Genomic DNA, 144,179 nt, shown 5'->3' with positions numbered 1-144,179 from the left:
ACTAAATATCTTCCGTTGGTAGTCAGCACATGGTTTGTGTAATTTCGCCTATCCGTGTAAGAGAGTAGTCTGTAAACGTGAGCGGCGTGCAATAACAATGTTGCTATGACTACCAACTGGGCTAGTGCAGAGAAGGGTATAACCCCGGGTCGACGCTTGGCCAGCGTCACGACGCTTTAAACCGTCGTTTGCCGGCAGTTCGTTAAATTTATCCCTATCCTATCCTATGGATTCCATCGCAAACTTCCACAGATTGCAGGAGAAAGCAGTGCGAATAACCGTAAATGTTCCTATCACTCCCACACTAAGCCTATTTTTGATTACCTGAGATTGCTTCCTGCATTTGATTTATATAAATTCATTCTTATGAAATGCTACAATGTAGGCGTTGAACAGAATCTCCCATTTATCCTAGAACTTGCAAATTTAACTAAACGGACAAGTATACGTAATACACGCACCCTTGGGAACTGGAGAGCATATCCTTCTCAAGGACCACCTATAGTAAGCAAACGATAAAGTGCATGTTACCAACTAAACTAAACAATTTGTAATTCACAAAAAGAAAATTGATCACGTATTCGTCTAGTTTCTTGTTTATTAATGTGTGCTAATTTTCGTCTTTTTGAGTGGACGTTTTTCCTTAATTTTTGTACTGTAAATGCTAAATGTACCAAAGATATATTCTACAGGAACTTAATTTGTGAGTAGATTGTAACCGGACACTGTCACTTGCAGCATCCTGCTACCGGTGTCCTTTAAATGGCGTCTAGGCCTCTGTCGATCCTTCTGTGGCCCTTCGCCTATACGGCGCTCAGCGTCGTTATACTTTTTTAGTGCTGTGTGTTGAAATAAAGTGGACTTTGTCTTAGTCGAGAATGTGTTGTAAGTGCGTGGAAGTGTGGCTGTAGTTGGAGATCGCCCTAGTGTGTGAGCTAACCAGCGGCCTAGATCATCCCACAACCAGGCATTAATAGCCGATAACTCAGCGCCACAAGAACTCTTAATACAAGACGCTTCCGTGGAAACCCGTATGGTGGAGGGAGTGTGATGAAAGGGAAAGCTGTCATCCACACAGGATGAAGGAGGAGGCTGCAAAACGCTAAGATGTGTGATCTGCTGTCCCTCTGGTTTTTTCAAAGGTAAAGTGAAGAATGCTGAAGGCTTAGCAGAACAATGTACAATCCCATAGACCAATATAGGGGACGCGGAACGGTACTGCCAGCGCTCTTCTGCCCACTGGTGCTTCGGTGGGAAATGGTGTGCCCATGCGCAGCAGTCGTGATGTGACACTCACGAAAGACGTGGAGGGCGGCATTCTTATTGTTTCACTTCCTGTTACGATTTTCGTGCGCACTGACGCGTGCTCTGTGGCGAAGCGTCGAGATACATATTGCAATTTAAACTTTTTGTCTGGGCAGGTCTTTCGTAACGACAGCTTTCGGTAGTTACATTTTTCCTTGATAGCTTTTCTTTGGCAGCCATTTTCTGGTTCCGCCTGGGTCGGTCAGCCGCTGCTCGGGCTCTTGCTGCATAGATTCGCATTCACTTTAAAAAAGTAAACGCCTTCGTCGGCGCGATTAGAACCTCGGCCTCACAGCGGAGCTACCTGATGCTGAAGTCGTTAGGCCACGATGACTAGCTTGCTTCTCACGTTCCAAAGCCAGCCAGCTCTTTGAAACATTTGGCGCGTGTGCCCTGTGCCACTTGTCTTCCTTTTTTGTGTGCGTGAGAGCTTGCATTTTGAGGTGCCGCGTTAGATTTGCACTATTTTCGGGACAGGCGTGCTGTCCTCGTAGCAGCTTACGCTATCTAGAAACTGCGTCACATTGGACTGACTTCATGACCGCCCAAGGCCTTAACGTTTCTCCGGTGGAGTACAAATGCCGTCGTCGTTTTAACACGACATGACCACATGACATGGCTATAGGGACGTTCGATTGTATAACCCGTATAAGGTGTTCACATCCGAATCTGTTTTAATAAAGTCTTTACTCACTCACTCACTCACTCACTCACTCACTCACTCACTCACTCACTCACTCACTCACTCACTCACTCACTCACTCACTCACTCACTCACTCACTCACTCACTCACTCACCCACTCACTCACTCACTCACTCACTCACTCACTCACTCACTCACTCACTCACTCACTCACTCTCACTTACGCTGGTTCGCTACGTATGTAGAACTCAATGAGCACAATGCCGTAAGCTCGCGTCAAACGACCGTCGTAGAAATCACGCACAGGATATCAGTCCACAACCATCATACACCTTGTCGAAAACATCAAAAATAAGAAAATTCTCCCGAAATTTACATCGCGAGCAGCTACAACCATCCTCGAGAAGAAATCGGCTACATAAGGGAGCCTTTGAAATGTGCCCATGTACCTACTTTTGGCACCTAGTAGGGAGAGACCAACACCGCACATACTGCTTGGGCGTACACAAAAAAACACACCTCGGCAAACCGCCTCCAAGAACACATACAAGACACAAAACTCCCATTATGTACTAAGCAACCAACTCGTCGAGACCGTACATAGCAACATGGTTGAGAAGGACACCACAGTCGGCCTCACACACAGCAAAGGGTCATTGCCAGATTCGTGGCACAATACGTATGGCACGCTCACGAGCGACCATACTCTATTCTGCATCATGGTCGACACGATATGGTTTGCCAAAAGGGTTAGAAAGCAGTGGGTCGCGGAATGGGACAAGATGAGGCACGAGAGGTCGGCGGTCAGGGAGCACGGCTCCCTAAAGGAGTGGATCGATATATGTTACACCAAAAAACGCAGAAACACATTTCACTCAAACAAGAAGACGCCATGCAACCACACATGGATAAGCACCTGCTACATCTCTGGAATGCTAGGCATGGCCTTCTCAAAAGATTGAAACACCTTAAGATAAACAGCAGAAAACTCAGGAGTGATATCGACCAGATAAACACAGAAATATGTACTGCTCAGCACAATTCATGATACGGCAACCTATATGTACGCCTCGCCTCCATTTCACTCCTTCCGAAGGAGACGACTTTCCTATCTCATTGATTACAATTTATTGCACCTGCGCATGCTGAATTTCTGTCTCTTTAGTGTATTTTTGTTTTTTCCTCGCGATAGTGGTCGAGTACATGTGTGCTGACTGAAAAAAAAGACACTTGGTTGTTAGTCAGCGCTGTGGTCTGTGTCCTTCTCTTTGTCCTGCGGTTTCGCATTGCTTTTTGATCGTAATAAATGGATTACGATCAAACGGGCACTTCTTTCTACGCAATAACAAATTCAATGCTCCAGACTGCATTTTGCCCGGTTTTCTTTTGAATTGTCAGCCGTAACTGCACTATAGCTACCAAAAGTAATTAAAATGGCATAGCAGAATCAACAGAAATGTCAGGACATCTCAGCTGTTATTTGGCAGGTCTCGTCAATGATTTTGGTTTTGACATTATTGCATGTTTGCTGCGCAGGTGAAAGTTGTTCGTTTCCAGTGACTTCTTAGGGCATCACAGCAGGCATTTCTTTGCATGTCTGTGTGCGCGGTGGGTGCATATTGTCTGGATCGCTTGGCTGTGACTGTATCGTTGTGGAGGAAGCTACCTGTGCTCCAGGCATCAGCTGCGTTCAGGCACAGTACCAGATTATTTTGGCTGTCTGATACATGTGTACTAAGCACAGTAGCATCACTGACTGCTGGCGTTTCAGAGCAATTGCGGCTTCATGTAAATTCTCCATGGCAAGCGCAAACTGTGGCGACAAATAAAGTCAGTCAGATAGAAAACTTGACTTTGTTTTGCTGTTCTAAGCTATAAATAGCCAATATTGTGAATTTATGAAACTGTATAGGCTCTCTCTTTAGCTTTTGGGTGGTACTCCTGTTTGATTGTGAAGCAGTTTACGTGTGCATTACAGAGAAAGCCAGGCTGCTACATGTATTTTATAAGAATTCCATAATGGTTGAGTTTGTCCTAGAATGCTGAATAAAAAACAACAGGTCAGTGTAACATATAAAACAGACAATTTTAGCACACACGTATCACTCGCACACCTAATTAAACATCGTAGAGAAAGTGCAGCTTAAAAGCATGAAAAATAAAGAAACACCAGCAGAATAGCACAATTTTAAGACCAAGAATGCAGGATCAGGAGTTCTTTAAATTTATCTTTGCTTGCAAGGCCATGCAGTCAAAAGTGAATTGAACAAGCGAATGACTTATGGTAACATCGAGAAATTAGACGCATCTGGGTTTCCAAACATGTGAGTAAACATTATATATCGAGTCTTAATATGCAACATGCATGTTGCGGCAGCAAGGTTGCGACTAAATGTTATGAACATAATTATGGAGCACGGACTCAAGTGCCCTGTGACAAGGACGGCTAAGTGTACGAAGCGCAAGGTCAAGTTTTACTTACGCCGGACTAAGGACTGAAGTTGCAGGAAATTGACTCACTAGCTTGATTTTGTATGGCTTCCAACATGCAGATTAAGTACTCATGATGACACGACCATTTTGAAGGTGCAAACTCAAGGTGTGGACGGACAAATGTTAGGAATACTAATATGTGGAGTTATGCAAGTTACGATGAATGTAACCTAGTGATTTTGAATCATTCGTTCATAAGGATGGGATCTGAGAGGCCATACTGTAACGGGCATTTCAAGATAGTGATGGCATACTGTGGGAACGCAGTATGCCATACTTGTATTTTGTGCGAAAACAGCAGACCTAGTAGTTTCATAGGACTCACTGGTAATCTTTCATATTGGTGTGTAAGCACTGCAGACACGAAGATATATCACCACTTGTGAAAATTCTGAGTCTTTTGTTTTCGCATCTTCTAAATCCTTATACACATTTCAGTTGAGAGGATTGCTATCTGCTTTATATTTATTGAGCCCAAATGATTAATTTCTTGGGCATAATTGAAGGCTTGGATATGCTTGGTACGCCAAACATGTAACAGCAATCCGGTCACTGTTTTGTTGAGGGGTAGTGCTTTTCTCAGAAAGCTGAAAAAAGCACTAGATACATCATTATTATGATATGGCACTTTTACGTGTGGGGCCTGTTGATGTGCGTCTGCCGGAAAACTGCCTTTACCTGTACAGGTGATCTGTGGTCCTTGTTTCCGTGATTGTATAATAATGAAGCAAGCGCTGTGTTCCAACTTCCCATGCATCATTCTTTTCTTCAGAATTCCCTATTTATTCGTGTTTGCTTCACTTGATAGTTGTGCATTTGGTGCATGCTCGTGACATTGCACGATCTTGCTTTGACCTCTACAGCACCACATTTGCTTGACAAACTTGTTTGCACATTTTGGTATCAAGTTGATGCGACTTTTTGTGATGTAGATGTACATTTTTGTTTACGCCTATATCTGCACATTGGCTGAATTCTGCAAATGTCTTGAGGCCACTCCTATCTGAACAAGGTTGTACCAGTTTATACATGCGACTGTCTTTACACGAAAGCATGTTTCCTTTGACACATTGCTTTTGTACCTTGTGGATGTAGTGCACGGATATTTAATAGCTGATGGTGCAGTAAGAATCCTAACATGTTGCTTCAGTTGTACACCTCAAGAAGGTCTTTTGACATGCTCCTCGTTTCACTCTCCTACACTGCTTGCTTGTTCACTGCTTCCAAAATGTCAATTAGAAAGTGCCATGCAGAAAATTTGTTGCTTCATTTGAACACCACGTAATTCTAAGCACACGTCCAGAAAGGCTAATATAGTTACTGGCCCAGCACATCTTTTGAAAGGAATAAAAGCTATGTACCAGGAGATAGCAGGAATATTTCAGTCGAGAATAAAAATAATAAGTCCAAGTGTTTTATATTATTTTAACACTGCTTTCAAGTTAGTTCAATAAGGTAATATCCTGCATCAATTATTGGCTGGTTTTAAGTTTGACAACCGCAGAATCCTCGTATTACTTAGTGAATGTCGATGTTAGGCATTGCCTTCACAATAACAGCTTCCAGCAAGTTTTTAACTATTTGTGGCTGTAGTTAGTCTACCTTTTAATCGCAATGCCCGTATATATCAGCGTAGCAGGTTCTTCTTAGGAATTGGGTGTGGCGACATTGAGGTTCACAGCCACTGATGTTCCGAGCCAGCCACTCTTGGATTGTGTTGGCCCTGCTGGAGCTAGCTAGGCGTTGTGCATGAAAACTTGGCTGTTGATTCTGGTACTTGAAGCTGCTCACACAGCTGCCAAAGAAACTCAACTGACTTGACATCTATCAGTGCTCTTTTCAGTGACTAGATTGATAATTGGTCAGGAGCTTCGGTCTCATGACAAAAAAGAAAAGCTTTGGACATATTAAAGAAAGTGGCAATCTCCAAGTCGCTGTGGCCTGATTGTAAAGGCAATTAGGACAGCGTATGGCTGCATCTCCAGTGTCGAAACAGGAAGCTGATATTTTGAAGTAGGCTAGATAGTTGACAGGGCGGTTCGTGATGATGAATTTATCTGCCTAGACAGATAGAATGAGGACGTTAATGTCTATGAAGATTTGAAGCTGAATTCTCCAATACCTCGCATCTGCGGTATACATTACAGGCTATACTATGGCAACCTGTACGTCACTTTTGAAGGTCCTCAAACCACTGTGACATACTGGCAACAGGACAGGCTATGTGCAGCTGTCAAGTTAGCCAGCCTTTGGTTTATCCAGCTTTATTAGTGTTGATTTCATCTATAAGCCTGAGATCAGCTCTGTTGGTCATTTCCGATTCTTTTCAGGTGCGTTTCAAGTCTTATTCTGCAGAATGTGGAAGGTTCCCGGAAACTGATCTGATGTTTATGGTCATTTGGCTTAGAAAAATAGGCCACTTCTGCTTTCAACAGCATGAGAAAGGGAAATGATCTAAGTATACATACTCATTTAAAGCTTTCGTCTTGTTAACTACATTTTACAAAATTAGTATGGTTTTCCAAAGAGATGAAAGTGCTGCCACGTGCATGAACGCTGCAGTGGCTCCAAATTTAGAAACGACGTGCAAAAAACACTTGTGCCTGAAGATGTGTTTAAGCCATATGGAGCACTACACCAAGACAACACCTTTTTATGTTCTCCCTCCTGCTTGGGCCGTGATGGGCCTGCGGAATGTTCCAATAAAAAAAGAAACATTGAATAAAACTGCTTGTCCTGTATACTCAGATTGTGCCGTTACTCCGAGAGCCACAAGAGAACTTCTTGTTGGGCAAGTTGATATCTATTCGCTATCACTATTTTAAAGCGCCACATAACATGCAGCACACAAGAGAAGACAACGAGGAGGTGCTCTGTCCCGTTGTCTCCTCTTCTGTGCTGTTTGTTATTGGGTGCCTTAACATAGTTATCTGAGAGCCATATGAGCAGTGCTGCCATCAGTAATTCGATTGAGAAACCATCACAATTATTATACAAATATTCAAGATTGCACATTACTGTGAAATGATAGTCATTTTGCTGTATGGATGTGCCATACGCTTGACGTGTGTTATACTCCAGGGACATCATGAACAGTGTTGAGCGTGCTGAGAAGTACAAGCTATGCAAGCACAGTCGAAGACTTTCCTCGAAAAAAATATTAGTGCAATAAATTTTTACCCCAAGCACCTCTTCTTTCTATAATAACTGGCAGCGGCAAAAAGAAAGATCTAAAGTTTTTGCTTAAGAGTGGCAGTTTTCTCTTCAAACTTCCACAGTAATCCAGAATGTAAAAGAAATACAGTATTATGCCACACACGAAGTTGCATTCTGTAGAATGGAGTCATGCTTACTTGTACTGAATGCACATTTGTTGGTGCACAAAGAGTGGCCTGATTGTGTAATCGGGAGGGACTGCAATGCTGCACGCACATGCCAACTTCACTGTTTTAGCCTTCATCTAATGAAAATTTGCCATGTAATGCATAGTGCCATAATGCATGAGCAAGCAACTGCAATTCCATTCTTTTCGCAAGCACTAGGCTGTGACATGCTCAGTGTCTGTGTCAAATTATATCACCAGTTGTTCTGAAACTTCCCAGTATGTGGGACTATTTAGCCATTTTGCAATTACAGGAGCTGTGTCCACCAGTGCATCTATGCATGATGTGACCAGATTCCTCGAGCGCCAAAGCGGGACAGAGGAAGAGGAGGGGAGGGTACGTCGGAGATAAGAACAAGATTCTGCATTTATTCCAAGTTTTGGTTGTATGAATGGGAACTCTTTTCGAAGCTATCAGGCAAATTTTCACTTGCGTTGTGGATATTATTCCACGTGCTTCCAATACCTCGTGTGACTAGCAAGACTGCATGAAGCACTTTGGCTTCAACCGCTTGTTAGCCCAGACATTGAGAAGTTTATTGTAGCACTGTTATAAGTGATTGTGCATTCTAGGTTGGGTGAATTCTTAACAGCTTAGAAGGATTGCCCCTCCCCCCTTGTGTCTGCCATGTGGCAGCAACGTTGCATGAGAGCTGTGCCTGTTGTGATGAATACTACTCGGAATGCTGTCTGCACATGCCTATTTTTGAAAGGTAGGCTTTATTCTTAAAGATAGCTTAGTTTTTATTAAAAAGATATTAAAGACTGCATGAAGTGCAACAGAAGGAAAGTCTTGTGAAAGCCTGCTTAGAAACTTAGTGCTGCATTCACCCTGGACTTGGAGACAATTTTTATCAGTTGCCCAATGATAGAATACCATGTACATATTGACTTGGTTGCCACAAATATGTTAAAGTTTAAATTCTGAGGTTTTAGGTGCCAAAACCACAATCTGATTATGAGGCCTGTCATAATGGGGGGGGGGATCCGGATTATGCGTGACCACCTGAAATTTTAACATGCACCCGTAGCACGGCGCATAGACGGAAAGCGGGCGCCCGCCGCCAGGATTCGACCCCGCGCCCTCAGGCTTAGCAGCGCAACACCATAGCGACTATGCCACCATAGCGAGTCACAAGTATGTTGACTTAAAAAGAAGATGCATCCTCAGTTTTATGATATTTGCCAGTGTACAGAACGCACTTTGGTGAATGCTCAAAAAAGTTTCAGATAGTAATGCAACCAAGATAAAGACAGCATTTATTAAAAGCTGGAAAGTTAATTGAAAATTAAAATTCTTTTGAAGTCTTTAGTTTCATTACGGTAAAAAATATGTGGCAGATCAGATGACACGAAAGCAGATCTCAGCTGCTCTGCCAATGCTACAGCGGAAAATACTGCACATGGAAGGCATGGTTGCATCTATTATTGGCAAATCCCATGTTCTGTCATGTTTGCAGCAGCAGAAGGGTGAAGTTGTGAACTTGCAAGGCACTATTTGGCATTGGTGTGAGATGAAGGAGCGGGGCACTGCAGGGCTTGATGTGAAGTGTTGGAGTACTCGTACTCGGTAGCATTTATTGAATGGCATGGCATGAAAACTAAGGGTGGATGTAGAGTGATCGGTCGTGTTGACTGACCCATGGGGAGGAGGTGCAGCCTTGAGGAGAGTGCTTGAGGTGTCAAGCACTCAAGGCAAAGCAGTCGGCACAGTGCCACCAGTATCAAGGGCTGTGGCATTGGCCACTATAGGGAGTATCCTGTACGGCTGGCACCTTGTGTTTGAGAGAACAGCAGAAAGGTTCAGAAAGTGGTTAAATAGATGGAGCCTTTTAGTTCCGAAGGGCAGACTGTTAGCCAGCACAAAATCCCAATAAAGTGAACATGATATTCAGCAAGGCCACTGGAGTGTTGTATAGCAGCAGCAGCAGGTTAAATGCATCAAACTTGCAGGATGGTTGCCCGCAGGGTGTCTAAAGGCCAATGTTAAAGCAGCACAGAGGCGATGCAAATGTTTGCTGGCAGCATCTCCCACAGCACATAGTGTTTTAAGAGCTGCGCGATAATGTCATTGAAGTAAACTACTGTCAAAAAATTGTGGACACCAGGGAATTAGTAAAGAAACTAAAGCTTTATTGATCTTTGACATCGAACCTAAAACTGCAGTTGAAAGTTGGCACTGGAACCGTTGCAGTGCATTCATAAATTTAATGTTACAAGTCGGAGTTGTCAAGGAATTCCTTTATCTACAGAACACTTTGACTTCCTAATTTTGATCGCAGATGTATGTTACAATTTACAAGCTGTTCCAACAAGTTGTCAACACTGTAGGACAAAACATGCAAGATGAGGGCTGATATATGGTCCAGCAAGCCCTTCAAAAACCTGACTGCTGGGAGAGTGTCTGCTGAGTACTTGTAGCAGGCAAAGTTGTTTCAAGTGTCCTTTCAGTATGTGTTGCAGAGGGTCAGGGTCCCCCAACAAACCTCGGCATTGCAAGTCGTATAACTCTGCAGAAGTTGGCTTCAGAGAGAGGCCATTATGTGCAGGAGCAAAGAGCCATTCAAGCGAGCCGTGTGACAACACGAGTGTCCCAGCTTTATGTTACCTTTCCTCTTGGCTAGAGCTGTGTTCCTAGCTCAGAGAATGCTTTTCACGTTCTACAGAAGGATATTTGTCTGCGGTGTCCAAGATTAACAATGAATACTTGGCCTTTGCAGATGATTTTAATGTGCTTGCTTTACTAATATAGACGAATGACAATCGCATTACACCAAGCATATTGTGCTACAAACATTACTGATTCCGTGCTTCTGCCTTGTTGCTGTGGATAGTAGATAGAAGAAACAAGTGCAGTAGCTGTTGTGGCAAGATTGAGCAGCTGAGGAAAGTGTCTACAAAATGGCAAGATTAGCAGCACCCAGCTGGGCACAGAATTGCAAGTGGCAATTTGTACAACCGGACATGCCAGTTATTAGAAGATTACTTGTACCATTAAATATTTTGGAGGTTGGCCTTAACACCTTTAGCATTTAGTCATCTCTTCCAGGTTGAGGAACGAATAAATGGCAGATGAAAAGGTGTTCAAATGCAAAACGGCAAGATTACTTGATGAAAGTTTGCTTCAAATATAGCACCTACATCGACCAGAAGCAGCAGTAAGAATGTTGACAAAGTTTCAGCGAATCATAAGAGCAAGGGCAGTAAACTCATGCAAAAACAACACGATTCCACTAGAATCATGATCAGCAATGCAACCTCGACTGCAAACATTCTTTTCTCTCCTTTTTTTCTCCTATGCCACATACGTTGCTGATTGAAACTGAGTTACACCGTTATTCATTTTTTTGCAATGTATTTGACAATAGCCGAGGTCAAATTATTATGAATCAACATGAATTGGCACAACTAGCCCGAATGTTCCTGCGGACCATTTTACAGCATTCTGGAGCCACCAAATTATACGAAAATTGGCACAGTTTTCAACACTTCATACTTTATTTGCAATTGAACGTTAAGGTATAGGTCCTGCGAAAGGGCAAGGACATGCAAACGAGAATGTGCCCACCGATAAAACGATCTGCACTGAAGATATGGAACAATGTAGAAGGAAATGATAGCTTAAGGGGGCTGGAAATATGGACATTTGTTCACAAGTTAACGATGTGCACTACACACTCTTAAAAACGTTTGCATTGAGGCTTATCTGGTCCCACAAAGATAATCATCATCAGCGTTTCGTGCGTTTCTTTTCTTAAGAACTATAAATTCGCTACTTTCCTATCAAGAAGTCATGTTGAAAACGTGCGCATATATCCGTGCCAGGCAAGCAGCGTAGAAGAAAGTAAAGGCGCGCAAGATCCCGATTGTTGTTATGGGACAAGATAAAACCCCATAGGGTGCAAGCTTTCACGACAGTTCATGCGCGGCGAGGGCATTGACCAAGGGATCCGTACATGTGGCATCCGAGGGAAGCGCGCAGCACCCGGGCATAGTTGAGGCGAGGGCACGTAACACCCACTTACGCGTTTCAATTGCTAGCATGATGTTGCTTTGCGGTATGCGAAATGACCTGAGCTAGTTTTACGATACATCCACATGGTGCAGATTTCCGGCTGAGAATCACAAGCGATGCTTCGGCCTTAAACTCAACCATAAATACTGGTAGCGCGTCGTTATTTGAAACGTTTCACTCACCACCTTGCGATTACACAATTTTCATATGCACTCACTGTGACAGAGAAAACATGATTTATTACCGCAGAGCACGGCAGAGCAGCGAATGCAGCAGGTCGCAACGTCAGTGTAGCGCACGTTTCAAGTTGTGCAGACAGCGTTGTCTAGGGACGAATGGATGTAGCGGCGTTTCCTGCGTTCGTACCTAGGCAAATGACATTCTTAGGGAGCAAAAGCGCCCAGAGGCGCGGCGCCGCCGTGGTTCGCGTTCCCCCGAGCGGCAACACCACAGTCGAGGGCCCTGCTGCCCTGGAAAAATGAATTACGCCTGCGAATTGTGCGGGTGTAAATGCGCCGCCGAGAGTGCTTGTGCACGCCGGTCTACTGCAGCGCGATCTGTCACTGCAGCCTGGAGTCATTGCTGGCAAAAGGAAAAATAAAGGTGCAACACAAGGTCCCTGGGATCAGCAGTTATGGTTGTCGTTGAGGTCATGCGTGCGTCCGTGTATGTGTGCGTGTGAGTGTGCGTGCGTGTGTGCGTGCGTGTGTGTTTCTTTTCTTCAGTGAAACCTGGCGATCGCCTTTATGGCTGATGCAACTTGAAAGAAATCCCATGCAACCCACCAGGCACAGTGCAGGTATCCTTCCGGCTTCTTATCGCCGTGTGTTTCGAAATACTAAAAGCATATGCGTGCTTACCGAACGGAACGAGTAGACAAGTGTTTGTCTTCTGCAACTGAAACGCTGAGCATATGATCAGGAACAGTGAGTTATATTAACTTCAATTGATTTCAGACCGTTTCAATTTATAAATGCGGGGTTTCGCACAGCATGTATAATTTCCCGCTCTAGGCACGCCGGTCGATCGCAGCGCCGTACTGATGGCGTCATCGCATAAGCGTCCTCGGTTCTCCCATTGTTCTGTTGCACGCACGATACACTGGCCTATTCCAATAGACCATACCTGCACTACAGGCCGTGGACCCATGGCGCCGTTGTTGCCGCTGGCCCACGGGATTCCGGGATTCCCGCTATAGAAACAAAGCCACGTGACCATAGCGAGACACCTAAGTTATCATTTTAGCCACAGGATGGCGCCACAAACCTAACGGGCAGTCAAGCATGGTACGTACATTGTTGTTTCAAATTGGAAACGTTATAGATAAAATCTATAGCGATTTAAAATAAAAGCTAGATTGCGTACCTGTTATGCATATAGGGAACCGTATTCGTTTATTATAAAGTTCGGCCAGGTATTTGAGAAATGCAGTTCTCCCTCGCACTTCGCTCGCTCCATATTGTAGGTTTGTTTCAAGCGGGTTACATGGAGACGTGAGCCATACCATCGCTTCTCGGCCTATTGGCTAAGATCAAATGTGTAGTATCTGTTCTTATCAGCTTAATATCTGATATGGCCCTATGTGGGTCTTACGATATTAATCCTATTTTTGTAAGGCGGCGCTAGGACGGGGCTTGCCCCTCCAGCGCCACGGGTTGTCTTGGTATTGCACTGCAGCCAGGTACAGCCCACACTATAAAATCTAAAACAAGAACCACTGTTGCTGTGCACTTTTGAGTGCATGTTTCGCATCCCGTCTAGGGAGTGGCTGTGCGGCGAAGATTAGAGTCGTGGGGAAAAATTTCAGAGTACCACATTCGTTTTCCCCGCGCCGCCGGCGCGTTCATTCGCCCAACCGTACCACGTGACTTTCGGGGGCCATATACCTTCCAAGCGCCGGGCGGGCCGGCTGAGTTAAGCGCAGGCAGCGCAGGTTCCCTACGTTTTCTTTGTGTGTGTGTGTGTGTTCCGATTGTCGCGCTCGCGTTTGGCTGCAAGAAAATCATGCCTGGCTGCTGCGCCTTCGGATGCAGCAACCGAACCGGGTCTGGAAAGACATTTTACTCGATTCCGACCGGGAAAAATGACCGAGAGCGTCGTTCTGCGTGGTTACACATAATCGGCCGGGAGAACTTCAAGCCTACAAAAAACACCCACATGTGCGAGGTATAAGTACACCTTGCTTGTGCTTTTCGGCACTGTCTTAGAAGATATTTAAGCGAAGCGCACGCGGTGTTAGTGATGCTACGAAAATAGGAGTTCATTGCAGGGATCGTTCGCGTCTTGCACGCTTGATGCGGGTACACATGCACGCGTTTGTTGCTCAACACACGCGCTTATTCCGTGCTCGTGGCACGCGAAGGCACACTTGTCGCGCGAGAAATCCGCGTCCTCACGTGCACCAGGTACTCGCATGATTTCTCCGCGCACGTTAGCGCGCTCTCGCCTACAGTCACTCGACTGTTACGTTTCGCCTACGACGCGCGGTAAAGCCGGCGAGGATGCAACGGACGCCGGGGCTTCGTTCAAAGCGGCAGACATTTTGGCCCGTTCGGCGCCGCCGCTACGCCTCCCTGCCAAGCGCGTCCAGGCATGTTCCAATGCCACGTGTCTTCATGTGCGTGTGTGTGTGTATGTGCATGTTGGTGCCCACGCTTGTCGAAGCGCGGCAGCCGGGGAGAGGAGCTCCCAACAACTGTGAAGCAAGGGGGGTCCGAGTGGCGCCGACACGACGCTACGCCACCTTATCCCATTGTGCCCCAGCGGCACAGTCACGTGCTCGTCTATAGAGGGGTTCCTTCTTGCCCTCAACTGCGAGAGTACAAAAGCAGCTGCCCCCGGACGCCAAAGAAGGCTCCGATTTCTTTTGTTGAGTAAAGTGCACTCCCGTCTCTCTACTTCGGTCAACCTGACCGCCAACTCTTTGCGATGTTAGAATAAACAAGTTGTTTTGTTGTTACCAGTCGACTCATGCTTTGCCGGGACCTTCGGATGCTTCCAGTTGTACCCCAGGCCGCCAGGCCAACGCTACCCTTGGGGCTTGCGACTCAGGTGCAACAACGGGCGTCAGCGCCGAGTTCCCAACAACTCGTGCCATCGGTGCGATTACAACACGACCCATATGGCACTTGTTTTTCGCAGATCGTGACGATCGCAGTCAATAAAAACATGGTCAATACGAGGCCCATAATACTTCCTTTTTTTCCACTTATCCTTTGCTCATTTATACGTACGCATTTCGAGCTTGAAACCAATGGCCAGGTGATATTCACAACACTTGCTTCAAATTTCGAGTTGGTAAGCCGATAACATGCAATGAACTGGAGTCAGCATACATATTATGTTTTATGTTGAAATGCTACGTTGCATACCCAAATAATGTTGTGCTTGCTGCATAACAAGAAATACAAAACAAGAGAACACACAGTAGCTTTAGTTTCACTCTGTCACTATTATTGTTACACAAACCTCTCTAAAAGCACAAGAATTTTATACATCGCCTATGTAATTTAGAATAAAAAAGCACTGTGTCACCAGCGGGCGTTCCTGCTTTTTTTTTTACACAGGCAGCAAATCTTCGCAGTCTAAGCAAAGAGTCATAAATAAATTGAGAAGAGTAGCCGCTCATGAACGGACTATACAGCCGTGTTCATTAATCGCAATGTAGCAAACTCTCGCTCATTATCAGTGTACAGAAGTACATATACGTTGCTGTAATCACGCAAATGTCTCATATTGGCCTTCCAGAAGATTTAGTGCGCAAAATGGTCATCGAAGTTGGTTTTTACCCCTGCTGTGCACATGTTGTCTTACCATCACGGCCAAACACCAGTGCGCACACGGCAGTCGCAGAGTGTCGGGCGCATACGGCGGACGAAGTCGCCCGGCAGAGTCGAGAACGCGCAGTAGCCGATTACAAACTAAATTAAATGTATCCAATTTAGCTTGTGAAATTATACAATGAACGTACGTGCCTGTGACACTGTCAGGTGTTAGTTTCGTCCTGCTTGGAAACATTCAATAGAAGCCGACGGCGGTCCACGATGTTCACGCCCAAAAGCACAAGCTTGCCTCATTGCGGCTCGAAGTGACGAAATGTTTCCTCCGTAGATCGCTCCGCGGAAGGGAAAAAAAAATACGCGTGCATAAACTCCCCATAGCAGCGCTAAGCTGCTGCCCACAATCGTAGCACAGTTCCGGCAGTAAACACGATCGGCGTGCAAAACAACCACTGGCTGCATTACTTCGCACAAAATAACTGTTTATTTTCGTTCTTAGCAATCATTATCTCCGGGCACAAAGTATTTGTACTTCAGTAAACACTCAACCCGATGTGTCACCGAATGTCAAGCTCTTCCAACACGGCGGCCTTCCAGCGACGCAGTCGGCTTGGAAGGTATATGGCGGTGGACGCTCAATGTTGCCAGTCAAATCCCGACCTTTGCGGTACTCTGAAATTTTTTCCAGTGACTCTAACCAAGATGCTCTCGCGTAGCTGCCGCCCCCTCCCCCGTTGAGTTAGAGGAAAGACGGCGCACATCGAGCCACTATGCTTCGTGGTAACCCGCTCGCGCTTTCCCTCGCATTCCGTGTAGAACGGCGGTAGGTTCGTGCATTTAGTCCTAGTACAGCTTCTCGTGTTTCTCACTTGTGTGCCCACACTAACGAGGGACGACTGTTCACAACAAAAAGTTGAAGCTTTGCCTGGAAGGCGAAACATTGTGATAGCAAAGTATGATTCACCTAGGTGAAGCAAGTTTCGTAGTTTTATCCGCTGTATAAATTGCAGTGAACGTTCGCTCACTACTGCTGGAATTAAGTTTACAAGCATGCTGTCGAGAGCGTACGGTGAAACACGAACACATCCCCGTAGGTGACCGCGGGCACTCACTGTCACAACTGCGGTGTGGTGAAGGACGTCAGCAGAGTAGCGGTGCCCGAATTCACCTTCGCACTGCATGTCACTTCAGCGCAAACCGCCACTGGAGAACACAGCACACCCGAAGCCATCAGCGATTTCGTGTCGGCTAGCCTTTTGCTTCCACCGCAGATTAATTTCAACATAGGGCGCGTGCGGCCGCTTTCGGCCTTGTCATGTGCAAACGCGTCCGGAGTAGGAGACGCGAATTAATCAGCCCCCTTGCGCGCTCATCTCTCCGCTCTGCTACTTAGCGCTCGCAAGAACACGGCGTGCAACCCCTTCCCCCTCCCCCAGCGCACTCATGAAGGATAGGATAGGAATAAACTTTATTTGTGCAACGGTTGTTGAAGTTGGTGCCAGGGGCTAGGCTGCCAGGGTTCCATCGCCCGAGGAAAATCTTTCGACATCCTCGGCAACGGCCCTGGCCCGCTGGACGGCCCACTCCTGGTCTTCGGGTGCTTCGCTGAGGAGGGCGGCTTGCCATCTCTCAGCGAGGCGCCCGCTTCAGAGGGTTCTGCTGTTGTATTCCACCTTCCTCTTTGTCCTTGTTCCACGTGGCGTCGGCATTCCCAAAGCACATGGGCCATATCGGCCCGTTCGTGCTCGCACCACGGGCAGCCGGGCGACGGGTGCAGCGCGGGCCACAGGCGGTGCAGGTGGTAGGGGTTGGTGAAAATGCCCGTCTGCAACCGTCTCAGGTCGACCGCCTGGGACCTGTCTAGGCGCCCGTGGGGTTGTGGATATTTTCTACGTTCTTGCCTATAGTGACCAAGCACCTCCCGGTACGTTGCCGGAAACTCCTTGACAGCGCAGTCGGCGTCCTCGTGATCCCCAGCTCCGTCCGCCGCGATTTGTGTTGTATTGGTAACAACAGCGGCCGCGCCAGACGGGGTGGCAGCCGCCGTCGCCGTCACTCCTCCGCTGGGGTCTCGCACAACAACGGCAGCGGCTGCCCTCTGGGTGGCCGCGTCGCGGCGGGTAAGCTGCCTCGCGACGAGGTGGGCGCGCTCGTTGTGGTTGGGTGGAGTGTCGTTGCGTCTTCGGGCGTTAGCATTGTTGGTGTCATTATTGTCGTGGCTGTTGTTGGTACTGCCAAGCTCCCCGACATGCGCGGGGAACCACTTGAGGAACTTGTTTGTAATCGTGCCCATGAAGACGCTGCGCATCAAGGCACCATCTTCCGCTCACCCTCGCACACTTTCCCGTGCGTCTATCGCAAGCATACGGCTGGCGGCCGCGATCTTATCGCACGTGGACTCGATAAGGAACCTCACGGCGACGGCGACGATGGCGGAAATTAATTAGCCTCGACTGTCCATATTATTATGATGAAACACTGCATAGCACGCTCCAGCAAGGCAGGCTCCGAATAGAAAACTGTACGCGGTGCATAATATGTCGATACGAATGCGCGATATGCTGCGCCGACACCGCACAAGCCAGGTGAAATCCCCGGTGAATTTGCTGCTAGCTCTGACGACCCTGCTCCGCTTCGGAGGCCGTTCTCATTAGTGCGGGGCACAAAATTTGAGGAGGTGCAACCTTCTTCGCAAACAACCGCATGTAATTTAACCTTCTGCGCCCATGGCGGACTCCATTTATTGGCTCGGTATTCCATCGCGTGTTGCAAGTAAGGTTAGGGTATATTGAAATCGCGCTTGTAAATTGAACACACTCCGTCATGTTGAGGTTTAGCTTACATGGTGATCTGTGGACAAGAAGTTACATCAAGTTGTACTTCTTTATATGGAGAGTTTCGTTATATTGGAGTAAATTTTATCGGGGTTTAAGATACATAATACCGTGTACATGTACCGTGTCGTGACGTCACGGTACAGCATCCTCCTGGAAGCGAAACTGAAACCCTCTGTAGCGACACTGTTATGTTAAATTAGTAAAGGCGCTCTGATGTATGTCACCACATTTTCTAAGGTTTGGAGGTCTAGGACTTTCATTTACCGCAAAAAATGAATACACGAAAAAACATGCCAGTACCTCCTTTAATAGCTTCGAGTGTAGGGCTTGTAACGCCATCGCACAGGCGCCACTGCGCTGTCTGTAAAAAATGGCGCCAGTAAAATCACATCGTTTTAAATTTATGAGCATTAATAGTTTTTGCGCTTTTTAATAGAAGATTTATAATAAAGTACATGCGTTGTGAAATATTTTGTGACTGACTTTTGCTTGCACGCTGCAAGTTCTAAAATTTATGAGAAATAACTCATTCAGGAACATAGCCTCAGTGTCTTTGGCCGCTGGCCATCTAGTGGACACTTTCGAAACCAGGCTAGGGAGCAGTATAGCAGACGACAACCCTTTGCCACAAGGATGGCTGAAGCTCGCGGCTGAGATTTCTCCTCTGTGGTGACAGCTGCAGGAAAGGTGCGGGCCTCTGTGAAACGTGACGTATACACGATCTCAACGGAGTTTAGGGTAACCCAATCCGCACACTTGTCAGGCACGTCTCGCACACGAGCGTAACAAAGCCCTGTTACAAAGTCAAGCTTGGGTTAAGTAACCGTTTTGTTGTGTTGACTAATGCGATGTCTCCATCGTATATTATTTTTGAGAACTTTACCCTTGCCGCATTACTGTTTCTGTACCTCAATCAGAAGCACAAGTCGTCGGGGCAGACATATCTCAAATGAATCCGCACGTCAGGATGCCGGTACACAGTCGATAATGGTCAGGCTACCGCGGGATACAGGAGCCATCACCGAATAACCGCCGACATGTTACAAAATTGCCAATTGATATGCATACCATCGTCAACGAATTTAATCTCCAAAAGCACAGGTAGATAGAAGTGTGAGTTACCGCTGTACTGCCGTTGTAATTCCGCTGTTTACAATGACGAGCCGCCCTACCCACTAGTGTTGTCTCATTATGAAGTTCTCTTAGTGGCCCACTTGCAGACGTACAACTATAAAGTCTTACCAAATTTTCATATTTTTAAAATGTTATTGAATCAAGAAGCAAGACCAAATTTTAAAGGTTGACCTGCACCGATCCACTGTGACGGGCGCTGACCGCAAGGGTGGGCTCCGTCCTGAGTAGCGTAAACGTTGCGCTCAAAAAAGTGAAATGCTTACAAAATGCACACAAAAAGCTTACTCAACCACGAAACACTCTGCGTTGCAAGTGTGTTCAAACAGCGGGAACCTTTAATAACTTCACAAATATGATGCGCATTTTTTCAGCGAGAATTCATGCGCAGCAACCAACAGGAGTCTTCGGCCTGACCTACCTCTTTCAAAGATGTCTTCTTGCGGAAAGAACCAAGCTGTTGAAAATAAACTTGCCTGTTCTCATTCTGATAAAACCGCGATTTATCTCGGTATAAACGAGGTGAGGTGAAAAACTCGTAGCTAGTAAAATGAGAAGCAGTTCGTGAATCAACTAGAAACAGTTCAATATTCGCGAATCTACGCAAAAATAGATCTGCAGCCCTGAACTGCGTGAAAGCCGGCGCCAAAACCAAACGGGACGCCTAAAGCCATCAAAACCAATGCTTGCAAGCCGCAGCAGCTTTAGTGCACAGCGCAATGCTCTCGTGCAGTCGTGCACCATATACACCAGAACACAGGAATTGAGTGGCGCCATTTTCAAAGCACGGTGGCGCCACCTGCTGCTCCAACGACTCCGAGCTGCCAAGCGAGGCGACCGCAGGTAGACACAGTACTTGCGCTGCCTGCACTTTGACATTTCTTTGAAGTTGTCACGAAGGACGGGATGGTGAATTTTAGCCAGCGAATTTAGTTAGTCAACTTCAGCTTCTCGGAAAGGTTGTGCTGCAAATCGGAATGGCTGTGGCAAGCGCGACATCCGCAGGCGGAGCGGATCGTCCGGGTCGTCCGTGGTATCTTTGCGTGCGGAAACATTGGTTCTGCGGCTATTCCAATTTGACTTGTACGCCTGACAATACGTCATGCACTAGTAGAAGCCTCACAGTCCGCGATATACATTATCTCCGCGTTGTAGTGCCTGTAAAAATCTCGCGGACAGCACCTTGAAAGCAGGCGGCATGCCGCAAGTTCGAGTAAGCGTATAGCGCACGTGCGCGGATGCCTAGATGTGTCCGTTTTTTGTCTCGGGCGGGCGGAAGAATGAATAAACATTAGTTCAGCCGCGTCGGATCTACTGTGCAGCGCATACATACTTCTTTAAGAAACATCACCGCCCTTGCTAGTAGTTAAGGTAAGCAACACAAACCAGCTTTCACACGCAAAGGTTTCGAATAGTTGCTGAAAGCTATTGCGAAATTTCGTGGCCACTAACGCCAGTGCACGGAATTCAATCTGTTACGCCCTTGAGTTCGATTGTTATGAGCGTCAAACATTTTTAGTGGTGTGAACAATTTCGCGTCATTTACTTATGAATCAGGTGCGGAGTTCTATGGCGAGAGCAGCTGTACGAAGCCCACCTCAGACCTTTGTGCAATCGAGGCCCGTAGACAGACACGTACACATAGAGAGACACGCACAGATACACACATACAGAGACAAAAAGACATGCACGGACAGACCCACACAGACATAGACGTACATGGAAACAGACAGATACCAAAGCACGCACGCACGCACGCACGCACGCACGCACGCACGCACACACACTTGATGTCACTTTAAATAAAGAAATGCAATGTTCTCTTGACGAAAGTTAACAAAAGAAGAATTAAGAATAAAAATATCTCGCTAATGGAACACACAAACTTCCAGTACGCAGCAAAAGTTGGCTGCAGCCTTTAAGCCATGCAGAAACAAAATGTGTGTGCGGCATACTTCGCAAAGTATGGAAAGCAAACGTAGTCCAGGCAACGTCACACGTTTGTAGGCTAACTGCGTTCTGTAGCAAAGAGCGAAGAGCACAATATTTCCAGTAAAAATTACCAGCGTGGGCTCTATTTCCGTTTCAAAAACATGCTGCCGTTGTATCATCGCTGACGCAAAAAAATGTCATTTCTGTCAAGCGAGTATCGCCGTGACGCGATTTCAACGATACAGCGTAGGCCGGCGCCGCTAACATATGCACGCGGCAAACTCGTGCGAACAACAAGTTGCGTTTACCTTCTTAGCGTAGCCAAGACGAAGCATTGACAAGGGATTCCGCTCAGTTGGCCGCTTGTCGATGAAATGGTCCGAGCACACCTGCATAATCTCATACTGCAGTTACCGGGTGCCAATGTATTCGGAAATGTAGCGCGGCATTGAGCCTGTCGCACCGAGCCGTTCAAAAAAAAAAAAAAATAAAGAAGAAGAACAACTTACTCGGACATTCAGCCTTGGCCCGTAATTTTTCCTGTGCACCACACTAATCTATCTGTGACGAACCTCGGCGTTTATTTTGTGGCTGACAGAAAGCGGTGCAGGCTGAATATACCACAGCGGCACAGCTCTCGACGTACATCGTGTTCGTCGCAAACGGTGCTCTGCAATCTGCTGCGTTTTCGCTGGTTCCTTGCACATCCATATATGACGCAGTGACGCCCCGATGATGTTCTGTACTTGGATGTTGCGGGCACAGACATATTTACACCCTGAGCACCCCGTAACACACACACGCACGCTACATGTACGCGAATGCGTCTAGGCAGCTCAGGGAAGACGGCAGCTGTCCGCCGGGTTCTGGGGTATGCGCTATGCCCTCCCGGTTCGAGACTATCATGTTCTGGTATCACAGAGGAAGGAAACTAAGGAGAGGCCCTGACGTCACTCCTTGCGAAGCTAAAGTGAAGCCGGAAGTTGGCGTTGCTCATGGCGTTGCTCCGCCTATCGGGCCAGCTCTCCTCTCTTGTTTACATTTCTCGCGAAACCACACCGCGCTGCGCGCAACCGTGCTGCTCGGACCCGCGCGCTCCGCAGCAATGCTAAGCAATCGTTAGCAGGTTAGCATGATTCCGCGAAAAAGGGCAAAATTTCCCGCGGATATTTCTTCGTCCGTAGCCATTGCCGTGGCGCGGTACATTGCGTACAGCGTTGCGTGCGTGTTCATTTCACGAATTTTAGTTCCTCCTGTCCCACCTGGCCACAGCAACATCCGGGAGAGCACAGTCCAGATAACGCAGCGCAGCAAAACACGAAGACCAACGCAATCTTGCCCACGGTACGAAACCTACGGAGCAACATGTGTGAGCGCACAGAACCAAAACAAAGCCGCCATTGTGGCCCGAAAGGCGTGGCCGCTACGGCAAAGAAATAAAAAATCACCAAGAAAGAGGAGAACTTACTACGTCATTTCCTCCACAGTTTTCTCCTAGCGCGCGGAGGGGGTAGGGCCTCTCCTCAGTTTCCTTCTTCCATGTCTGGTATATAGGGGGCAAGCACTTCACGTCATCATCCGCGAAGAGCGCTAGAATCATCCACGGTTTCCACCATATTGCCGGCCGCTATTTTGAGCGTTCGCGTGTTTTGTGTGTGTGTCACATTGTGTTGAAGCGGAGGTACCGTCCTTCGCTCTCGTGTGGCATTTACGGCGAAGCTGTGTGTAGCTGCCCTCCGGCGGTGGTCGATGTCCGTCCGTCTACGCGTCGCGTCGACACGAAAAATAATTCCGGCTCCAGTTTCTCGCGAATGCTCTGTGGCTCTCAATATAATGTAGGTATCTTGGAAAAAATCATACTGAAATTGGCCGATGAAATAACTATATCATTACGCTGAGTCTTATTTACTTGTCGTAATTGGGTAGTTCACAGTGAGGTTGTAAAGGTTACATAGTTCCCACCTGATGTCAATAGATGGCCGTTTACGAAGGGAGTATGGTTACAGAAGACGGCTGTAACTTGTTTTATCGAGACGGTCCCGGAATAAATTATATGACAATTAGCCGCTAAGACGACTCTAACATTAAGCCGAGTTTCATCGACTTTTCATAATCACATAGTTCACAGTGAAGTTGTAAATATTGTGGAATTCCTGTCTGTCCTTCGTCATCGTCATCATCCCTTATAACGAAAGACTCTACTGCAGTCCGATGTTGCGGAACAATTAAACGTTTTTTTCTGTTCGGTTTTCACATCAGAAGAACCAGTGCCACCAGATCTGAACTGTTTCAGCTTAAATACTTCAATGAATGACCTCATAGTCACTCGCGAAGGTGTAGAAGCCGCTATAGATCGTCTACCAGTTAATTCGGCACCGGGACCAGATGATATCTGCGCAATATTGCTAAAGCTTACAAAACGAGCTGTATCCCGTATCTTGATTGCTATTTTTCAACAGGCTGTTGATACAGGATGCGTGCCTGACGCCTGGAGGTGTGCAAGTGAGATTCCCATTTTTCAATCTGATGATCCCTCCTTAGTCTCAAACTACAGGCCCATTTCACTAACAAGCATATGTTGTAAATTACTAGAGCCCATTATATCACCCACCGTCATGAAATTTCTAGCAGATCACACTTTCTTCTCTAGCAATGAGCATGGTTTCCTTCATGGTCGTTCCTGTGACACTCAACTATTCGAATTGGTAACTGACCTCCACGAAGCCGTTCATGGTGGACCAAAAACAGAAGCTATATTTATTGATTTTGCAAAAGCATTTGACAAAGTTCGGCACATCCGCTTATAATGAAGCTAACGAATCCTAACATAAACTGTAGGATTACATTTGGGATAGCTAATTTTCTAACCAAACGAAGTCATTCAGTATAGGTGAGCGGCAGCGGCGTAGCCAGGGGGGGGGGAGACTTATGGGGCTTCAGCCCCCCCCCCCCCCCGAAATTTTTTCGTGCTGTCCATGCACCGACGACCAAAGCAACCCCCGGCGTCGAAAATCATTCTGGATTTTGTCTAGAGCGTCTTTTTCACGCTCGAAAAGCCATTTCACCGCGAAAATTGGGAACTCGGTCTGGATTTCGCGGCAACGTCCATGCATCGGGATTCACATAACGCAAGTAGCCCCATCTGAGCACAAAGTTTCAAGGATATTTTGATGGCGAATGGGCTCGCCGCGGCATCTCGCGGAGGCCGTGGAATCTACGCTCTATCATGGAATTTACGGAGCGCGTGGATGTCCATTCCGAAACATTATGGGTATGAAGTTCTCATAAACTTTTGATGTGAAAAGTGCATTGACATTTCCAAACGTGTGCTTATTTTCACTTGAGGAATTTTGTAAGTTTAATGCTCCCATAAATATTTGACGCCAAAGGTGCATTCACTTTTACAAAGTCGTACATCGGGCCATACAACACGACAAGCTAAATCAACATACTATCAGATAAGTTGACAAAGCCCGTAGCGAGGCCTGATGAGAGGGAGAGTTGTGGTGGTTCATTCATGCCGTCATGTCACGTAAAAAAATATCAACATTTTTTCTCACATGCGCCAACGCATCCAGTGAAGACTCTAAAGCCAGCCAAGTTAACTACGTTCTTATTTATTTTTCTACTTTGACTTTTAATAGCGAGGACACATTGAGCCTCTTCGATTTTTTTGTTCTCGCTCCCCTACCCACGCGCTGCCAGAGCCAGCCAGAGCGCATGCGTTTTTCTCGTGTTGCCCCGACCACCGCGCGGCGCACTTCGGTGCGTGTTCGGTTTTCTCTAGCCGAGTGCATTTTCGCCTGGCAGAGCTTTAGACGCTTTCTAGCTTGCAGACGAGAAAAGAAACAATGGTCACTAACCGCCATCATTGTGGGGACTCGACTTGATTGCACCGCGTTCGCTTGAATGCAACCTCTCCAGAAAGTCTTCTCTCGCCGGTGTAGGATACCGAGCAGTATGCGAATGGTTCTTCGTGGACCAAGCGTCTCGTGTTTTCTTCGATTTTCCTCTAATAGCCACATTAGTTGCCCAAAATAGACATTAGATTGTGACCAACATACTTTGAGTTTTTTTTTTCATTACGGTGTCCCCGCCCCACAGAAGGAAAAAAAAAAGCGTTGTTGCGGTGCATGCAGCAAATTGTCGCATGGTGAAAGTTCTATTTTGTTACTTCTTCTGCGGAAAGTAATGCGCCATGGGACGCTTCAGTTGCCGGATACTCTTATTATATCATCGCGATGACAATTATATGGGCACTCTAGGCGCATTCCTGCCGTCGCCGTCGCCCTCATGTTCCGCATAAAGTCCAAGGGCAATATCATCCCCGCCGCATGCTGTATGTGCGAACGAAAGCGTGTGGGGGGTGGGGGGGGGGGAATGAGTGAGCCGACGATGGTGGCTCAGTCTTGTGTGCGCAAGGGAGATAAGTGAGGAGTAAGCGCGCCGCCTTCCGTCGCGCGCGATGCATCGGGGGGAGGCCATGGAATGGGGGCAGGATCTAGGATTCTTTGAATCTGATTGCTCAACGTGTTTATTTGCCCTGTTTTACGCATTATATACAGTTACTTTTTCTTAGATACGTAGCTTTATTGGAGACTTACTTATGCGTATGTTTAAATATCTTGTTGCGAGGTTTTGTGTATACGTGCAGTGAACTTTGTTTCCAGTGGCACTTTTTTGCCCTTTATCAAGCTGTAGCTTCGCATTTTTATATTCCATTGTATGTACGCATTTTTAATGTACGAGGGTGAGTCAAATGAAAGTGAGCCTACCCACACCGCGCAATTATGGTTCTGTTCATTATCTACAAGGCCTGCTCGTAGCACACAGGCATCTCTTATTTACAAAAGTGACACGCAGGTGTGAGGATAAATGTTCTTTGATGCTCTCATACACTGGGTTGAACATGGATGCGTGCCGTAATGGACGCTCCAGAAGTTGAGCAGCGTGGTGCCGTGAGGTGTTTGACGGCTGAAGGTGTTTCTCAAAAAGAAATTAGTCGCCTAATGGCTGCCGTGTACATTGAACATTGCATTTCATTGGCCACCGTGAAGCGTTGGAACAAACAGTTCAAAGAAGGACGTGAAAGTTGCAAAGACGATCCCAGACCGGGCCAAAGCGATCGTGCAATCACCCCTAACAAAATTGCAAAGGTTGGTGAGCTGATGAGACAAGAACGGAGGATAAGCATCGATGAACTGGTAGAGCGGGTTAACATCAGTCATGGTTTGGTTCACGCCATAATTCATGAACATCTCGGTTATCGGATCTAGTGTGCGCAATGGATGCGCAAGATTTTGAACCACGGCCAGAATACGGAGAAGATCGGCGCTGCCTTTACTCATCTGATCTGGCATCACAATAATGGTGATGATTTCTTGTCTGCTATTGTGATCGGAGACGAACCATCATGCCACTACTACGAGCCTGAAACACGACGTCAAAGCTTACGATGGCAACATTCGAATTCACCATCCCCAAAGCAAGCATGCAAAGGCCGTCATTTCCACCGGAAATGTGTTGACTTTTATTTTTCGATCGTCAGGGGGCATTACTGATAGAATTTGCTAAATCTTGAGAGATTATCGATTGTTTCCGATATTGTGAAACGCCGGATCGGCTGCGTTTCGCAATCAAGAGCAATCTACGTGGAAAATTGACGAATGGGGTCATCTTGTTCCACGACAATGCCCATCCCCACGTCGCTGATGTCGGTAATACAAAACTGGAAAAGTTGAAGCGGGAAACGCTGCAACATCCTCCATACAACAGAGACCTGTCGCCTTGCGACTTCCATACGTTGGGGCAACCAAATGCTCATGGGGGCTACTTTTAATGAAAGTACCCCGTTTGTCATATATTCGCATTGGCTCACTTTCATTTCACTCGCCCTCGTATATTCTGCAGAACTCCTGCTTTACATACGTGCTCTCTGTTGCGACTATAATTTCGGGATATTTACTCACGATACATGACCAGTAAGAGCTGCTGCTGCGTAATACATTAGAACAAATGACAGCGTCATTGAGATATTTCACTGGCCGTTGCATATGTACAAGAATTTAAATGGAAAGGAGTCCTCGCCCCCAATATAACGAAGAAACGCTGCTTAAATATGCAAGAGGGTGCGTTTATACAAAGTGTGTTTGTTCTCTTTCGTCGTCTTTATTTGTACTACACATTATGTAAAATAGGCAGACTTGGAACAAATTGTTCAAATAAATAAATAAATATATATATATATATATATATATATATATATATATATATTATATATATATATATATATATATATATATATACATATATAGGTGCAACTTCTGCTATATATATACATATATATATATATATATATATATATATATATATATATATATATATATATATATATATATATATGTGCAACTTCTGCTTAACTACGTCGCATCTAGTGAAAGTTTAATGGTATAATGTAGCGCTAGGACATAACCACGAACACAGACACATTCGCATACATCACAGGTTCTTGTGACCTTTGCATATCGTTCTTTGTGGTTGTCCCCTTGGCGTTGCATTATGTCAGTAAACAAGAACCAACTATCCCCAAAATATGTCCTCCTGCAAGTGAAAATTTTCCTCACCTAGTACCACATAAAACCGATGTAGCAGGACAAAAATGGGCACCTAGCCAATTAAAGCTCGGTGCATACAGCCGCTGGAGCGCCGCATTTCTGTGGTGGGTGAAATGCAAGGGTGCTCGTGTACTAAGCTTTGGGTGCACATTAAAGAACCCCGGGTGGTAAAAAATAATGCGGAATTCCTCACTGCGGTGTACCTCAGAATCAAATCATCGTTTGCACTTAAAACAACAGAATTTAGATTTTTTCAAAACTAAGTGCATATCACCTTGAACCAGTATTAAACATAAAATAAGTTTGTTCAAATCAGAAAACGTGCACGGCACCACACACACAAAAAAAAAAAGCTGCAAGCAGAGCCGTTTGTGGTGTGCCAGGCTGCACCCACTTGCTGCAGGGTGCAAGGGCACAATGCATTGTGCCGGCACCTTGCCTTGCGCCCCCTGCAATGGAGGACAGGGCTGCAGGGTGCGCCACTCTACCTCAGACAATTAAGGGCCAAGGTGCAGCGCACCACAAATAGGTACAGAAAGCGCAATGAAACTTTGCTGAATCGAATTGACCTAACGCTGTTTTGCACAGTCACCGGGCATGATTTCGCAATTTATTCTCTTATAATACCTTTACGTGGTGCGATACAACCGCATCATTTGTTCATAATGAGGAATTGGGGCAAGATGCTCGAGAATCTCGCTTTGCGAACGCTCGCTTTGCCTCCTGCGTCAACGAGTAGGCGGTGTTCAATTGGGGCTCCCGCCTGACCGAGCAGACGACCGCTGACGAATGCGCGGCTCCAGCGAATCACGAGGACGCAGGAGAACGCTTGGAAAGCGAGATGCTTGCGTGATCTCGCCCCTGGTCAAGACAATGAATTGATCTGCAACGCTTAAACAAGGGTTGTCTGCGCAGCCAAGATTTGGCCAAGGGTTTAGACCCCTTAGCGAGTCCCTGTTTCAAAATGTAGGTTACAAAGCGATCCGTTGTTTGGCCATTGTTGATCACTTCAAGCCTCCATTTCCTGTGTATCTTTTGGTAGTGTAGTTTGCTGGGCCAGTTTGTGCATGGTGAACGCATAAGGGGTTTCAGCAAGCATGGACGCTGGCAAAAGTAAGAAGAAACGGACAGGACATCGCTGGAATTACAAATGAAGTTTAGTGTGAATACATTCCACAAATCTCTGCCACGCATGTCTATACACACAAGAACAGTAACAAGATTTATAGTCAAATATCAACAAAAGATACAGACGTACACAGAAGTCAAGTCACATCCATTCCCGAAAAGGGAAACAACACTTTAACATGATAAATTTAAACATTGAAGTTCTTGAGTAAAGTTGTAAAGTTGCCGCATGGTATGCTGCTCCACTGATCGAGCTGGAGCAGGTTGTTTTCCGGCGCAGTTGCAAAATATGAAGTTGTTGAATCATTAACACAGAAAAGGGTTCCGTGTATTACTGGTCATCTTGCAATGGCTCACTCCATGGCGGAACAATCTTTCTTACTCCGCGATTGGTTTTGGATTTAGCTAGAATTTCAACGGAGCATCACATCGCTTTTCCCAACGCGTTTATTTGCTTTTTGCAGTTTACATAAATATCGGCAACATGGTGACTTCAGCATAATGGCTATAATTCATGTTAGTGTGAGGCTCTGCTGGTATTTATGAAATGTCGTGTGGAAGGGCACAAGTGCAACTTAAATTATACTGAGGACGTTTTCAATAAAACTAATGAATCGAATGGATTAAGTACTATTACCGAAGCTTGTCATATTGGCAACTTCTGTGTTGGTGCAGATTTGCATGGTTCCTTAAGATCACCGAGCAAAATAGGTTTTTTAAAGCACCCTCTTAGGGGCCCGTTCCTAGGTTGAGTGTCGGCATCCCTCAGTTTAATTAATGAAGGGAAAATGAGACATCCACCCAAGCGTAGCTAAGTGCTACAAAGGAAACTCACACGAGTTCCTCGAAAGAAAAGCTTCGCAGTTGAAGAAAAATTCGTCCTGGTCCGGGACCCTTCAGCGGTCACCCTCAGCGTAACCGCACAGACGCGTTGGTACCACTGCTCGCGCATTCGTTGTCGTCTTCTACCACAGCTGGCTCATACTACAGTTGTGTAGTTGTATTCACCTACTGGTGAATAAATTTCCTTGTCAGCTGGCTGACTCTTGATCTTGAAAGGGATCGCCTTACGCGAAGGAGGGACGGGAGGGCAGTTTTGTCGTTGGGTAACCACTTAAAGAAGCGTCCGACGATTACGATGCTCCCTAATGCGAACTTTGAGCACAGCTTGATACGTCTTTTCATTTCGCAATATATTAAGACCGATAATTTGATACAGAACAAGCATTTTTGTAAGGGCGACAGCGTCTGATGGGCTTGTCGAACGGATCGATGAACTTCTGCTTACGTACCTACCAGCTCGTAAGTTCCTGTTCGCGGTTGAGAAACCACACTTATGCCGTGCCCGCCAGGTAAAATATTATGATCGCTATAACATCATGGTCGGGGTCCAGTTATTGCTAGTGCTCACCCGTTCGTACAGTTGAAGCCAATCTTCGACGTCTGTGTTGTCAGAGCCGGAAAAGGACCTGGGTCACGTGGTTGTGTGAAGACGACGTTGCGGTTGGCGGCAGATGGTTGAGGCACGGTTGCTGACCGGCCCGAAGCATTCTCGTCCCCGTCTTGCGCCGGCATTGTAGATGCTGCCAAGGAGCGCTCGTTGCGTAAATCCGTCTTGAAACTTGAAAACCCCGCACCTTCACCAAAATGTTACGGGGAGAAAAGACGCTTGACCACATATTTAGGAGACATATACAACGGGCAGAAGGCAGAAATGTAAGACGGAGATATAGGGCGCGCAATTATCGGAAATCGTAGTCTTCATCAGTCCTCTCATCATCGTTCGGTACAGCAGCGCATCGTAGCAATATTTAAATATGTTCTGTCTCTGCACGGTGTTTACGGAGGAAATAAAAAAAAAACTTATGTGCGCAAATACGAATGAGGTAGCGGCCGCTGGTGATTTTAATTCACTTTTCCTCCTATTGCCAGGATTTGTGGAAATTAAGGGTTGGTATGAATTAAAAGCCGTGCACATCCTCGCCAACAATGACGCAGTAATCTTTTAGCCGCAATGGAATATTAAGTGAAAAGGAAGAGGCAACTCAAAAGAAACCTCAAATTATGTGGGTGACAAAACTCCGGTAATGACACTTTAGTGGGAAGGCTACGGCAGCGCACGGAGAGGGGGGCTTGCGCCCCCCCCCCCCTGAAAAATTTGGGAGGGGTTCGGTCCCCGGAGCCCTTCCGTTGTCGTCTCCTATTCGCCCGAGCTATTCCTGGAAGTTCATTTACGTGAGGTACAAGGGTTCCCATGGCAGTGTCCACGGCACGTCGACAGCTTTGCTTCAACCCTTAGAGCAATCCCAAAAAACCGCATATTAAGTCAGTATTAGTAATGTCCTGGTGAAGGTGGGTTCATATTTATTTATGTTCATGACCACGCCACCGTACTGCGGTAATTGGAACGTGGGTGACAATAATTATACGAACAAATGTTTTTGCAGGTGCTGAATTTATTTGAAAGAAAAGGTAATTTATTGCATCAGAAGTAACCAATATGTTGGCATAAGAAAACAGCAGAAGATGAAACGTCAGAACAAGTTGAGCATAAGATGCAAAAAGAAATAAAAGTAGGAAATTCACATTATCTGCTGTCTCCATGTCACAGATATTGAATAAATATTGATTCGATAGCATTTGAGGGAGATAGAGATAAACTTTTACTTCTTGGAGCGGTAATTTGAGTTAGGACCAAGTTCACGCTAGGTCAGAGGATTCCATGAACCCTCTGACTTGGGCGACGAGAAAGCGCTGGCCGTCCAGGTAGTCAGAGAAAAGCTTGGTCTCCCACGTTGGAGCGGTGGTGTATAGAAGTGCGTTGGGTTGAGGTGCTCTTGCGCTTCTATGGGAAGGAAACTGTGCAAATACGCGCGGATCTGTATTTTTCCGCATAGGCGGCGGAGGACGACTCCTCCCGCTTTCCTCAGGTTCCTGTGGGATGAAGTGTGTGTTCTTTTGCTTAGTCGGTGGTGTTACACAAGGTTAGAATATCCTAGGGCGATGTCATCAACGTTTGTGGCCGGCCTGGTCTTGGATGGCAGGAAATCCCGGCTGGTATACTTGGGGGTAGCGGCGTGTTCAGCCTCATTTCCTGCCACGTCCTGGTGTCCTGGAACCCAATTGATGCGAGGGTCGGGGAGCGGGGCGCTTGCGATGAGATTCTGAAGTATTTTGAGTGGCTTTTCTGATACGCGTCTTCTTTGATAGTTGCGAGCTGCTGCTTGGGAGTGTGTGCGGACTACTGCTACTACTTCAGGGCAAGTTGTTATCGCCAGAGCGATTTTCGTTTTCTCTGCCGTCTCGTCGATTCAACTGCGAGCTCTTTGTCTTGGCGATCTGTGACACATATATGGCAAAGGGATTTCATTTAGTATACCGGGCAGCCCCCCATCGGTGCACCTCTTATCCGGGTGTTTCACGCATTTCTTGCTGAGGACGCGGCTGGTCTTTTTCCAGCGCTCGTTGTGGCAAGTCGGATGTATTCTGCGCGGGGTACGTGCAACGCAGTGCCGGTGTGATTCTTGCTTTCTTGTCTTTTTCGGTAACGTTGCTTTTACTGTAGGACGCGCAGAACTGCATGGCCGGTGGGTATGCGTCTGAGCCGCTCTGGTTCCTTGATCTTATGAGCCTCGGCGAGGGCTTCCCCCTTGTTGTGCACGCTGAGTTTCTGGAGCTTCTTCGTTGATGCCATGGGTGCGAGGGTCAAGGCGACTTTGATTGCCTTTCGAATGACGATATTTAGAATAGAATAGAATATAATAGCTTTATTTCCATCTACTTGATGGAGGAGGCTGCAAGTAAAAGCTGCTACAGTAAGCAGCTTGACGAGGCCCGCAGCCCCCTCTACAGAATATTCGGCAACAGCATACATGCAAGCACATATGCGTCATACATAGATATATACACATACACATATACATATGTATACATACATATACACATACTCATATATACTCTCATGAACCCACATACTCGCATTTACACATGCACACCCATATCCATACAGAGCCACTGGTGACAAAACCAAAAATACTTAGGGTAGCTTGTGTGGTTCTCGTGGTGAATGCAAATGAGACAAGAATACGCCGCTGAACATTATATACACACATATATATACACATACACATGCATTCATATACCCGTATATGCATACACACTCGTATGCACACCTACACACACACACATATACATATAGTTTCTCGATTTCTGCCGGCTTGAGTGTTAGGCAGACAGTTTCATAGGTTATACGGTCAATTAGAAGAGCGTAGGTTGTCCTTAGCGTGTATTACTCCTTGTGCCCGCTCCATTGGCTTGTGATCCTCTTGACAAAGTGTGTAACTTGTGACGGTGCGCGATGGAGACTCGCGGAATATAAAAATAAATTGTTGGGTGCCACGTGCCAACACAACGATATGGTTATGAGACACGCCGTAGTGGTGGAGTCGGGAGTATTTTGACCACCTGGGAATCTTTAACCCGAGCCCAATGCACAGTAGACGGGTGTTTTTGCATTTCGACTCCATCAAAATGAGGCGGCCGCGGCGGGGATCTGATCCCGCACCCTCGAGCTTAACAGCGCAACGATGTGAGCGCCATGCCAACACGGCTGATTTGAAGAATATAAATTGCTGAGAGCATCATGAACACTTTCACTTATCACTTTTAAGTGATCCCCGCTGCCCAGTGTCGTGGGCCGGGAACTAGCATTAAGCGCAAGGTGTGTTACCGGTTTGTCAAAGTAAATCAACAGCCGCCCAATTCTTGGCTGAAGCCACACGACGAGTATGTGTCATTTGTGCAGAATAACAACAGATCAGCAGTCTTCGCCCCTTCAGCTTGCGGCGACAGAATAAATCGGGGAGCTTGTCTTGTCTTGTATCCTAAACAGTGGCGCATACCCACTATGGGAGGATTGGCCAAGAAGGAGGCGGTTTTTCGCATGCTTAGAAGTAAAGCGAAACTAGATTTGAATAGTGGAGCGTGGGACTACAGAACTGCCATTTAGAAGTGTAATGAAAATTGGTGAGTGCTTGCCGCTGCGCGAAGACGAAGAAGTCGAAGGTGGGACTCGTGCAGCGCCGCGTGATGTCGACGGTTGAGGTTCCTGTTCGGCCGGGCTCCGACCGAGGCCGGGGTGACGGCGACCGCCAGCCGGAAGCACCGCAGGTGGCCGTCGTCGCCTCCTGGCGCAACCTGGTCCGCCTCGATCAAGAGCACGATGACGCTGCGAGGAACGAGCAGGTCAGCTGCGGCACTTACCGTTCTTGTGCGAGCCCTGTAATGCGCACCATTTCAATAGGGTCTGAATATTCGCGCACATTCCTCTTGTACGTGTTTGAAGATGCAATGTGAAAACCTTATCGGATGCTTTGACCCCAATGTGTTTGCGATTGAAGAAAGCTAACTGGGCAGGGAAAATACAGCGATTCTATTCAGATTATTGTGCCATAATCGCATTTCGCCGGTGTTCCTAGCCACGCTCCTTATTACCGGGACTATTTGTTAGTTGGTCGGCAGCAGAGGTTCACAACTTAGTCGACCCGTTGTGCGCAACGACCCAGTTCCGCAATAGCGCTGCAGCTGTTCACGAAATGTACAAAGAGAGACTTTCACTAACTTTTGTGTGACAGAAATACTGCATATGTAATGCAGATCATTACTGCCTGACTTGCGCTGACGTTGTGCTTCTCGCGCTTCATCTTGTCTAAATGAGCACCCGAAAATGTCCCTCTTACCGCATTGAGAACAGTTGCTGAGCCAGGAAACGGGGAAGAACAAAAGACGTGTGACGGCTCCACATTGACTTTCCCGCATTAACTACCTGTGACGAAACGGATTTAGACAGCGCCTACTCACAAGTAATTAAGATTCTGTCAATGAAGAAGTGCACTGCATAAGAAATAAGCTAAAGAGTGAACTTAGCGAGTTTCATTAATATTCTCTACACAAGAACCGGACAAACATGAGACAATACTTTTAAGTCTATGACACTAAAATACGGGTGCTGTATTATGCGTGCGACATCCAAAAGGAGAAACTATGGCCTTATTTTCTCTACTAAAAAGAATCGATCTTTATTTACTAAATATTGAAGTCAGTCTTGAAGATATATACACGACAATTGTGAAACAATGTTGTGCTGTCATTAACGTGCCTTTCCCTAACCAGCTGGTTGTAGCGCGATACATGTTGTGCGTGAAAACAACCGCTAGGTTGTCGCACTGCTTTTTAAACTGCTACACTATCGAAGCTGTACTCCTGATGTGAAATAAAATGGCTGTTATTAAATAATATTTGTACCGTTATTCAAAATTTAAGGTGAATCTCTGCCAAATAGCGAAACGGGTAAAAAACTTCCGAATTAAGATGCGATCATCGCGAGAAGAAATTATCTGGTATACGACATGGCCGTACGTGTTAATATACGGTCTTGCTTTGACATTACAGGGTAGATATTAATTCGCCTGTAGTAATCGCTGCACTACAAGGCCTGATAGGTGTTTTTCTATACACCTATCATAAACAGTTCAACACCTATATGTAGAAGAATGGTGTTAGAAAGTTGGTCGATTCGGGGGTGACAATTGTGGGCTTTAAAGAATGCCTCGACGTCAAGCTGCTAGGTTGTCTCCGGATTAAAGCGGCCGCATACATGTGGTAAGTGTACCTAGAGAATATATTAACGTGAGATGTCAAGAAGACAAAGGGGGAGCTGGTGCCAATACGGTGCGCTTATAATTATAACTTTAACAGTCATTTCACTGTAAATGTGGACACGATATGCATATCTTATGTGCATTCGCACCCCTCCTGCTCAAAGCATCACACTGTTCCTCATGTCTTTATCAGATAAATTGACCGACGTTGCTCTCATGCATTTTTTACTTGTAAAAGCTTCGGTTCTTATTATTTCACATAATTACTAGTTTAGGTTTTTGTCTAGCTAGAATTACGCAACACTTAAGCAAAGTACTAGTGATATTTTACACAGGATTGATCGTCGTGGTATTTCTTTACATTCAGAATAGGCTACCCCAGTTTTTAATACAACATTCATCGCTTTGTCTCGTACCCGCCGTGGTTGCTCAGTGGCTATGGTGTTAGGCAGCTGAGCACGAGGTAGCGCGGTCGAATCCCGGCCACGCTGGCCGCATTTCGATGGAGGCGAAATGCGAAAACACCAGTGTACTTAGATTGAGGTGCACGTTAAAAAACCTCAGGTGGTCAAGATTTCTGGAGCCCTCCACTACGGCGTGCCTCAAAATCAGAAAGTGGTTTTGGCACGTAAAACCGCATAATTTAATTTAATTTGTCTCATACCTTTGCTTTCATATAAGGTAATGGGAGATATTAGACAGCCGATTGCTCACATTCAAGAAACTGATTGCGATGCTTGTACGTCCAGGTAAGCACAATCTTGAGGTATATGGGTCCATCAAATAACACCCCTTACATAGCCTATCTGTTGCAGAAAAAAAATACAGGAAAAGCTTTTGCGACCGCTGATCTAGAAATATTGAGACAATGTGCCGTTCAATGCAAATACGATCGATATATATCTCTTATCAGGCCCATATTCTCACTATCGCTAGTGTTAATTTCTGCACGAGTAAATAAAGCGAACGTGTCGGCTAGTCGGTTGAAGATCTTGAACTGGGGAACAGGGCTACATTTGACCGAGTGCCTCTTCTTCGCCCTCGTCTTTCGCGCTATTCACTAGTTCAAGTCATCCCGTCTGAAGCTTTTTCAAGAAGGCTTCTGCAGCCAAAGCTTGCAAGGTTTCCGGATACCGAGCTCCAGGCAACCGTTCTTACTACTTCGTTAGGCTTCTGTGCGTTTTATTCCGGTACGAATTTTGGACATTGCTCAGAAACGAGTTAGCAACTTCTCTTTGAGTACGGTTTGCAATCGCAGCTCTGTGGTAACACGGGTTTATGGACTCTACGAGGATATGGTCGCGTTGTAGCGACGGCGAGAATGCAGACAGCAGCGAGAACTGTGATTTACGAAACTAACTCCTCAGTGAGCGCACTCGTGCCCCGAAAAACGAGGGACACTCAAAGCACAAAGATAACGATGAGTATACAGTCGGCGATGGATCTTAAGATTCGTTAGGCGGCTCAAGCACGTCAGCTATTTTATACGCGACTCGTCAGAGATTACAACGTACAAATAGCTGGTGCTGACGTGCCTCTCAGAACGCACAGCACTGTCGCGTCGCGCATGCAATATGATCACACTTATCGCGGCGGCAGCAATTGAGCATGTTCTGATATATATGCCGGCGCGCTCTGCACTGACCGATAATGTTAAAGGCCAAACTAAACGAAAACTTGCCGGCGCGCGAAAGCTCGCGTCCACAGGCCTATACGGGTGCGCAGACAGTGCGGGGCAGATAACACGCGTCAAAGTGCGGCGCGAGCACAGATACCTTCTCAAAATCAAAACGAAACAAAAAAGCTTTGTTGGACGATTAAGCTTCGCCTTTAAGAGTGGAACGCGATAGTATTCAGAGCTCCCTGACTGCTTCTCACGCTTCCATGCACTTGCAGCTTATGTAACCGGAATGTTTACCGGGAAACGCTGGCTGTGAACGCTATGCAGGAAGGCGAGCTTTCCGGTAGAAACGCGGCCTCTTGCATGGGCTGATCCGGGAGGCAGTGCACAGCTGCATAAAAAATTACGTCATTTTCACGTTTCTGTTAGTGTTTCGCACTTTTAGTATTTAAGTCTGAGAGGATTTAACAGAAAAGGCGTGAGCTGTCGGTGTTTTGTTCCACGAGGTTTATTTTGTGGGTTGTCATTCTGAAACTTCCGAGGAATAACTTAGTCAAGAATGTAAGACAAGGTATCAGCAACTTTAGTGACAGAATGGCGAAGGAATATAAACCGCATATACTCTATGTGATATAACAAGGCGTGTCATAACATATACATAAATGTAGACGAAGATTTGTCGCTCACGGACAACTCCGCCGGCGCCGACACTAGATTTTCTGCGACACGCAGCCCTTCACGCTATTGCGTTAAAATACTAAACGTTGTCTGCCACGATGAATACAGTGAAACAACTGAAGCAAGCGGGCGGGCGCTTGTAAGTTCAAAATGTCATTGCTCGCGAGGCGGGTGAATTCGCGCGTGCCGAATTCGAACTTTTGCGCGCTGGCAACAGTACGCGGATTTGGACCTTAGCAGTTGTTAGCAGGTTGAAGAGCGGTCACCTGAAAAAGGATTAACAATGTGTGCGTGTCAATTTTTCCAACAAACATGGTGATCACTGAAGTGAGGTCAGACACGTAGAACATGAAGGCGAGGCGATTCAGCTTGCAATTCGAGCTTCAGAGATAGAGGGTGAAGGGTTGCTGAATAAATCTGTAAAAGGTCGTTCTTCCTGATGCAAAAGTTCAGGCAGAGTAAAATCACAAGCGTTATTGGTACCTCAACATACTGAGAATGTTGAAGCCGTTCAATGTGTCTCCTAAGACTCCAGGATGGTGGAGTAAGAAGCATAAGGCTAAGTAAAATCTTCAGAACAGGTTTCAACGCATGGCACTTGCTTTTGAATAAAAATGTCACTGTTCCATTCTACATATGGCAACTTAAAATATGAGCTAACGAGAAAACCCCCAGGAGTAAAAGCAACGGAGTTCTGGAGCTCAACTGCGCCGGTAATTCGGCAATGCAAGGAATCGATTTTTTTCCAGTGGGCTAGTGCGGACATTCTTCGCAAGCGTTCGAAGTTAAACAGCAAAATGTAGCGAGTTTCCTAGGAAGAGGCAACATTGCCATGTATTGTAACGTGCACTTATTTATTCTATTCTCGAGGACTGCACTTCGCGCGCTAGCAAATTGAAGTTATCGCTTGGCGCAAGACGCACCTGCATGATTTGGAACCTACTCGAACGTTATCGTTGAGTCTATCAGTTGCGTATGTTCTCGCCGCACCTTGTATAATCAGATTGTACGCGAGACACGAATTGTGTAGCACTCTCTGGGAGGCACGCGGACACCAGTGAATGCCTTAGAGCCTTTGACGCGTCGTGTGTAAAAACCGACGCGCTAGACCGGCAGGTCAGATGTTCGACGATCGCCGACTGGGCTCGCCTTTATCGTTGTGGTTTTAGTGTAACCTGTTTTATGGGCACAGATTCCCCCAACAAAGAGTTCGTGTCGTGATTCACAGTTTCTTGCTACTGTGTTTTTCACCGTCACTGCAACGTGACAACATAGAGGCCGAGATTTCTGTGTTCACAGATGATGCCTGAAGCTGGATATGCGCTCCCGTTTGCGATTGCGAACAGAATGAGCACCGATATTGCAAGCAATTTTATCCCTTTCTAAAGTGGGAATAATGCGATTCTTAATTGGGAGGAGCGATTTCTCTAGTAATTCAATTGAAGGCTTGGCTAAGCTATGTTCAAATTGCGTAAAGTAATTCCGGCACATTTTGACCTGTATGACCTAATACGTCACAGAACGTTTTTGTAGGGGGCGTGAAAGTGCGCGAGGGGTTTCTAAACGTGTCAGCCTCTCTTTAAGTGATGTCTCAAGGAATATCCCACTTTTTCTGACTTGAAAATGTCCAAGTCAGTGTAGCAGAATTATCCATATCTGACTACTCAGCAGTCTAGTACAAGGAAACCTTACGTTGTGATTGCCCTATAGGTAACGATGCATTGCTGTGCAGGCAGCGCCGAAGAGTCAAAGGAGAAAAGAAAACACACACACACACATATGGACGCGCACACACACACACACACACACACACACACACACACACACACACACACACACACACACACACACACACACACACACACACACACACACACACACACACACACAAACACACACACACAAACACACACACACACTCACGCACGCACTCACACACACGCACTCACGCACGCACTCACGCACGCACGCACGCACGCACGCACGCACACACACACACACACACACACACACACACACACACACACACACACACACACACACACACACACACACACACACACACACACACACACACACAAGCTGCGAATTCCATCTCCTAGCCAATTTAGTGCCAATGTCGAAATGCAACCGATTATTTACAAAACTTAATTGCAAGTTGGCTCGCATTCCTAGTTCGTATCTTCGTAAGTTTTGCCCGCGCGTAACCGCAGGAAACTCTTTATGTGCAGCCCGGTGAAAGGCTGCTGGAACGGATGGTGAACCACAGCATCACGCTGTTGCGGGGAGCTCGCAAGGCGGCCACATTTCTGGCCATCCTCTTGGGTGCCGCCATGTTGATCAAGTTGATGACTCTGGCCGACGAGACGGTCGCCGCACGTCGCAGCCTGGTGCGCGGCAATTACGACCTGCTGTCGACGTTGCGCTCAGTGTGCGACAGCCACGCCTGCCAGAAGTACGGCTGGGAGGTGCAGGCGTCGCTGGACGCGTCCCGCGATCCTTGCCGCAGCTTGTACGACTTCGTGTGCGGCCGCTGGCGACGAGGAGCCGCCGTCCCGTCCGTGCGCGAGATGGTCGAAGCAAGACTGCTCAAGGAGGCACTGAACACCGTCCTCGCCACGAACTCGGTCACGTCTTCGGTCAGACCGGACACCGTCTCCGACAGGGTGGCTGGCCTCGTCAGTTCCTGCTTGCGGGCCGAACGGGATCCGAGCGAACTGCGAACGTTCCTGACGAAGCGCGGCGTTCTGCCTTATCAGTGGCGTAGCAGCCCTCACGCGGTGCTCCGCACACTGGTAGACCTGTCTGTAAACTGGGACATTCACGTGTGGTTCCAATTGCGCATTGATTCGTACGAAAGCGAGTCGGCCACAGTTTTCATTGGCCGGAGCAAGAGCCTGCGAAAATGGGCAGATGTTTTCAGAAGGACCGGAAAAAACAAGAAGTACAGAGCTGGCGTCGAGGGGGCCTTCAGAGTGCTAGGTCTGCTGGACAAAGAAGTAGCCGCGGACATGGCGCAGAAGGGGTCTATCGACGAGCTGGTGAGCACTCTTCTCAAGAACGCCGAGATGATCCCCGAAAGAGGGCCGCTAGACTTGCACCTTGAGACGATGGCAGAAACGTTGACGCCAGCAGTTTCTGCTAAGGCGTGGGTCGATGCGCTCCGTGCGGCCGTGCCTCCAGCAGTGAACATCTCGGAAAAAACAGTTGTCCGCGTTGAGAGCACGAGGGTCCTCCGCACTTTGAACAGCCTGCTCGAATTTGGGGGTCGGAGGCCAAATGATGTGGCACAACACATCGTCTATCGGACATTCACAAAGATTGGCTGGATGGTCGATGGCAGCAACTCCACCGTCTGTGACCGCCCGCTTCGTTGCATGCCGGCCAGGATGACGAACCGGTGTCTGCGCGAGGTGGAGCGGATGACGGGACTCGCTTGGTTCAGCCTGCTTACGGCCCCGCACGTGGAAGGACACTTCACTCGCGAACCACTGGCCTTGATTCTCCCAGGCAGGGCTTCGCCAACCAGCATCGGCAGCCCTGCGGACGCGTCCGTGGAGCTCGGTGACCTTCCAGCCCCTCAGCACTCGTTCTTCGCCGAATGGGTGGCGTTCAAAGAGGCGAGGCGCCAGCTGACTGCTTCGGGACTCTACGACATCCTCGGAGTAGACGGCGTGCAAGGTGACTTGTGGCATGGGGAGCGGAACCTGACGGTGGAGCCACTCGTCTTCTCTTACCCGTTCTTCCACTCCCAGCTGCATCCCGTGCTGAACTACGGCGGAGCTGGAAGGCTAATAGCGCGGGCTCTCCTCGGCGTCGTTTCGCCTAACGCCTCGGCGAAAGCGACCGAAGCGCTGGCCGTGTCAATGACTCTGCGCGCCCTTCGCGGTGCTCTGGGTGGTCACGTGGACACATTCACCAATAGCGCCGCAGTAGACCAGTTGTTTTTCATGGCTTCGTGCTTTGCCGTCTGCGACGCAGAAGATGCAGCGGGAACGACACGTCGCATGTGCGACGCTCCCGTCATGAAACTGCGGGCGTACCGCACAGCTTTCGGGTGTAGCCCTCCGCGAGGGAGAAAATCGCGGACTGCGCATAAAATGTTTATCGACTTCGGTCGCTAGACACCTCACCGCGTGCTGCTGTCCTTATGTTTATATCGCTAGCGTCACGTTTCCGTTTCTTAAAACGAAAAATGAACGCGTAATATATCTACGAGTAAAATTCGTAAAATGACTAAAAGATTCCTAAGGCACAGTTTTTGAAACTTAAAAGTTTACTTTATCGTAGAAGTAGCATACAGGTACTATAGAGGAATGTTCCAAGTGTGCTAACGCAACGCATTTTTGTCGACTGTTTCGTGCCCCCACTGACGACGTACTCAAGTGTGATGTAGGTGACCAAGGCGCGACATTTCGCAGTAATAACGTCGTAACGCTAATTCGGGCCTTTTGAAAGTTGGCTTACTGGTGTTGTCTACGTAACATGATTGAAATCTGTACGCATCTGATATGCCACGCAACAACTAAAAATGCATTGTAAGTCGATAAACAATTAGAAAGCATACAAAGGCGGAGTACAAAACTGAACTCGCTAGTAATTTTGCGTTTATCCGTAACGCAGTCGCACAGGCCGTGAAGAATGCGCGTCTTACAACTTCTATATAAAGAAGTTCAAAATCAAACCTTATTAGGATTGCCAAATTGGGCAAGTTGGAAGCATTCATCTCTTTTACAGACCCACTCTTTGACATGGACAGGTGAAGTGACACGGGGCGTGTGCTGACTACCAACTAAATTATTACGGTGAATATCAACTTTTTAAAGATAAAATTGTGGTAAATACAAAGCTAAATATATTCCGTTGGTAGTCAGCAGATGGTTTGTATAACTTCGCCTATCCGTGTAAGACAGTAGTATGTAAACGTGAGCGGCGTGCAATAACAAGGTTGCTATGACTACCAACTAGGCTAGTGCAGAGTTGGGTATAACCCCGGGTCGACGCTTGGCCAGCGTCACGACGCTTTAAACCGTCGTTTGCCGGCAGTTCGTTAAATTTATACCTATCCTATCCTATGACTACCATCGCAAACTTCCACAGATTGCAGGAGAAAGCAGTGCGAATAACCGTAAATGTTCCTATCACTCCCACACTAAGCCTATTTTTGATTACCTGAGATTGCTTCCTGCATTTGATTTATATAAATTCATTCTTATGAAATGCTACAATGTAGGCGTTGAACGCAATCTCCCATTTATCCTAGAACTTGCAAATTTAACTAAACGAACAAGTATACATAATTCAAGCACCCTTGGGAACTGGAGAGCATATCCTTCTCAAGGACCACCTATAGTAAGCAAACGATAAAGTGCATGTTACCAACTAAACTAAACAATTTGTAATTCACACAAAGAAAATTGATCACGTATTCGTCTAGTTTGTTTATTAATGTGGGCTAATTTTCGTCTTTTTGAGTGGACGTTTTTCCTTAGTTTTTGTACTGTAAATGCTAAATGTATCAAAGATATGTTCTACAGGAACTTAATTTGTGAGTAGATTGTAACCGGACACTATCACTTGCAGCATCCTGCTGCCGGTGTCCTTTAAATGGCGTCTAGGCCTCTGTCGATCTTTCTTTGGCCCTTCGCCTATACGGCGCTCAGCGTCGTTATACTTTTTTAGTGCTGTGTGTTGAAATAAAGTGGACTTTGTCTTAGTCGAGAATGTGTTGTAAGTGCGTGGAAGTGTGGCTGTAGTTGGAGATCGCCCTAGTGTGTGAGCTAACCAGCGGCCTAGATCATCCCACAACCAGGCATTAATAGCCGATAACTCAGCGCCACAAGAACTCTTAATACAAGACGCTTCCGTGGAAACCCGTATGGTGGAGGGAGTGTGATGAAAGGGAAAGCTGTCATCCACACAGGATGAAGGAGGAGGCTGCAAAACGCTAAGATGTGGGATCTGCTGTCCCTCTGGTTTGTTCAAAGGTAAAGGGAAGAATGCTGAAGGCTTAGCAGAACAATGTACAATATCATAGACCAATATAGGGGACGCGGAACGGCACTGCGAGCGCTCTTCTGGCCACTGGTGCTTCGGTGGGAAATGGTGTGCCCATGCGCAGCAGTCGTGATGTGACACTCACGAAAGACGTGGTAGGTGGCATCCTTATTGTTTCACTTCCTGTTACGACTTTCGTGCGCACTGACGCGTGCTCTGTGGGGAAGCGTCGAGATACATATTGCAATTTTAACTTTTTGTCTGGGCAGGTCTTTCGTAACGACAGCTTTCGGTAGTTACATTTTTCCTTGATAGCTTTTCTTTGCCAGCCATTTTCTGGTTCCGCCTGGGTCGGTCAGCCGCTGCTCGGGCTCTTGCTGCATAGATTCGCATTCACTTTAAAAAAGTAAACGCCTTCTTCGGCGCGATTAGAACCTCGGCCTCACAGCGGAGCTACCTGATGCTGAAGCCGTTAGGCCACGATGACTAGCTTGCTTCTCACGTTCCAAAGCCAGCCAGCTCTTTGAAACATTTGGCGCGTGTGCCCTGTGCCACTTGTCTTCCTTTTTTGTGTGCGTGAGAGCTTGCGTTTTGAGGTGCCGCGTTAGATTTGCACTATCTTCGGGACAGGCGTGCTGTCCTCGTAGCAGCTTACGCTATCTAGAAACTGCGTCACATTGGACCGACTTCATGACCGCCCAAGGCCTTAACGTTTCTCCGGTGGAGTACAAATGCCGTCGTCGTTTTAACACAGACCACATGACATGGCTATAGGGACGTTCGATTGTATTACCCGTATAAGGTGTTCACATCCCAATTTGTTTTAATAAAGTCTTTACTCACTCACTCACTCACTCACTCACTCACTCACTCACTCACTCACTCACTCACTCACTCACTCACTCACTCACTCACTCACTCACTCACTCACTCACTCACTCACTCACTCTCGCTTACGCTGGTTCGCTATGTATGTAGAACTCAATGAGCACAATGCCGTAAGCTCGCGTCAAACGACCGCCATAGAAATCACGCCCAGGATATCAGTCCACAACCATCATACACCTTGTCGGAAACATCAAAAATAAGAAAATTCTCCTGAAATTTACATCGCGAGCAGCTACAACCATCCTCGAGAAGAAATCGGCTACATAAGGGAGCCATTGAAATGTGCCCATGTACCTACTTTTGGCACCTAATAGGGAGAGACTTCAACACCGCACATATTGCTTAGGGGTACACAAAAAAACACACCTCGGCAAACCGCCTCCAAGAACACATACAAGACACAAAACTCCCATTATGTACTAAGCAACCAACTCGTCGACCGTACATAGCAACATGGTTGAGAAGGACACCACACTCGACCTCACACACAGCAAAGGGTCATTGCCAGATTCGTGGCACAATTCGTATGGCACGCCCATGAGCGACCATACTCTATTCTGCATCATGGTCGACACGATATGGTTTGCCGAGAGGGTTAGAAAGCAGTGGGTCGCGAAATGGGACAAGGTGAGGCACGAGAGGTCGGCGGTCAGCGAGCACAGCTCCCAACAGGAGTGGATCGATATATGTTACACCAAAAAACGCAGAAACACATTTCACTCATACAAGAAGACGCCAAGCATCCACACATGGATAAGCACCTGCTACATCTCTGGAAGGCTAGGCACGGCCTTCTCAAAAGATTGAAACACCTTAAGATAAACAGCAGAAAACTCAGGAGTGATATCGACCGGATAAACACAGAAATATGTACTGCTCAGCACAATTCATGATACGGCAACATATATGTAAGCCTCGCCTCCATTTCACTCCTTCCGAAGGAGATGACTTTCCTATCTCATTGATTACAATTTATTGCACCTGCGCATGCTGAATTTCTGTCTCTTTAGTGTATTTTTGTTTTCTCTTCGCGAAAGTGGTAGAGTATATGTGTGCTGACTGAAAAAAAGACACTTGGTTGTTAGTCAGCGCTGTGGTCTGTGTCCTTCTCTTTGTCATGCGGTTTAGCATTGATTTTTGATCGTAATCCATTTAACCTGCATTTTCGGGCACTTCTTTCCACGCAATAACAAATTCAATGCCCCAGACTGCATTTTGCCCGGTTTTCTTTTGAATTGTCAGCCGTAACTGCACTATAGCTACCAAAAGTAATTAAAATGGCGGAGCAATTGCCGGCCTTGTTCGCCAGGCTAAACCCACCTGTTGCTACAATTCACCACCACCACCACCACCACATAATTAAAATGGCATAGCAGAAAAACAACTGGAAAATCAGCCAATAGTAAATCAACAGAAATGTCAGGACATCTCAGCTGTTATTTGGCAGGTCTCGTCAATGATTTTGGTTTTGACATTATTGCATGTTTGCTGCGCAGGTGAAAGTTGTTCGTTTCCAGTGACTTCTTAGGACACCACAGTAGGCATGTCTTTGCATGCCTGTGTGCGCGGTCGGTGTATATTGTCTGGATCGCTTGGCTGTCACTGTATCGTTGTGGAGGAAGCTACCTGTGCTCCAGGCATCAGCTGCGTTCAGGCACAGCACCAGATTATTTTGGCTGTCTAATACATGTGTACTATGCACAGTAGCATCAGTGACTGCTGGCGTTTCAGTGCAATTGCGGCTTCATGTAAATTCTCCATGGCAAGCGCAAACTGTGGCGACAAATAAAGTCAGTCAGATAGAAAACTGGACTTTGTTTTGCTGTTCTAAGCTATAGGTAGCCAATATTTTGAATTTATGAAACTGTGTAGGCTCTCTCTTTAGCTTTTGGGTGGTACTCCTGTTTGATTGTGAGGCAGTTTACGTGCGCATTGAAGAGAAAGCCAGGCTGCTACATGTATTGTATAAGAATTCCATAATGGTTGAGTTTGTTCTAGAATGCTGAATAAATAACAACAGGTCAGTGTAACATATAAAACAGATAATTTTAGCACACACGTATCACTCGCATACCTAATTATACATCGTAGAGAAACTGCAGCTTAAAAGCATGAAAAATCAAGAAACACCAGCAGAATAGAACAATTTTAAGACCAAAAATGCAGGATCAGGAGTTCTTTAAGTTTATCTTTGCTTGCATGACCGTGCAGTCAAAAGTGAATTGAGCAATCGAATGACTTATGGTAACATCGAGAAATTAGACGCATCTGGGTTTCCAAACATGTGAGTAAACCTTAATTATTGAGTCTTAATATGCAACATGCTTGTTGCGGCAGCAAGGTTGCGACTAAATTTTATGAACATAATTATGGAGCACGGACTCAAGTGCCCTGTCACAATGACTGCAAAGTGTACGAAGCGCAAGGTCAAGTTTTACTTACGCCGGACTAAGGACTGAAGTTGCAGGTAATTGACTCACTAGCTTCTTTTTGTATGGCTTCCAGCATGCAGATTAAGTACTCATGATGACACGACCACATTGAAGGTGCAAACTCAAGGTGTGGACGGACAAATGTTAGGAATACTAATTTGTGGAGTTATGCTAGTTACGATGAATGTAACCTAGTGATTTTGAATCATTCGTTCATAAGGTTGGGATCTGAGAGGCCCATACTGTAACGGCCATTTCAAGATAGTGATGGCATACTGTGGGAACGCAGTATGCCATATTTGTATTTTGTGCGAAAACAGCAGACCTAGTAGTTTCATAGGACTCACTCGTAATCTTTGATATTGGTGTGTAAGCACTGCAGACACGAGGATATATCACCACTTGTGAAAATTCTGGTTCTTTTGTTTTCGCATCTTCTAAATCCTTATACACATTTCAGTTGAGAGGATTGTTATCTGCTTTATATTTATTGAGCCCAAGTGATTAATTTCTTGGGCATAATTGAAGGCTTGGATATGCTTGGTACGCCAAACATGTAACAGCAATCCGGTCAGTGTTTCGTTGAGGGGTAGTGCTTTTCTCAGAAAGCTGAGAAAAGCACTAGATACATCATTACTATGATATGGCACTTTTACATGTGGGGCCTGTTGATGTGCGTCTGCCGGAAAACTGCCTTTATTTGTACAGGTGATCTGTGGTCCTTGTTTCCGTGATTGTATAATAATGAAGCAAGCGCTGTGTTCCAACTTCCCATCCATCATTGCTTTCTTCAGAATTCCCTATGTATTCGTGTTTTCTTCACTTGATAGTTGTGCATTTGGTGCATGCCCGTGACATTGCACGATTTTGCTTTGACCTCTTCAGCACCACATTTGCTTGACAAACTCGTTTGCACATTTTGTTATCAAGTTGATGCGACTTTTTGTGATGTAGATGTACATTTTTGTTTACGCCTATGTCTGCACATTGGCTGAATGCTGCAAACGTCTTGAGGCCACTCCTCTCTGAACAAGGTTGTACCAGTTTATACATGCGACTGTCTTTACACGAAAGCACGTTTCCTTTGACACATTGCTTTTGTAGCTTGTGGATGTAGTGCACGGATATTTAGTAGCTGATGCTGCAGTAAGAATCCTAACATGTTGCTTCAGTTGTACACCTCGAGAAGGTCTTTTGACATGCTCCTCGTTTCACTCTTCTACACTGCTTGCGTGTTCATTGCTTCGAAAATGTAAATTAAAAAGTGCCATGCAGAAAATTTGTTGTTTCATTTGAACACCACATAATTCTAAGCACACGTCCAGAAAGGCTAATATAGTTACTGACTCAGCACATTTTTGAAAGGAATAAATGCTATGTACCAGGTGATAGCAGGAATATTTCAGTCGAGAATAAAAATAATAATTCCAAGTGTTTTATATTATTTTAACACTGCTTTCAAGGTAGTTCAATAAGGCAATACCTTCATCAATTATTCAGTGGTTTTAAGTTTGACAACCGCAGAATCCTCGTATTACATAGCGCATGTCGATGTCAGGCATTGCCTTCACAATAACAGCTTCTCGCAAGTTTTTAACTATTTGTGGCTGTAGTTAGTCTACCTTTTAATGGCAATGCCCGTATATAGCAGCCCAGCAGGTTTTTCTTAGGAATTAGGTATGGGCACATTGAGGTTCGTATGGTTGCATCTCCAGTGTCGGAACAGGAAGCTGATATTTTGAAGTAGGCTAGATAGGTGACAGAGCGGTTCGTGATGATGAATCTATCTGCCTAGATAGATAGAATGAGGACGTTAATGTCTATGAAGATTTGAAGCTGAATTCTCCAATACCTCGCGTCTGCGGTATACTGTACTGCCTATACTATGGCAACCTGCACGTCACTTTTGCAGGTCCTCAAACCACTGTGACATACTGGCAACAGGACAGGCTATGTGCAGCTGTCAAGTTAGCCAGCCTTTGGTCTATCCAGCTTATATTAGTGTTGATTTCATCTATAAGCCGGAGATCAGCTCTGTTGGTCATTTCCGAATCTTTTCAGGTGCCTTTCCAGTCATATTCTGAAGAATGTGGAAGGTTCCCAGACACTGTTCTGATGTTTATGGTCATTTGGCTTAGAAAAATACGCCACTTCTGCTTTCAACAACATGCGAAAGGGAAATGATCTAAGTATACATACTGATTTAAAGCTTTCGTCTTGTTCACATCATTTTACAAAATAAGTATGGTTTTCCAAAGGGATGAAAGTGCTGCCACGTGCATGAACGCTGCAGTGGCTCCAAATTTACAAACGACGTGCAAAAAACACTTGTGCCTGAAGATGTGCTTAAGCCATATGGAGCAATACACCGAGACAAAACCTTTTTATGTTCTCCCTCCTGCTTGGGCCGTGATGGTCCTGCGGAATGCTCCAATAAAAAGAAGCATACAATAAAACTGCTTGTCCTGTATACTCAGATTGTGACCTTACTCCGAGAGCCACAAGAGAACTTCTTGTTGGGCAAGTTGATATCTATTCGCTATAACTATTTTAAAGCGCCACATAACACGCAGCACACAAGAGAAGACAACGAGGAGGTGCTCTGTCCCCTTGTCTCCTCTTGAGTGCTGTTTGTTATTGGGTGCCTTAACATAGTTATCAGAGAGCCACATGAGCAGTGCTGCTATCAGTAATCCGATAAAGAAACCATCACAATTATTATACAAATATTCAAGACTGCACATTGCTGTGACATGATAGTCATTTTGCTGTATGGATGTGCCATACGCTTGAGGTGTGTTATACTCCAGGGACATCATGAACAGTGTTGAGCTTGCTGAGAAGTACAAACTATGCAAGCGCAGTCGAAGGCTTTCCTAGACGAAAAATATTAGAGCAATAAATTTTTACCCCAAGCACCTCTTCTTTCTATAGTAACTGGCAGCGGCAAAAAGAAAGATCTAGTTTTTGCTTAAGAGTGGCTGTTTTCTCTTCACTCTTCCACAGTAATCCAGAATGTAAAAAAATACAGTATTATGCCACACACAAAGTTGCATTCGGTAGAGTGGAGTCATGTTTACTTGCACTGATTGCACATTTATTGGTGCACAAAGAGTGGCCTGATTGTGTAATCGGGAGGGACTGAAATGCTGCACGCACATGTCAACTTCACTGTTTTAGCCTTCATCTAATGAAAATTTGCCATGTAATGCATAGTGTCATAATGCATGAGGAAGCAACTGCAATACCATTCTTTTCGCAAGCACTAGGGTGTGACATGCTCAGTGTCTGTGTCAAGTTATATCACCAGTTGTTCTGAAACTTCCCAGTATGTGGGACTATTTAGCCATTTTGCAATTACGGGACCTGTGTCTACCAGAGCATCTATGCATAATGTTACCAGATTCCTCGAGAGCCAAAGCGGGAGAGAGGAAGAGGAGGGGAGGGTACGTCGAACATAAAAACAAGATTCTGCATTTATTCCAAGTTTTGGTTGTATGAATTGGAACACTTTTCGAAGCTATTCGGCAAATTTTCACTTGCGTTGTGGATATTATTCCACGTGCTTCCAATACCTCGTGTGACAAGCAAGACTGCATGAAGCACTTTGGCTTCAACCGCTTGTTAGCCAACACGTTGAGAAGTTTATTGTAGCACTGTTATAAGTGATTGTGCATTCTAGGTGGGGTGAATTCTTAACAGCTCAGAAGGATTGCCCCCCCCCTTGTGTCTGACATGTGGCAGCAACGTTGCATGAGAGCTGTGCCTGTTGTGATGAATACTACTCGGAATGCTGTCTGCACATGCCTATTTTTGAAAGGCAGGCTTTATTCTTAAAGATAGCTTAGTTCTTATTAAAGAGATATTAAAGACTGCATGAAGTGCAACAAAAGGAAAGTCTTGTTAAAGCCTGCTTAGAAACTTAGTGCTGCATTCACCCTGGACTTGGAGACAATTTTTATCAGTTGCACAATGAAAGAATACCATGGACATATTCACTTGGTTGCCACAAATATGTTAAAGTTTAAATTCTGAGGTTTTGGGTGCCAAAACCACAATCTGATTATGAGGCCTGTCATAATGGGGGGGGGGATCCGGATTATGTCTGACCACCTGAAATTTTTAACATGCACCCATAGCACGGCGCATAGACGGAAAGCGGGCGCCCGCAGCAAGGATTCGACCCCGCGCCCTCAGGCTTAGCAGCGCAACACCATAGCGACTATGCCACCATAGCGAGTCACAAGTATGTTGACTGAAAAAGAAGATGCATCCTCAGTTTTATATTTGCCAGTGTACAGAACGCACTTTGGTGAATGCTGAAAGAATTTTCAGATAGTAATGCAACCAAGATAAAAACAGCATTTATTAAAAGCTGGAAAGTTAACTGAAAATAAAATTCTTTTTAAGTCTTTAGTTTCATTAGGGTAAAAAATATGTGGCAGATCAGATGACACGAAAGTAGATCTCAGCTGCTCTGCCAATGCTACAGCGGAAAATACTGCACATGGAAGGCATGGTTGCATCTATTATTGGCAAATCCCATGTTCTGTCATGTTTGTAGCAGCAGAAGGGTGAAGTTGTGAACTTGCAAGGCACTATTTGGCATTGGTGTGAGATGAAGGAATGGGGCACTGCAGGGCTTGATGTGAAGTGTTGGAGTACTCGTACTCGGTAGCATTTATTGAAGGGCATGGCAGCAAAACTAAGGGTGGATGTGGAGTGATCGGTCGTGTTGACTGACCCATGGAGATAAGGTGCAGCCTTGAGGAGAGTGCTTGAGGTGTCAAGCACTCAAGGCAAAGCAGTCGGCACAGTGCCACCAGTGGCAAGGGCTGTGGCATTGGCCACTATAGGGAGTATCCTGTACGGCTGGCGCCTTGTGTTTGAGAGAACAGCAGAAAGGTTAAGAAAGTGGTTAAATAGATAGAGCCTTTTAGTTCCGAAGGGCAGACTGTTAGCCAGCACGAAATCCCAATAAAGTGAACATGATATTAAGCAAGGCCACTGGAGTGTTGCATAGCAGCAGCAGCAGGTTAAATGCATCAAACTTGCAGGATGGTAGCCCGCAGGGTGTCTAAAGGCCAATGTTAAAGCAGCACAGAGGCGATGTAAATGTTTGCTGGCAGCATCTCCCACAGCACATAGTGTTTTATGAGCTGCGCCATAATGTCATTGAAGTCAACTACTGACAAAAAATTGTGGACACCAGGGGATTAGTAAATGAACTAAAGCTTTCTTGATCTTTGACATCGAACCTAAAACTGCAGTTGAAAGTGGGCACTAGAACCGTTGCAGTGCATTCATAAATGTAATGTTACAAGTCGGAGTTGTCAAGGAATTCCTTTATCCACAGAACATTTTGTGTTCCTAATTTTGATCGCAGTTGTATGTTACAATTTCCAAGCTGTTCCAACAAGGTGTCAACACTGTAGGACAAAGCATGCAAGATGAGGGCTGATATATGGTCCAGCAAGCCCTTGAAAAACCTGACTGGTGGGAGAGTGTCTGCTGAGTACTTGTAGCAGGCAAAGTTGTTTCGAGTGTCCTTTCAGTATGTGTTGCAGAGGGTCAGGGTCCCCCAACAAACCTCGGAATTGCAAGTCGTATAACTCTGCAGAAGTTGGCTTCAGAGAGAGGCCATTATGTGCAGGAGCAAAGAGCCATTCAAACGAGTCGTGTGACAACACGAGTGTCCCAGCTTTATGTTGCCTTTCCTCTTGGCTAGAGCTGTGTTCCTAGCTCAGAGAATGCTTTTCACGTTCTACAGAAGGATATTTGTATGCAGTGTCCAAGGTTAACACTGAATACTTGACCTCTGGAGATGATTTTAATGTGCTTGCTTTACTAATATAGACCGATGACAATCGCATTACACCAAGCATTTTGTGCTACAAACATTACTGATGCCGTGCTTCTGCCTTGTTGCTGTGGATAATAGATGGAAGATACAAGTACAGTAGCTGTTGTGGCAAGATTGAGCAGCTGAGAAAATTGTCTACAAAATGGCAAGATTAGCAGCACCCAGCTGGGCACCGAATTGCAAGTGACAATTTGTACAGCCTGACATGCCAGCTATTACAAGATTACTCATACCATTAAATATTTTGGAAGTTGCCCTCAACACCTTTAGCATTTAGTCATCTCTTCCAGGTTCAGGAACGAATAAATGGCAGATGAAAAGGTGTTCAAATGCAAAACGGCAAGATTACTTGATGAAAGTTTGCTTCAATTATAACACCTACATCGACCAGAAGCAGCAGTAAGAATGTTGACAAAGTTTCAGCGAATCATAAGACCAAGGGCATTAAACTCGTGCAAAAACAACACGATTCCACTATAATCATGATCAGCAATGCAACCTCGACTGCAAACATTCTTTTCTCTCCTTTTTTTCTCCTATGCCACATACGTTGCTGATTGAAACTGAGTTACACCGTTACTTCTTTCTTTTTTTGCAATGTATTTGTCAATAGCCGAGGCCAAATTATTATGAATGAATATGAATTGGCACAACCTAGCCCGAATGTTCCTGCGGACCTTTTTACAGCATTCTGGAGCCGCCAAATTATACGAAAATTGACACAGTTTTGAACAGTTCATACTTTATTTGCAATTGAACGTTAAGCTACAGGTCCTGCGAAAGGGCAAGGCCATGCAAACGAGAATGTGCCCACCGATAAAACGATCTGCACTCAATATATGGAACAATATAGAAGGAAATGATAGCTTAAGGGGGCTGGAAATATTGACATTTGTTCACAAGTTAACGATGTGCACTACACACTCTTAAAAACGTTTGCATTGGGGCTTATCTGGTCACACAACGATAATCATCATCAGAGTTTCGTGCGTTTCTTTTCTTAAGAACTATACACTCGCTTCTTTCCTGTCAAGAAGTCACGTTGATGACGTGCGCATATATCCGTGCCAGGCAAGCAGCGTAGAAGAAAGTAAAGGGGCGCAAGATGACGATTGTTATGGGACAATATAAAACCCTATAGGGTGTAAGCTTTCACGACACTTCATGCGCGGTGAGGGCATTGACCAAGGGATCCGTACATGTGGCATCCGAGGGAAGCGCGCAACACCCGGGCATAGTTGTAACGAGGGCAGGTAACACGCACCCATGCGTTTCAATTGCGAGCATGATGTTGCTTTGCGGTATGCGAAATGACCTGAGCTAGATTTACGATACATTCACATGGTGCAGATTTCCGGCTGAGGATCACAAGCGATGCTTCGGCCCTAAAGTCATTCATAAATACTGGTAGCGCGCCGTTATTTGAAACGTTTCACTCACCACCTTGCGATTATACAATTTTCATATGCACTCACTGTGACAGGGAAAACATGATTTATTATTGCAGAGCACGGCAGAGCAGCGTATGCAGCAGGTCGCAACTTCAGTGCAGCGCACGTTTCAAGTTGTGCAGACAGCGTTGTCTAGGGACGAATGGATCTAGGGGCGTTTCCTGCGTTCGTACCTAGGCAAATGGCATGCTTAGCGAGCAAAAGCGCCCAGAGGCGCTGCGCTGCCGTGGTTCACGTTCCCCGAGTGGCAGCACCACAGTCGAGGGCCCTGCTGCCCTGGAAGAATGAATTACGCTTGCGAATTTTGCGGATATAAATGCGCCGTCGGGCCTGCTGGAGCCAGTGCTGCCACGACACATTAAAAAATAGTAGTAGATTTTTTCGCGAAAAATCAGTAGAGATGAGTAGATTTTGAAATTTCAATTTTTGCACTCAGTTTATGAGCCCACGAATTCAGCGCTTATATTAGTACTCTGTTGAAGTATTGTAGCTTCCAGGAAATAGTACAAAAGTTGACCCCGACATTCTTAGCGATACTTTTGAAAAACCCGGGGATCCAGAGAGCCATTGTCAAGCACGAATTTAAAAACAGTGAAGCCCTCCAATGGCCTATTCAAAGGCGTCAGATGTTAGTTAGTACCTGAAAACTTGAGGTTATAGTATCTTCCAGACAGGGGTAATTGGAGTCTGGAGATCAATTGGAGATAGAGGCCTCCGTGCTACAGTGCGCATAAAAATAGGTTGGTTATGATGATGATGATGCTAATGGTGGTTTTATATTTGTGGGGTTCGCTATGCACCCACTTTCAGAAACTCACCGCCTCACCTTTTTCCATAGAGCATAGAAACTCTATGCCTTTTCCCCACTTTGCTCAAAGACAGAGTTAGCGCCTCGTTTGAGAGACTGGAAACGCAAGAAAGTATGTTAACCGCGAAGCCAACCACGTTTTTTTTCTCTCGCTAGGTGGCATCACATTAATATAACCTCTGTAACCTCTATAACCATCCATCCATCCATCCTCTGCACTGAAAAAGTTGCAGATTCCGCTTTCGTTTCAGTAGAAGAGCAAGAAAATCAGCAGATTCAAGCGCTTTATCACTGAATCAGCAGAAAATATAAAAAATCAGTAGATCTACTGATAAATCAGCAGCCGTGGCATCACTGGCTGGAGCACGCCGGTCTACTGCAGCGCCATCTGTCACTGCAGCCTGGGGTCATTGCTGGCAAGAGGAAAAATAAAGGTGCAACACAGGGGCCCCGGGATTAGCAGTTATGGCTGTCGTGGAGGTCATGCTTGCGTTCGTGTATGTGTGCGTGTGAGTGTGCGTGCGTGTGTGCGTGTGTGTTTCTTTTCTTCATTGAAACCTTGCGATCGCCTTTATGGCTGATGCAACTTGAAAGGAATCCCGTGCAACCCACCAGGCACAGTGCAGGTGTCCTTCCGGGCTTCTTATCGCCGTGTGTTTCGAAATACTAAAAGCATATGCGTGCTTACCGAACGGAACGAGTAGACAAGTGTTTGTCTTCTGCAACTGAAACGCTGAGCATACGAGCAGGAACACTACATGATCTGTGGTTGGAAACGTGCAAGCTTAGTCGGCGTTATTGAATTATCCTAACAGTTTGTAGTATTTATTTTTTGTGAGTTATATTAACTTCAATTGATTTCAGACCGTTTCAATTTATAAATGCGGGGTTTCGCACAGCATGTATAATTTCCCGCTCTAGGCACGCCGGTCGATCGCAGCGCCGTGCTGATGGCGTCATCGCATAAGCGTCCTCGGTTCTCCCATTGTTCTGTTGCACGCACGATACACTGGCCTATTCCAATACACCATACCTGCACTACAGGCCGTGGACCCATGGGCGTGCGTCTAATTGTCGTACAAAAATCCCTCACGTGACCTGATCCTAGGTGCCTAGGGACAGCATTGTTTAGGGATTTTTGAGAAGGCGCGATGCTGGCGCCGAGCGACGCCGTGGCGTGTTCGTCCTCGGCCTGATCGTTCTCTGGACCGCGCGTTGTTCAACATTGCTCATGTGATTGTACAGTACGTGCGTTGCTTTTGTGTTGGTTGTAGGTTCTGTGTTACTTGGCGGAAAGACGTGAGTAGTGGCGGTGCGGCAGTGCGGCTTTGGCCTCGGTGAACTCTGGCAGTACAGAATCTGCGTTGTGTGACCCGTGCTTTCTAGAGAACCCGGCGGTGTTGACGATTGAAATATCGAAGTGGCCTAGCGCTTCGGCAGCGAAGTTCAGCGAACCACGATGTGGCGTCGCCGTGTCCGACTTTGCTTAACGGACATCGAGGGATGTGCTGCTCGTTGCAAGTCAAGTAAATGCAACTGCGTCGACCGCCCACTGTTCAGCGCTGAATGTGTGTTTGGTGCGCTGTGCTTGAAACGAGTGGTGCAGCCTGGCAGCGGGGGTAGCGGAGGAGCAGAGTGGCTTAGTGTTTGCTCGTTCACAGACATGTGCTCCCGTCTTGGTCTCATTAGCGGCTGTCGCGGGACTGCGGTGAGCTAACTCCTTGCCTAGTATAAAGTTTACAACGCTAACACACAGCATGTTCACGTTTTTCCGCGCTATATGTCATTTGCATGACGGCCGAGTTGAAAACGAGACATATAGTGTTCTTTGCGTTTGTGTGTTGTAAATTACTTTCTATTGTGGAAGTTCTGGGAGTCTTATTACGCAAGGAGTGCGAACGTAAACATAAACACATATGTGTCTCTGAAATTTTGAATTACCCATAATACCTTTTACGACTGATAAGTGGCCTACACGGCCTGTGTGAATCAGCTACCGTATGTTGCGACGCTCTTCCATGTGGTAGACTGATGCATGGTGCGCGTTTATTTCTGTACTGTTGTAAAAACCATTTGTTTATTCACTCAATACAAATGTACGGCTTCTTCGCCGCAGTACATTTTAGGTACGCTGTGAAGCATACTAAGAAGTGGGAGGGGGCCGCTATCAGCCAGCATAGTATGTCCACTTAGGCGACCTGAGAGTGTTCGCGAGTGTATGATTAAAGAACTCTTGCCCCTTTTCACTTTAGTATGCTTCACCGCAGTACATTGCTTAGGCTTCACCGCGAAATATTAGTGTATTGCGAGAAAGATGATCCTAAAAAGCCTAATTATGCAAAGTTTCTTTTGTAGCTTGCTACACCGCAATACATGGGTGTAAATAAGCATTGTGCAGTAAAGCATACTAAGAGTGGAAAGGGCACATAGGTTTGCTCATTATCTTCAATTGTGATATAATTTGCAAGTGCATCTGTGCTCGTGGTAAGCTTCATTGACAATTCTTTGTACATTACAAATTCATATTGCAGGGAAGCTTACTAAAGCACATTCGCCATTATGGTATGTGTTATTCACCTTCAATGCAGGAGCGCAATGCAGATTCTTGCCCCTGCATTTGTCTGGACTGCACATGCTCTTTGAGAATTGATTCATTGTTCATAAGTGCACTGGTACTTTACTCTAAACTGGAGGGCTCAAGTTAATATGGAAGCACAATTTTTATTAAAGGGACAAGATGTTGCCGAGATGGTTGCAGCACAGCTTTTTTTTTTCTTCCGGGCACCTTTTATACTTGAAGCTTCCATTGCAGTGTTTCGAACCTCTTTGAACCAGCACATAGTGTATATAAAAATTGGACACTGATTGGGAACATCACCTAAGTTCATGCCTATCTATAGTAAAAAGATGTAGCATGACCAGACAAAATAAAAGAAGGGGGTGGGCTGTAGCAATACTAAGTGTTAAATGGTGCTTTATCCTTTTCCTTGAGTTTTCTGTTTTTGTGCTTTTTATGGATCCTCCGCAGTAACCATGCGAGTGCCGAACTTGAGCTTGTTGGTTTCAAGTCTCGTGGTTGTTACTAACAGAACAGTGTGATAAATGAACAAGGGCTTGGAGGCATCCGTTCACCTTGCTTGCCTCATGGTGCTGCTTCATAAGCACCATGAGCATCCAGGCCAACTAGGAACGGAGGATTGTTGCAATTGCTTCTGAACTTTATTGCCACCAAACCAACAGTGCTCTCAATGACAGCTTTTGGAAAGTAGAATGCTTGCACCCAGCAAAGTCTTGAGAAGGAAGCATTCAGGATGTGCAAAATGGGCGTTTGAAGCTGGCAGCATTACTGAAGGGGCTTTGCCGATCTGCCCTCTTTATGGATGCACAAAGATGATTTCCTCTGTAAGAGGGATTGTTTCAGAGGTCGTTACATGGCAACAGTGTTGGGTGTTTAGTAGCTTGTCTTTGTCCACTGTTAATAACCTGTTCCTTCTCCAGTGCCCCGGTGAAGTGCCTACTTATTGGACAAAATGTGCTCTCCATGCATGCATGCATTTTTAGCTTGTAAAGACGTCCATTACCCCTTGCCTCAAGCTGGTCCTTGCTGATGTCACCCAAGAAGGCATCGGGGAGTATGGCAATGTACACTTACAAAACACTGTTGATACCAGTGAAACCAAATTAATGGAGCTGTTGTTCTTTTTTTGTCCACTCCATCTTTGTTAGTTACAATGAGCAATGTCCGAACAGAAGGCATATGTAGTTGGTGGTACATAGCCTGCGCACTAAGACTTGTTGGCATGTTATGACCTTAGCACAGTGTTTATATGTAAAAACCTTCTGATGTGTTGATGACTTCCTTCTCTTTATCATACTTTGCCTGATGGAGCCAGCAAGTGGGTCAACCAGATGTTCAACAGGCTTCCCACTAGTTTTCCCAGAGTCTCGTTTACCAGGGTGCTGCTCATAGATATGTTTTCTTGACCTTGCGCTGCACTTCAACCATGGCCACACCTGCTAAACCTATAGCATGCAATCAAAAAATTGCTATACATCATGTTGCTCCAAACTCGTCACATGTGCTACAAGGCCTTGAGGAACACCCTCATTTATTTACGCCCTCATCATACCGTAAGAAAGTTCGCATAAGTGCGAGAATTAACATCTGCTGGTTTTTCAGTGTTATTCCTGTCCAGCTTGCTGAAAGCTATCCTGAGTGTTTCAAAAGCAAATGACTGCTGCTGGACAAGAAGTACTTAAAACAAGGGTCGCTATAACCACATATGTCACACGAAATGAAAAAGGCTACTGAGTATACAGGCGGTTTACTTCATATCCAATAAGCTTGGTTCTCCCTTTGCTAGTGAGTGAACTCAACTTGCCCCGAATACATGGCCTGTGACAAACTATGTGCCAGATGCTGTGTCCCCTGCAAAGCTGAAGATGTGTACGAGATCCTGACACCCTGCAGCGGCTTCTACACTGGGCAAACAGGCTACTATAAAAACGACTGCCTTTACTAATATGCTAATAACATGAAAACGGGCAGAAATTTGGCTATTCATTGGGCCCAACTGCAGGTGCAAGGCACTCTTCCACCAGATGTGTGTTGTTCATTGAAACTGGAGCCATACAAATGCAGATAAAAACAATGATGTTTGAAAGTAGTAGAGTCGAACTATATTCTGCACAAGCAGTGCTATCTGCAGCGCTGGTACCTTATAGCCACAATTCATGGCTGCACCACCATGCAAAGGCACTATTCTTGAATTATTAACTTCTATTATAATTATGGTGGCCATATATTGCAATTACATATCATCCACATTGTGTGCAGTATGGTTAAATGTTAATTATGATAGCCATTCCTAATCTGAAATGCAACAAAAGAGCAAATATAGGCAACAAATTGCAATTCAAAGAGACAAAAGACAACCAGTGCACAGGATAAGTGACAGACTTCCTTTTATTGAAAAAGAAATGTGTCATGCCACCAGCAGTGGGTAGCAATCTTTCAAGCTTGGGTGACAGAGGCAAAACTTAGCAAAATACTACAATCGCACTGTAAAACGGCCTTGGACACAAAAAACCGACATCAAATTGTAGAGAATGAAAGGGCAAGACTCCGTCTAAGAACAGTCTATGGCACCACATACTTGAAATGGTGTAAAAAATGTTGACATGCCCTACCCATAAAGAAAAAGCAACAAACACAGAAAACACGCCTTAAAATGCAATGTGCAGAGTCTGAAACCAAGAAAAAACAACCCGAAAAAGGTTTCACTAAGTCTTTCAACGATTAAAATTGTCAAACTGTATCATCACTTCTTAATGAACCTGCACAGCTGAAAAGGAAGGAAGGAAAGCCCAATAGCAGGGCTGCAGAAAATGTCACCGAACAAGTATACTTTGCTTACCAACGATACCTGTGGTTTAGTTGTGGTCTGTGTATAAACTAATTGTGTATAAACTTTTCTTGTTTAGAATGGTTTAGCCGATAGGGAAAAAATGACCATAAGAGCACCAGGTGTATGCATAGTCTACGCACAAAAAGCCACTGCTTTCTTACTTTTTTTTCTCTCTACTACAATTCATGCGTTTTAAGTGCCTTAATAGCACTGCTAACATCCTACTGCAAAACACAAAATTGGGCAACTTGTAGCATAAAGAAAATTGCAGTTTCACTCATAATAGGAAACAATGATGCAGTAGCTGGTGGAATATGCGCAGGAGGCTTACTTCATGCAGTGTTTGTTGAAGTGAACACTTGCCAATGCAAGTCGGTAATCTCCTTAAAAAAGTAAAATAAGTAAGAGTCGTATTTATTTGTGGGAGTTGTGCCTCACAGTGTTAACGTGGAAAGACTCGGCTTTTCTTCCTCCTCTTTCATATCCGGACTTAGCCACTGATCTACACCAAAACAACCCTTTAGCTTCTTACTGCTGAATTCGTTTTGGTTTTCTCAAATCTCTATTTGGGCTAGCCATTGCTAGGTCTTGCGCTTTGCTTGAGGAAAACAAGACACCAACAGCTCCATCCAGTAAATCTGAGAAGCCAAGCACTAGAAGAAGATTAATGAAGCAGGTGCACCCAATCATTGTCATCACATGGAAGAAGAAAATTTAACATAAGACTGCCTTCACAAGTGGGAAGGTGATGTGTAAGAACTTGAAGGTGTGGATGCCAGCTCTATATACAGTACACAGACATTGAGCAGGTGTTAGCCAATCATGGCACCTGTTGGCTAGATCACGCTCTCCGGGATTGGTATTCACCGCTACTGAACCTTCAGCAGAGTGGCTAAAATGTAGAATTGTGGACTGCTACTCTTTTGATCATATGTTTGAATCCTCGCAGCACAATGAGAACATTATTTGCAATATTCCAGCAAGAAATTCGGGAATTCCAGTGACAACACCAGTAACATCAGAACAACCAGAGGAGTTCGCCCATAGCAGCTATTGCTGTAAAAAAGAAGACTGGCATAAGCACAAGAATTGAGATGGGCATACTACATGCCTTTCTTCTGGTAGTGGTCCACTACTTTGGTGCTACAGTTAATGATCTCCACTGTTACTGGACATAAGAGTTGTTTAATTATACACTCGCGCACCCGCCGCCTCTCAGATCGCCTAAGTTGACATACTATGCTGGCTGATAGCGGCCCCCTCCCACTTTTAGTATGCTTCACCGCGTAACTAAAATGTACTGCGGCGAATAAGCCGTACATTTGTATTGAGTGAATAAACAAATGGTTTTTACAACAGTACAGAAATAAACGCGCACCATGCATCATTCTACCACACGAAAGAGCGTCGCAACATACGGTAGCTGATTCCCACAGGCCGTGTAGGCCACTTATCAGTCGTAAAAGGTATTATGGGTAATTCAAAATTTCAGAGACACATATGTGTTTATGTTTACGTTCGCACTCCTTGTGTAATAAGACTCCCAGAACTTCCACAATAGAAAGTAATTTACAACACACAAACGCAAAGAACACTATTCGCAACTTTAATGGCCTATAGGGGGCGCCACCTTAAATCCAACATGGCTGTCCGAGAGATTAAGAACTAGAGCAGTCGGTGCAGTGCTGCGGTAGTCTTGCTCAGTAAGATGTTGTTTCGCGTCGTCTGGTTGAAATGTCTCTTCAATTTACACGCCCGCTGTCGTTAGCCTACGTAATGGCTCACATTGGGCGAGCAGAACGTAGGATTCGAAGCCTGCTAGAAGGCGAGGAAGTCCTAAACGCTGGTCATCTTGTGTGCTGCGGCATAAAAGCGTGCACGTCGACGTCCGTGACTGTTGAAGGCCTTTGCATACAAACTTCGCGGCTTCGAAGCAAACAGTTTCAGTTTTACCGCGACGGTGTTATTAAAAGAAGCGACAGTGCTTTCTATTTGCCATTCTATTAATTTAACCTTTTTGAACGGGCACCATGAGCTTTTATGCTGTGTGGTGCTCTCGGCAAGTTGTTACTTAGACCGCTTGAATAAGCCGCCGTGTCGAGAAAGAAAACCTTCCTGGTGTTGTGCGACCGAAGTCCTTTATATCGACGGAGTGAAAAGCAGCGTTTTGTGACCGAAAATTTATTGTCTAGTTATCCCTGCCTGTGTTCACAATGCTGGATGTTGAACACGAGAAGTAAACAAAAAACCATACGTGACCGCTTTTGCGAACTAATACGATAACCGTTCACCTTTGTAATTTACTTATTGCGCTTTATGCATGCTGTGCAAGCTACAGTCTTGCGGTAGTTTTACTGCCTGCGTGAGTCCTACCGCATCTTGCCTATAGACAGATCAAGCGATACATAGCCGATATTTACCGGTCCGCGGCAATGCTCGCTCCATTCTTCCAGTTATCTATATAAAATAATATACACGCAGATCAGCTGAGGGTTCGCTACGCGAACGCTGCACAGTAGTTTAACGTTTGTTGGACTAGGATTTGTTACCTTACGAGTGCAGTCATGCGCGCCTGTGCACACGTTGCAGCCGCGCATCGAAGTGGTAGACGAGGTACGAATTCCAGGTCCCTCTACGCCTGCGTCACTTTGCTTCGATGCACAAATGAGAAACTCATCTCTGTTCGAAAATGGTGGAGTGTCAAGCCGGCGTTGCAGAGCACGAATGCATCAACGAGAACAAGAAATTTTGAAGCAGGTACAAGTCTTCACGGAGAATGTTTGCGCTCGAACGTAGCCGCAAAGGCATGAGTGGCATGAACGCAAGCATCAATCATCCTACAACACATTTGAGTTAAAATTGCACATTATTTCTTTCCCTTCACGTAATATAGTGTTATGCCTGAGTCTTCATGGAGGTGCGCCTATTCGCGATTTCAAGTGCTCGGAATCTTAGAACGACAGAAAGCTGAGCTAGTTGGTAAGGATTCATTATGCAAAATAGAAGTGAGGCGTGCAGACAGGACACAAGAGTAGAGAAGTGGACAACACGAACGCCGACTATCAACTGAAGGGAGCACTGAGGCGAAAAAAGAAAGAAGACACAAAACTCATCTGCGCATGCTCAGGAATGTACAGGCATAAGAATGAAGATACGTGTCTTATGGTGGAGGCATGGCATATCTATAACGTTGGAAGTGCGTGCGTGAGTCAGCCTTCGATTACTTTACATAAGGAAGAGATTAAGTGCCTTAACAGTTATATCTCACGTACACCGGCACGTGTACCCGATTGACACGTGGTGTTACCATTCCTGAGCATGCGCAGATGAGTTTTGTGTCTTCTTTCTTTTTTCGCCTCATTGCTCCCTTCAGTTGACAGTCAGCGTTCGTGTTGTCCACTTCTCTACTCTTGTGTCCTGTCTGCCTGCCTCACTTCTATTTTGCATAGTGCTCGGAATCGTCGTGCACTCATCTGTCGTATTCCAAAAAAGTCCTCCGGCATGAAGTGCGCACTGGAAACCTTCATCGCTTCTGTGACAGCTTTGCCGATTAGCAGCTTAATAATTAATTTCTTCCGCATCGACGCAGCCGGTGGGAATGAGTCAAGGCTCACATCACCTACCGCTCAGCACCCATTGTGGCACGGAGCAAATGCGGTTGCTTCTATGTTTGCTCATTCTGAGCATGTTAAGTGTACTTCAGGATCCGACGGAAGCTTTGAACGTGTTAAAACATCAACCAAAAGTGAAGGAAAAGCATAGACAACACCAATACGCTATGCACACGGGCGGCAGCCAGAGGCGAGTATAATCTTTCGATTGTTTCTGGCCGCCGCCGCACGGCGACGCCACCGTACGTGAAAGTTGCGAATATGTCTCGTTTTCAACTCGGCCGTCATGCAAATGAAGCGCGGAAAAACGTGAACATGCTGTGTGTTAGCGTCGTAAACTTTATACTAGGCAAGGAGCTAGCACACCGCAGTCCCGCGACAGCCGCTAATGAGACCAAGACGGGAGCACATGTCTGTGAACGAGCAAACCCTAAGCCACTCTGCTCCTCCGCTACCCCCGCTGCCAGGCTGCACCACTCGTTTCAAGCACAGCGCACCAAACACACATTCAGCGCTGAACAGTGGGCGGTCGACGCAGTTGCATTTACATGACTTGCAACGAGCAGCACATCCCTCGATGTCCGTTAAGCAAAGTCGGACACGGCGACGCCACATCGTGGTTCGCTGAACTTCGCTGCCGAGGCGCTAGGCCACTTCGATATTTCAATCGTCACCACCGCCGGGTTCTCTAGAAAGCACGGGTCACACAACGCAGATTCTGTACTGCCAGAGTTCACCGAGGCCAAAGCCGCACTGCCGCACCGCCACTACTCACGTCTTTCCGCCAAGTAACACAGAACCTACAACCAACACAAAAGCAACGCACGTACTGTACAATCACATGAGCAATGTTGAACAACGCGCGGTCCAGAGAACGATCAGGCCGAGGACGAACACGCCACGGCGTCGCTCGGCGCCAGCATCGCGCCTTCTCAAAAATCCCTAAACAATGCTGTCCCTAGGCACCTAGGATCAGGTCACGTGAGGGATTTTTGTACGACAATTAGACGCATGCGACCCATGGCGCTGTAGTTGCCGCTGGCCCACGGGATTCCCGGATTCCCGCTATAGAAACAAAGCCACGTGACCATAGGGAGACACCGAAGTTATCATTTTAGCCACAGGATGGCGCCACAAACCTAACGGGCAGTCAGGCATGGTACGTAGATTGTTGTTTCAAATTGGAAACGTTATAAGTAAAATCTATTGCGATTTAAAATAAAAGCTATATTGCGTACCTGTTATGCATATAGGGAACCGTATTCTTTTATTGTAAAATTCGGCCAGGTATTTGAGAAATGCAGTTCTCCCTCGCACTTCGATCGCTCCATATTGTAGGTTTGTTTCAAGCGGGTTACATGGAGACGTGAGCCACAGCATCGCTTCTCGGCCTATCGGCTAAGATCAAATGTGTAGTATCTGTTCTTATCAGCTTAATATCTGATACGGCCCTTATATGGGTCTTACGATATTAATCCTATTTTTGTAAGGCGGCGCTAGGACGGGGCTTGCCACTCCAGCGCCACGGGTTGTCCTGGTATTGCACTGCAGCCGGGTACAGCCCACACCATAGAATCTAAAACCAGAACCAATGTTGCTGTGCACTATTACAGTGCATGATTCACACCCCGTCTAGGGTGTGGCTGTGCGACCAAGATATGCTCTCGCGTAGCTGCCGACCCCTCCCCCGTTGAGTTAGAGGAAAGACGGCGCACATCGAGCCACTATGGTTCTTGGTAACCCGCCCGTATTTTACCTCGCATTCGGTGCATACCGGCGGGAGGTTCGTGCATTTATTTAGTCCTAGTACAGCTTCTCGTGTTTATCACTGGTGTGCCCACACTAACGAGGGACGACTGGTCAGAACAAAAAGTCGCAGCTTCGCCTAAAAGGCGAAACATTGTGATAGCAAAGTATGATTCACCTAGGTGAAGCAAGTTTCGTAGTTTTATCCACCGTATAAATTTTAGTGAACATTGGCTCACTACTGTTAGAATTAAGTTTACAAGCATGCTGTCGAGACCCGCCGTGGTTGCTCAGTGGCTATGGTGTTGGGCTGCTGAGCACGAGGTCGCGGGATCGAATCCCGGCCACGGCGGCCGCATTTCGATGGGGGCGAAATGCGAAAACACCCGTGTGCTTAGATTTAGGTGCACGTTAAAGAACCCCAGGTGGTCAAAATTTCCGGAGTCCCCCACTACGGCGTGCCTCATAATCAGAAAGTGGTTTTCGCACGTAAAACCCCAAATACTATTATTATGCTGTCGAGAGCTTACGGGGAAACACGAACACATCCCCGTAGGTGACCGCGGGCACTCGCTGTCACAACTGCGGTGTGTTGAAGGATGTCGGCAGAGCAGCGGTGACTGAATTCACCTTCGCAGTGCATGTCACTTCAGCGCAAACCCGGCACTCGAGAACACAGCACACCCGAAGCCATCAGCGATTTCGTGTCGGCTAGCCTTTTGCTTCCACCGCAGATTAATTTCAACATAGGGCGCGTGCGGCCGCTTTCAGCCTTGCCATGTGCAAACGCGTCCGGAGTAGGAGACGCGAATTAATCAGCCCCCTTGCGCGCTCATCTCTCCGCTCTGCTACTTAGCGCTCGCAAGAACACGGCGTGCAACCTCTTCCCCCTCCCCTCGCGCACTCATGAAGACGCCTCGCATCAAGGCACCATCTTCCGCTCACCCTCGCGCACTTTCCAGTGCGTCTATCGCAAGCATACGGCGGGCGGCCGCGATCTAATCGCACTTGGACTCGATAAGGGACCTCACGGCGACGTCGCCGACGGCGGAAATTAATTAGACTCGACTGTGCATATCATTATGATCAAACACTGCATAGCACGCTCCAGCAAGTCAGGCTCCGAATAGAAAACTGTACGCGGTGCATAATATGTCGATACGAATGCGCGATATGCTGCGCCGACACCGCACAAGCCAGGTGAAATCCCCGGTGAATTTTCCGCTAGATGTGACGACCCAGCTCCGCTTCGGAGGCCGTTCTCATTAGTGCGGGGCACGAAATTTGAGGAGGTGCAACCTTCTTCGCAAACAACCGCACGTAATTTAACCTTCTGCGCCCATGGCGGACTTTATTAATTGGCTCGGTATTCCATCGCGCGTTGCAAGTAAGGTTAGGGTATATTGAAATCGCGCTTGTAAATTGAACACACTCCGTCATGTTGAGGTTTAGCTTACATGGTGATCTGTGGACAAGAAGTTACATCAAGTTGTACTTCTTTATATCGAGAGTTTTGTTATATTGGAGTAAATTTTATCGGGGTTTAAGATACATAATACCGTGTACATGTACCGTGTCGTGACGTCACGGTACAGCATCCTCCTCGAAGCGATCGAAACTGACACCCTCTGTAGCGACACTGTTATCTTAAATTATTAAAAGCGCTCTGATGTATGTCACCACATTTTCTAAGGTTTGGAGGTCTAGGACTTTCATTTACCGCAAAAGAATGAATACACGAAAAAACATGCCAGTACCTCCTTTAAAAGCTTCGAGTGTAGGGCCTGTAACGCCATCGCACAGGCGCCGCTGCGCTGTCTGTAAAAAATGGCGCCAGTAAAATCACATCGTTTTAAATTTATGAGCATTAATAGTTTTTGCGCTTTTTAATAGAAGATATATAATAAAGTACATGCGTTGTGAAATATTTTGTGACTGACTTTTGCTCGCACGCTGCAAGTTCTAAAATTTAGGAGAAATAATTCATTCAGGAACATAGCCTCAGTGACTTTGGCCGCTGGCCATCTAGTGGACACTTTCGAAACCAGGCTAGGGAGCAGTAGCAGACGACAACCCTTTGCCACAAGGATGGCTGAACCTCGCGGCTGAGGTTTCTCCTCTGTGGTGACAGCTGCAGGAAAGGTGCGGGCCTCTGTGAAACGTGACGTATACACGATCTCAACGGAGTTTAGGGTAACCCAATCCGCACACTTGTCAGGCACGTCTCGCACATGAGCGTAACAAAGCCCTGTTACAAAGTCAAGCTTGGGTTAAGTAACCGTTTCGTCGTGTTGACTAATGCGATGTCTCCATCGTATTTTATTTTTGAGAACTTTACCCTTGCCGCAATACTGTTTCTGTACCTCAATAAGAAGCACACGTCGTCGGGGCAGACATATCTCAAATGAATCCGCACGTCAGGATGCCGGTACACAGTCGATAATGGTCTGGCTACCGCGGGATACACGAGCCATCGCCGAATAACTGCCGACATGTTACGAAATTGCCAATAGATATGCATACCATCGTCAACGAATTTAATCTCCAAAAGCACAGGTAGATAGAAGTGTGAGTTACCGCTGTACTGCCGTTGTAATTCCGCTGTTTACAATGACGAGCCGCCCTTCCCACTAGTGTTGTCTCAATATGAAGTTCTCTTAGTGGCCCACTTGCAGACGTACAAATATAAAGTCTTACCAAATTTTCATATTTTTAAAATGTTATTGAATCAAGAAGCAAGAGCAAATTTTAAAGGTGGACCTGCACCGATCCACTGAGACGGGCGCTGACCGCAAGGGTGGGCTCCGTCCTGAGTAGCGTAAACGTTGCGCTCAAAAAAGTGAAATGCTTACAAAATGCACACAAAAAGCTTACTCAACCACGAAACACTCTGCGTTGCAAGTGTGTTCAAACAGCAGGAAGCCTTAATAACTTCACAAATATGATGCGCATTTTTTCAGCGAGAATTCATGCGCAGCAACTAACAGCAGCCTTCGGCCTGACCTACCTCTTTCAAAGATGTCATCGTGCGAAAAGAACCAAGCTGTTGAAAATAAACTTGCCTGTTCTCATTCTGATAAAACCGCGATTTATCTCGGTATAAACGAGGTGAGGTGAAAAACTCGTAGCTGGAAAAATGCGGAGCAGTTCGTGAATCAACTAGAAACAGTTCAATATTCGCGAATGTACGCAAAAATAGATCTGCAGCCCTGAACTGCGTGAAAGCCGGCGCCAAAACCAAACGGGACGCATAAAGCCATCAAAATCAATGCTTGCAAGCCGCAGCAGCTTTAGTGCACAGCGCAATGCTCTCGTACAGTCGTGCACCATATACACCAGAACACAGAAATTGAGTGGCGCCATTTTCAAAGCACGGTGGCGCCACCTGCTGCTCCAACGCCTCCGAGCTGCCAAGCGAGGCGACCGCAGGTAGACGCAGTGCTTGTGCTACTTGCACTTTGACATTTCTTTGAAGTTGTCACGCAGGACGGGATGGTCAATTTTAGCCAGCGAACTTAGTTAGTCAAGTTCAGCTTCTCGGAAAGGTTGTGCTGCAAATCGGAATGGCTGTGGCAAGCGCAACATCCGCAGGCGGAGCGGATCGTCCGGGTCGTCCGTGGTATCTTTGCGTGCGGCAACATTGGTTCTGCGGCTATTCCAATTTGACTTGTACGCCTGACAATACGTCATGCACTAGTAGAAGCCTCGCAGTACGCGATATTCTTTATCTCCGCGTTGTAGTGCCTGTAAAAATCTCGCGGACCGCACCTTGAAAGCAGGCAGCATGCCGCAAGTTCGAGTAAGCGTATAGCGCACGTGCGTGGATGCCCAGATGTGTCCGTTTTTTTGTCTGGGGATGGCGGAAGAATGAATTAACATTAATTAGTTCAGCCGCGTCGGATCTACTGTGCCCCCAGTGTATGCATACTTTTTTAACGAAAATCCCTACCCTTGCACTCTGGCCAGTAGTTAAGATGAACAACACAAACCAGCTTTCACACGCAATGGTTTCGAATAGTTGCTTAAAGATATTCAGTGCACGGAATTCAATCTGTTACGTCCAGGAGTTAGATTGTCATGAGCATCAAAACTTTGTAGCGGTGCGAACAATTTCTTGGCATTTACTTATGAATCAGGTGCAGGGTTCTATGGCGAGAGAAGCAGTACGAAGCCCACCTCAGGCATTGGTGTAATCGAGGTGCGTGGACAGACACTACACATAGAGAGGCACGCAAAAAAATTATGGGGTTTTACGTGCCAAAACCACTTTCTGATTGTGAGGCACACAGTAGTGGAGGACTCCGGAAATTTCGACCAGCTGGGGTTCTTAACGTGCACCTAAATCTGAGTACACGGGTGTTTTCGCATTTCGTCCTCATCGAAATGCGGCCGCCGTGGAGATACCCGCACAGATACACACATACAGAGACAAGAAGACATGTATGGACAGACCCACACAGAGATAAACGTGCGTATAAACAGAGAGATACAGAAGCTTTCACACAGCGGCAGCTAGGGACACACACACACACACACACACACACACACACACACACACACACACACACACACACACACACACACACACACACACACACACACACACACACACACACACATACACACACACACACACACACACACACACACACACACACACACACACACACACACACACACACACACACACACACACACACACACACACACACACACACGCACGCACGCACGCACGCACGCACGCACACACACACACGCACACACGCACTAAAGCAGCTACCTCAACGCGAGATTTGTGACCAATGGTAGCTCTCACCACATCTTAACTGACCTATAGCCTAGTTTAATTTTTTATTCAATGTTGTTCTGCTAGTAGCATTTCATGCATGGAATTCACCACCATGGATGCATGCTGTTGCGGTCATAAAATGCTCTTTTTGCACTTTGCAGGTCCTGTGTCCATTCCTGACACCGCCAGCTGGGTTGAGGGCGTGAAAGTGTGGCCTCCTGTGCAGGAGCATCATATCATCTACTACCTTCCGAAAACTAAGGCTGGTGATTTAGAACACGTGAATGCTATTAATAGTAGAGATGCGTACAATTATGTGGAAAGCGGAAAGTTGGCTGCCTATCGGCACACAAAGTTATTTTTCGGGTCTACCTTTTTCTTAAGGGTTAAGTACGGAAATCTCAAGCACTTAATTTACGAGATCACAAAGCTTGGGTCTGCTTGACATCCACTGGCACAATCATCACAGCTAACTCTACTTGTGTGGCAGGTGCTGCACGTGTTTGCAGCTACGTTGATAAGTTCAATTAATGTTACACCTTACACCCCATTTAATGCTGCCAGACAACAAAGGGATTATGACGCTAACAGCACTGGCAGTGCAGGCAGACATTCTCTTATGAACATTTGTTGTAATCGCGCTGTTTGGGAGAGGACATTTTCACCATTGCGCTTTTAATTAAATCTGCTTGTACTGAAAAATGCAAATGCTTTTTGTCTTCTGAAAAACTAAGCAAATGATGTATTTTGTTCCAGGAGCCTTGATGTGGAAGGTGGAGCTTGCTGTACGCCTTGGCTTTACCGGTGCCACTTCAAAATGCACGCGCGTTATCGGCCGCGTTGTGAGTATGTGTTGTGAAATATGTTTGGCTGCCGACAAAGAACCGGTGTCTGTGAATTGCCAGAGGGAACTGGAAAATCTTCTGTCTGATCGCTTGGCGTGAGAACTAAACATAAGAGTGCTCGTGTGCGACCAACCCAATGGAACCCCGAAACATCTAAGCGCCATTGATTATTTGCGTCAGCCACCTGCATCGTTATCACGCATATTATGTCTAGTGTGTTTGAAATCACTATAACATGTCTACGTTTGCCTCCTCTATCAGTAGGGTTGTTCGTTTCCGGGTTTTATATATTTTTAAAATAAGGGTGTAAAAATTGGGTGATAATTTTCAAATTGACAATCGAGGAGCAATTGTTTTTTCTTTGTGTGAAACCATTCTGAAATACGGGTTATCGGGTTAAACCTGCAGATGTACTAAACAATACATACACTCAGTTTATCTTATCAGAACGTAACACGGGCTTCCTAAATCTAACGCGTTAAAATTGTTTGTTTCAAGCAGGTAATCGGGGGCTACATCAGTGTTTTTAGCAAGTACTCTCCGAAATTTGGCATTTGTTTGGAAAGGAATCAGTAATGATGACAATAAAGAGCATTGATAACTTCTTAGAAATGAAATATTTTATTCGCAAAAAGCTGGTCATCGACCTTTTTACGAACCCTTGTTTACATACATTATCATTCGCATGCGCAACATGTTGGTCTCCATTCGAGGCCTGTCCGGTCGCTGAACGTATCTAAGCCGGAAGAATGTTCTCTCCACATCACAGCTTCCATTAGTTAGGAACAACAATGTCAGCGCAGCATTTGCCAGCCTGGGATAGCGAGTGGTAGAATCATGCCAATACTCAATGAGTTCGATAGCTGTGTTTGTGATGGCTTGCTTCCAGCAAGTAGCGGTTGAACCCGTCATGAAATGCCTCTACATCGTCGGTTACGGACATGAACAGAGGCTGGTAGTCATCACACGACAGCACCGACAGACGCTTCTGAAATGGATCAAGGAGTGCTCCCAACTTCCACAAAGTTAGCTGGTTTCCGTCTTTGTCTGAATGGAATGGAATGGAAAACTTTATTGACTCTTTTAAGGTTTTAGCGGGTCGAGGCCAAAGTCTTCGTTCTTGAAGCTTGGGTCCTCTTCAGCCATGGATGGGCCCCTAGTCCAGGGCTCCACTGAGCCGGGCCGCCTCGCACGCGTGCGCTATAAGAGCTCTTTGAGCCTCTAGCTCGCGGCTGGTGAGCCAGCTCTCCCATTGCTCCGCACTTGGTGTTTTGTGTTTGTGGAATGCCTGGTTTCTTGTCCACTCCCATGTAATGTGGTATAATGTTGGTTTAGCTCCACACCACGGACAGGTTGCGCTATACTGCGTGGGGAACATCCTACTTAGTATGTGTAAGTTTGGGAAGGTGCCCGTTTGCAGTCTCCGCCATCCTGCGGCCTCCTCCTTTGTTAATGCTTTATGTGGTGGGGGATATTGATATCTTAGCCCCTTATAGAGGTTTAATAGCTCTGAATAGCTGTTCCCGCAGTTGATCTGTGGCCCCTCTGGCGCGGTTGACGTCCCTGCTCGGCTGGTCATCCCTCGAGCTAGGCTGTCCGCCCCTTCGTTGCCCCGGATCCCTGCGTGGCTTGGTATCCAGATAATGTTATGTGTGGGTTGTCCCTCAGCGATTGGAACTCTGCTGAGGATCTTGAGCGCCGTGTTACTAATTCTGCCTCTTATATAGCTCCGGCACGCCTCTTGTGAATCTGTTAGAATATTGAGGGATATTCCTGTTCTATAACCTTCTTCCGCTGCCAGTGCAACAGCAATTTCCTCTGCCTCGGTTATGTTAGCCACCTCGGCCGTGAGTCCTGTGATTAATTCTCCTTGATTATTTACTACTACCGCTGCCGCGTTGTTTTTGTGTGCTTGTGAGTATAGGGACGCATCGGTATAGACTGTATTGTCCTGATGTCCCATCGTCTTTTCGTAAAACTCTGCCCTAGCCTGTCTGCTACTCGCATGGAGGTTTGGGTCCATGTTGCGAGGGATAGGTTGTATGCGTAGTTTCTTTCTTAGTGGGTCTGATATTGTGGCCCTGCTACTTTGTGGTTTTTCTACTTCCCGACCTAGCTTTGTCAGGAGCGCCCTTCCCGTTGTTGTATTGCTGAGTCTTCGTACTTGTGCGTTGAGGTGGCATTCCCATAGTTCCTCAAAAGTGTTTCTGATTCCAAGTTGCATGAGTTTGTCGTTTGATGTGTTCCTTGGGAGGTGGAGAGCTGTTTTATGCGCCTTCCGGAGGATGGTCTCCACTTGCTCTTTTTCGGTTTTGGTGATTGCATGGTACGACAGTGAGTATGTGACCTGGCTGACTATCAGGCTGTTGACCAACCTGAGTGTGTCCTCCTCTTTCATGCCATATCGCTTGTGTGCCACTCTGCTAATCATTCGGCCCACCTGTCCTGCTGCTTTGTTTAGCAGGCAGATTGTGTGGCTGCATTTCCGGCTTCCTTGCAGCCACATGCCGAGGATTCTGATCATCTTTTGTTCCGGGATGTTCTGTCCTTCTAGCCTTACTTCGATCGGGGCATCAGTGGGGTGTCTGCCCACCCTGAGGAGTTCAGATTTCTCCGTGGAGCATCTGAGGCCTCTTTGCTTTGTGTATTCTTCGATGCAGGTGGCAGCTTCTTGTAGTGCCTCTTGTTTATCCCCTAGTGAGCCTTGAGTAGTCCACATCGTTATGTCGTCCGCGTACTTTGCGTGACTGATTCCTTGGATCTTGCTAAGTTTCTTGGTAAGGTTGACCATCGCTATGTTGAAGAGTACTGGCGAGATTACTGAGCCCTGCGGAGTGCCCTTGCATGGCGTTTGAAAGGCGTCACTCCGTAGGTCTCCCAGGCCTACTGTCGCTGTTCTGTCGGTTAGGAAGCTTCTGATATAGTCATGGACTTTCTTCCCGCAATTAGTGGTGTTAATCCTCTCCATAATGGCGGCGTGGGACTCGTTGTCAAAGGCTCCCTTGATGTCGATGGCCATGACCACGTTTTCCCCGTGTTTCGGCATTGTCTCGAGTACCTCTTCCTTTAGCTGTAGCAAGATATCTTGGGTAGACAAGTTTGCCCTGAAGCCGAACATGGTGTTGGGGTACCATCCTCCGTCTTCAAGATGCGTTGGGATTCTTCGGGTCACTATTCTTTCGTACAGCTTGCCTAGGCATGATGTAAGCGAAATCTGCCTGAGATTTTCAATTTGGAGTTTTTTGCCGGGTTTGGGAATCATCACCACTACGGCGTGTTTCCACTCCGCTGGTACTTTGCCTTCCTCCCATAGTTTGTTGAGGTAGAGGGTGAGCTGATCAACTGCTTCGTCGCTGAGGTTTCGAATTAGCGAGTTTCGGATTTTGTCCGCCCCTGCTGCTGTGTTTTTTGTTGTGGCCCTCACAGCCTCGACGACCTCTTCTCTTGTGATGGGTCGGTCTGTAGTTGTATTTTCTTCACCCTGGTAGTCGCCTCGGTAGCCTTCTACCGAGATCTTTCCGTAGCATTTTTCCCGTACTGCTTGGAGCAGTTGTTCTTCTGTTGCTTCATACTGGTAGATTAACCTCTGAATGGATTTGCTGCTTTCCGCCTTGCTCTTGCTCGGATCCATGAGTGTTCTGAGGATATGCCATGTTCTGGCTGAACCTTTCCGTTCAACAGGGCAGTCCCATTCTGTGGCGAGTTTCGCACAGAACTCTTCACAACATGTTTTTACTAATGTATCTCTACTCTTGGGTAACATAAATAAAAACAGTTCTGGCCTGGTCGCTTTTACCGATCATCATTGAGAGCTCGCTGCCAGTCTGTTGGAGCTTGACGTTTTCCAGGGGATCAAAGCTGGGTATCAGAAGCTTTCAGCTTTCAAGGATTTTGTGGGTGTCTAAAACGGGGCCGAATGTGTCTCTCGTCAGGAGTGGCTTCGCATAAACAACTTCTTTTTCAGAAACAAGAAGAAAGAGGGTTAACCAAGGGGCCCGATTTTTATTAATCGTGTCATAAGAAGCCAACAAAGACACCAAGGACAACACAGGGGAAGTTACTTGTATTTACTAACTGAAAATAAAGAACGCTCTCTTGGTTAGTTCTAGTAGTCGCGCATAAATACCCCAGAAAGTGGATGGGAAGACGGCGCTGCGGTGGCTCAATTGGTAGAGCATCACACGTGTAATGCGAAGACGTGGGATCGCTCGCTCCCTGCGGCAAGTTGTTTTTTCATCCACTTTCAATTGAATTAGTTTATAATTTCTTTACTTTCAATTAGTAAGTACAAGTAATTTCCCCTGCGTTGTCCTTGGTGTCTGTTTGTTGGCTCCTTATGATATTCTTTTTCAGAAAATGTCACTCAAGTAGGTTCCGCTTTGCTGCTATTATGAGAGCTTTCAAGAAGTTCCCTGAACGAGATTCAAATTTCTATGACAACCACAAGTGCTTTCTAGAAGTTCTGCCATCTACTCGGAACAAGACAAGGTGGCTCCTTAACATCAGGTCCAAAGAGGCCATTAGAAGCACAAATTTCGGTGTACTTTTGGTAGAGCTTGTTAGCGTGCTTAAATAACGCTCCAAACTTGATCATTACGGATAGAACTGCTGACATGCATGGTAAACATATGGCATGGTCAACACTCACATGAATCAGGTGTGCTAAATCTCTCACATGCAAGGTTTGGATCCCTTCAGCTTGACAGATTTCTCGCACCATTTTTTGCATGTACTCCGCTGAGTCTGTGGCTACAGCCACAACGTCTTTCCACGTCTTGCCTACAGTCAGGGGAGCCTTTCTGACTACGCTGGCCACCGTGTTCGAAGCATTTGCTATGTCGAGGTTGACCAACACAACCTGCTCCTTCACGTTTTCTTTTTTTTTTTGCCATAGTAGCCCAGGAGAGTGTTTATGGTAGGCACTCCAGTGATATCTGGGGATTCGTCGACGATGACACTCACCATCATATCTCGCATATCGTAGCGGATTTTCATCATGTCCTTGTCAAAAGCGTCTTTCAGGTAGGTATTTTAGCTTAAGTCTTTGTCCTGTTGGCATGGTCTTCGCGGCCTTACAGCATTTGCGTACGATATTCCCCAGAGGTCCGTCTGCCTGGTGCATGCTGACTCCACTGTACGCTAGGGCACGAGCGAAGTCCTGGATTACGCCGTCCGTTTCAGTTTATTTCCCACGTTGTCTGCAGGACATGTCAAAGAGCGTCTGCTGAGATGTTCCAGCCTAATTAGCTTCCTGGCTCGAAATCTTGAATTTCTTATGACGAGATGACGCTAAATCCTCGCGAATTCGGTCGTAGGGCTTCTTCGCTAGAACTTCAGCTATATCAGTAAGGTAAAATTCCTTCACAGCCTGCTGGTAAATTCTGTCTATCCGTCCCCTGCGCGGAGATTTGATAACCATGAAATGTCTAGGTAAATGGTTTACGTCGCGTTAGCAGATAATGTAGTGTTCCAAAACGCCTTCCTTATTTAAAGTGCACTTGACAGCTTCTAGCGAGAATTTTTGGCGACCTTCTCGCCTCGTGTCAGCGACACGTTTCACAAAAAATTTCGCATCACTGTCCGTAATAGTCCATCATGTGTGACTAATAATCAGATCGATCGATGGCAAAGATGATTCGCACGGGCCTATTCTTAGCCTCATTTAATGCTATGAGAATCCGGAAATCCCATGTATACATACATACATACAAACATATATATATATATATATATATATATATATATATATATATATATATACACCTGTTTTGGAAGTACAAGCATGAACTATTCTCCTATAGTGATACCATAAGAAGCCAACAAACACTGACACCAAGGACAACATAGGGGAAATTACTTGTGCTCAATAAATGAAATAAGAAACGATAAATGAATGGAAATGAAAGTGCATGAAAAGACAACTTGCCGCAGGTGGGGAGAGAACCCACAACCTTCGCATTTCGTGTGGGTTCTGTACCCACCTGCGGCAAGCTGTTTTAATTAATTTCCATTAATTTATCGTTTCTTCATTTCATTTATTAAGCACAAGTAATTTCCCCTATGTTGTCCTTGGTGTCAGTTTTGTTGACTTCTTATGATATGACTAACAAAAAAATCAGGCCCCTTGGTTAATCCCTTTCTTTCCCGTCTCCTATAGTAAGTATTTCTCTCTCCCTCTCTGTTTCCCGTCAACGCTTTTCAGCGACCTTCATAGGCGGATAGAGCTGCTTCTCAAGTTTCCTTCACTTAGTGCAGTCTGTGAGTTTTTAAACATATACCCATGTTTTTGGCCGTTAAACGCTTATATTTCTCTCTGACTGATATATACGCGACTCACATACAGCTATTATTTCTGTAAAACATGAATAGCATTTTAGGGCGGATTAACACGCAGCTTTATATTAAACTACCTTGTTTATTTGGCTGCCTTCTTAAGAAACGTGTACGTTTACTGGCATCCGTTACAATTAGTCGTTTAAGTTTAAATGGCTGACGATTGAAGAGTGCCAGGAAAAGGTCCACCAGATGGCGTCCGACAAATTGAAACGCCGCTTATACGGTCAGCGGGAGCGCCATCAACTATCCCCGGCAACAGTGAAGCGTGGCGCTTCACCGGGAGACCCAGACCACGAGAATCGCGGCATTGAGTTACCACAATCTTGTGGGGGTCGTGGTAGTCTGGTGGCAGTGGCGGTATGTTGAAAATGGCGAGTTTAGCCAGGCGACCGAGGCCGGCAGTCCCTCCGCCCGAGCGTATATTACAACATTACGATGGTATGTCGTCAGACTCATCACATGTTCAGAAAAACCAGTCTTTCTTTGGAATGCAGCAGGGATACTTGAGGCTTTTTGTGGGCTGCAGCTAACCATTCTGGGAACACGAGGTGTTGCAGGCGCGCATGCGGAGGTCATTTTTTTCTTTGCAGTTTCTCAAGCAGGCTGTCCCTTTCACCTCGATGATTTGGGCAAGACCACGGAGAGTGTGCAATGTCTGCTCTGTGTTTGAGTGCAGTACAGGTGGGAGAACCGATACGCCCGCGTCCTAAATAGCCATGCTGATGTATAAGCCAATCATAGCCTGTGGGTACGTTGTTCGTACACCGAGCGAGTTTACAGCGTCGCTACCAGGTGTCTACACAAGAAAACGGGGCAAAATTACCGAAGGAACTCTCGAAAAGCAATTCTTAGTAAAAAATAAACAACATGCGAAGAGCAGTGTAGGACGCACTGAAAGAAGCAGTCCAGCTCGTTCTTCTTTTTTGTATTTATGCAATGGTAATAAAGGCAGGGTGGAAAGTAACTCTAAAGTAATCGATCGCCTTTTCGTGAGGCTGTATTTGTAACTGTAATCAATGACTTTGGGAATGAAGTATAAAAGTAATTGTAACGGGTTAATATTTTTCTGCGTAACGGGTACAAGGCTGAACCAAGGGCGTGCTGCTACGGATGATGCAGTTGTTTCAAAAGCATAAAAAAGGAGCGAATGAATGTGCGAAACATTCATTTTCTTCCAATGTTTTGGCTGGGGTGTGGCATGTGTCGCAGAAATTCCCTCTTAAATTCTTCCAGAAGTTCAACTCATTCTCTCTCTCTCTTTCTATCTCTCTCTCTATATATATATATATAAGCGGAAAGCGTAGGGCACAGCACCCTTACCACACTCCGATGGGCAAAAAGAAAAAGAAAATAAATACGGAAAGTGCGAGAAACGTGTCCATCTAAGCCTTAAACTTGTGAAGCTTAGGAAAACCTGGGTAATGCTACTCCATCGCGAATCGTATGCTCGCTCGCTCGCTCGCTCACTCACTCACTCACTCACTCACTCACTCACTCACTCACTCACTCACTCACTCACTCACTCACTCACTCACTCACTCACTCACTCACTCACTCACTCACTCACTCACTCACTCACTCGCTCACTGCTTCTTGTTCTTCCGTGTCCGAACACTATGAGATTAAGAATTGGAGCTGCGCCCAACTTTTCTTGTATGTCTATACTTTCCACGTTGAAACCACTCCTTGACATACTTTTATTTTTGTTTGTAGCAAGGGGCACACATTTCAGCTATTGTGCTCCTTGCGAAGGAAGTGTTTGGTTTCGTATCGACTTACCCTGCAGAGACGCGCGACACTATTTCCGGAAGTGACAGGCACGTGACCCCTGGGTGCTCTTCTAGAGGCCAAGTTTGCCCTGACCCGCGAACAGAAACAAAAGCGAAAGCCACCCGTGAGGAAGAAGTGCTATCCGTTTCCCCGCCGGCCCGACCTCGCCAGTTCCCAGAGCGAAGGGGACGCAGCAAGGTCGGGCTCTTCCTGACATGTCTAAATGACGTCGCGCACCCGCTCAATGCGCACCGTTCTTTTGTCTTCTTTCCCGGTGTACCCTTTCAAGGTTGCCCGGCGCCTAGGCTGTACACGCGTTTAGCGTTCGCTAATCGTATGCACGGATCTCCATTCAGTCTCACATGAATGGAACTCGTGCAGGTCGAATGAACGGACGAGAACGGACGAGTAACGAGGCGGAAAAAAAAAAAGAAAACAGTGAGATGGAGGTTGCCTGTTCGTCGCTGCCGATGCTGCAGACGGTTGTAGCGAGTGGGCAGACGTGTCTCCATATGTAGCAGACGACACAAGACTGTTCAGTTGTGACAGTGGGAATAAGAACTACCGCCAAGGCGAAGCCTGGAACTTCGGATACATCGCTCCAAAGCCCGCAGGCGTCAAGAAACGAGTCACAGCCTTTGCCTGGATTTGGATTTCGAAAAGAATGAAGGTGAGTCATAGTAAGGTTCGTTACAGCGCAACACAAGACGAGGACAAGAGAAGGTATAAAACGACGACAAGGCGCTGTACACAAAGAAAAGAGCCCCGAGTACTAGAAATATACTGCATCAAGACGGCAAGTAGGGCCAGTTGGTTGCGATTCACAGTAAGGTTCGTTACAGCGCAGCACAGGACGAGGACATAAGAAGGTATGTGTCGTCGCTGTTGTCGACGACACAGCGTCGTGTCATCGTTTTGTACCTTCTCTTGTTCTCGTCTTGTGTTGCGCTGTAACGAACCTTACTATGAATCCCAACTAACTGGCCCTACTTGTCGTCTTAATGAAGGTGAGATTGCTGAAAGACGCTGGCGAATTTCTACGTAGAGATCCAAACGAACTTTCCTGCATAGGTGCACAGCTACACTGCAAAGTCTACTGTATCTGGAGGCATCGGAGAATCAATGGTTGATGTTATTTAGGAAGGCACTCGGGGTAGGTTGGCAGCCGCGCCATTTGCATGACGACTATACGCGCGAGACTTTCACGCGGACCTGAGTGGTATTCGCACTGCGCGAGAAGTTTTCAGAGCTGTCAGTGACAAACTACACTGTTGAGAGGCCTTGCGCGATCAAGCACTTCGGATAGAATACGCAGACTTTGCGAGAGAAGTCCTGTACGGATTTCTCCTATCTTGCGGTGCCTGCTATGTCGGTCAGGCACGAGGATGTGTGAAATATTGGCTTCGTGAGCACAGCAACAACACGCAAGAAAAAAGAATGTTCATTTAATTTCAGTTTATTATTCTAATAACGCCTCCAGGGGGTATTACATAAGGGGTGGGATTACAGAACAATCATGTAAGAACATTTGTCATGTGTATGGCTCAGGATGACAGGTGATCGGCTGTGGCTCTAAAAAATAAATAAATCGGGCAGGTGATTGCGGCGATGTCGTGGGAAGTGCCGTTCAATTCTGCAGCTGCGGGGGGAAAGAAAGAAGCAGAAAATGTGGCAATATGGACAACTGGCCTGGACACGTTCCGCATCCATCCTTTGGAGATAAATGCTGACGTTAATGCGCTCAGCAATTTATCTTATGACGACTGCATTAATGGGGACGAGACGTTTTCTGTGATGATTACCGTGAAAAGCAACAAATAGTCAGTGACCTAACTTGGCATCGAACATGTTTGTTGAAATACCCAGTTGCACTTACCCTGTGACCCATGTTTGTCCCGTGGGTGGTTTTGAACCGGCTCCTTCAGTTGTGCAGACTCATGGTCCACATGAAAGGAAGCAGTGTGCTGGGTTGTCTGAAAAAAAAAAAAACATTTTTGGAGGGCGCGGAAATGGTGTTGTGGGCCATATAACGAGGAATTCGTTAATAGCCTCTTCTGTTTCCTTTCTTGTTTTATTTTTGAGATATACGAGATATCTTATTTATTTTTTTGAAGGGGGTGGGGGGGTGGGACAGGGTGTGGAACAGATATTTAGAAAATGCGCTCTATGCTTTATTTGTTTATTTTATTTATTCGGTACACCTACATCGCCTGCACAACATTATCGTAGGGAGGTTGAAATGCAGGTGGTCACAATGGAAAATATTCAGCAACATCAAACGAATACATCAGTAAATACAACATCTTTTAAACCCTGAAATTCGCAAAAGCGGAAGACAAACTAACAAATTACCAAACAAAGTAAGTACCAAAATAACTAGAAAAAAGAAAGCAGTAGCATATGTACAGAGATGAATAACAGAACATTCAATGAATATGGCTCTCAATAGCATTTTCAATACTAGACGCTGCCATCAATTCATTAGGGAGCTCATTCCAATCGTTAATCCTCTTAGGAAAGAATGAATACTTAAACACATTGGTACGGCACTGATAAGCTCTAATTTTGTTAGCGTCGTCTCTCCTAGATGAAACGTAATGTGGCTCCTTAATAAACATTGTTTTGTCGATACCAGTTTTACTTTTGTATATATTGTAAAGGAATTTCAATCTTAGGATTTTCCTGCGTGAAGAGAGAGTTTTCCAACCCAACCCTTTCCGTATTCCGGATCCTCTCATAGTAAAATTATAATTTCTTGTTACGAAGCGTGCTGCTTGCTTCTGGACGCGTTCTATTTTACCTGTGAGGTTTTTAGTGTAAGGATCCCAGGTAACGCATGCATATTCTAGAATAGGCCTGACGTTTGTTAGATAAAAGTTTGCCTTCACTGATGAAGGAGAATGCTTAAAATTTCGTCGGAAAAAGTGAAGAAGACGGTAAGCTTTCGCACTAATTGAGTTAACATGATTAGTCCAGTCAAGTGTTTCTTTAGATAAAGCAGTTCTACCACATGAGATGAACTACTCGGAAAGGCGAACGAATCACCGTTTGTTAATAGAAACTTTTACCAAATTCAAATCTTAATTACTCAATCCAAGCCACGCGCCTCAACTGCGGAATTCAAACTTAGCAGTAACGAAGTCTAATCAGTTCAAAAGAAATCCTGCGCTTAGCGCCACTATGGAGAAATACGTGTACAGAATCCTCAACGAAATGCAGTGTTACCGATCTATGTTAAGGAAATCGGAGTCATTGCAAAGTTTATGTTTTTCCACCACAAATCTCACAACTTTAATCTTATGTTTGTGCACTACACTGTTCACAAGCTATGCCGAAGAAAAACCGCGTATTGGCGGTTGCACTGTCGCCACATTGATTCATTGTTAATCGTAGCATCATCGACAGTCATCCTGATGTGGCGTCTATGGAAATTGTTTGCCTCGCAGCGTAATCTCGGTACAACAGCGTTGTTGCATTCCGTCCTATCGGAAAACGCTCGAGAACCGAACCCGCGACCTTGTAATCGGCAGCAAATCACCATAGCCACTGAGTTACTGCGGCAGGCAAAGACGAGTACCACTTGTAATGGGTTGTTTTTTGATACCACGCATGTCTTATGATGCTGTATATATACGTTCTCCAATGCCACGTCTACGTTTCAGTATCAAGCGCAATTTATTCTGTAAGAGGTGGAGTTGAAATTGGGGGATATCACGTATGATATCCCATTCGCGTTTGTCTTTTGCTGATGTTCATTAGTAATTTCAGCGGACAGGTACTTTCGCATTATGGCAATTATACATCAATCCGGAGACATCAGTGTGCTGCTCGCTATAGTGCTGCGATATCTTTCTTTTTTCGCTCTTTAATACCTGCGATACGAAAGCCACATTGGAAGATCAGTATGAGGCGTGAGATACTCCATGCATCAGCCGCATTCAAAGTGTTTATGTATAGGTGGTGGTGGTACAAACTTTATTTAGTGAAGGCCAAAAAAGAAAGGAAATTAAGATGCCGCCGTTCCGTGGGTGGCCTTCAGGCTGCCGGTCGTGGCCACCAGATCATGCCTGGCGGCGACTTCCGCTGCCCAGATCGTTAGCCGTAGCTGGACATCCGGCTCCGAGCTGGCCAAAGCAGCCTCCCACAGCAGCGGACTAGATACATGCCAAGAGGCAGGGGGTGAGTGTTTAGGGCACGAATACAGAATATGAGCATAGTCTGCTCGTGGGTGACTGCAGAGCGTGCATTCAGGTGAAAAGGCACCGGGGTGAATAAGGGCAAGTCGGGCAGGAGAGAGGAAAGTGTGGGCCTGTAAATGGCGCCAGGTGCTCTGTTGGAGCTTAGACAGAGATTTGTGAGGTGGAGGGAGGGATAGGCGAGAGTTGCGGTAATGAAGGGTGATGTTATGGAAGGTGAGGAGGGAGTCACGCGTGTCCATCCCGGAGTGGAGGGGGCCAGCTCGGTCTAGGTGACAGTGCACTTGACCCGTCGCAGTGGCTTGAGTGGCTCCGGCGCTGTGCTGCTGAGCCCGAAGAGAACGCAGGTTCGACTTGCGCCTTCTGGAACGTATGAAATGCTACAAACACCTAGTGAACTTAGACTTAGGTCAATATCGAAGTGCGCGCTTCTCCAAAGGACTGGGGAGAGGACGTAACGCGTTTCGTTCGTCTAATGCACAAAGCTGGTGTATTTTGGCAGGAACTCGAGTGCGACAAGAGCCCGCAGTGCGCCCGCCTGCATGCCTAGTTCTCCATTATGGAGCGGTAGCGTGGTTAATAAAGTAGAATAAACGTAAACGAGGAAGCCGTTTACATTTATTACAGTAAGGGCGACTACGTCAGTGCGTAACCATAGTTCGCTCGTAACGCCACTTCATAATGGCGCTTCATAAAGTGCATTATGTACCGTTTCGGTACGGGCTATATAAATTGACTGTTTACGCACGTTTACGAAATATGTTTGTTGCCCGAACGTTGTTTCAATATCACCTCGTGTTGTTATCCGTGGATCATTGAACAATTCATTGTTTGCGGAAAGAAAAATGGCTGTGGCTTAGCTAAGGTTAAGCCCAGGATGCGAATCATACTAGCCTTTATTTTAGTTGTTGAACCACTGTTTAGCCTGGTGCTTGGCTGTTGCTTGGCTATATTTGGTTCGGCTAGACGAAGAAACAACTCATGCGTTACTCTGCTTCGCCTTCAAGAGTGGAACGCGACAGCGTTCCCGTCGACCCGCCAAGGGGTGTAAGACAATGGGCTACGGCGCAGCGACTACGCGCCCCGCATCGGACGCGGTGAGCGTCGAGCAACGCAGCGTTCGGCGCGACAACGAAATGTGCGCCTGAGCAAGCGACGCACGCCTGAGCCTTAGAAACAGCTCGTTTCTAAGGCAACACCGCATTGTAGGTGGCGTAGGTAGGTAGGTGGCGCTCCGCGGCCCGAGCCCCTCCCGAAGTTTTCCGGGAGTGGGGAGGCAGAGCCCCCTTCCCCTCCCTCCCCCCAAAGTGTCATTACCGGAGTTTTGTACGCTCCCCCCCCCCTATTTATTTGAGGTTTCTTTTGAGTTGCCTCTACCTATTCGCTTAAACTTTATTGTGGCCAAAAGCTTACTGCATCAATGCTGGCGCGATCGTACAAGGCTTTTGATTCGCATTCACACTTTCGTTTTATTTCTGCAAATCCTGACTATTAGAGGACAGGCGCAATAGAAGCCCCACCAGCGGCGGCTACCTCATCCGTATTTTCACACTTCAATTTTTTTTTTAATTTCCACCGTAAACACCATGTACACAATATAACATTTAAACGTATACACACGACGACGTTTACTATATATTTTTTTAAATAGAAGGTGGTAGCCAACTAACAATTGTTTCTAATGATATGGATAGCTTACGCCTAGAGAATAAGTTGTCGTTCTTTCCTTGTCTTCGTCTTCCGCGCTGTTTCTCCTTCCAACTAGAGAATGTATATGTTGCTGATTGTTCGCCTCACTTCAAATTGCGTTGCGTGCTTTTTTGACCCTTATATAAAGCTGCAGCCTTCAGTGACCCCTTAGTCAGAGTCTTTTTATCAACGGCGAGTGAAATGCACATGAATGATATGTGTCGCATTATTGCTTCTCTTTCCAGTAAGGAATGCTAACGACTCGGCAAAGAAAGAAAGAAAAGGGAAAAAAAAGCGTTGAACGCGACCACGATCAGATTCCGTCATGGTGGCGTCAACACGGTGGCAAAGGGCGAGGTCGTCTTTGATATAAGAGGTGTTTGTGTCCCCTGGAAGTTGCATGCGTCCGTCAAGCTTTTTCTTGGCGACCTCAGAGCGGACGTTGGGGGCGCCGAAAACCTGTCGAAGCTGGTGTTTGAATGCCGCCCAGTCAGGCAAGGTGCTCTTGTGGTTAAGAAACCAAGCCCTGGCAACGTCAGTGAGGTAGAATGCGACGTTCCGAAGCTTGTGCATGTCATCCCACCGGTTAGACTCACTCACGCGGTCATAATGGTCCAGCCAGTCATCAACGTCGTCACTACGAAGGCCAGCGAACATGGTGGGACCGCGCTGCCGCGTGCTGACGGTCCATGAAGGAACGGCCGGTGGGGCAGAGACGGTGACGCCGGAGGCTCCTGGAGGATCTTCTTGGGGCATCCTGGCGGAAAGACGGAGCAAGCGGCGACCTGAACGAAGCTCCAGGGAAACTCGGAGGTGTACAGGACCAAGGGATCGAGAGCAACCTCCTTCACTTACGAGACAGCTATTAAGCCTCGACGGTTTATTTCGCAGGTCGCGCGCTGAAGCCAATGACGCTGGCCATGATGATGAATATATACATATGAAGCAGATGAAGGAGTGATATAATGCTCACAATATATAGGATGTCCCAATAAACATGCCAATGAAATGCTAACGACTCGCGAAAGCAAGAAAAGAAAAAGAAGCTCTTCTAATAATTTACATTTGTTAGGGATGGAAACATGCTCACTTGTATGCAGAGGTTATAAATACATAAAGGGTGTCCCAAAGAACTGTAATTCACCAAGATTTTAAAGAAAGAGAAATGCGTTGCTCGAAGATGATCTAGTGCACATTGTTTCCAGTACAGTGGAGTAGCTGCTAGTAATTTTTTTCGTTACTGATATTTAATTAGGTCATTGTAATTAGTTATTTAACTCGAGACTTACTATCGTAATTATCAAAGTGTCAAGGAGGTATTTGTAGGCGCAGCCAAGGGACATCGTACTGTGGTAGTTTCAGCGACGAAATAATTGCGTACTAATTTTTTACGATTGATAAATAAACCCTGCGAAATATGGAAAATACCACGTGACTACGCTTCCACCCGTATCATAAAGCAGTGGCCTCGAACATGCTCCCTCTGAGTTAGCCAGGACAAAATAAAGGAAGTAAAGAAATACATCGCCATCGAGCTAGTAGTGCCTTACCTGCCGCAGCCCGGTCGAATGAACACGTCGCGTTTGGTGTTAGTTGGAAACAAGCTTTGGTAGCTGTTGTCTTAGTGTAGATAAAGTGGACGGATGTTATTTTTCATTTTTTGGCACAGAACCTATCACCACAAAAGCGAATTGACAACGTCAGCGCAAAAGCTCAAGGGTGCGTTTTGTTTCGTCCAAGTTGCCATGTCGTTCTCTAATGAAGAGAACGTAAAAATGAACCTTGCCTTGGGAGCTGCAAAGAGCAAAAAGCGGAAGGCCACAAATATATAACAGTTATGGAAGTGTGGTGGTAGACCAAACGCATCGACTATCATCAGAAATTATGAGAACCTGAAACAAACCGGCAGCATCAAGAAACAGCGACGGACGATTACAGCTTTGATACCTAGCCTACGCACGCATGTTCTACAATTTATGGCCCCAAACTCTCATGCTAGCGTGCGGGACGTAGCCCAGGTACTAATTTCCAAGTCATCTGTTTGGAGGATTCTAAATGGCGGCCTTTCACCCGTGCCACCTTAACCAGCACCAATGCTTGGAAGACATGGACCTGCATAGTCATGTGTTCGAAGAAAACTCATCTGGCGAGGAAACATATTGCCTTAGAATTATTTTACATAAAATCAACTAGACGCATGATTAACAGAACGCCGGGTAATCTTCCCAAGATATACACCCGCACGCTGCGCCACCTCACGCATATATAACCGCGCTCCCATGCTTATATCTTCATCACGTGATCATCTTTATCACGTGATCAAGGGACCCGCACAAGGCCCGAAACGTCTGTTCTTTATTTTTCTTTTATTCTTGCCGAGAGCACGTTTTTTTGGCACCAATACGGACCTGTATAATCGTCTAGATTTCTCAAATTGGGTCCTCACAAAAGCCGATGAGGCACCGCGGACTTCTTGAGCAGCATCATGTGCGCAGATGAAGCCAATTTTCGAAAAAAAAAAACGCCCAGATAAATTAGCATAACGCACACTGTTCAAGTGACTCTAATCCACACTGGGTAAAGCGCAATCGGCACAAGCACCACTGGTCGTTCAATGTGTGGTGCGGAATTTACGCTGATGCTATAATCAGTCCCGTCTTCTTCGATCACAACACTGACTGGACAGCGTTACGTGAACGAAATCCTTGAAGGAGTGGTGGATGAGTTTCTCAGCGAAGTCCTGGTGTCACGTCTTCCACTTCTTTGGTATCAGCAAGGTGGAGCACCAGCACACAGCAGCACCTGAGCAAGAAACTTGGTGAATGCGACTTTTCGTGCACAATAGATTGGAAGGCACGGGCCTGTAAGTTAGCCGGCTAGGTCACCTGACCTCTCTCCACACGATTTCTATCTTTGGGTCAGGCACGTACACAGGATTTTATTTCGGGGCGGGGGGGGGGGGCCACCCGAGGTAACTTTTCTATGCAAATGAAGGGGAGGGTACTTTTACTAGTACAAATGTAAAGAATGCCCACCATTCGATATAAAGACGCGTAAACCCGCAAAAGAGAATAGAAATAACGTTTATCTCACAGGTACGCCTGTGAGATACACCTCTTCTTTACTTGGAAAACAAAGAACCACATCAAATGGACTCGTGCATGAAAGATGCGCAGGGAGAACCTTGCCAAGAACAAGTTAACCAGAAAAAGTGCAAAATAAAAATTTCTAGTAGCCTTCTGTGATTGGTCTCTGGAAGAACTATAGCGAAATGTGTATTAGCGGAACCACCACAGTTCTTTTGGATTCTTGTTTTACTGCTCTACCAAGTGCCAAAACCGACTCGTGTTGTAACTTGGAAAGTTGCGTAACGATTCTTGGTCACCAGTCCCGTACAACCGCGTAGAGCGCAGGACGCTCCGGTTCCAGACGCACTGCGCCCACCATGGAAAGTTAGAAAAACACCCCCATTAGCACAGCAGGGAAATCGCTACTTCAGGGGCTGAATTGACAACTGTAGAAGAGTCATTCAAAACACACGGAATTATTCTCCACTTCCGGCAGCGTTTTCTCTACTTCCTTTTTAAATAAAAATATGTTGATCCATAAATATTTTCACAAACAATTTTCGCTTTTCCTCTCCGTTTGGCTGTTGCCTTGGCTTTCTCCCTTAGCAGATCGCTTAATTTCTCATCTCCTTGCGACTCTTGTTTCCAGTTGCCAATTTTGCATGAAAAGTGCTGACAATTAGGGAAAACAAGACGAGTTAAGGGGTGACAGTCATATTGCTTATGGGTTGAACGGTTATTGCACGGTCTGATGATGGACGCTGTTTCGCAACATACTATTTTCCACCTTATCTAACCCATTTCGCAGATATATGGTTCTGAGGATCCGCCAACGTCACGGAGAGCCATTACTCAAAGAAATAATCAAGCAAAAGGAAAAGTTCAACGCAACTGGCGTTTTCTCCGGCCCCAATTAGTTCCATGAACATACACACCAGCTCACTATGAACAGAGTTTCTTTCCTGGCCCCTGGATCAGTCTAAACAAAGAAGGTTGGTCTAACGAAGCAACAGCGATGCGCGTGATCGTTGAATGGATGGTGACATAAAAATTGTGTTGGGCATTATAAAAAAATAAAATAATATAATTAAAACAATAAACTACGTGATGCCTGCTGAAATACATGGGGTCATAAAAATTGTACTGGGAAGTAAAAGTTAATGAAATATAAGAATAATTAAAACAAGAACTACGCCCTGCCTGCTGCACCTTATTGCAGGCTGCCAAATTAGAAAGATAAATAAAAGGACCGTAGTCAATTAATTTTGTATTGTAAAAAAAGGGGGGGGGGCGGAGTCTACCACCAGGGAAACCACGGCCAAGGGAACGGATGGCTGCGGGAGTTATTGAAAAAAGATAAATAAATTACAATAATACCTAATATCAAGTGATAATGTCTTGAATAGATGGGGACAGCTGAATTCATCTTGAGTTAATCACACGGGCACCGAATCGATGAGAAAACTGGCCTCCACACCCCAGGAGATGCCGCTAACTACCGCCATCCAAAAGGAGTGAAAAACTTGACAACCATTCGACTCTGTGGAGACGGAATGGAAGCGAAAGCTGACGACAGTCACAGCTCTCAATCGAAAACCAAAGTGTTTCACCTCGGCTGCGGCTCGACCTGAAGGTAGTGTAATACCGGGCCGACTCTCGCCGGAGGTGAATCAGGCATTAAGAGCTCCCCCTACGTCGGCCGATCCCGAAAATACTGCAATGCCGGGCCCACCCGCGGCGGAGGGGAAGCAGGCGTTAAGCGCTCCCCATACGTGGGTCCATCCCGAAGGCAGTGCAATGACGGGCCATACGGGGGCCCATCGCGAAGATTCCGAAGCGCGCGTTATAGGTTCCTGAGTCCACAGGCATACGTGCCATTGATCTTGGACCCCTTTTGCACGATCACCAGGATCAGCCCATATAATGATTTTTTCTGTTAACGGACGCCGACAACAAAAACTACGGAAGTTAGTCATACACTGCTTTCGCTGTAAAAGGCAGCAGAATGTTGACCGCCAAGTCGATTGATTTGTCGGCGCTTTAGGAATGTGTGTGAGGAGTGGTGGCATGGGCGTATAGGAGGGGGGGGGATGCCACGTATTTTCGGTGGGGGGGGGGCGCCCCCCCGGCCCCCCCCCCCCCTGGGTAGGTGCCTGCTTTGGGGTTATGTAAAAGATCGTGATACATGATAGAGCCGGACTTCATATGAGCTCAAAGCATGGATAACGGATGTCTACCGTAGAATTCCGGCGTCGGTCATCAAGCCAGTGAAGATGTGATAAAGCGCACACAGTACTGCGTAGCTGCAAAAGGAGACCTATTCGAACACGTCCTCTATGCTGATGTTCAACGCAGCTTACGAATTCATGATAATAAGGGCACACTGAAATCTGATCTTTTCTTTCTTTCTTTTTTTGTTTTTGCACAGACATCCTGATTGCCAATTCGGCTAATGTATAGAAGTGGCATATTAACTTTCTTGAACGCACCGGTTTTGCCTTTTCTCTACACGCTGGCGGCTTCGCGGTGTGTTTATTTCGCTTTTATTTTTTGCAGAACGTATAGACATTCATGAAAAATAAAACGGTCACTTTAATTTGGCTCTGGTCAGAAGCAAGTTTTCTGGCGCAAAATATAGCCTCGCGCGCGCACTCTTTCGATGCGGTGCGAGCAAAGCCGGTATTTCGAAGCATTCTATGCCTATCACATTGCTTTTCGCATTTCGTGCGTGGTCAGAGCGGCGCTTCGGCCCCGTTATCAAGGGGCTTTTGTTATCAATGTGGTCAGTCGGCTTTGAGAGACGGAAAGTAAGTGTGACGTAGAAATGAGAGGAAGGAATATCGGCAAAGCCGAGAAACCTGCTGTTGGTGCTCCTTCCGTACTCAAGATGATGCGCTGTCTCTTCGGGTTCGCGACAGGCAATGCAGTTGCTTTCAGTCAGCTTAATTTAGGGCGCTACATTATGATGCGGGTGGGAGCTCGGTCACGTGTTATTTTTCATACTTTGTGAGGTTTTTTGCCAGTCGGAAAAAAATTGTATGCAATTAGTAAGTCGGTGAAAACACCACTGTTAGATGCCATTTTAGTGTCCCTACAAAGGCCTTATTGACGCTTTGACAATTAGGACAGTACTTCTCGAGTTAGATAATTCAATGAAATTGCCGAATGAAATCTCAGTAACGAAAGAAATACTGGCGGCTGCTGCACTGTGTTGGAAACAATATGCACGAGGTTTTCTTCGAGTAATGCAACTGCTCTTTTTATGAGTCTTGGTGCGTGATAGTTGAGGCACCCTGTATAATTTACTCAGTAACCGAAATGAGGCCAACCCGGATTCACTCGAAATCAGAATCAGCAGCAGTGGCGCGCAGCGCTGATACTCAGACTTAAGAGAGAGAGGCAGAGAGAGAGAGAGAGAGAGAGAGAGAGAGAGAGAGAGAGGCCGCAGTATTGCCGGAGAGGCGCAGCAGTATTAATGGTAGCCAAGTATGCGACAGTTACACGAAGGAAGACTACACCAGCGAGAAGACTCATGGCTGTGAATTTGAACTGTCTCCTACACCATGATGCCTTGTATACACTCATATAACGCCGTCACTTCAGAGTGCAATTCTTTGAAGTCGCACGAAGTTTCTGCGAGTGCAAGAAACATGTATATATTATATGGGGTTCGGAAAGCTAGCCGGGCCCTAGCCCCTCCCCCCCACCCCCCCCCCGCGGAAAAATGAAAACTCTCCGCTTATGTACGTACGTATGTGATCCTGAAACGTCCAATTTACCTCGTGACGTTTTGTCGTTCTCTATTGTGTTTATATTGTTCGTGACACCTTAAATTGCCTTGCTCGCTGACGATGCTCATGCTTTGAGGATATTCTTTGCGACGTGATTTTATAATATGCTTCGTGTACTTTGGCGATGTTGTGCCACTTGCGATGTATTTCCCTGTTTATTTCGTGAAAATGAATAGACCACAGCGCCTTTTCACGCCAAAAATATCTTTCTTATGGGAATAAAACAAGTATAACAGGTTAACTTCCTCGCGCAGTAGGTGACTTGCGGATGGATTCAAAAGGCAACCACCTTTTTAAGTTTTTCTTCCCCGCCAAGGTCATGCTACGAAGCGCCGTTAACACAAAGCGACCATGCGAAATAACCCGCGTTTATCGGGGTAGCATCCGCCTTGGTTTAAGGTGCACACATGCCACGGGCGGTATTCTCACTTTATTAACCACGCTACCGCTGCATAATGGAGAACTATGCGGGCGGGTGCAATACGGACTCCTGTCACACGCGAGTTGCCGCCGAAATAGACCAGCTTCGTGCGTAAGTGACTTTTTTAGGCTTGTAGCGCAGCTCAGAAAGAGCAAAAAGGAAGGTGGAAGGGATAACGAAAGGGAACGGAGAACAGAGCGAGCGCTGCTCTGTTCTCCGTTCCCTTTCATTACCCCTTCCACCTTCCTTCTTCCTCTTTCTGAGCTGCGCTACAAGCCTAAAAAAGTCACGACATGCCAACTCGCCCGAACTTCCACGCTTGCGTGCGTACACTATTAGACGACACGAAACATGATATGTCTAGCGCGCGACCTCGGTTACATTGAGCGGCAGTGCGAAGCCCACACAAAGCGCACGTGTCGCGAGTTCGTGAAAGACCCGCTCAGTTGAAGACGCGATTAGCACGCCCAATAGCGCACGGTCTACTACACTCCCGGCATTAACCTAAAAGCAGACACTACATATATATGTGTGCGCAGTTTTCCGAACACGTCAATCTAGTCCGATAACCAAGGCCACACGAACGAACTGCCGCGTCCGTTTCATGGGGTGAGTGTTGTACGTGCAAACAGCGATACGAGCAAAACATCCTTTTACGTATGACTAACACTAGCGCATCAAGAAAGAAGAGCCGTGAATTCAAGGCTATACCCATGAAGGACACGTATGTTGACATGGTCGAAATGTACGCTATATTACATTTGTATATAGCTGGATCAATTATTTACGCTTGGGGCAGGAGAGTGTTTATTTATTTATTTATTTATTTATTTATTTAACAATACCGCAAGCTACTTTCACAAAGCCAAATATTGTCTAAAGAAAATTCACACATAGCTAAAAATTCTGCTTATTTACCAGACAAACGCAACTCCCCAGAACGATAGCGCCGGTTATTGAATGACACAGATGCAATAAAACAAGCAAGAAGGTTACGTAACAAGGTGTGATCCCTAGTAGACGATTTGAAAAAAAAATAGCGCTTAGATTACAATGGCTATGAAAGAAACCACACGCTTCGCTCGTAAATGACAAGCAACAGCGGATAGGAAGCAGTCGACCGAGTGCTTGATTGTGATTTGTTTTGAAAGCATGTTCCAGTCTTCTATACTTGTGGGCAAACAAAAATTAAAACCGGTAAGCATTTGCTATATATAGCCTGCGGTATAATAAGGGCATATTTGTGTCTTGAATGAGCATTTCTAGACATGTTAAACTGTTAGTTACTAAAACATATGTTATTTTGGCCGTTTACTATAGTGTAAAGCACCATGAGACGGCGTTCCTGCAGTGCTGGGAGACCCGACGTTAATGTAGATCAGATAGTGATACTTCTCTACCGTACAGACATAATAAATTAACCTAAGTGCTTTTTTCTGTGTCCTTTATAGCTTATGTGCATCCGTAGTTGTGTGTGGGTCTCAAGCGACATCGCCATATTGAATATGACAATGAGGCTGGCTATGTATGCGTATGAACCTCCGTGAGGAAGTGAGTCTTACAGGCAGAAATGCTACGCCCCTGGCTTTCAAAAAAAAAAAAAAAAGACATCCCAGAACTAAGGTAATAAAGTGAGTTCGCAAATACCACTGTTATAAACCACATGGTAAAGAGCGCAGCCATATCGACTCCTGTGGCTGCAGCTGGTTAGGTGTCGCAAACATAATGCGAGAATGCCGAAGCGTTCATGTCGATGCCATGATTATTCAAATTCAAAATCGAACGTACTTGAGTGCAGGAAGTAAACAACCTAAAGTAAAATATTGGCAGTGGCTTACCTCGGCTATGCCAGGATATACGTAGCGAAAGCTAAGGCACGGTTAGCCTTGGTTAATCTTGATTGCAATTACAGGTTAGTCTGGTTGTCTAGCTATGTTGCGGCGTTTAGCCAGTCGTTCGGCTCTCTGTTCGTCTGTTTCCTGGGGGATTCGCTTCCTCTTCATCTCGTACCGATGTCGATTCCAGGCCTCCTCCTGCTTATCAGAATTGTCGCCGTCCAAATTGCCGCCTGAACTGTGGTTGCGGCGCACGCGAGCTCTCCTTTTCAATCCTCCGACATGTTATCAGGCATGCGACGCAACTGGCGGAGGCGAGTGGATGCGAGCGCTACGACAAGGAACGCGGTGTGCCGTCATACTAAACGGCGGCGGCGGAAAGGCGCGGCGCTGCGCAGCGGCGCAACACTAAGCGGAACTTAGCAGAATGCGTTGTTGGGCAAGTTGGTTCATTGTAAGTGGAAACGTTGGTTGCGCTTTTTAGACAATCACAAGGAAGGGAGACAGGCGCATCCTGTCCTGTCTGTCCTGTCTCCCTTCCTTGTGATTGTCTAAAAAGCGCAACCAACGTTTCCAGTTACTAAGCGGAACACCTGTGGCTAGGTGCTACTAGTGGCGCGTGCGCAGTAGTAACTAGGGAGAGGGAGAGAGAGAGAGAGAAATATCTGCGGCGAGGCGCGCGTTGTGACTTCATGTGCCTCCTCAGAGCACCGCCACGGCGAAATCGCAAATTCGCGGCCAGTAAAGCTTTCGCTTTAAAAGCTGCAGGACAGGCACACGGAGAATTTTATTTAGGTCCTGAGGAAATGCTACCGCTCAAGGGGGTAGAGCAGCGGGCCGCTCCCATGTCGGGACGTGTTGGCCAAGCCTCAGCGCCGCGTCGCGGGCCCTCTGGACGGCCCTGAGTTGATGTAGAAGGTCTGAGCTCCTGAGCATGGAGCTCCATTCCTCTTCGGTCGTGTGCTGAGGACCCTGTAATGAGGGGCACTGTCAGATCATGTCATCTAACGCGCAAGCGGCGCCACAATCTGGGCATGTTGAATCAAGGCCTTCGATGAACTGGCTGTGGGAATAAGGACTAGGGTATGACCTGGTATGAAGCATGCGGAAGGTAGATGCCTGTGCTCTAGCGAGCTTCTCATGAGGCCGGGGGAAGACCCTCCTGGCCAACTGATAATGCTTGATGATCTCATTAAAAGTGAGGAGAACGTCCCTAAAGACTGCTAGTAGTCTGAAGGTCCCCCAGGCTGTCCGACGCGGTGACCTAGTTCGCGCTGCAAGAGAAGTAATCTTATCTAGGTTTCGACTCGTCCTTTGACCGAGCAGAAGACATTGAAAAATGACAGCCCGATTTATGATGAACGTATTTTTTCATATCACACATCAAACGAAGTCAGCCAATAAAATCAAGCGAGCATGGTATGACAGGAGAAATAAGTGCTGTGATGTAGGCTCGACGAAAGGCAGCCAACGAAAGTAAATAACACTGCCAGAAAAAGCGAAAGACTGACACAAGACGTCATACTGTAACATCTGCAGTGAAGTTACGGATGTGACACCTTTTGGTCGTTCCTTTATTGAGTAATAGTGATACGTATCAAACAGTAAGGACAATTCCATTTGTACTAAGAATTTTGAATAATCACACAACTCTGAAATGACAATACCACACAAAGCACATCGTAGCTGCACAGCGTATGCGTAATCATACACAGTAAATTCTTAAATTATCTGGTAGATGCGTGCGGCCTGCGGGAAGGTCAAAAGCACGTTCTTAACGCCAGGCGCATATTGGTGATGCTGTCGACTTAGAATGGTAGTATAAGGAAAATGTATATATCTATATATATAAAAGCACAAATCAGGGAGTGACGTGGAAAGCAGGATTCACGTAACAAACTTGCTTGTGCGCTTTCCGTCAGCATAAGCTCCAACGCGAACAGGATAAATGTTGTCAGGACGTCGGCTGCACGCAATTACATGGGACTCCGATGTGCAAGCAGTCCGCAGCTGGTTTCCGAGCACGGTGTAGACCAGAATGTTGGTTTTATATGGAGGCGATCTTGGAAACTAAGTTGGACGCGTTGCAGTCATTTCCCAACAGCACACGCGTTTGAATATATGCCGACAGTAGATAGGGAATCGGGCCAAGAATCCGCTCTCTCTCGGTTTCATGGAGCAACCTGAACGTCGCGGACACACGAAAGGTCGTCGGCACATGGGAGCACCGGAACGGCCCCATAGAAGAGAGTTCGTCGCCCCTGTTTAGAGTCTCAAATTACGCGCAGTGATAGTCCGGCCGAGCTTTCTCCGCGCACAATGAAGCGCATTCGGAACGGCCCAAATTCGCGACGGACACAATGACACCCGCGGGCACGGCATTATACGCTCGAACGGTGGGCTCAGTGCGGGAAACAGACACCGCAGGTATAACGTTATTTTCATTTCTTCTTCTTCCTTTCTTTTTTGTAACAACACGCAGTTCTCGAGTAAAGGCCGCTTAATAGGCCTTTATAAAAGGGTTTCATTGTAGTACATCTCGATGGCGTGCTATTCGCGGAAAGTCCGGAGTGGTGCGCTTTGTGTGTTTATTTGGCCGAGGCTTCGAAATGAGCGATTGGTTCCGAATTTGACGGATGTTCGCCTCTCGGTAAGTTTGTTTCGTTCGCTAGCTCCGCATTTTTGTCGTCATTATTGTGGTTGGTGACGCTTCCTCTTACTTTTTTTTTTTTTTTTTTGTTCAGTTGGAATGTCTCTGGGCACCGTCTGCGCCACTTTGCCGGCACGCGATGTTCTCACTTCCGAAACCCGAGAATACACCGGGTCACGTGCGAGCGTAGAAATGGCGGAAAAAATGCATATATATAAAAAAATATCGCGTATAGTATACACAACTGTACGGATCTGGAAATAGCAGCGTACCGTGTCGAGTCATACAAAAGCGCGAACAGGGCGCGCGCAGAATAAGCGTAAAAAAAAAAAAAACTAAAAGAACCGCCGTTGAATTCGAACAACCTTGCGAACGGTCGCGGACGCGACAAACGCCAACGCTCTCAATTTTTTTTTTTCTCTCGCCATTCAGGGTTAAACAGTCGCACGCGCACACAGACGACGTGCATGGTCCGCGCGAAGAGGCGCTCTGCAGTCCAGCGCAGTGGCCGCGTTGACCGACTCAGTGGCGCACGGTGCAGACGCGCAGCTCGCACCACAAAGCGGAGTTATCATCCCTGGCGTCATCGTGCTCCAGATTTAGGCTACCTTCTGGAAGGAGTAATCTGACGGCGTGTCCACGACGCGACTTTAGGTACGTAGACCTGCATTTCTTACAAAGTCAGGTATAGAACGGTCGCCCTTAGCTTGCCCGAGCTCGTACTATACACGGACCTAGAAAGCCCCGCAGCTTTCTCGCTCACGTGACGTAACGCTGTCCTGCTGAGGCCATCCGCAAACCCACCTCTCTTCGGAGTTTTTTTTTTTACTTTTTTTTTTTACAGCGAAACTGTATACCTCTGCCATCCAAGGAAATTTTCGTGTCGTTGGCGTGGTGAGCAAAGAACTCCCCATACGTGGGCCGGTCCCGCAGATAGGGCAATGCCGGGCCGACCCGCGGCGGAGGTGCAGTTCGCCACTAAGGGGCCCACTACAGAGTTTCGCTGGTAATCCTTCTTCACAGAGTAGAAGGGCACTGATTTTTTTTCGCTTTTCTTTCGGAAGTGCTCCCTTGCCATTGGCTGGCCGCCTTCGATTAGGATTAGGATCGGCGGACATTTTCTCTTTATAACGATCCTAGGCTAACAGCTTTATTGTGAATATGGGCCGGCCAAGGTGTCGCGTCTTCAAATATGCTTTCGCGCAAATACTGATGACTCGTTTCGGTGAACGACTTCTTTTCCACGCCTCACACGTAAAACCACCACTACCAGCTCGGTGAGCAGCCGAAGGATTTGCGTGGCTCGCCCGAAATTGTCGCCAGACCTGAATCGCACGTAGAGAAAAAGAAATTATGACGCGTAAGCATCCGAAGTGCCCGCTGGGAACGAGCATGTCCCAAGTTTCCTTGTATATACGTTTTCATTTTGGGAAGATTCGTCCGCTGAACGCCTGTAATACATATACCGTAGCAAGCAATTGATAGTTTGACTCACGACCATGGTAAAGCATGCCTTACTTTTCGTATTCTTTTTTTTCTTCATGAAGATTCAACATTTAATATAGAAAAGCCTAAATTTACCCGCCATCTGACCTGTAAATATTAGTATCAGGTCCTTTATCGCATTTCATATTTATGTCTTCTCTCGATCTCCTACTACTCTATCTACTACTACTACTACTACTCTATCTCTAGCTCCTACGTTCCGCAAAGCACTTGCGTGCGGCGTATTTATCGTTATGACGCAGGACTAAAGCTGTCTACTAAAACAGGCAGTAGAAAATAAATGGTTGGAGAGAGGCTTACCTGATGAGGCAACCCGGCGTACCGTGCGGCCTGCGGTCGATTCGTGGGCGCCGATCACATCTCCGGCAGTAATCAAGAAGCATCCGGAGGCAAAAAATTTCAGTGCCAGCATCACCTGCAGCTCGGCGCTCAAAGCACCACTCCGACACGTCGGGTGCTCGATCTCGGAGCGAAGGAACTCGACAAAAAATACTATGCCGTCCCGCCCGAAGCGTACGCGCCGCTGCAGCTCCTCCTCGCTGAAGGCGTCCAGCGGATTTGTCCTGCCGCGAAACACACGTTCGCGGTGCAGCAAGTGCTCGGAGAGCATCTCGAGGCGGGCCAACCGCAGGGCAGCCATGTTGGAAAATACTTAATAAGTTTTGGATAAGCCAGCTTGAAGCAGTCTAGATTCCGGTCTCATTTCAATCTTAATTTGGTGTCTTGTTTCCGTCTAGTCTCTTTCGTGCAAGCGAGTTATCGGCTAGGGAAGATTAAGCCTCCAATAAGATTCGAATGAGCCTGAATATCAGAATAAGACCGGATTAAAGAGTTTTGTGCAAGCGGGCCCTGGTTTTCTAATAAATAGCTTCTCTCTCTCTCTCTCTCTCTCTCTCTCTCTCTCTCTCTCTGTGTGTGTGTGTGTGTGTGTGTGTGTGTGTGTGTGTGTGTGTGTGTGTGTGTGTGTGTGTGTGTGTGTGTGTGTGTGTGTGTTTTTCGTTGTTATTCTACAGGGCTTAACTGACAAAGCTTTTGGTAACTATTTCAGCGAGAGACCTAAAGGTGAATACAGACCCTGATGTCTATCTAACTCCTCACTATCGCTGAAGTACCCCCGATACCACTTGCTACTCCACCGGCAGGTTTATCCTCCATTGTGGGACAATGGCTCCGTTCTCGTCGTATGCGGTATGCATCAATGTATTATTAGTTATAACTTATTGGCTTACACGTGTGACTTGCGCACTTCGGGTAAAAAAAAAGAACACGTACTACAATACTTTGTTGATGAACGTACGTTGTCGCGATGGCATCAGTGCGCTCACGTGCTGCAATTGCGCTTGAGATGGCTCTTAGCCTATCAAATTACGTCCTCGCATGCATTGCTAGTCGAACGACGCCGTGTCACTTGGTATTTGCCTGCAGAACACAACGCCACGGGCAGCTCACGCTGTGTTGACAGACTTTTTTGTATGCACACGTATTTGTGCGCGTATGTTGTCGAACGGCGCGTTTCTTTTTTCACTAACTTAGGAGGGCCACGGATAGTAACCGCTGCCAATTGGAGGCACAAAAGCTTCCATTCGATTAATATGTGATTGAAGAAAAACGCATTATTCTTGGTCGCGGCAGCATTTTCCAGTTACAGCGACCGCATTCCAATACGAGTGAAGCCCAAAGACGGTCACATACCGTGATATTGGGCACACAGCGTTGGTCTAAGCCAATCCGCCGACTTCCCAGTTGAAGTTAGGCCGTTTCTCATAACCAGTGGGTTGCATTGGGATGTAAAACCGCTTTAATGTAATTTTAAATTAAATTAAATTCCATACACCTTCTTGCTTTTTTCACGTATACGTGTGCAAGTGCTTTCTCTCTCTATTTTTTTTTATTGACGTGATAGTAGAATATATTGTCGCGCAAAATGCAGTGCCGGCTACTCAGTATTAGTGTCTGTTTAACACGCGGTAAAACTATATTTATTCTTTTGTATATTCTTGCGCACAGTTTTGTAGGAGGAAAGCCAGACAAACTAATTTACGAACACACAAAGACGATATCACGTACATACGATATTTATTGTTTTGTATATTTTTGCGCAGAGTTTTGAAGGAGGAAGGTCAGACAAAGTAATTTACCCATACACAAAGACGATATCACGTACGTATGATTGAGAACACAGCCACAACATTTTATAGAAAGATCTGAAAGCTACAGTGCGAACAGCAGCAATATCACACAACACAGTGACGTTCCTATATGCCTTCTGCTTCGCTGTGGGTGCCCGCGCGTCGTCTGCTTTCCAGCTGGTCCCCACGTTGAAGTCGCTGGGATACCCGAGCCTCGCGCGACTCCGTGTTTGTTCAGCGTCGCCGTCTACGGCATGTGTGTCTGTGTGTGTTGCCCGCACTGTGCGCGGCTGAATCGACGAGGAAGCTGTGGCGGCCCAGCCACCGGGGCTCTGCAGCCAGCCTCGTCCGCCGCCGCCCCTGCTTTAACCTTGGCTCGCGCGATCGTTCGACGGCTCTCGAAAAGTCCCCTCGTCACCGTCGCCACGGAGGCGTCGTCGGCCGTGCAGTTCGCGGGGATTATGTACTCGCCTTCGGTTTCGGGAGAGTGAGTAGTGGATGTTTGTTCTCGACGGGGGGTCGTCTGACGCGTGAACACATTCACACTCGTCTCTGTAGCGCTCATCGGGTTATCTCTCGCGTGCCTTCAAGATGCGTCCATTTTAGGCGTTGTGGCCTCGCCTGTGTACGTTGCGACGTGCTTCCTGCGACAGTCGCGTCGATATGGCGTCTCATCTGCATCGCTGGTACCAAGTTAAGGTTTGTGTCGTTTCCTTATTAAGCGCGCGAAAAAAGCGAAAATATTTTTTTTTTACTAGTTTCGCTCGAGGTGCGAATAGGGATTGTAATGCTCGTTTAGGAAGACGTGGCTGAAACGAAAAGGGCCTAAGAACAGCAGGGAACAAATTCACAAAGGGTTGTTTGCCACTGATCGGCCGCCTTCGATATGTCCACCAACGCGATCGGCCGACACTTCCTCGTATGAAAAAATGCTAGCATAATAAATCCTTCGTGAATACCCGAGTCTTACCTGTGATCGTCCCTTTCTTAAAAGTTACTGCTGGCTTTCAGAATCCGCGTAAATTTCGAGTACGCGGAAGAATGCTTGCAGTGAAACCCGCTGCAGTTAATTCACGTAGTTTGTCTCTATGTGGTGATTACATTAGGTAGCGTTCTTTTTTTCGCAAGCCTGCAAGCATTCACCATCCTACTTAGCCAGTGAGCATGACGGAAACTTTCGAAGTTATCACGCTTTTGTTACCACAATGTTACCTTAGATAAAAGGTGTTCGGATCCTCCCGCACGGTCTGACGTTATTTGACTAAGCTATGTCCAATGCTTGGTTGCCATAGTTGGAAGTTCGAATCCCTCTATAAGGGTTTTCTTTTTCTGACGATAGTGAGCTTGAAATCCACCTCCTCCAGTGCACAACATCTGCAGGCTTGTAGTGACGCCTGTCACCGGCAAAAGATGCCGAGAGCGAGTGGGGCTATACTAATCCACGTACAACCAAATTAGGAAGGCCCACTAAACCTCAACAAGACACTCATATGCAGCCTCACCAGAACAAGAATTGGGCTCCCTGGTGCAGTATTCGGCAACTCCCGCCCAAATGACTCACTCAATTACCCATTGGCCCTCAACCCCCAGCAGCTGCGGAACACCTGACCAAGGCGGCGGTCAGACCTGTAACGTGGCAGAGGGTGCTAAGGATCTCTGGGTCCGGACAGGCTGCAAATGAAAACTGACCCTTGCAACGTTTAACACCCAAACCCTCCCGAGTGAGGCTAGCTTAGCAAGACTCTTTGAGAAACTATCCGACATTGTTGGGGTATCATCGGCCTTAGTGAGGTTAGAACTGGTGAGGCTTATACATTGCTGGATAACGGACATATTCTCTGCTATAGAGGCCTCCTAGATAAGCAATACGGGTCAGGATTCCTAATCCATAAGGACATAGCGGGTAACGTTGACGAATTCTACAGCATTAATGAGAGGGCAGCTGTAGTCGTAAACAAACTTAATAAGAGCTATAAATTAAAGGTAGTACAAGCCTACGCTCACACATCCAGTCACGATGATGAGGAAGTACATCCGTTTTATGATGGTGTTAAATTAGTGATGAGAAAAGCGCAAACACAGTATACTGTAGTAATGGGCGACTTCAATGCAAAAGTGGGGAAAAAGCAGGCTGGTGAACAAGCATTTGGCAACTACGGCGTCGATTCTAGTAATGCTAGAGGAGAGGTGCTGGTTTCGCATATTCGCAGAAACGAATAGGCTTCGAATAATGAGCACCTTTTTGGGAAGCGTAGCAACAGAAAGTGGACCTGGAAAAGCCGTAATGGTGAAACAAAAAATGAAATTGACTTCATAGTTTCTGCTGATCCCAGCATAGTGCAAGATGTAGAAGTGATAGGTAGGGTAAAGTGCAGTGATCATAGGTTAGTGAGGGCTAGGATTCACGTCAATTTGAAGAGAGAAAGAGCGAAATTGGTCAAGAAGAATCAGATCAGCCTAGAGGCAGTAAGGGTAAAAGCAGACGAATTCAGGCTGGTACTTGCAAACAAATATGCAGCCTTTGAACAGAGAGATGATGATGACATAGAGCTAATGAATGGAACCTTAACTATGCTGGCTTCAGAGGCAGCAACTGAAGTGGGAGGCAAGGCACCAAGGCAACCAGTAGGCAATCTCTCCCAAGTAACAAAGGATCTCATAATGAAACAACAACGAATGAAAGTGTTCAAGAGATAAGATAGAATTCGCAGCACTGTCAAAACTGATTAACAAGGCGAAAATAAGTGATATACGAAGCAATAAAGTGAGAAAGACTGTAGAAGCCGTAAAAAATGGACGCAGCCTGAAATCAGTGAGAAAAAAACTTGGCATAGGACGAACCAAGATGTATGCACTGAAAGATAAGCAGGGTGATATCATCAGCAATCTCAAATATATAGTAAGAGACGTGGAAGAATTCTATACTGACCTGTACAATATCCAGATGAGTCAGGATACCTCTATTCGAAACAGTAATGAACAGGATACAGAAACTTCTCCACAGATAGATTTCCTGTCGCCTCAGCAAAACTACCTGGTTTGGTCAGCAAACTAAGAACTCGGAGTTATACTTTGTAGACCCATGTATAAACCTATCAATGCCGGAAAAACTAATAGACAATAGAAAGTTTGAAACATTGGTACACCGCCTGCGTCTTGATACTGCATTTATGAGACACTTCTTGTACAGGATACAACGTGTCTCTAGTCCGCAGTGTTCTTGTGGCCATCCAGACGAAAATGTTCATCATCTCCTCGAGTGCTCGAAATACGATCCACAAAGAAGGGTACTGCAGGCAAATTTGTTGATATTAGACAGAAGACCATTCACCCTAGAAAAGATACTTGGCCCATGGCCCAAAGAGGACTTCTTGCTCTGAAAAAGCTTTTAGAGTCCACCAATATTGTGGGAAAATATTAAGTTTCAGATGATCATATTACGCTAAATGAGTAACATAAATGTTGTTCTGGGTTCAATATTGATTGATGTGGTGATCTCAATTTAACGCAATATGTATAATTCTGTTCTGTACTTGCAGTGTATTACATGTATTGTGTGTTTTGGCTGTTCAAAATATCTGACTTTATATATGCGTACGTACAAAACTTTGCAATTCATGTACTGTTGGACTGTATATTTTTTATTCGTCCAGTGTTCTACTGAGTGTCATATTTTGCCGCTATTCTCCCTTCTTACGCAAATTTGTTTCCTTTGCCAAGTGACAAGGGGTAGCCGGTGCCACCATAGAGGCGCAAACCTCTCCAGGTATTTAATTAAATAAAAAAAAATTCTCCTATAACTAGCGACGAGGTCAGAAGGGCCTTGCAAGACATGAAACGGGGAAGAGCGGCATGAGAAGATAGAATAACAGTTGATTTAATCAAAGATGGAGGAGACATAATGCTTGGAAAACTGGCGGATCTCTATACGAAGTGTCTATTGGCTGCAAGGGTCCCAGAAAATTGGAAGAATGCAAACTGGCGGTTATCTATACTAATTCACAAAAAGCGAGACGTTAAATAATTGAAAAATTATGGGCCCATTAGCTTACGACCAGTATTATATAAAATATTCATCAAAATAATTTGCAATAGAATAAGGGCAACACTGCACTTTAGCCAACGAAGGGAACAGGCTGTCTTCAGGAAGGGATACTCTACGATGGATCATATCAATGAACTTATTCAGGTAATCGAGAAATCCGCAGAGTACATCCAGCCTCTCTATATGACTTTCATAGATTACTAAAAAGGCATTTGATTCAGTAGAGATACCAGAAGTCGTAGAGGCATTGTGTAATCAACGAGTACAGACCACCTACGTAAATATCTTGGCAAATATCTACAGATATTCCACAGGTACATTAATTGTGCACAAGAAAAGCAGGAAGCTACAGGAGGGGTCAGACAAGGACACACAATCTCTGCAATGCTATTTCCTGCGTGCTTGGAAGAAGCATTCAAGCTATTAAACTGGGAAGGCTTAGGAGAAAGGATCGACGGCGAATATCTCAGCAACCATCGGTTTGCTGATGACCATTGTTCTATTCAGCAATACTGCAGACGAGTTACAACAAATGATTGAGAACTTTAAGAGATAGAGTGCAAGAGTGGGGATGAAGATTAATATGCACGAGACAAAGGTAATCATGAATAGCCGGGCGAGGATACAATAGTTCAAGTCAGCCTCTAGAGTGGGTGAAGGAGTACGTTTACCTAGGTCAATTAATCACAGGGAACCCTGATCATGAGAAGGAAATTCATAGAAGAATGAAAATGAGTTGGATCGCATACGGCAGACATTGTCAGCTCCTGACGGGAAGCTTACCATCTTCATTGAAAAGGAGGGTGTGCAATCAGTGCATTTTACCGGTGCTGACATATGGGGCAGAGACTTGGAGACTGACAAAGAAGCTTGAGAACAAGTTAAGGACCGCGCAAAGAGCGATGGAACGAAGATTGCTAGGCATAAAGTTATGAGACAGAAAGAGAGCGGTTTGGATCAGAGAGCAAACGGGTGTAGACGGTCTTCTAATCACATCAAGATAAAGAAATGGAGCTGGGCAGGTCATGTAATGCGCCGGTTAGATAATCATTGCACCATTAGGGTTACAGAATCGGTACCAAGAGAATGGAAGTGCAGTCGAGGACGGCAGGAGACTAGGTAGAGCGATGAAGTTAGGAAATGCGCGGGCGCTTGTTGGAATCGGTTGGCGCAGGACAGGGTTAATTGGAGATCGCAGAGAGAAGCCTTTGTCCTGCAGTGGACATAAAACAGGCTGCTGTTGATGATGATTAGAGCAGGATATTTGTAGTGTTATCTGGGATTTTGTGCATATGAGTTTGTATTCTGAATGTCTGTGCACGCAACTAATTTACTGCGTCATGCATTTATAAGTATCGGGATATCGCTGTCCCGTTCCTTCTAACATCCAGGTTGCGTGTGACACCATGGCTCGTTTTAACACCCGCTTCTCTTCGTCGTCCTGCCGTCGTCACACGGTCGTCGTCGCACCGTCACCACCTCCTCCGTCATTGTCCTTCCACTGCCGTCCCAACGACGTCTTCGTGCATCCGTTGTCATCGTTGCGCTGCTGTCATATTATTTTCGCTACGTCACATTCGTCATACTGCCGCCATCGCCACCGTGTTGTCATCGTTTCACAGGCGCTCTTCTCTTACACAAGTGGACGTCTCAGCAGTTTTACACCACGAAGCTACGGGCTGACATAGACGATCGCCCCCCCCCCGCCCCCTTCTTATGCTGCATATCATATTGACCACAAATAAAGACGGAGACAACGGAAGAGAACACACAAGCACAACATTACGGTTGCTAGTGACGTCCTAGTTCCTTGTGACATCGCTCTCGAAGCTTCTGAAACAAAAACACAGGTTGTAAAGAAATAGCCCATTTGCAGGGGCACTAGGCGATATGAGTGCACAGTGGTGTTCAAGTGAATGTCAAAATTGAGCGTTGCTTATGTAAAGAGAGCGACAGAGTTTATTATAGGAAAGGCAGAGAGAGAGGTCGGACTGAGTGAGCTGCCCCCTATAGATAGCACAAGGCTGGCACACTTCGATCCGTGACGTCATGTTACCTTGCCCTGCTGCCACAGAATCTAACGGGGACGTTCCCGAGTAAGCCGTGGTGATCTTGACGTCACCTCTCTCGTCACGCTGGGCTTGTCAGTGGAAATATCGATCAAAGTAGCATCATGTTATAAAGCAGAGTGCACAGGCCTGCTATCTAGGAGGTGTTGACTGTGCTGTTATGGTCTGGTTATGGACAGGGAAAGGAAGAAATGGGACACAAAGAGTGACGAAAGATGATGATGATTATGATGAGTACAGGAGAAAGGGATGCTTGCATGCAATAATAACACTACACAACCTGTATTGAGAAAGTCTGTAGAGTCTATATTCCAGTGTTCTGTGCGTCGACTACAGCAGAACTCGCAGCTCATCTTGCTGTCGTGCGGTCACGCCAAGGGCCGAGGAAGATAAATTGTGGAAACGTTTGCCTTCCTACGCTTGCCAAAACCGATGTCAGCGTCTGTCGCTCCCGCTAGTAAGCAGGGCAGTCGTAATGTATATGCTACAACGTCTTAGGCACGTAATGACATTGACAGTTAGGGCTGTTCTCACGGTCGACGAGATGCGCATAGCGTCGAGCAAAGGCGACATCGAGGCGAATTCGATGAATCCTGATTATTTCTCTCCGCTTACGTGAACCCTCGTTCAGTTCTATGACTGGATCGGCTAGGCCACGTGTAGTGTCACGTGACCTAGCGCCCATTCCTGGGTTGGGCGTCTGCGCCCCCCGGTGTAACAGCGCGAACTCGCACATGCCACTGCTCGCGCGTCCGTGCTCATCTTCTTCCACAGCTGGCTTCGATGCCGCTCATCATGCCAGCGTTCCCATACTGCCCCTCCCTAGGCGAAGGTGCTGACGGCACTGGCCCACTGCTACTCGGTACGGTGATTTCAATCCGAAATTGTTTGCATCATTATATCGCGAAATGAAAACAGGTATACAACTGCGCTCAAATTTCGCATTAGTTAGTATCGTAATCGCCTGACATTCCTTCCCCTTGCCCTTGATTTTCCTCCTTCGTCCATGAACATGTTATACTCCATGAATTGTGTTCAAAAGGTGGCGGGAGTGACGTGCTTTTGGCTCCACAATTATATCCGGCGCATGCAGCCCACAAACGCATAGCCTTCGAGATCTGTTTCTGTTACTCAGAGGGGGCAACCGTCGCTGTTGCGCGAAATAGGCCACCGGTTATCGCCACTTTTACTTTTTTTATTTTTGTTTTATTTCTCGCCCAAATATTCTTCCTTTCATCTTAGTCTTCTCTTGCTTTAATATACCTAAGCTCTTAGAATTTCAGGCACTTTCGTCACACCTTGCTGACAAAAGCGCGCACACTTCATAGCTAGCAAAAACAACATAATGCGCCCACGTGCTTCTTTCATACTGTACGCAACCTGTATGCAGCAGCGTTCGTTTTAGGTAATTGCGCTTCACTGTTATAGACGATTTCGTTAATGTTCAGGCAACTCTAAATAACCCTTGTTTTGTATTCCTCCGTGGAATCTTAGGAATCAGACGCAAGTGCACGTAACTCTTCTCGCGCAGGCGATGGCACCCATGCTGACGGCGGCCATGTTCTACGCCATGTGCAACGCCTTCTCTCGCTGCTGCCCCCCGGACAGCGTGACCATGCCGTGCCGGTGCTCGGGACCCAACACGTTCACCGTGCTCACCTGCGACGGACTCATCTCCACGCGACAGGTGGAACGGGTACGTGCCCCCGACGTGCCTCTTCTTGATTCTTGCGTTTTCTTACTTCGCGCCGCATCTCACTTGTGTCTCTCCGACAAAAAAAACAAACAAACAAACAAACAAATAAACAAGCAAGCAAGCAAACAAACAAACAAACAATTATTCACCGTACCCAGCGTATCTATCTATCTATCTATCTATCTATCTATCTATCTATCTATCTATCTATCTATCTATCTATCTATCTATCTATCTATCTATCTATCTATCTATCTATCTATCTATCTATCTATCTATCTATCTATCTATCTATCTATCTATCTATCTATCTACCTATCTATCTATCTATCTATCTATCTATCTATCTATCTATCTATCTATCTATCTATCTATCTATCTATCTATCTATCTATCGAGAAGCAATTGTATAAAATGTAGCATTCAAATTCGAAGTCTAAATCTCTGGCGGCAGATTATTCATACGCCACAACTTTTGAGAACGATAGCCGTGTGGGCTCTTTTAAGAACCTGTGAGATGGCCTTCGCCGTGTGACACATAACTCGGAACATGGCGGCACGGCGCTTTCTCGAGGCAGGAATTAACCTGCAGGAACAAGAAAGAAGACCAATTTTTTAAACGATGAACAGTGGTACAAACGATGTTGCTGGAGCCAACGTGGCACCAAGGACAATACCTTCGTCAAGTGTGATGAAGTCCGCTTGGCGTAACGTTGGCTTCGACATTTCTCGTTCCACTGATGCTCTCCAAAAATACAGTGCTGACAGCTCCTTTATGAGGGAGCAACTGCTTGTCTGACGTTCGACTTCCTCTTCTTCATATTTTTTTATTCCCCCGGTGGAATACACTTTGTCGGTTGCTCCAATTCAGAGTAAACACATAGATGAAGATAAGTTCAGCGCAAGACAATTCGTGCCATAAAAGAAACTGTCAGTGCTTGCTTTGCTCATTGTTCTAACGTTTTACGATGCGCGCCCAGGAATTCGTTTAGAGGAGTGCTGACAGGAAAATTGAGACTTCTCATTATTTAACGTTAAATGAAGATCCTAGACTTCGAATTCCTAGAAGAACAGCTGGCAAGCTTAAAAACACCGTAAATAATTTACTAGAATAGCTTTTCTACAAGTCACTTATGTATTCGTTTCGCGGGATGTGTCGTGACGTCATGATGCAGAAGCTGGTCACGTGGGAGCGCAGCTTCGTGACGTTTTTGCGCTCGTTCCGCCTCGTTCGGTTGTCGTCTATATCATTCTATATTCTGCACAGAAGACGACCGAGGCTTGTCATTATTTGTTGTGTGCTTTCGAGGTCTGGAACATCAATTTAACGCAAAAACTTATAGGTCTGAAACATATTTACCTGAAGTATGCTTCTCTACAGCTTGCTGCCCTGCGCATAAGGGGAGAAGATAAGAAAGGAAAACAAACTCTGCCCAAATACACTTGTGCAGAGAGGGAATGCTATGCAGGAGGTGACGAAGCCGTAGGGCACTGTTGTACTCGCACCGCTGGCGCGAGTTGTTGGGAACTCGGCGCTGACGCCCGTTGTTGCACCTGGGTCGCAAGCCCCAAGGGTAGCGTTGGCCTGGCGGCCTGGGGTACAACTGGAAGCATCCGAAGGTCCCGGCAAAGCATGAGTCGACTGGTAACAACAAAACAACTTGTTTATTCTAACATCGCAAAGAGTTGGCGGTCAGGTTGACCGAAGTAGAGAGACGGGAGTGCACGTTACTCAACCGAAGAAATCGGAGCCCTCCTTTGGCGTCCGGGGGCAGCTGCTTTTATACTCTCGCAGTTGAGGGCAAGAAGGAACCCCTCTATAGACGAGCACGTGACTGTGCCGCTCGGGCACAATGGGATAAGGTGACGCATACTGTCGTGTCGCCGCCGGTCGGGCACAATGGGGAGGAGAAGGTGGCTCACACTGTCGTGTCGCCGCCGGTCGGGCACAATGGGGAGGAGAAGGTGGCTCACACTGTCGTGTCGCCGCCGGTCGGGCACAATGGGGAGGAGAAGGTGGCTCACACTGTCGTGTCGCCGCCGGTCGGGCACAATGGGGAGGAGAAGGTGGCTCACACTGTCGTGTCGCCGCCGGTCGGGCACAATGGGGAGGAGAAGGTGGCTCACACTGTCGTGTCGCCGCCGGTCGGGCACAATGGGGAGGAGAAGGTGGCTCACACTGTCGTGTCGGCGCCTGTCAGACCCCCTCGCTTCACAGTAGTTGGGAGCTCCTCTCTCCGGCTGCCGCGCTTCGACAAGCGTGGGCACCAATATGCACATACACTCACACACGCACATGAAGACACGTGGCATCGGAACATGCCTGGACGCGCTTGGCGGGGAGGCGTAGCGGCGACGCCGAACGGGCCAAAATGTCTGCCGCTTTGTTGCAGCCGCGCCGGCTAAACCGCGCGTCGTAGGCGAATCGTAACAGACCGCCCCGCCGGGGGAAGGAGATCCCGATGAACAGGGGACTGCATCCGCTGCCCGGAGGGATGTCGCTCGATGATGCTCATAACCGAAGTCGGGCGTCCCTCGACGTTTCTTGAGCGCAGCGCACAGAGAAGGCCTCGTTCTCTCGTTCAGGTTCGCACAGGACACTGCAAAGTGACTTCGGGAGAGTTCACATTTTTGTTCTCGTTCCCGGCAAGCGTTAGAACTACGCTGAAACTCAACCGCTCAGTCAGCAAGCACGGCACAACCCTCACTAAGCCCTGCCAGGCTCTTTCCCCTTCTATACCACTGCCTAGTTCCTTACAGTAGTCTAGCAGCACTTAGAACGCGTCCACAAATTGGAAAATTACACTAGAAAGCATGTCATCACTTTGAAACACTAAACAAAAGCAATATGTTAAAAATCCTGCCTCAGGAAGAAAAACATCAGTAACAAACAATTTTGAGGCTGATTTCTACGTTAGGGGCTTCGACTTAAGCCATCGGCGTTACCGTTGAGACTCCCCTTTTTGTAACGCACCTCAAAGGAATATTGTTGCAAAGCGAGGCTCCAGCGCAGGAGGCGGCCATTTTTGGGAGAGATGGTCTGCAGCCATTGGAGAGGGCAGTGATCCGTCTCAACGATAAACCTCGAGCCGGCTAGATAGCATGACAATTTCTGAACGGCCCACACGAGACATGCACACTCTTTCTCGGTGGCGCTATACGCCTGCTCACGACTGGTCAGCTTACGACTAGCATACAGGACGGGGTGTTCTACTTCTCCATTTTCCCGTTGGCACAGTACAACGCCCATGCCTCGCTCACTAGCATCGCACTGAACAACGAACCCTTTTGTATAGTCTGGCGATCGTAGCACAGGCTGGCTTGTTAGGGCACTCTTTAGGGCGCTAAAAGCTCTTTCCTTTGTCTCGTCCCAGACGACTGTTTGAGGCTCTGTTTTTCTTAGAGCATCCGTCAGGGGAGCCGCGATATCAGAGTACCTGGGGATGTACCTCTGATAGTAGCCGGCGACACCTAAGAACGACCGAATATCGGTCTTCGTGCGCGGTTGCGGGAAGTCTCGCACAGCGGCCACCTTTATTTCAGAGGGGCGGCGACGACCCTGACCAATCACGTGACCGAGGTAGACAACCTCGGCCTGTGCTAATTGGCACTTAGGAGCCTTTACTGTCAAGCCCGCTTCGCGCAGGCGGGTTAGCACTGCCCGCAAGTGTGCCATATGCTCAGACCAGGATGCGGAGAATATCGCTACGTCGTCTAGATACGGTAAAGCGAATTCTTGCTGTCCCCGCAACACTTTATCCATGAGGCTTGAAAAAAAGTATGGCGCGTTCTTCAAAGCAAAACTCAACACTTTAGGACGGAATGTTCCCATTGGTGAAATGAACGCCGCATACCTACTAGCCTCTTCTGTAAGTGGAACCTGCCAATAACCCCTGACAAGATCTAGCGTGGAAATAAACTGAGCGCTACTAACTTTCTCAAGGCGCTCCTCGATGTTAGGGATCGGATAAATTTGATCCTTAGTGATGGAATTAAGCCTGCGGTAGTCGACGCAAGGACGAGGTTCCTTGCCCGGTACCTCAACTAAAATCAAAGGGGAGGTATAATCACTCTCACCTGCCTCAATAACACCGAGCTGTAGCATTTTCTTTACCTCAGCCTCCATAATATCGCTCTGGCGGGGTGACACCCGATACGCCTTGGATCGTACTGGCTCTGGGGAGGTAAGTTCTATATCATGAGTAAGTACAGAAGTCCTACCAGGCCTCTCAGAGAACAGACCTTGAAACTCTTGTAAGAGCTGGTGTAGTTCGGTTTTCTGCTCAGGCGACAGCGGTGCTTTACTGATAAGGTCACTAATGACTTGACCGGTGTCTTCCCTGTTCGTCACTGAGCCTAGTCCCGGAAGCTCGACCGGAAGCTCTTCAGGAACGTTTACCATCATGCACACCACTGCTTCCCGTTGTTTATAGGGTTTGAGCAGATTACAGTGGTAAACTTGCTGTGCTTTCCGCTTTCCTGGCAGACTCACCACGTAGTTAACGTCCGACAGTTTCTGAACAATTCGTGCTGGGCCCTCCCACTGCACGTCTAGTTTGTTGTTTAGCGATGTGCGCAATATCATGACCTCATCGCCCACCTCAAAACGACGGGCCCTGGTGGTCCGATCATAATAAACCTTGGCCCTCTGCTGGGCCTTTCTCATTGCTTCACCTGACAACTCCTGTGCCCTTCTTAAGCGTTCGCGGAGCTTAAGCAGGTACTCCACCACGACTGGGTCGTCGCCCCTGCCTTCCCACGATTCTCGAAGCATGCGAAGCGGAGACCGAAGCGAGCGACCGTACACCAGCTCAGCTGGCGAAAACCCCGTAGCTGCATGCGGCGCGGTCCTTAATGCAAACATCACCCCAGGCAGACACAGCTCCCAGTCAGTTCGATGTTCAAAACACAATGCTCTCAACACGCGCTTCATGACGGAGTGGAGCTTCTCAACGGAATTCGACTGTGGGTGGTACACTGAGCTGTGTAACAGCTTTACCCCAAACCTTTCGAGAAAAGTTGTCGTCAAAGCGCTAGTAAACACTGTGCCCTGATCTGATTGGATTTCCGCAGGAAAACCAACTCGTGCAAATATGGACAGTAGTGCATTGACTATCTCAACTGAGCTGAGTTCTTTAAGCGGCACTGCTTCAGGGAACTTTGTCGCTGGGCATATCACAGTCAAAATGCGTCTGTACCCCGTGGCTGTTACCGGCAGAGGTCCCACTGTATCAATAACGAGCCGTCTAAAAGGCTCCGTAATGATAAGTACCAACTTCAACGGCGCCCTCGATTTGTCCCCTGGTTTGCCCACCCGCTGACAGGTGTCACATGTCCTCACGAAATGGTCTGCGTCCCGAAAACACCCTGGCCAATAGTACTCTTGCAAGAGACGGTCCTTAGTTTTCTTAACTCCTAGGTGCCCGGACCACGAACCCCCATGCGACAAGCGCAACAGATCCTGACGATAGCATTGAGGAACGATCAGCTGATCGAACTCCACTCCCCTGCGGTCTAGATACTTCCGGTACAGGACTCCACCTCTTTCCACAAAACGCGCATTTTTCCTGGCGATACCTTCCTTGACATTGCAGCGCACGTTTTCTAGGCTGCCATCCTTCTTTTGCTCGGCTATCAAAGCCGACCGGCTGACTTTTAGCAACCTATTAAGTCCGTCTGACGTAGGCGCGATGAGCAAATCTGCAGATAGCTCTTCTAACTTTCCCGCATCGGGATTTTCCTCTCCGGTATCTGGTGCCTTTAACGTTACAGACTCAAGTTTATTCAGTTCGGGCGTGCTCTGAATATCAGCTTGCTGCGCCTCTGACCCTTTCTCATTGTTCGATAACGTCGGCCCCGCAACTACCGCCTTTGCAGCGAGCTCCCGAACCTTCGAACTGGTTAAGGCCTGAACACTAGCCTCACCAAACAAAAGCCCCTTCTCGCGCAGGAGGTGATCGGACCTGTTCGAAAATAGGTACGGGTACTGGGGAGGCAGCATAGATGACACTGCGGCCTCCGTCTCAAGAGCTCCGAAAGGTCCTTCAATAAGCACTTTTGCTACAGGCAGACACACGCTATGAGCTTCCACGGCTTGCTTCATCCATGCGCACTCGCCCGTGAACATATGGGGTTCTACGTAAGACGGGTGAACTACATCCATTGTAGCTGCGGAATCGCGAAGCACTCGGCACTCTTTCCCGTTCACGAGGAGGTCTCGCATGTAAGGCTCGAGAAGCTTCATGTTCTCGTCAGTGCTGCATATTGACAAAAACACAACTTTTGGTTTTGTTTCCGGACACTGCGCCGAAAAGTGACCCGGCTTCTGGCACGTATAACAAATGCGCGCTTGCCTCGTCTCGAACCGCTTTCTGCGTTCGGCTTCGGCTGCCGCCGTCTCCTTAGGTTCGGTCGCACTGCTTTCACTCGCATCCGCACTACGTGTGTTCCCCTTTGCTCTCATGGGTGTGAACTTCGGCCTCTCAAACTTCGAGCCAAATTCACCCTTTTGACCGTCCTTAGCTCCGCGAGCCCGACGCGTCACAAACTCCTCGGCTAGCTCAGCGGCTTTAGCCACCGTACAAACGTCTGGCCTATCCAAGACCCAGTACCGCACGTTCTCAGGTAACCGACTATAAAACTGTTCTAGCCCGAAACACTGCAGAACTTTATCGTGGTCACCAAACGCTTTCTCTTCTTTGAGCCACTCCTGCATGTTTGACATAAGCCTGTACGCAAACTCTTTATATGACTCACTTTTGCCTTTCTCATTTTCCCGAAACTTCCGACGGAACGCCTCCGCTGACAGCCTGTACTTTTTTAGCAGACTCGATTTCACTTTGTCGAAATCCTCTGCCTCCTCTCTATCCAAGCGAGCGACTACGTCGGCCGCCTCGCCGGGTAACAAAGTGAGCAAGCGCTGTGGCCACGTTTCCCGAGAGAACCCCTGCTTCTCGCACGTTCGCTCAAAGTTAACCAGGAACAAACCAATGTCCTCTCCAAGCTTAAACGGCCGCATCAGGTCAGTCATTTTGAACAATACGCGTTCTCCTGCACCGTGTGCCTGACTTCCATTACGAGCGCGTTCCATCTCTATCTCGAGACGCTTCATTTCCAAAGCGTGTTGACGGTCACGCTCTTGTTGCTCTCGCTCTTTCTGTTCTTTACGTTCACGCTCTTCTTTTTCTTTCTGTTCTTTAATTTCGCGCTCCTGTCTTTTTGCCGTCTCCCTTTCCTCAATGGTCTCAAGGCATTCCGACAGCTCGTCATCCTCAGCTTCTAACTCAAGAATAGCCCTTAGCAGTTCTGGTTTTCTGAGTTTGTCCGAGACATCCAGACCCAACTCTCTTGCAAGCTCCAGCAATTTCGGTTTGCGCAACGACTTCAAATCCATGGCTGCTCTGAATGCTGCTTTCTCTACTGCTTACTATTGTCTTGCCGCAAACTAACCCGGCAGCAACGACAACCACAATTACCAGCTCTGTTTCTGACACTAACAAAAGCCTGGCAAAGCTCAGAAGAAGAAAGTCCCGCACTCACCAAACCTCGCAGCCAAGAGTTCAGCGCAGTCGTTCCGCTGCAGGCAACCAGTCATCACACAGGGCTCGTTGCACTGCTCCCGGATGGTCGTTGAGCTGCTCAGCATACAGTCAACTGCATCTCTTCGCTGCTGGCCTCCGTTGTCGCGATCTCACCGCTGGCAGACAGTTGTGGTCGCACCTCTGGTACGAGTTGTTGGGAACTCGGCGCTGACGCCCGTTGTTGCACCTGGGTCGCAAGCCCCAAGGGTAGCGTTGGCCTGGCGGCCTGGGGTACAACTGGAAGCATCCGAAGGTCCCGGCAAAGCATGAGTCGACTGGTAACAACAAAACAACTTGTTTATTCTAACATCGCAAAGAGTTGGCGGTCAGGTTGACCGAAGTAGAGAGACGGGAGTGCACGTTACTCAACAGAAGAAATCGGAGCCCTCCTTTGGCGTCCGGGGGCAGCTGCTTTTATACTCTCGCAGTTGAGGGCAAGAAGGAACCCCTCTATAGACGAGCACGTGACTGTGCCGCTCGGGCACAATGGGATAAGGTGACGCATACTGTCGTGTCGCCGCCGGTCGGGCACAATGGGGAGGAGAAGGTGGCTCACACTGTCGTGTCGCCGCCGGTCGGGCACAATGGGGAGGAGAAGGTGGCTCACACTGTCGTGTCGCCGCCGGTCGGGCACAATGGGGAGGAGAAGGTGGCTCACACTGTCGTGTCGCCGCCGGTCGGGCACAATGGGGAGGAGAAGGTGGCTCACACTGTCGTGTCGCCGCCGGTCGGGCACAATGGGGAGAAGGTGGCTCACACTGTCGTGTCGCCGCCGGTCGGGCACAATGGGGAGGAGAAGGTGGCTCACACTGTCATGTCGCCGCCGGTCGGGCACAATGGGGAGGAGAAGGTGGCTCATACTGTCGTGTCGCCGCCGGTCGGGCACAATGGAGAGGAGAAGGTGGCTCACACTGTCGTGTCGGCGCCTGTCAGACCCCCTCGCTTCACAGTTGTTGGGAGCTCCTCTCTCCGGCTGCCGCGCTTCGACAAGCGTGGGCACCAATATGCACATACACTCACACACGCACATGAAGACACGTGGCATCGGAACATGCCTGGACGCGCTTGGCGGGGAGGCGTAGCGGCGACGCCGAACGGGCCAAATGTCTGCCGCTTTGTTGCAGCCGCGCCGGCTAAACCGCGCGTCGTAGGCGAAACGTAACAGCACAGTGTGAGGAAATGCAGGCGCATAACCGATGTGTGCATGAATGAAGCTGGTTTAAGATCTTGGAAATGGCCTGTCACAAGAAAAATCAAGAAAAAGAAAGTGTGAAGGGTATTTTCGCTCCCTACTAGGAAACTCTAAGAGCACGTAATCTATATGAATGTTGCCGCAGGAAGCACCCAAATAACGGAGAACACGTTGGGGATAGGGTTGTCCACATCATTTCAACGTCAAACGTGCTATGGTTTGTAGGTAGGTTCAAGTGAGGCCCAAAGGCAGAGCTTAGAATCAACACGTTTCCTACTGCTCGATTTCAACCTGGTTGAGCCGCAAACTTCGAAACGCTATGAAGCGCATCGATAAAGGGGCCCCACATGCAGGTTACCACGACGACACGACAACCGTGAGCGTGAACGCGGTAGGCACCAATGGCTGAACGTCGTAATATGGCGAGCTTACCCGCCGACGTAGCTCAGTGGCGATGGAGTTGCACGGATGAGCACGAGGCGACTGACTTGATACCAGCCACGGCTGTCGCATTCCGATAGGGCCGGGATGTGAATTAGGGACAGAAGTGGTCAGAATTAGACCGGAGTATACCCACGTCGGCGTACCTCATAATCATGATTAGGTGTCTTACATGCCAAAATCACTTACTGCAGTACGTGATTTTGGCATGTAAGACACCTAATCTATTTGAATTTTGATATGAGAACATTTCACGGTGCCGCCATCGTCTCCGCAGCCCGAATTTCATTTTCATAAAGGTCGATGTCACTGACTTATTTTTTTTATGAGACATGATGGAGCACCAATCAGTAGTTCCAAGAAATGCTGCGAATATTCAAATGCTTCGCTGATAATGTGACATTGCAACCACGAACATGTGGAAGTGAATTGAGACGAGTAGGGCTTGACTGAATGACTGATGATAGGGTATATCTGAAGATAGAGTATATCTGAATAATTGAATCACCCAGGATGATAGGGTATATCTAACGTCGAGAACACGATGTACGAAGCTTTTTTATAGGTTGCGTAAACCTTTGCATAACTTATTTTGCGCTGTGGCGCAAGGACATTTCTCGCACTCTCATGGACAAGTTTACTGCATATCACTGTCTGCCTCCTTCCGCTCCTCTCGACGTCCCCAGGTGGCGTCCCGGCTAGCAAGCCACACCCTGGACTACGGCAAGTTCAGCATGTCCAACGCCAAGGTGATGAGGCTCGAGCGGGGAATGTTCGGCGACCTGCGCTTCGAGTACATTCAGGTGAAGAAGTCCACCGTGGTCCAGGTGGACGACGGCGCGTTGGAGTCGTCGCGCGACACCCTGCGCCGCCTGGAGGTGGTCCATTGCGAGCTCAAGTCGTTCCCCTTCCAGAACGTTTCCACCTTCCCGAAACTGGAGAGCCTCTCGCTCCAGTACAACAACCTTAAGGCGGTGCCGGACTACGCCTTCAGGTAGGTCTTACATGGTGCGTGTAGGAAGACTATAAACGGATCCCGTTATTGGAACTAAACTTCGCGTATAGATTTATGTGAGACAGATGTTGCGGGAACTTGGTTACAAGCAATAGATTTGTCAAGAGCTGGTAAACAGTCAGAAGATACATACATACATACATACATACATACATACATACATACATACATACATACATACATACATACATACATACATACATACATACATACATACATACATACATAAATACATACATACATACAAACATACGTACGTACGTACGTACGTACATACATACATACATACATACATACATACATACATACATACATACATACATACATACATACATACATACATACATACATACATACATACATACATACATACAGTGCTTAGCGACTGAAACGTGATACGAGCGCGCGCTGGCTGCAGGAGCTTTTTACGCCCCCGGCGACTGCTGACGACACCGATCTGATTCATTTTTTTTAATTAAATGAAGCCCCTTTGTGATAAATTATGACTTGCTTTCGAACCCCTCAACGGTCATCCACCTTTCACCGGCGCTTCAATAAAGGGGCCGGCTGCCATGCCGTCCGACTATAGCGTTTCACTCGCCGAACACTACACCGTCACACAGCACCAATCGCTGACTCGGCTTCCACCGCGCAGGTACAATCCCGGTCTGAAGAAGGTCGACCTGTCGTTCAACAAGATCGCCTACGTGGGCAACTACGCCTTCTACTACGTGCCCTTCCTGGAGGAGCTCAACCTGCGCAACAACAAGCTGAAGGTGCTCAACAACAACGCGTTCACCGTGCACGTCAAGCCCAACAACGACATGGTGCTCGACTTGTCGCACAACCAGATCGTGCTGATCGCAGAGAACGCGTTCCACAACGAGAACTTCCGCCTGCTCAACATGTCGCACAACCGGCTGCGATCCTTTCCCGAGAAGCACTTCCGGCCCCTGCTGGTGCGCATGGCCGTGCAACTGGAGGGAACCATCGACGTCGAAGGTGAGCTATGCGCGACAGGCAAGACGAGTGGCTCAGACGTGGTGCAGCGTTGATTACGTAGCACGTGACCTAGAAGGTCGCAGTTGTGTTGTCACGCTAGTGAACTAGCTGCGCTCCCAACGTGTAAAGTGTATTTCCTTTTTCTTTTTCTTTTTGGTCACTGAGTGCTTCTTACCCTTTAATGTCTGAACGGAGTATCGCATCGAAGAAAATTGCAACAAACTGTTCAGTTATATATCTGGCCATGGAGAGTCAGTGTTACCAAAAACCATAAAAGGCTATTTAACAGAATAGCCTAACTGTAATTGTAATTATTACTTAATAATCCGTTTGTTAAACTATTGACAGCATCCGAAGCTTCCCTCCAGCATAAGAAAAACGCGATTTCTCGACCGTAAGTGGCCGTTTTGAGGCGTCAAATGCAGCATATCATATACGATACGTTGGGATTGACGTGCAGGGCTAAAAAAAGCATATGACCGCGCAGTATGTCCAAGCCCCAAGTTTTTTCCTGCGAAAAGAATGCACGCAAAAGGACCATGGTTCGATGCTCTCATCTAAAGGTTCTAGCGATGTCTTTTCGCTGAACAATTCCGAAATGACCTCATTAATATGCACTAAAGGCTGCACCAAGTGATGCTAATATTTTGCCTTGACCGTTGGGGTATTATAACCATCATAGTCATCATCACGTTCTTAGTGTGTATGCATCGTGAGACAAAGTCGTGTCGCAGCGACATTAAATTACCCATTGAACCAGTCTCTCCCGAAAGGTGATTTCTTGCAATGCAGCGCGAACAATTCATCACGGCGAGTCACCGCGTTAGCGCATTGGATATGACGTTCGGTTGTCCAGCACGAGGTCGCGGGATCGAATCCCGGCCACGGCGGCCGCATTTCGATGGGAGCTAAATGTAAGAACGCCCGTGTACTTAAAGAACTTTAGGTGTTATAAAGTAGTCCAGATCCCCTCCGCCGCGGCGTATCTCATTTCCTATCAATCAATCACGTTATATTGACGTCATGTGACTTCATGGGATGTGGTCCTACGCCGCTAACCCACGTGTGATTCAGCGAGGCGTTCATGTTTTATTGCTGCCTAAGGGTTTCTCGCTTAAACCCAGCGCAGCTTTCGAGAGGCAGTGATGCGTGCGGCCCCTCTTCCAAATTGCTTTCCGTGCGGGAAATGTACAGCGTTTTGCGTTCTTCTTTTTCCTTGTCTTTGGTATCCTTTGGCAATTGTTTACCTGCTTCAATACCGGTCGCTGTTCTATACTACATAGTAGATGTAGCAAGTCTGACAAAGAGAACAAGGAAGTGACTGCGGAAAGAGCAAACGAATTGCTGCTCCTTCATACGGGCTCCTAGTTGTACACCTGCGGTGAAAGTGAAACTGGCGGTCGTTCTCTTGTTATCTGTGGTTGCTTGACAGTCGTACGAGTTTTCTTTCTTCTTTCTTTAGCTGTGGATGTGTTTTGGCTCTGAATGACGTGTTGCGCACTGACGTCATCAAGACCCCCCATATTGTTATAGAGTCAGCAAACTGAAAAGCTGTGCTTTATTTCGATCAGCTTACCGTAGAGTTTCCTGCAAAAAATTACCGTATAGGGAAATGCTGCCAATATAGTGTCTATACGGGACGTGCAAGCATGGTTGTTCAGTCATCGTGGTTAGTGTACGAATTTGCCTTAAATTTTGTACTTCTAGCTTCGAACGGCTTTGTGCTTTGCAAACTGATTACTTTCACCGGAATTTTGCGTTATAATTTCAACATTTTGCAGCGATTATTAAAGTGCGGAGAGACCCATCGCCTTGCTCCTTTAGCCAAATAAGCTTGCTCTGAAATTTAGGCCATAAAAGGCAGATGCACCACAGTGTAAATAAAGCCACTAGAACGTCCGAAGCCACAAGCAAGGAGACAAATCCGTGTACTACATGTCATTACCTTGGTAGCATATGACCGATATAACGTTAGTAGGTATCTTTATGCCGCTTACTTCCAGCCGCACAGCTGAAGCAGCAAATAGGACAACAAAACGGTGTTGGGTGACTTCACGGGTATACGGCCTATAAGCTGTGTGTGTGTATATATATATATATATATATATATATATATATATATATATATATATATATATATATATATATATATATATACACATACATATATTTTTGTCATGGCAACTAGGCAAGAAAATGATAAAGTTGTGGTCCCAACGTAAGGTCTCCAAATATCTCATCAACAACGGCCGAACTTTACATGATTTTCGCCTGTGTTGAAGTTTATGTGGTTACGAAGACGTCCGCGTTCAGCTGGTAAATATAAGCGATCTCGGAGCATGGCTACCTTCTGCGAAGAAAGTCAAGTTTGGCACGGTGAATTATGATCCGGTCCAAAGCAAGCTATGAGGTTTAAACGTCGCAAAGCAGCACATGCATGACTTACAAGAGACGCCGCGTAGTAGGAGGCTCCGGATTATCGCCCACATGGGGTTCTTTAAAAATGCGCTTAATTATCCGCGTATGTGCACGTGTAATTCCGCACCGTCAAAATGCGGCCATCGGGGTCAGGAGTCGAACCACAACATTGTGTGTTGTGTGTGCGTGTGTGTCCGTGTGTATCTGTACACATGTGTTCTCTTTAAGAAGTGAAAAACGATAATCGGGAACGCAAGAGCATGTTTTACGACGATTAGAGATTGACGAAAAACAAAATATTTATCCATTGTAGAAATCGCACACGTACGTCTTAATTTGTGTTGTCCTAGCACTAGACACGCTAAGAAAACGTTGTTCGCGGAGTAGGTATACGCGTGAATGCGAATGAATTCTTGTTCACAGCAACGGCAACAGTCGGAGACAATGTTTATCTATCTTCTCCGACTTCGCATGGGAGGCTACCGCTTAGCGGTGAACCACACCACCAGAATCTCCCAAGCCATTCCGAGCGTTTAGAATATATTTTCCATGCTGTTCTTGCTCTTTCGTTGTACGAGTAAATGCTGGGTCAAGGAAAAAATAAATTCTAATTCTTTCTCGCTAAAACCTTATTTTGCCACAGTATAATGGTATCAAGATGTACACGCCTGAGCAAAAGTATACGGATCAGGGATTGCATGACAAAAGTCAATTTCTCCTCTGTCTGCGAATGCAACTTAAAATGAAAGACTGCAGTCTAAACTTGGCATTACGAATTGTCTAGCGCACTTGTCAGTTTCCCTTTAGGTGTGTTAATTACGACGAAATTCAGTGTTTTCGGTAACCCTGTGGTCCGTATACTGTTGCTCATGGGTGTACCATCACATTTGCGACGACGTTCATGTTTCAACATAAAACCAGAGGCACAAGGGCACACGTCGAGCGGATCTGCAAAGAAATTAGCCAACTTAAATACAGTAGATGAAGCAGTTGCGCTTTGTCTGTACGTGTCCTTGTTCCCTTCGCAATTTTTTTTTTGCCGGCGTAAGACTCAGGGCAACGTAATCGTGGGCGTAATCATAACCAACTTAAGCCCGCACTACGTTGAAAGAAAGTGCCACAAGTGATGCCCAATCGAAACTTCAGCGACGGTTCCCTCAGAGTAAACTAAACCAATTTCGAAGTTCATACTTTTATGCACTGGAAGCGTCGAAAGGGATTGCAGGAACCGGAAACGCGTCACGGTCGCCATGCACGTTTTGAACACCGTCTGTTTCAAGGCGAGAGCCTTGAGAAAGGCAAATCAACATGTCGGAACGTCGGCTCCCGCTTTTACCATGTTCTCGTTTTACTCATCGACCTGCATACACTTACGTTGTTGTGACTATGGTAAGATGTCGGCGGTGCTTCGCTTTCGGGACACCATCTCCACTCAAACAATCTCATTTCGGAACCTCCTCGGTCCTAACGACCACTTTCGTCTAGTTAGAGAACGGTATGCGGCAGATGGGAGCAGTGGGGAGGAGGGTCTGCGGGGCAAGGGGTTCCCGTTGTTCGGCGTTGCGTGACAAGATTGGGTCGGGCGCGGCGCGCACGTTCACCACACGCTCGCCTATGCACAACGACCTTCGTTCAATGCCGCCTGCGCGAGACGAGCGTGCGTAGCCGCGCTGGTAGGGGCAGCGTATCCGTGACGCAGCCCCGTGGAATACGCGCGCGCTATATATGCTGTAGGTCTAAACCGGGGCGCGACGCTGATTCACACCATTGTGCGACCGCCGCTCTTCCTACGGCCACGCACGCCGGTATCGTGCAGGCACCGCACGCGAGGATGACGTACGTTTTTTTTTTCTTCCTTTCTTTTCGGTCTCAGAGTTGATTCATCGGCTGCTCATTGACTGCATGATATAGAGCACGCATGTGTTCGTGCCGGTTGAGCAGGTTGAGCCTGTGCCGCAGGCTGGCTAATTAGCGACTTCAGCGAATGTTTCGGATCGCCGACGAAGAAAGAATGGGCGCTCGTTGTAAACTGCGTGTGTAGAAACCTTTTAAAGGTTTATTCGGCTGTTTCACGGTCTTTCGTGTTTCGTTGACTTTTTAGCCACAGGACAGCGCACATGTGACGAATGATTTTCGCTATTTCTGCAGATGTGTTGGTGACCGGTTCTGTTCCCTGAAGAATCACACAGTGAAACAACAAAAAACACCTAAATATCCTTGCTGACACAAATATGCGCATTCAAGCGCAGGATTCGTTTATTAAAGTGAATCTCTCTCTAGCTTCTTTCCGAAACCCTTCAAGGATAGAGGGGCTTTATTTTTTGCCGTGTTTTAGCGCGTCCTCTCGGTCGGTTTCTTGCCGAGTATAGACCCTATTAGTGCCGCAATTCGCTCTAGAGAAACGAGATGGCGCTTTTGCCGGCGCTCCGCACGTTTTCTCAGCCAAAGCGCGCGAATACGAAAGCATTACAGTTTCAGCCCTTCCATTGTGCGATCACCGGTCGGAAATGCAACTCGGTGTCCGCTTGCGCACGACGCTCCATTCATGCTGCAAAATGTGGAACGGTAGAGGGAAGACGTGTGCGGTAGCTGGGTGCAAATATAGTGAGTGGCTTATTAGGAAATGGAATGAATCTGTGTGACCAGGTCCACGGACCTCTGCTGCACAAGACTGCCCTGTGTTGCCGGTCACCCTTCACAATTTACGGCTTTTCTCGAGGATTAAAATAAAAAAAAAACACACTTCCGCTAGCGTTGTATCGCTAACTTCCAATTAAATGACTTCAACCCCGGAACGTCGGCAACAGCGTGTGCCGCTCGTTATACGGTGACAATGGGAGTATACCGCCGCTTCAAGGCATATCAAGTTTCTCGCATCGTTTTCTACACACATCCGCCTCAACTAACACGCAAAACATACATCTACTATATTGCCAACGCATCGAGAATAAGTGAAAGGGTGCAAGCTTGAGTCAATGCGCCGAAGCATGGGTGACGGCGACTGTGCCAACTATACACAAATGTTCGAAGCTGAACGTTTCGTGGCGACCCACAGAGTAAGCGAGTGACTAGCAATATTAGGTCTCTGCTACAAGTGTTACAAGTACAAAACAACTATGTTCCAAGTATTGTGCGCAGTAAGAACAAATATCGTCCAGCGGAGTGCACCTGCGAGTGACGAGGCAGAAAATAAACAATTCGATAGTGACCGCACCGATGAACCTTACTGAGTCAGAAACAGGACAAAACGCTGCATCGAAGTGTTTGCCAAATAAAGAACGAAAAGCGAAACACGCTGATCCCGATTTAATTCACAAGCGAAAAGCTTGGACAGCTTCGAATACATGTCTAGCCCCACTTTAGGCAGAAGCACCGCGTACGGTAACTCGCGCTGCCTGAATAAGGTGCAAAGAGCAGCGAAAGCCCTTGCATGTCCTCCGAAGCCATGGACAAAGCTTCGTGTCCTCCACCCAATAAACGCGTCTACGATATCCGCCGAAGGTTTGTTGAGCCGCACCGGCGTCATGCACACACATTGTAAACACGGATGCAAACGAAGGCAGCTGAGGCAAGCAATGGGCGCGTCACCACGTGATCGAACATGGTGACGCCCACGGGATTGCTTTGAAAAAGGGTTTATAAGTAGGCCGAGGTCGGCGTCTGTAGTAGTAAATTAGGTTGATCACGTGCATGGGGCCGTCGAAACGGGGCCGATCCCGGAGGCAGTCTAATCTACGGTCAAGCATGCCACATGGGTCTACCGTATAGTGGGCGCGTCCGCGTACCTACGGCTTGCAATACAGCTGCACGTATTCGCTGTGCAGCAAACGCGGCGTTACCTGCGAACTGCCTCTAAATCAGATAACGCAAGACTTCTGCGATGGGAGACAAATGTAACAAATTCTTCGCGCTTACTTTGAAATAAAACAACATTCCATCATTACGTGCATTTTTGCATAGCATTTAATTGTAGCTTTTCATATATTCTTCGCTTATCGTTGATTCAAATTGCCTTGCATCTGCGGGAAATTTTTTTTTTTCCTCATGTGATTCTTAAGAATAGCGAGCTTGTCTCGAAATGATCTATTTTATTTATTTATTTATTTTCGTGCTTCGTCATTGGTTTAGACATTCACATCGCCGTTATCTGATATGACAGCGAATGATATGACAATCAGAACGGAAAAAGGGATGGATGGTTACAAAACCCTATATGTACTAAATGGAGTATTATTTTTTCAGCAGAACACTATCCGCGCAGCAAATAACATAACGTTCTACGATTATGAGTGCTTAGCCACTTGAGTTAACACAATTCACTAATTAACTTCTTATGCTTTTACTACAGCGCCCAAGTTCTATTGCGGAACTGAAGCCAGTCAGCGCATGCCTATTTAGCAGGAGGCCTTTTTTCCTACCACACACGGTCGAGATATTGGTCCACAAAATCTGCCGTGAAATGCGTACATGCTTCACATAGGTTTGAGTGACAATGCGTCATCAAGAAAAAAGCTCTGTTAAAAATAAATATAGGTTGCCCAGGGGCGCTATAACGTAAAACTATTCCAAACTTTTCTATTCCAATTCTGCTATCAGCCCTCCACGATTGGTCAAAAACTTTTTTCGACCACCCCCACTTCACCTGTCTGTCACGCGACGTCACGAAAACCGCGATACTTCCCCATCTGATATGATGTGTACACACTGATTATGCATGATTTGACAGAAAAAAGAAAAAAATTACCGACGATTACGTTACTTCCTAATGCGAAATTTGAGCGCAGCAAATAAGCTGTTTCACCTTTTCGATAGATTGAGGCAAAGAAATCGAGCAACACATGTATGCGCTATCACAGAATTTCTTTTTATTTTTCACACGTATTCCTTTAACAAAGACTCCACTAGGTAAGCTTCTGCTTCGGCGGCACGCACCTCTGGATTCTGACGGCGACGGCGCTGGGCCTCTGCTCTGGCAGCTCGTTTAGCAGCAGCAGCAGCAGCAGCAGACGGAGGACTTCCATCGGTCGTCTCGCTCATGGCTCAGAAAGAACTGGCAGATAATTTCGCAGTGGCGAACGGCAGCGGCAATTTCGGCTCGGGCGGTGCACATATACAGATCCGCCGCCACCGATCTGGCTCTCTGATTGCCACCGCACAGGGCGAACGGCAGCGGCAATTTCGGCTCGGGCGGTGCACATATACAGATCCGCCGCCACCGATCTGGCTCTCTGATTGCCACCGCACAGGGGTTGCATTGGAGGAGGAGCGAAGAAAGGAATTAAGTTCGAGCCGGCGCTTTGACAACCGGAGACTCGCAGGAAGAGGGGGGAGGGGGGCGGCGTGTACACCCAGCGGCAAACGATGGGGGCAGAAGCGCGCGCAGCAAGCGGACAACACGATAAAGGGAGGAGGGAAGAGATAGCAGCGACTGACTGATGCCGCTGACGCCGATAGTGAGTCAACCCCAGCTGCGGAGTTGGTTTCAGGGACAACGAATAACCGGCGCGTCGGCAACTGAAGAGCACCCTATCCGCCACACAAGAACAGGGGGGGGGGACCCTTTCCTCCTCTTTCTGCATGGCGGCGACGGTGTTCTATGCAGTCACGTTATCTTGACTCTCTAGCGGCGTCAGCGGCATCCAGCGGTATCAGTCGGTCGCTGCTAGCGCTGGGGGGATGAAAGGGGGGCGGAGCTGGTTACGAGGCCGACGACAACGCCGACGACGACGCGAAACCCAGGAACGGACGCCAAAGAGCTGCGCTCTAAAAGAGTTATTTCTGATTCGACCCCTTTTCGCCATTAGCCCTCGGCTATTGCTAAAGAGTTTTCGGGCTGCACCCACTTCACCTGCCTGTCACCCGACGTCACAAAACCGCACAAGCTCACCGCGTCAAAGTAACGTGTACGCGATAAAGATGCATTAATATGCTGAACAAAACTGAATTTTCTTCGGAATAGCCGCAGGCTGCCCCGTTTCGAAAGGAACAAAAGATGGCTGCCGCCAATCGCTGAGACGCTGGCTACTCGCACTTGCCGGAGAGCATGGGTGTCTGCGTATAATAAATCTTCTTGCGTGGCCCTGTCACGTTTTCGAACACTTTCGGCACGTTTACGACCTCATTCTGCCAACTCCTTTTTGCTGAGGGTCAGTTTTAGCGTCATTCTTAAGCTTCCGTTGCATGTCGCCGCGATTTTCGACCAGCCACCACAAGCTAAGTAAAGGAAAGCCGACCAATCGCAGACGCCGGCACCACCCTCTTCATCTGGTTATCGATTTTCAGTGCACTGGCTCTGCCCCAGCAAATCCCTCTCCACTTGAGCGTTCTCCTCGCCTCTTGTCAGCCGATTAGATACGACAAGCCGCTCAGTGTAGGCAATGTTATTCGTTTTTCAAGCAAACAAAAGTGACCTCCCATGAACGAGGAGAGCGTTTGATTGGTCTGTTCAGACAACCCTGCGGGTGACCGCCTGGTGCTTGAGTCGTTGGTTACGCAAATTTGGCGTCAGGAGATTGGAATAGAAACATATTGGAATGGTTTTACGTTTTAGGGCCCAGCAATGCACGTCGCCGGAAGTTTGCAGCCGCACACATTGAAAATGTAATTAGAGCGTGCCTCTTGTGAGACTATTCGAAGACTACAAATAAAAAATCCTAGAACTTGACAACTCAACGCAACTCAAGGGTAGTGAGAGACACCGAAGTGCAGGGGAGGGGAAAGGTGGCTTTTTCAACCATTGCAGTTTCAGTAATTGCACCGGGGACCACATGATTGAATTCCTTACAGAAATGCCCCAATTAGATTCTTTAAAATAAAGCTGTTATATTTAGAAATATCAAGTTCTTTTAGTTAAGCTGACATCTTTGTGTACGCCAGTAAAGTGTTCAATGTGTGTAAGTGTACCTTGTGCACTATGCGTGTCACTCGCGTGAGCACTGGTGTACTTCAAGACCTGTCCTTTAGGAACGCCAACAGACTAGCCCAACTCGACATACTATTGCGGATGCGCATCGCTGCGGAAATGTCACATTGTGGGCGTTCCGCACCATTATACGCACCATCTCGCGCTATTCACGAATGTTTTTTTTTCCTTTTTTTTAGAGCTGCTTTCAGAGAACAGTATACTTTCTAACCATCGTCAACAGCAAATAGAACTAAATGTTATGATTGGTTACGGATATAACATTTCGCACAACATAAAACAGAATGCTGCTCGCTATTAACATGCAGGTTTCATTATTTGCACGAACTTTATCTGCCACCCTATAGAAAATTGCCGATACTGTGTGCACTGCCAAGCGAAAATGCAACATTGAGGAAAATAACAAGTCCATGACTCTACTCACGGTGTTGACATTCCGGATGACAGCGTCATGCGGTAACTTGAGAAACACAAGGGCCCAACGGGTATCAGTACGCATGGTTGAGCTTTCCCATTCGACCATGTGCAGGCGTCATGCGCGAAACCTAGAGCAAGTCATCAGACGTCTCATTCGGGAAACATCGGTTCCTGCGACATAGGTGATTTCTAGGTGGCAACGGCGGCTCCGTCGGAGTAGCAAAAAACCAATCTCGAAGGCAGTGGTTCGGTGTACTGCAATAGCCGGAAGCAATTGCAGGAACTTGAATGACATCACAGTTTTGGACACCACCTATTGTACAAGCTAAATAGCATTGTGCCTGTTCATTCCTTGGTAAATAGCCGGAAACACAGAGCGCAGACTCCACCTTCTCTTGCCGTGTGCAGCAAGAGAAGGTGGAGACACCCTGACCGTGGCCTCCGGTGGCCACGGTCAGGGTTAGCACTCATACTCTGAACTGCTCAACTCAACTTCCACGCATCACGATAAAACCGAGATTCGCGAGCTCGGCGCTCTCCTCACCGCTGCGGAATATCTTGGAAAAGAACGACCTCGCAAGAATGGGCAATATTATGCGACTCTGAGGCAGCCCTTCGAAGCGTGCGGAGAAAGACAAGCGAACTCTTCTAGAATACCTGAAACTTGGGCGCGCGTTCTGTGCATGCGCATAATTTGAAATCTCGTCTTCTTACTCTCTTGCTCTCTACCTCCGCTCCCTTCCTTTCTACTCTTTCAGTGTATTCTCACAATACGTGTATACAGAGATATGGTACTCTGTAGCGTCTCCTTACTGTCGTGCCTCCGCAAAAAAAAAAAAAAAAAAAAAAGAAAATAAGTGATCTCGAGTGTACCAAGATAGTATACTGTGCCAAGTGTGTGCTAATTGATCTCTCTGCAGTGTTCTTGAGTTCCTTTCTTCGCGCATCTGTTAGGTTTGGTTGGCAGCAGGTTCAAGAAAGAAAATTTCTGGTTTTCGGTGAGAAAGCAGTCAAGCACGAGTCGTAAGCGGTCGTGCACACTATGTAGCTACAATCCTTGTTATAGAAACATATCAGAAGTTGCTCCTTAGATCACGCAATTTGGAGGCACCGGAATACGGTGGCAATTTGTTTTCTTTTTTTGGGGGGTGAAGGACATGTGTGGTGAACATTTCTTTGGTGAATGACATCCGGGCTTCACTTCTAAACAAACACATAGTATGGTAGTCTAACTATAGTCTATGAATCATTCAGAAGCGAAAACTTTGGGATTTGTCCTTTATATTGCTGCATTATTTTCATCGTGCCAAAAGCCTCCATTGGCGCTCTCAACGAAGCAGAACTTGCTTGTTGTTCAGGTCGGCGGTGTGTATTTCACGGCGGTAATTGATACTGGAGACCAGGTGCCCATAAATGAGTGCAAACCTCCGTCGTCGACTGAAAAGCCCTCGCGCCTGCTACTACACTTTGTAGGGCGGCTGCAGTAAAAAGCTGACATCGTGGTGTTGTAACGCAGCCTGCGTGAAAGCTAGCACTGAAAGGGACCGAGAAAGCAGTCTCCGACTGCGCTCGAACGAAGCAAGGCTGCGAGTCAGCGAATAGATGAAACAATATCATATACACGGTCTCACGTGGTGAAAAACAGCGCGAACAGAAGATGCAGTAAGTTCCCCTTTTCCCTCTTCCTGCGTGTACCATGCACAGCATGAATGATTGATGGACAAATGGCAATAAGTCCAATCTTTCGCACAGCCTCAGTTTTCCTGATCGAGCGTATGCATGCGCGCGTTCGCAGGCAACCGGATGAACTGCACGTGCGGCTCGCTGGAGTGGCTGCTTCGCATGCAGCCGTACTACCGGCGCTTCGTCAAGGGCTTCGTGTGCGCCGAGACGCACAAGACGCTCGAGCACATGACCACGTGGGACCTGGACTGCGCGCACGGGGCTCAACAGGACGACGAGCAGAGGCCGTACCTGGGGCGGGCCTGATCGACGCTGCGGCTTGCGCGACTGCCTCGCAGCTCGCCGACACGGCAGTCCGTAGACTGTCCGTAAACGCAGCACTACCGTTTGCGGAGTGCCGGACTACGGCTGCGAGAACGCTGGTAGCGACATATTGCGACGCAGAGTTCAACCAGAGAGTGCAGAAAGCCGCTGACTAACGATATCGCACTTTACTGCTGGTGTAAAGCCGTTGGCCGCTACGTTATCGTTAGCGTGAAGTCCTTTTATGATTCGCCTTCGACGAGAACGCTCACGCAATACAGAAATATCTCAAACGCGCTGTAGTTGGACAAAGCGCCACCAGATGTCGCTACCAGCTCTGCTACTGGGGTTAGATGGCTACGGTAACCCAATAACCCGTAACCGGTTACAAGTTCAGAAAAAAAAAAAAGAGCTACAAAGCTGTGCTTTTCTGCTGGTGTAGGAAACGAGTGCTCGATCTGCTGCAGTTAATGGTTCAATCGAGTTAGTAAGCGCAGCCCGAATTCAACGAGTGCTGGCATATCTTCCGGTACTCCCTTCGCGTCGCAGAAATATGAATCGTGATTCAGTGCATTTGTGGTCATCTAGACGCCGAGAAAACTCCGGGAGGGACACGTGCGTCCTACTGGTGTTTAAAGGGACACTAAAGGTTAATATAAAGTCAGCGTGGACTGTTGAAATACCATCCAAGAAACCTCGAAACGCTTGTTTTATGCGAAGAAGAGACTTATTTTAAGAGAAAATACGTTCTGAAGCGTCAGCGTACCCCTAGCGCAGTTCAAATCGCCCGCCTTCCGATCGAGGAGTGGTGACGTCATGGTCTCATAGTCACGTTGCCACGGAGGAAGGAAACTAAGGAGAGGCCCTACCCCCTCCGCGCGCTAGGAGAAAAGTGTGGCGGAAATGACGTATAGGTTCTCTTTTTTTTTGCTGCTTTTTTATTTTTTTTGCTGCATGGCCACGCCTTTTGGGCCACAACGGCGGCGTTGTTCTGATTTTTTGAGCGCTCACACGTGTTGCTCTGGTAGGTTTCGTGCCGTGGCAAAGACGCTGTGTGGGCGGGTTTGCGTTAGTCACCGTGTCTTGTTGCACTGTGTTACCTGCACCGTGCTCTGCCGGATGGTGCGCGAGCGCACGCGCTCCGCGCGCGGAACCACGCGCAGCGCGGCGTGGTTTCGCGAAAGATGTAAACAAGAGAGGAGGGTGGCACAAAAGGCGGAGCATCGCCATGAGCAATGCCAACTTCCGGCTTCACTTTTGCTTCACAAAGAGTGACGTCAGGGCCTCTCCTTAGTTTCCTTCCTCCGTGTCACGTTGCACAGTCGGTGAGTAAAACGGCGCCCCCAGACGGCAGTACGGCTTTTCTGCGCAAAACGCAAACGCGCGGCCAGGAACAGTGCCAAGACAGAGCCGACAGCAGCGCGAAAGCGGAACTATGGAGTTAATTTCCTTTCCCTTTGTCCTCTCGTAGCTTCAACGGTAGTCAAGGAGGGAAGGTGTTGAAGGTCCGAAGTCGGCGCCCCTCGATGATTTGAGTGCACGGTGGCAGCGCGAAGCAAGAGCCGTTGTCCGACGAAGTGACGTTTTATTCAAACGCCGAAGCGTCTGTTCGAGTCCAAGCCCGAAGCTCCGCTCTCCCCCCACACAACCAAACATGACTTTTAAGCCCTCAGTTGTACAAAGGATTCGCAAACCAGCCAATCACACATTCGAGTTCACATCATTGTAACCAATAGCACAACCACCTTCGTGCCGCACACAGCATTGGTGGAAAGAGTGGCACTCTTTGGAACACGCCAGGGGATAGGATTTCTCAAACACACGTGCCACGTCCCTCTCCCCTACGTTGGGCTGCGAGTATCGGCTCCTGATGTCTTCCCTCTTTTCACCTGCAAACGGCCGCCATGCAAGCTGCCGAGAATGTTCCGTGAAATCGCGGATTATTAACTGCATATCCGCCGGGCAGCGGACTACCCTGCCAGTACTGAGAAATCTGTCTCCCGTGCAGCTGTGTGCCGGTTCGCTTGAAATACAAACACCATAATTGAGACCCGATGGCAATCGCACACAAAAGCATTCCTCGGCCGTAGCCGGCTAAGTGGTAGAGCTACCGCCATTTCCACGGGAATCCTTAGCAGGCGCACGCAAATGCAAAACATCAAACCGGCTGGGCAGCGTCGCGTCGCTCAATTTCCGTGACCGAGACGGTCGACGGGACATTTGGGGAGCGCATGGGCATTAGTGGTGGCGGTGACCTCAAGCGCCCACTACTTTCATCTTCACGCACGTCTCCCCGAACGCTCCCCTTCAGATCGGGCCTTCTACCCTTTTGTTCCGAGCGGGGGTGCAGTTCTAGTGCCTTTTCTACGGTGCAGCTACTAATCCACTTTCTCTTCACGCGCGAGTGTTGCCCGCGTCCCCTCTTCGCGGAACCCATATGCGTGCCTCATTTCCGGTTATTGGCAGATACAGCAGGTGTGGGCTCGTCCTACGCTTTGCTATAGTCGCCTAAACTGGGCCACCAAAATAACAGCGAGGTCAAGTCCATAATCTCAAAGTGACTTATGGTGGCTAGCGGAAGGGAAAGCGTGCGACGATAAACTGGTTCTTTATTTTATGACGCCAACTTTGATGCTCGTTGCAATGGACGACCCTAACAACGACACATTGGCTCGCGATGCTGGGTTCGACTTCAGCGATTTAAGCACCGATGAACGTGACCTGCTGCTGAGGGCTCGCGCTACCGGCGTCGTTGCGTACTACTACGACGGCAACTGTATGTCATGGCTGTACATATTCACACATTTGTAGCTTTTCCTTTGTGAAAACTAAATGCCACACTCACCGCCCCGGGGAGTCTTCGACCTGCAGTTGTTCTTCGCTTCGGAGAATGCAGGCAAGACCGACGGAACAGCGCTACGGAAAAGCATTGGTTTGAAAGGCACTCCACACGACTTGAGTAAGTCGCCGTTGAAATCGTAATCCTCTGGGCGAAAGTGCAGCGAGCACACTACGCGATTTTTCGGCTCTTTGCCAACGCGCTGTGGCAGAGGTACGGCACTTAACCACTTCGAACGGAGAGGTTTACTCGTTGGCACGCAGTGATAAGTAAAGTTGAATTCACCGTTGCAATTGCCCTTGGACAAGTTCCGCGGACCGTTAGCGCATCCCACGACATCACATGGACGTACCATTCTCGCTGCTTGTTCCGAATGCAAGTTTCGCGAGCCAGCAGAAGCAGCGCAGCACGACACAATAGCGAAACAACTGAAACTCCAAAGCGCGCGCGGAGCAGAGTCGAGCGAGAACGAAATCTTTCGACCACGCATACTACTGAAGGGTAACATCAAAACGTTATTTTTTCTTAGAATCGAACAGAAAGAGACAAGTAGCATTTTCTTCCGTCTTATAACCTAATGAAATGATATTTTTAATACGAGTAATTGAGTACTAGCCACATAAACGTCGCTGGGGGGTCTCAAATCATGGCATGCATTTACCTCAACTTCTCGGTTACTAAAGCTCTGTTCGCGATTATACTGACGCCTTCGGCGTTCTAGAGCATTGCTTTATCACTTTAACTTGACTTCATAGTAACCTTTAGTGTCCCTTTAACGCGGCTCGGCCTACGAGCTGCGCGCGACCGTCCGGACAACGTACGCTGTTGCTATGATGAGGACCACAGCACTGCTTTCTTCACTCTTAAACTGTAACATTCCACCCGCCTCACAACAGTGAACACGCGCACAATGGTCTATCTTGTAAATTTTGAACTGCCGATAACTAACAAAAAACTTTTGCCGGCGCCAATTCTTGAAAGTACTGGAAGTGCTTTTCTTTATTTTTTCAGAGGCTGTTTCATTCCTAGCAGTTTCGTTCCACCACTCGCCAAAAAGAAAGAGAAAATAATTCTAGGAGTGTGAAATTCATTATAGTTGACAGCAAGCAGGAAGCAGCGAAGGCACTGCCGTTGTCTTCTTCTAAAAAAAAAATACTACAAGAAAAAATAAATAATAAAACAAATTCTGTATGCAGGAGTAGACCTCTCGGTACACTTGGCCTGCGTTGCGGCTGCTCCTGCATTCTGAGGCCTGCATCATCATTGTTATCATAACCGTAATACCATACTCATCGCCATAATTCAGCCTACTTCAGGTCTACTTGCAGGGCGAAAGCCCGATCCTTCATTAACAGGGCTCCGTTCACTGCATAGGATGAAGGCGGCAAGTGTTCTCAAGTTTCCTATTACTCTGTCTAATTCATTTCTGGCGTCAATTTCATTTCTTTTCACTGGCGTCCGATTTGCTACCTTAACACACCTGATGTCCGTTGTAGATGGTAACTATCCTAATCCATATATATCTCCCAATCTAAGCTAGAACAGGCTGCACCTGGCTTTGCATTCTAGTTCGCACCACCCTATTCCTACTTGATAAGACAGATATATTTCTGCGCCAACGCCTGTATTTATGTTAAAACACACGTAAGACGCCGAAATGCTCCCATTAGACGACCGCTGAATCGATTGAAATAAAATATGTTGCATTTATGAAAGAAAGCCCACTTTTAGCGATTCTAGCAAGCACAGTTTATAGTAAGATCTCTCTCTCTCTCTCTCTATATATATATATATATATATATATATATGTGTGTGTGTGTGTGTGTGTGTGTGTGTGCAAATCCGCAACTATGCACAAAAAAGATAGCACAGTTCCGTGAACTGCACCTTCTATAGAACATCTAATGAGGACAAAAGTGATACTAGAGGTTGCAGTTTATGTAAGATTGTTACAATGGTTACCAGTGTGTTGCAAATGCTCCGCTCACGAATTAGTGGTGTATTTTAGTCTAATGTATACATTTCTCGTTATGTACATTTTGCGAAATAGTCGTGTGGCACCTTTATTACCGAGTTTGAGTTGCAAGCTTGATACTTATACGAAAACTAAAGCTTTCATCAACTTCCGCGAAAAAAATGACGCCTGGCTTAAATAAAAGATCTTGTTGATAAATTCTGTGAATTCAAACGTTTTCTCTTTTTCCGTAAGTGTTACAGATATCTTCAAAGACGGCCGATGAAGTGTATCCTCAGCGAAATGATCGATCTATTACCACGTACTTTGATGAGCTGCCGGTACCAAGCTTCCTCATTATTCTGAGTTACATTGCTTGCTGCACAATCGGTTGCTTTAATTATTGTTTTTTTCTTTCTTTCTTATTCTTACAGTATCGTCTTCGTATGTTCTAAAGTATCAATATCTGGTTGCCTCAAAATCCAACTTACCGACATAAAAGTAGGTTCGCAATATTCGCGAGTGACACTGATGAGTGTTACGATGATTTAGGAAGAGAAGAGCCAACACGTGAAAGTTACATGGGGCGCATTCGCCAGCCAACTTTGCTGGGTCAAAATGTTGTCGCCGAGCCAATCATAAGCAGCAGGGGTATAGCCTCGCAGTACAAGTCGTGCAGTGCAACAAACAAGCACAAAAGCGAGCACCTCGCAAGTAATTCCTTATTCACACCACGTAAGTAAAAGAAAAAAAAGTTTCGCCGCTGCCAAACGATACAAGTACAGGACGCGCATTTATTTTTACAGCGAAGCTGTGTACCTGACGGACCTGTATGAATGAGCCGTATGCGTGGTCCCGTAGGTTGGGGGGAGGGGGTTATCCGGGCTGGCTAACGTCCGTAAAGTGAACAAAAAAGATAACGAACGATAGTACTGTGCGGAAGAATGAAGGGACACGTGATTTCACCACGTGCCGCACCTGCGCAGTGGGCGAGTGTACCCACGCTTGCAGTCGTTGCTGCCGGCTGCGTCTGCTGTCGTCTGCCCTCAATGCAACGGCGCGGCAGTTGTGGCGGGAATGCGTGGGGATATGCGCCGCGGTAGCCGCCACTGTAAGAACCGGATTGCGCATTGCAGAGCTAGACCATTGACAACAGTTGCAACTCTGACAAAAATGGGGAAAAGTGGGAAGACCACGCCTTGTGCGCACGGTCGAAGAAGAAGCCGAGTACGAGGAGACTCATCGACAGCAGAGACGCGACTGTAACCAACGACAACGTACCCGCGAGATAGCGGAGAATGCGGCCATGCGACTTTGTCTCCGAAAAACGTCAGCGATAGCAGATGCGATAGTCTAATCGTCGAGCGCAGGCGACCGATGAAGATCGGGCACTGGAGGCCGCTGCTCGTAAGCGTCAGGCTAAGCCGTTCGAGTCTGCACCCAAGCGGCAGAAGCGGGAGCTGCCACCTTCTTCGAGTTTCAGCGGGGCGAATTCCAAATTCAAGAGAATGTTTCTGGACGCGTAGTTTAGCCGTAGTTGCGCGGTCTGCGATAGACAGTTTTGCTGGCTAATATGCCACCACTGGAAGAATTCGGCCCGATTTCTTTTTTTTTTTTTTTTTTTTTTTTTTGCAGCGGAGCGGTATGTTTGCCCTCCCACAGATTTTTCAAAACTCCCGCGCCCTCCAAGAGGAGGCAATGCAAGCCAGCAAGCATGTCCTGACCGAGAAGGTTATATGCTAAATGTTCTGGTGTCGGGGTGGCTCCAAGGTGCAGAAACTCCCTGTACCTGCTTTGGGGATACTCGGTCTCATGCCGATACGCGGCGACAGCTCCATGGACTTCCACCACTGGCAGTTGCCGGATATCCAACTGAATATAATTCACAAACAAAACAATGTCTCCATGACGTCAGTGGTGAGGTAAGAAGATAGAGGGAGAGGGTGCGCTGCCGGGAGGAGGAGGCTTGCGGCGAATAGCTCCTTTCGCACTTCGCATGCAAGTGGGCTGTGTTCATGCTCTCCGCGGCCGGTCAAATGGCGGACCAGAATCGCTGAAGTGTGCCGTATTTACGAAGCACTTTCTTTTCTGCCGCGTTTACCTTGGAAGCTTCCATTCATTTTTTAAAGCACTGAGATAGCGCTCGTACACACCGGTGTCAAGCAATTATAATGAAAAATATTTATATAGCAAACCGTCGTAAATTACCAATATTCTCAGGTAATATACTACATTTCGTCATATCGTGAAAGCAGTCGCTCTCAAATTCCTAACTTGTGGTTAAGTTTAGGGCTACAGTTCCGCTAGTCCACATATCTAGTGGGGGTAGTATAAAGAAAATAACTTCCTGGCACCATCAATCGTTCATTTTGTTCATGTGTTGTCAAGAGGATCCACTGAAGCTGTCCGATTTCTCAGTCAGCCCAAACTCAACACAAGTAAAAGTTCAATGTTTTTGTTTTTATTCATACATTGCGCACTTGAAAAAGACTGATCTCCACGCAGCGCGAAAGTTTCGGTCAGCAAAAGCAACTTTCACTCACAACTGAAATTTGTACATAATAAGCTAACATAGATTGTAGAAGATCCAAACCAATGAGAAAATTAACCATCACGGATTAGTCTGACGGAACTTGACTATCACGTATGCCATGACGGCGACACATTTTGTGGCTTACAGAAAGAAGGTAGAGTACACTACAAGTATTTCATTGGCAGTATGAGATGTAAGGTCCCACGGAATTTCAAACTGGCTTCATGCATCTGCATGGACAGGAAGAAGCCTATAATAGTTCTCACTATTTGAACTATATGCCGAATTAGCGAGTATATTTCTATAGCGCTGATAAGCGCATATAATCAGCTTGTCGTCATACTTTGCGTCATATATATATATATATGTACAGAAACGCACGGCGAGTATTAGGACACTGCATTGAAACAACAGCAACGCAAGGAACCAGCTATTCATAAAAAACTTCATCGCAAGGAAGAGTACCAGTTCTTACTTAATTCGCATTAAGTACTCTGTACTTGTATTACTGGTATAATTAAATATATTTTGCCCGCAAATAAAAAAAATTGCGCCTCACCTATAATACGGGTGCTCAAAAATTCGCACGCACCGAAGCTGAGCCTAAGGCAAGGTAAGTGAGCGTATGGTGCAGTCTACGCTCCAAAAATAAGATAATATAGATAGCTTCAACCTTCTTCAGTACGATATCTTAGTAATGGTGCATCAAAACGCAACAAAGAATTAAGTGCGTGCATCCTTTTGCCGTCATTGCTCCTGAAATTTGAAAAAATAAAAAAAAGCATCATGACGGCTGTGTCTTTTTTTCTTTACTTTAGCCTTGGCTGTGTGCGCCGACAAAGTAAAGAGTGCACAAAATGTACAGCCCAAACAAACGTGCACTCAAGCCCTTCAGCACAAGTATTTCACCAACAGCAGCTGGGCTGCCCTCATTACGAGTAGGTCGAGTGACACTGCTCCTCTGTCAGTCCACTCAGGTTTGCACAGAACTGGTTTACTTGTGCAAAATGAATACGTGCTCAGGAAATAAAGTGAATTACTTGTGCTTACCTGCTGTGATTAGGAAACCTGAAAAGCTTCGCAGAACTGGAATTACCGGTGTTAGAACAGCACAGAGACAAACAACATGTGATGCCCCCCGATTTGGCCATCTTCGTGTAATGCTTGGTTGATGTGGTTTCCTGCTTCTTCCGTTCGTTGCAAGCCTGATCAAGCTCCTCTCTCTTATCTTTCCCATCTTCATACATGAGACGACAACCGCAGCAGATGACTAAGCGCGATCGGACTTGTGATATGGCTGAGCGAGTGGCAAGGGTGAGCGGAAGCAAGCTCGACGGACGCAAGAAGATAACCACTTCCGGCGCTTCGCCCGATTTAAAATTCACAAAAAGATAAATAAATCCGAAATGGCGCTGCCGCAAACGCATGTGAAAGCTGTCGGCGAAAATCGCTCTGCGACGTGCGCGGCAGGACGATTTTTTTCGCCCCAATCGCGCCATGTGATACCCTATTAGTCGGGGTAGCAGAGCACGGAGTGTGCTGCCGCGCTGCTGTCGTAATGGTATTTAATGATTGTGGCATGATTTTCTACAGCATTGCAGCACCTCAGTAGGCCGTGATGAAATCGAGCGATGCTTTCGGTTGTACATATATCACCTTAAGAAGATGCCGGGAATAATATTTCATCAGGAAGTACACCTTTTTCTTTGTTTGCTTAAGGCCGCCTGTATGGTGTGCGTCTCCTTCGATTGGAAACCGCGGAGAAAATGCACGTACTTGATGTACTAGATTACTCTTGTCTCGATGTTCGATTTACGCCTTAAATACTCATTGGCGCGTAGCTGCGCGTGGTTGGACTGGCATTACCCCACTAGCCTGCAGCGCGTTCGAGTCGTGCTCAAATGTGCGCGCGGTCTGATTGCACTTACCACAATATGTCCGCTTGTAAAATGCCTTGAGCAGAAGGGCGCTTATTTATGGGGCATTATGTAGTAGGGGGAACTAGTAAGCAGCTGTGGATGCAATTTGAATTTCGAGTTCGTAAACATGCTTTAACGAATACCCCAGCTCCGTCGCGTGAAAAGTACAATGCCTTGTATCCGCATAAAAATGCATTATTTGCTTAAAAGCCACGCATCAACTACATTTATACTATTAAAACGACTAGATGTATTAACTTTACAAAGTACTGCTTTTTGTGCAGATACAAGGCTTCGCAGTTTTCACGTGACCGACCTGGGGTACTCGCAAATGTATGCTTGCCCATTGAAAGAGGCTGTTTATTAAAACGTTTTCATGCACACAAAAACAAATCGGCTATCATGTAGCACTGTAACTAAATTGTCTCATCGCAAGCAAAATATTTATGTAATGTAAACAAACATTTTCTGTGCACTTTTTTGATCGGAGAAACGAAAACACACTCGGCACCGGGCGCGGGATGAGTTTGGACCAGTGGCGCCTTCATGCGGCGGCACCACTAATGAATGACATGTGACGGCCGGACTCGGCAGGCTCTGCCGCCAGCTACGTTAATTTAATACGTTCCTCGTTCTTTTTTTTCTATTTTACGTTGCCGAAATACCACGTGAAAGCAAATATGATTAAACATTTGTTTTTTGGGTGCGCGAACAGTGAGTGTAGCAAGACTGAAGCTGCTTAGGTCATTCACTTCATTCGTTTTTTTATCGCGGCTTCACCAGATGGAGCTGCGGAAAGACTGGATACGCGCGGTCCGTAGGCAACGGTACGCGCGCAGTGCTGAGCAACCGAGATGTGATACTTGAAACGCATGGTCGCCGGCGCTTTCTGCACCGACTACATGCGCTGGGGACACCGGGCTGATGCATCATGGTATACAGTGAGAGCGAGAACCTTTGTGGCGCATTACGACGTCTTCCATCGTGACTGAAAGACGGTGGCAGCCGCGAGGTCCAAATATTGCGTTTCAGTCGCTAAGAACTGTGCATTTCCGACGCTGCTTTGCTATGGTCTAGTAGTTCTAACATTATTAAAGGAGCCGGTCATACTCAAGAGCTTCGTGTCCCATGGTTATTGCTTGCCTTCGCCTCCGCAGTTGTAACGGCTCCGGAGCTTGGGCTACGAAGGCGAACACTCAGATTTGTAGTCGCCCCTTTGCCGTTTTATCAGTGCATCGGTCTTCCTTTTAGGGTGTATTTTCCTTCCTCGCACTTCCCAACTCTAGCTGCATCCGGTACATGACTGTTTGCACGTGCATCGACGGCGAACGCACTGGCATGTACACACTTAACGCCACCGGCGTCTCTCGTCGCGCTAAGCTGCGTGAACTGGACCATGACTGATGATTGGGCTAGTTTCTAAGACATTAAGAATGACGAAGCATTGCAAAGATAATTATAATTGTAATGGACAGAGAACGGGAACTTACCGACACACGTTCGATCGGCGAAGAAACTTACACGTGTGACACATGAAACAGCTCACAGAGCGTACGTTTTCTTTCTTTGTCCATAATTATAGAGCACAGCTCTCAGGCGCCCGTTCCTGCTTTGACCGTCGGCGTAACCAAGTGAACGAGCCCAGCGAAGGATGAAAGAACGAACGCGGAACGCAGCGGGGTATGAAAGACGGCGATAGCGAAGAGATTGCGAGGAAGAAAGCGGAGGAGGAGGTTATGGCGAAAGCGTGAGAAGGAAAGCGCAGTACGGCGCAAGACGGGCTCTGCGGCCACGACCGCTACGAGATGGCGCCAGAATAGCGCGCCGTCGTCTGTTCACCGATGGCATGTGGAGAGCGCGCCGAGCGATAGCATATATGGAAGCAAAGCGCTGCATGAGCGGAGGTTTGTCTGCAGCGGCTGCTGTGAATCGCGCACACGCCTCACCCACGCGCTGCCTCTCGCGATCTCTCGATTAGCGAAGCAGTCTCTCCGCACATGGCTCCGTTTGCAATGGGTTGCATGAGACATATTGTCCGCGCCAGCCAATATATCGTGAATTAAAAACCCGCACAGATTTCGCGGTAGGGAGTATCGTAATCTCCGGCGATCTTTCTTACTCCAGGAAGAAACGGCACAACCTGCGTCGAATCCGAAGGCGGCACAATATCTCGCATCATCTTCGTAGCGTTCAGCTACAGGAAAGGACTGGGGAACGAGAGCCGACCCTGAAGGCGGGGGTGCAGTTTAACACATTGTCCCATAGCGTTAGGTGCCAGGAGGCGAGAATGGGACAAACTTATACGTTCCCAATCGTGACATAAAGAAGAAAGTCATTGAAATTGCATTGGCCGAATGGACGCTATAGGGCACACGAATGCTCTAGCTCGTGCTGACGTGACGTATACGTGCCAGTCGTGTCAAAGAAGTGTAATACAGTCGAACGTCTTTACGACGAAATGCTTCGGGCGCCCAAACTCCTAGTCATCCAAGTTATACAAGTCATCATCATCATCATCATCATCAGCCTGGTTACGCCCACTGCAGGGCAAGTCACTACATTCTAAAGGTCGCGCAGCGTACAGCTTGCACAAAAACAGGGAGAGAGCTATTCATTCGTTATGCAGGTCATTCCGTTCTCCAAAACGGTTGTCTACTGTAGCATGCGTACGGTTCGAACATCGCGCTCCCTCCGTACTACTTAG

At 46.9% G+C, this 144,179-nt stretch overlaps 1 protein-coding gene and 2 non-coding genes across 6 annotated transcripts; all 3 read left to right on the top strand.

Moving 5' to 3' along the window:
* Nucleotides 1–13,344: 13,344 nt before the first annotated feature.
* On the top strand, nucleotides 13,345–13,536 carry LOC142558665 (U2 spliceosomal RNA). Its single transcript, XR_012823079.1, has one exon. It is a non-coding gene; the product is annotated as a U2 spliceosomal RNA (small nuclear RNA).
* A 52,518-nt stretch (nucleotides 13,537–66,054) lies between these two features.
* On the top strand, nucleotides 66,055–66,247 carry LOC142558671 (U2 spliceosomal RNA). The gene has a single exon (XR_012823084.1). It is a non-coding gene; the product is annotated as a U2 spliceosomal RNA (small nuclear RNA).
* Nucleotides 66,248–80,657: 14,410 nt separating this feature from the next.
* Nucleotides 80,658–137,278, top strand: LOC142592705 (uncharacterized). 4 transcript variants are annotated; one of them, XM_075704287.1, is made up of 6 exons: nucleotides 80,658–80,832; nucleotides 98,245–98,466; nucleotides 109,093–109,257; nucleotides 119,157–119,464; nucleotides 120,141–120,487; nucleotides 132,040–137,278. In XM_075704287.1, exons 3-6 carry the CDS (start codon nucleotides 109,096–109,098, stop codon nucleotides 132,231–132,233), a joined length of 1,011 nt encoding a protein of 336 aa, XP_075560402.1. In that variant the 5' UTR covers nucleotides 80,658–80,832; nucleotides 98,245–98,466; nucleotides 109,093–109,095; the 3' UTR covers nucleotides 132,234–137,278. The 4 variants fall into 4 exon arrangements, with proteins under 4 accessions (XP_075560402.1, XP_075560401.1, XP_075560403.1 ...); XM_075704286.1 differs by lacking the exon at nucleotides 98,245–98,466; XM_075704288.1 differs by lacking the exons at nucleotides 80,658–80,832; nucleotides 98,245–98,466 and adding an exon at nucleotides 101,691–101,934.
* The last annotated feature ends 6,901 nt before the right edge of the window (nucleotides 137,279–144,179 follow it).

This window comes from Dermacentor variabilis, chromosome 9 (genome assembly GCF_050947875.1).
Source record: "Dermacentor variabilis isolate Ectoservices chromosome 9, ASM5094787v1, whole genome shotgun sequence".
Taxonomy (NCBI): Eukaryota; Metazoa; Arthropoda; class Arachnida; order Ixodida; family Ixodidae; genus Dermacentor; species Dermacentor variabilis.
This window is presented reverse-complemented; position numbering and strand designations above follow the sequence as displayed.

Bases quoted from the DNA above. Each gene is read 5' to 3' on its own strand.
- LOC142592705 (XM_075704284.1), top strand. From the start codon at position 102,111: ATGGCGTCTCATCTGCATCGCTGGTACCAAGTTAAG. The intron at 119,465-120,140 runs GTAGGTCTTACA...TCCACCGCGCAG, and splicing joins GTGCCGGACTACGCCTTCAG to GTACAATCCCGGTCTGAAGA. The intron at 120,488-132,039 runs GTGAGCTATGCG...GCGCGTTCGCAG, and splicing joins GGGAACCATCGACGTCGAAG to GCAACCGGATGAACTGCACG.